Source organism: Narcine bancroftii, chromosome 14 (genome assembly GCF_036971445.1).
Source record: "Narcine bancroftii isolate sNarBan1 chromosome 14, sNarBan1.hap1, whole genome shotgun sequence".
Lineage (NCBI taxonomy): Eukaryota > Metazoa > Chordata > Chondrichthyes > Torpediniformes > Narcinidae > Narcine > Narcine bancroftii.
In genome coordinates this window covers 43,699,209-43,821,104 of record NC_091482.1, presented here as the reverse complement: position 1 = coordinate 43,821,104, position 121,896 = coordinate 43,699,209, and the positions used below count along the sequence as shown (strand labels likewise).

The 121,896-nt window shown below is 43.2% G+C and overlaps 1 protein-coding gene and 1 long non-coding RNA gene across 2 annotated transcripts; one reads left to right on the top strand and one right to left on the bottom strand.

Moving 5' to 3' along the window:
- Positions 1–499: 499 nt before the first annotated feature.
- LOC138749205 (uncharacterized) lies at positions 500–66,038 on the bottom strand. Its single transcript, XR_011348476.1, has 4 exons — positions 65,897–66,038; positions 34,004–34,122; positions 27,575–27,694; positions 500–809 (listed from the first exon to the last, which is right to left on the bottom strand). It is a non-coding gene; the product is annotated as an uncharacterized lncRNA (long non-coding RNA).
- Positions 66,039–66,069: 31 nt separating this feature from the next.
- dnaaf4 (dynein axonemal assembly factor 4) lies at positions 66,070–119,886 on the top strand. The gene is made up of 9 exons (XM_069910281.1): positions 66,070–66,244; positions 68,923–69,070; positions 69,185–69,318; positions 75,373–75,556; positions 97,854–97,996; positions 105,476–105,585; positions 114,675–114,828; positions 116,049–116,154; positions 118,765–119,886. Exons 1-9 carry the CDS (start codon positions 66,122–66,124, stop codon positions 118,872–118,874), a joined length of 1,212 nt encoding a protein of 403 aa, XP_069766382.1. The 5' UTR covers positions 66,070–66,121; the 3' UTR covers positions 118,875–119,886.
- Positions 119,887–121,896: the final 2,010 nt, after the last annotated feature.

Here is a 121,896-nt window from a genome sequence, read left to right as displayed (position 1 = left end):
CAGCCCAGAAAAGAGGTATAGGTGGCACCAGGTTCAGGAACAGCTGCTACCCCTCTACCATCAGACTCCTCAATGACAAACTCAATCAGGGACAGGTTTAAGGACTCTTTGCACATAATTTATTTCTGAATTTTATTTCTGTATTGTACACCCAGTTTATTTACATTTCTCTTGTGTATCTTTCTTTAGTACAGTTTACTGTTAGCAACAAGAAGAAATTCTGCCTGGCCCACAGGAAAAATAATCTCAGGATTGCATGAAATGTCATGCATGTACCCTGACAATAAATCTAAACTTTGATCTGTAGAAAGAGCAACAGATTTACTGTTTCATTTTGAAGCTGTGATCTCCCAAATTCTAATTCCATTGGGGTTTAAATTCCATGCAGTTACTAGTGTGGACAGCAACCTCCTTTGAAGAAGACTGCAGAGCCCACCTCACTGACAAAAGACAAAGGAGGAAAAACCCAACACCCAACCCCAACCAACCAATTTTCCCCTGCAACCGCTGCAACCGTGTCTGCCTGTCCCGCATCGGACTTGTCAGCCACAAACGAGCCTGCAGCTGACATGGACATTTACCCCCTCCATAAATCTTCGTCTGCGAAACCAAGCCAAAGTACTAGTGTGGACTTCATGTGGAATGTCTCTGACAACTCACCAGTACCTCACTCTGTAATCCACATCTCTCTCCAACTGCTTCTCCTTCACTGTATTTCCTCTACTGTTCTTCCTGATGACCTGCATCTTCAGTCAGCATGTGGAGTTTGAATTGACTTGTTTGCAATCTCCCCAGGTAGTGAACAGGCGCTAAACAACAAATCAGACAATAAAGTAGAGATTCTTAAAACTTGACCATAGAACTACTGACACACATTTTTGCCCTACCAGCTAACTGCAAATATTCATGTAAAATGATATTCCCTTTTATCCTCTCGATCAGGGATGGCCAATCTATGGTGCATGCGCCAAAAGTGGTGCCCTGGATGATTGCACCCAGTGACGATAATAAAAAAAAGCTCATGCAAAAAGTATAAACCAAAAACCAATTTGTAGAAAAGAACTCTCAAACAGGAATTCAAGTAGCTAAGAGCTAGAAATGGATTTTACTGAGAATATATCTAAAAATTAGCAATTATTTTTAATGATTTTATTATTTCATGCACATCTTTTGGCGAATTAATCAGTTTTAAATTTTTTTAAATGTTCAATGAGTCAAACTTGGAAAGGACTTTTGTTCTGCAGTCACCCCATAACTGTTCAATACACGTTTGAAACTTGTTTGATTCTGAGGTGCCAGGCGTCTGCACCAATGTTGAGTTGCAGAGTTTTGCCATTAATTTTACAATCGACGCTTGTGTGCCACAGAATTGTGCTTTGTTTGTCCTTTGTGAACATTTGCAGTTTTATACTTTTTCAAAGTTTAAGTTTTGTTTTTATATTCAGTTCCCCATGACAATGCAAAAGCAAATGAACAAAAGAAAATCAGAAAATTATATAGAAGGAAAATTGAAGCTATTTCTTGGGTCTGAGTTATGGACAGAATATGTGATTAACATGAAGGAAAACAATCAAAAGAAGACCAAATATATTTGTTGAAAGGATTTGTGAAAGTTTGGCGATGACAGAGCGTCCTACAAAATTGCTTTAGTGTTGGCCAAAAAACGGAAGTCTTTCTCTGATGGAGAATAAATTGTTAAGTATTGTCTCCAAATATTTGCAAGATGTCTTGGTGATTTAAAAAAAATATGGAAAGGGAAGTTGATGAAATTGCTCTGTCAAAACAGTTATGAGACGCAGTGATACTTCTCATGATGTATCTGAGCAACTGGAAGATCTTGTCCATGCTTGTACTTTATTTTCTTTAGCTTTGGACGAATCTGCTGACATATGTGATGTCGCCCAGTTAAGCATTTTTAAGAGGAATTGATGATCATTTTAGCGTCTTTGAAGAACTCATCGGTCTTGTCACTTCATGGAAAAACAAGAGGATCAGACATGGTTGACAAAATAAAATCATATCTAGAAAATCTACAACTAGATTCTAGTAAACTCATCGATGCTTGTACTGGCAGAGCGCCATCAATAATAGGTAAAGCCGCTGGGACTACAACTTTGCTTGAAAACTTTTTAAGGTCGTCCTCCACTAAAATATCACTGCATTATACACCAAGAGTCACTGTGTGGAAAAACACGTGAATAAAATTAGAGCAAGAGGATTAAATAGATGAGAATTCTGAGAATATTGTGGTATGTTAGATTTGGAATATGGCGATCTTGTCCTTTATGGTGAGGAGAAGTTTGAGTAGATTTTGGAAACTGAAAAATACTGTTCCATCATTTTCTAGAAGAGAAAAATGAACAGCCTGTTGAAAAAGCCCTTCTACATGATAACAATTGGTTATTTGATCTAGCGTTTTTAGTTGCTGTTACCAGCCATATCAATTATCTAAATTTGAAATGCCAGGGCAAGAACAAATTGTTTCCTAGCTTAGTAAATAGTATCAATGCATTCAAAATGAAGTTAAAACTGTTCACTTCTCAATTAAACATTAGGATTTGAGCCAGTTTCCACACTTAAAAGAGCAGAGTGAATGTGCGAGATAATGAAAATTTTACAAAATATATTGAAATAAAAATCAGGTTATTACAAGAGCCACTTGAAAGTCATTTTCGTAATTTAGCTAAAGAAGACTGCATACTTGCAGTTATAAACCCATTTTCACTTAGTGAACAAAAAAAATTATGAAGATGCCTAGTAAAATACAAATGGAACTTATTTACTTGAAAACAAATCATTATCAAACATGAAATTTGATGAGCTTCCTCCAGTCCCAAATGCTTCAGACATGATTAATTTCTGGCGATCATAATCCTGTGAACGTTTTCCAGAATGAAGAAAATTTGTCCAAAGTTATACTTGTCCTTTCAGAATGACGTACAGATATGAACAAGCATTTTCAGTCATGAAACTGATTAAAAACAAAATGAGGTCACGAATGACTGATTCAAATTTGAAGAATTCTCTGCCTCTCTCAGTAACTAACTCCAAACATTAAAAGCTTAGCAAAATCAAAACTGACTCAAAAGTCTCATTAAGGTAATCAATGTTTATCTTGTTTTTATATTAAATCAAAATATTGTGGCGGCGCACATCCTCATGGCAAACTGGCCCCGGTTGTATCGCCACATGGCGGGGCAGCCATGGGGAAATGGTGTCGTCAGAGGTTTCTCTCCGACTCCAGTATCCCTTCCAGCGCACACCCTAGGCAGCGATTATGATATCACAATGCACCAGGTGACTGAGCACTTGTTGCCCTTATAGGGATGTGCTGAATTTGAATAAAAACAGTCGTTAACGACCCTCAACGTGATGGCTGTGTTTCTTCCACTGCTCACACCCCCACAGTGGTGACCCCAACGAGCCCAGACATTTTTCTGCACTCAAAACACCATGGATTCAGCAAAGGTTAACGCTGTCTCCATCAAGCTTCCCCCCTTTTGAACCCACCGACCGAGAACGTAGTTCGGGCAGGCGGAAGCACAATTTCAACTCAACATCTCCTCAGATGCCACGATGTTCTATCATGTTGTGAGCGTTCTGGACCAAGATACGGCAGCAAGGGTGATGACATCATCCACCACCCCCTGGCTATGGGCAAGTTCACTGCCCTCAAAGACCTGCTGCTTGGAACTTTCGGGCTAACTCCCCAGCAACGGGCATCCAGGCTCCTTCACCTAGATCAGCTTGGTGACCGTAGTCCGTCAGCGCTGATGGATGAAATTCTGGCCCTGGCGGAAGACCACAAGCCTTGTTTTCTCTTTCGCCAGATATTCCTGGAACAGATGCTGGAGGACATCCAGCTGCTCCTCACAGATGAAGACTTCTCAAACCCGAGGAGAGCGGCAGCCTGTGCGGATGCCCTCTGGTGCACGAAGAGGAAGAACAAGGCAGCCCTCAACCAGGTGGCATGACCAGGAGCCAGCCGACCGCAAGCCACGCCCAAGACCAAGCCAGAGGAGGGCCAGTCGACCTGGTGTTTCTACCACCAGCGCTCGGGAGCACAAGCCCATAAGTGGCCGCCAGCCCTGCAGGTTTAAGGGAAATGACCAGGCCAGCCACCGTTGATTGCTGCGACAGCTGGCCACATAAACAGCTTCCTTCTTGTGACGGACAGATCCACCGGCTGCCGATTCCTGGTGCTCAGCGTCCTTCCCCCCCATTGCATTAGAGATTCGCATCCAATCTCAAGGTCCAACCATGCGGGCGGCCAACGGTTCCACCATCAGGACCTACGGCACCCACAGGCCACAGATCCAGAATGGGAAGAAGAAGTTCCAATGGATGTTCGTCCTAGCCTCCGTGGTCACCGCGCTGTTAGGGGCCGACTTCTCAGAGCTCACGGCCTACTGGTTGACACGAAGGGCAAAAAGCTGGTCAATGCCTGAATGTTCCACTCCACCCAACTGGATACAGCAGAAGCCCACAGGCCTGAAATCGCCACCATAGCTGCCACCAGGGACGAGTTCGACAAGATCCTCCACTAATTCCCTGCTATCTTAGAGCCACTGTTCAACGCCTCCCTGCCCCAGCATGGGGTCTTCCACCACATCGCCATACAGGGCCCCCCGCTGCATGCTAGACCCAGACGGCTGCTGCCCAAGAAGCTCCAGCAGGCAAAGGAAGAGTTCTCCAGGAACTGGGAATCGTCCGGTGATTGGACAACACCTGGGAATCGCCACTCCATATGGTCCAGAAATCGTCCAGAGGCTGGAGACCATGAGGGATCTACCGTTGGTTGAACGACACAACCACCCCCGACAAGTACCTGGTGCCTCACATACAGGACTTCTCCGCCAACCTCCACGGTGCATGGGTCTTCTCCAAAGTGGATCTCGTGCGGGGGTACCATCAGATCCCGGTGCATCCAGACGACATGGGTAAGACGGCCATTATCACCCCTTTTGGCCTCTTTGAGTTCATGCGCATGCCCTTCAGTCTAAAGAACGTGGTCCAAACGTCACATTGCCTCATGGACTTGGTTGGAAAAGACTTTGTCTTCATTTACTTGGACGATATTCTCATTTCCAGTCACAACCACGATGAACACAAAGCCTACCTCCGCACACTCTTTGCCCGGCTGGCAGACTTTGGCCTCACGGTCAATGCAGCCAAATGACAGTTCAGCAAGGAGTCCCTCAAGTTCCTGGGGCACACCATTTTGGCGGCTGGAGCCGCGCTGGCACCGGAGAAGGTAGCGGCTGTTCAACAATTCCCTAAACCCTCCACCCTGAAAGGCCTCCAAGATTTCGTGGGGATGGTGAACTTTTACCATCGTTTCATCCCCGGAGCCACGCACACCATGCGCCCATTGTTCGCGCTCATGGCCACCAAAGAAAAGATTTTATCGTGGTCAGTAGAGGCGGACAGGGCTTTCATCGTGACAAAGGAGGGTCTAGCCAGCACCACGCTGCTGGTGCACCTGCGGCCAGAGGCACACATGGCGCTCTCCATGGCTGCCTCAGCTATGGCAGTTGGGGGGGGTTCTGGCTCGATGGACAATGGCGCCCACTTACCTTTTTCAGCAAGCACCAGTGCCCGCCTGAGCTCAAATACAGCGCCTTTGACCGGGTGCTCCTGCTGCTGTATTTGGCCATCTGCCATTTCCGCTACTTCCTTGAGGGCAGGCCATTCACAGCCTTCACGGATCACTAGCCCCTCACTCAAGCACTGGTGATGGCTAAGGATCCGTCGTCCACCAGACAGCAGCGCCTCCTCTCGTACATGTCTGAGTTCACGACTGACATCCGACACAGGGCCGGCAAGGACAATGCAGTGGCGGATGCGCTCTGCTGTCCAGCCATCAACACTCTCGTGCCCAGCCTAGATTATGAGCAACTGGCTCAGGCACAGAGGAATGATGCAGAGACGCAGGCCTTGTGGAGAGCCATCTCGGGTCTCAAACTCAAGGATGTCCAAGTGCCCAGCAGCCCGGACACATTGCTCTGCGATATCTCAACAGGCACGCCGCACCTGGTGGTCCCGCCGCTCTAGAGGGTGAAGGTCTTCAGTCTGATGTACGACCTCGCTCATCCAGCAGTAAAGACAACCGTGCGGATGGTCGCGGAGTGGTTTGTGTGGCACAGACTGAAGAAGGAGGTGGCGGAACTGGCCAGGAACTGTACCAGGTGCCAGGCCTCCAAGGTCCAGCGACACACACGAGCCCCCATCCAGAACTTCGATCCGGCGGTTCACAGATTCCAACACATCCACGTTGATGTTGTCGGGCCCCTGCCAGTGTCCAAGGAGGCTCATTACCTCCATCCCATTTAAGGAGGCCTCCGCGGAGACGTGCGCCAGGACTCTGGTCAGCCAATGGATCACCCGTTTCGGAGTCCCAGCGCACATCACTAGTGACAGACGGGTGCAGTACACGTCTGCCCTGTGGACTCAGATGGTGATGCTCCTGGGGGTTAAGCTCCACCACACCACAGCATACCACCCACAGTCCAACAGGTTGGTGGAGAGGTTCCACAGGCACCTGAAGGCATCGCTTATGGCCAGGCTCTCTGGACCAGACTGGGCGGAAGAACTACCCTGGGTCCTCCTCGGGATTAGGATGGCACCCAAGGAGGACCTGCAGGCTTCAGCATTGGAGATGGTCTATGGTGCACCGCTTTCACTGCTGTGTGAATTTTTCGGCCCAGATCCTGACATCACTGCCACCAACAAAAACCTGCTGGCGGACCTATGCAGACGGCTGGCCTCCCTAGCTCCTCCACCCCGTCACGCCATGGCACCCTGCTGTTTTATCTTCCCAAAGAGCTCGACGCAGCCCAGTTCATTTTCATGCGGAGGAGACCACAAGGTGCACCGCTACAGCGACTCTACGAGGGGCCATACAAAGTCTTGCGGAACCTTCACCCTGGACGTTGGGGGGAGAGAGGAACTTTTTACGGTGGATTTATCAGAGCCGGCTGCCAAGGCGACAAGGCGCGTAGCCAGTTCTGGGGGGGGGTGTGGCGGCGCACATCCTCATGGCGAACCAGCCCTGCTTGTATCGCCATGTGGCGGGGCAGCCATGGGGAAATGGCGCTGTCAGAGGTTTCTTTCTGACTCCAGCATCCCTTCCAGCGCTCACCGTGGGCAGCGATTATGGCGTCACTATGCACCAGGTGACTGAGCTCATGCTTCCTTTATAGGGACATGCTGAATTTGAATAAAAACAGTCGTTAACGACCCTCAACATGGTGGCTGTGTTTCTTTCACTGCTCACACCCCCACAATATCACGTAAAAATGCTAAATATGTCTATATTAACATACTTTGACAAAAATTGAATGGGGGTACAAGTTGTATGGCACATCTGGACATGCATGAAAAAAAATGTAAAAGATTGGCCATCCCTGCTCTGGATAGTACCTTCTGTGTTAATTAGACTTGTTATTATTGTTGTGTTTCATGTGGTGCAATGGGAAAGACTTGCATTGCATCTATACATTGTATTTATGTAAATGCCAACAAACTCGAGCCTCAGAGTTGATGTCGGACTATGCTGCAACTAGTCAGAATGTTCTCCACCTGTAGAAAGTTGTAAGAGTCTTTGGCTATTGGTGAATTGTCTTTGTTCTTGCATAGACATGGAGGCCCCAGGATGGATCTTCAGAGATGTTGACACCCAGAATTTGACGTTCTTGATCCTCTCCATGGCTGACCCCTCGATGAGCACTGGTTTGTGTTTTCCTGATTCCCCACTCCTGAAGTCCACATCAGTTCCTCAGCTTTGCTAATGTTGAGTGGAAGGTTGTTGTTGTGATACCACTTAACCAGCTGATCTAGCTTCCTCCTGTACGCTTCCTCATTGCCGTCTGTGATTCTGCCAACAACCGTGGTGTCATCGGCAAATTTATAGCTGCCATTTGAATTGTGCCAGGCCACAGAGACATGGGTGGAGAGTTAGTAGAACAGTGGGCTCAATATGCACCTAAAGTGCACCTGTGTTGATTATCAGTAAGGAGGAGATCTGCAGTGACTGTGGTCATTCAATATTCTCTTACGTTTGAATGGGCAATGATTACCCTGCATGCTTATTGAGGGTCTGCGGAGTAAATCTCTGGATTTCATGCCCTTTTGAGTGTCTGGATGAGCTGGCTGTGGGTTTCAGGGTACTGACTCCCATTGGTGATGTCAGAACCTTCAGTCCTCCACTCTTGGTTCCATGTCAAGGTGAGCACCAACAGTTTGGCTTATTTTACTGCAGAATTCAGTCCAATCATGAAATGATTTAAACCTGCTTTCAGGTGAATGTTTACATGAGTAACTAAGGTCAAGGCCCATTCGTCAAGGCCCTTCTTTCGACGGAAGCAGGCAGTTTATGACATTAAGGCAGATGTTCCCTCATGTGATTCTCCTCTTGAATGATATGTGTGAGCACGCACTCACAGGACTGCTGAAGGCTTCTGTGTGTGACTGGACTGGAACAGGGACTTGAAATGAGCAATAGTCAAATCTATTTTGTTTCACTGTGGATCTAGACCTTTGCACAAGATATAAATGAATGACCTTCACTAATTCTTATTTAATGGTAGAAGCCAATTCCAGCCATTTAAACCTGGGCTACCCAATTACAATCTGCAACCCTGTACGTTTTCAGAGGAGGAGAGAAAACCAGGGAAAACCCACGCAGACATGGGAAGAACATACAGACTCCTTGCAGACAGCACCGGATTAAACCCAGGTTGCTGACGCTGTAAGAGTGTTCAACTAAACTACGACGCTAACTCTGTGACCACATCAACACAAAAAGGTTTCTAGTGTTACCTCTTTCCATGGTTTAAACACTCACTCATCCACAAATGCTGAAACAACTTTTGGCAAATTACTTTCATTTCTTCTAATCTCCCTGCCTCAGGCCACACTGCTCGTGTAGGGTGTGGAGATTAAAACCTTCTATTTGTATCCTGATCTGTGGTTCAATCCAGCAGCTTCCATATTGACTCATTAAACTGGTAAATGTCCCCATTCCATTGATTCACTAAGTATAACGATTTGAGTTGGGATAATTAGTACAACATACAGATCGACATTGATTTTATTTTATGCTGATACATGAAACAGTTTATTACATTTTCATCTGATACAGAAGCAGGAAATGTGAGAGATGCACAACAGGTCAAGCAGCTTCTGAAGTGGCAGGAACAGTTAAAAGTCAGAATTAGTCTTGAAGCATTAATAGGGTTTCTATCTTCTCAGATTCTCCCTGATCTGGTAAGTATTTTCAGCTTCTGCTGATGGTTTTGTTTTTAAATTTGCTAGAATCCTCTCCAGGTGTCCAGCAAGGAGGCAAGACATTGAGCATCACAGGGCATCTCCACTCTGGACCTATTGTACCAATTCCATGTTTAAATCTCCTCCATATCCATTCACTGGGCACAACAAAAGCTTCAATTTTGTAAGATCCTGCACAAAGATTAAGGAATTTCAGCAGGTCCCCTTATCTCTCAATAACAGACCCATTGGATGCATCAGAGCGCGGGACAGGAGCTGCTCTACTTCAGATTTGAAGAGGCTACGGAATGTACTGAATGTATCTCGGAACATCACGCAAACTTCCATCCCTTTACATTTCCTGCTGCCTTGAAAAGGCTGCCGACACGCTGAAGATCCCATCACACCTCCAGTCTCTCTTCTCCCTCCTCCAATCGGGGAGAATGCTTATGAGAGGAAAACAATGATGCCTCCCAGACAGGTTGAACACCTTCTGCACACAGTTTGATGGGAAAATTGATGTCACACCAAAGATAGTTCTGTGTCCCCCTGAAGAACAGGCATCCTGCATTAATGCTGCTGTAGTGAGAAGGATCCTTTCCATGGTGAATCCACACAAAGCAGCAGGACCAGACTAGGTGCTGAGGGACAGTGAGGCCAGGCTGATGGAGGTCCTTATGGACATCATCAACATCTCACTGAAACACTACACTGTCCCCGCAGAATTCAAGGCAGCCACCGTCACCTCAGTGTCCAAGAGTGTAACAGTAACTGGACTAAATGACTACCACCCAGTAGCACTGACCTCTACGATCATGAAGTGCTTTGGTATCTGGTGATTGAACACATCTAAGTGCACCTTCCAGCAACATTGGACTCGTTCCAGTTTGCCTACTGTCTAAATGGGTCCACAGATGATGTAATTGCCTTGACCTTCCACTCTGTCCTGATCCACCAAGAGATTAATGCCTGACTGTTGGTCATTGACTTCAACTCAGTGTTCAACACGATCTTGCCCCTCCCTGCAAATGGATTCTAAACTTCGGTGGAAAGACTATCTGAGTTGCCAGCGAAACCTCAACCCATCATGCACCTGGTCCACCTTAGGGTTGTGTGCTCAGGCCACTACTGTTCACATTGCTGATTCACGACTGCACTGTCAGATTCAGTTCAAGCAGAATCATCGTTTGTGGATGATACAACAGTAGTTGGCCTCGTCTGCAACAATAATGTGTCGGCTAACAGAGGAATTTGGGCAGCTCACAAAATGTTGCAAGAATAAGCTGAGTCACATCATGGACAAGACAAAGGAGATGATTGAGGACTTCAGGAGGATAAAAGTTGAGCATCCTCCACTACACATTATGGCTCCATCATAGAGATCACGAGGTTCCTTGGTGTGCATAACACAGATGACCTATCCTGGACCTCCTCATTAGACAGGAAGCCACAGCAGAACCTACAATTCCTCAGGAGGTAGAGGGCAAGGCTACCAGCCTCCATCTTGACATAATTTTACAGAAGCACAATTGAGAGTGTCCTGTCTGCCTGCTTGTGGCATGGTACCCACAAAGTTAATACAGAGGATCGTCAAAACAGCTGAGGAGTTCATGGGGGTCTCCCTTTCCTCTACTGACCTCATTCACTGGGAGTGTTGCTTAAATATATCTTTTTGTAAGTGTCCCAGTGGGTGACACCCCAGACACTCTGCAGTCTGATTGATGCAGATATCCAGCACAGAAGCAGGCCATTCAGGCCATCATCTTCATGCTGACCTTTTTTAGCCCATCTGCACTGTTCCCATTTGCCAACATTAGGACGGTATCCTTCCAAATGTCTCCTCAATTATCTGATTCATCATCTCCACTGCAGTGAGCTCCAGACAGCCACCACTTTCTATGTTTACAAATGCCCTGTCAATTCCTTCCTCTCACCTTGTGTGCTCCATGGTCTGGAGAAATGCTGTTTTGTCAGGTGGGATATGAACAGTCAAAATTGTACTTGAACTTAAAAGCACACACCAACTGGTTTAAAGTCAGTTTCTTCCCTGCAGCCATCAGGCTCCTGAATGAACCCCACCACAGTGTTATCATGCTGCCCTTGCTTGGTGTTCATTTATCTCCATTCTCATTGCAATTGTCTACTCTGTAAATTGTCCTTTTACACAGCTATCTGAATATTAGAGATAATCTGCTAGACTGATCACAGAAGGACATCAAACTGTATGAGTTCATCACAGGTGCATGAGGAAGCACCAATTTCATTGCAATGTAGCAGAGGAAGAGTTGAGGTGCCACCTGTGTGGGCTTCTGGCATGGATTGCTCTGCATTGCCAACAAAATGGCTGGCATAGCTGGATCCACATGCTGCCCCTTCAACGAAGAAAGTGGAGTGAGCCAAAGTGGGAGTTATCGAGGTTGTGTAATGGAATATATATTTGGGAGATCATTGGTAAAATTAGAGTAGGTTACATACATACACACATTTTAAAACAGATCTTATTTGAAATACTGAAGAATTCATATTCAGTGGACTTTACAGAAACTATGGAGAATGCTGTGCATATTTCACAAGTAGGTGCTAATTGAAATGTCATCATAAAATGAATAGACTATTGTTTTGGACTGGAGACACTCTTACTCCTGGGTTTTGTTTACCTAAAACAACAGATGGGAGCAGAAGGTGGGGATTTTGTGGCAAGTGAGAGAGTCACATGGGCTTTAACCATATAACCATTTACAGAGCAGAAATAGACCATGTTGGCCTTTCGAGTCCGCACCGGTTCACTGATTTTGTGCGCCCTCTTCAGTCATTGGTGATTTTAAGTGTAGTGTATCTTTGAGAATTTTAACATCTATCCATAGGTACTCTGTACTTTGGATGTGAAAACTCATATTAAAATATTCAAAAACATTGGCTGTGTGGGAGAAGCCAGTGAGTGGCCATGGACAATAGCTTCTCAGACTGGAGGCCTTGGAATAGTGGTGTGCTGCAGGGATCGGTGCTGGGACCAGCATAGTTTGTCATCTAGATCCACAATCTGGACAACAATGTGGTGATTGGATCAGCAAGTTTGCAGACAATAGTCAGATCAGAAGCTTTGTGGACAGCAAGGAAGCTTTTCAAAGCTTGCAGAGGGATCTGGACCAGCTGGAATAAACAGCAGATGGAATTTAACATTCTAGCAGCCTCAGTTGGAGAGAGAGGTGAACCAAGCTCTCTCAGCTAGTGTGTGTGTGTGACACTGAAAGCAGCAGAACAGTGCAAGCCAGGAAGCTTGTTGGACCTGAAGAAAAGCTCCAGAGTGGCGCGTGGCTGGAAGAGCCATCTGTCTGATGTTTCTCTTGGAATAAGTAGAACAGAAAGGAACTCTGTGATAGCCTGAAAGAAAGAGGTTATCATCTGGAGAACCCTGATGGGGCAAGTTTCATCATTGAGGTGACTAATGGTGGTACCTGAGTTGTGGAAATCCTGGAACAACAAATCTCTCTCTGCCAACCCTACGAGAACCTTCCTGAGCAGTAAACATTTACCTTTCAAGCACCAAAGCCTGGTGAACTTTATACATGTTAAAATCTGTGCTCAGTATAAGAATTGACTGCAACCAGAGAACTTGGAAGAATGTGAAGTGAGATTGAACTGTGAACCCAAGAACTTTTCTTACATTTATGCACATATCATACACGTACACTTAGATTTAGAAGGGGGTTAATTTGGGTTAGTTAAGTTAATAGAGATAAGTTAAAGTTTGATTCTGTTTTCATGTTTAAAGATAATTAAAAACAATTTTTGTTTAAGTAACTACTTGTTTGGGTGAATGTCTATTGCTGCTGGGTTTTGGGGTCCTTTGGGCTCGTAACAGTGGTGGTGGAGGGAACTGGTTGGGTCTGTTATTAAGGAAGAAGTGGAGAGCCTTGAGACCATCATGGTGGATGGAAGTGTATCAGGATTGGATTTCCATGGTTAAAATGAGGCCGTCGAACTCAGGGAACTGTAAGTTGTCAAACTGATGGAAGTTATATCCAAGATATGGGTAGAGAGGGACTGGACCAGGAGTCAAGGTATGATGATACCAGTTCAGTGGGACAGGAGCACATGGAAACATTGGGTCTACAAGGACAATTGGGTTTGTGGATCTTAAATAGGGACAGTGCAGGGCTGGGAAACAATGAGGGTTATCTATCAAGATCAAGCAGCAAAGTTTTGGATTGATTTTTCTGCACAAACATTGTGGACTGATGGGCCTGTTCCTGTGCTGTACAGTTGTGTATACTGTCCACAGAGAGAAGCACTCATGCAGAACCAAGATTCATACTTACCCACGGCTGCCTTGACTTTACTGTCAAGGATCTGAGCAGAGGATGGGCTGTGGAACTTGCCTCTGATAAGTCTGCTGAGTATCTTTCCTCTCACAACGTTTCCCCACCCAGTTGGTGACACCCCAGATCTGCAGTCTGATTAATGCAAATATCCAGCACAGAAACAGGCCATTCAGCCCACCTGCCCTGTTCCCATTTACCAACATTAGGACGGTATCCTTCCAAATGTCTCTTCAATGGTGTAATTCTCTCTGATTCATCACCTCCACTGCAGTGAGCTCCAGACAGCCACCACTTTCTGTGTTTATAAATGCCCTGTCAACTCCTTCCTCTCGCCTTGAACCAAACCATTCTTGTCTTTGATGCCTGTGTCATGAGAAGAGGATTCGGACTATCTACCCTAGCCGTGCCTATGGCATCTTTTATTCCTCCATTAGGTCACCCTTTCACTCTAAGAACAAGAAGACCAGCCTGTCCAATCTCTCCCAGTGACTAACATCCTTCGGTCCAGCAACACCCCAGATAATCCATTCTGCCAGCCACATCTTTCTTCTTACAAGGTGACCAGGACTCTGGTGTTGAACAAGTCATTGGGTCATGGAGACGTGGCATGGAAACAGGCCCTTCAGCCCAACTTGCCCACGCCGACCAATGTGTCCCACCCACACTAATCCCACCTGCCTGTATCTGGCCCAAATCCCTCTGTGTTTTGAAAATTTGCAATATTGCATCCCAACTCTCATATTATTTTGCCAACCTATGAAGACAAGCATGCCATGTGTTCTCTTCACTGTCCTATCCACTTATTCCTATTTTCTGGGAATTTAACTTCTCAATTGCATAAATTTTCATTTGTCAGGATTAAATTCCATTTTCTGGATCTCTGCTCATCTTTCTACCTTATCTATATCCTGCTGTAGCCTTGGTCAATGTTCTTCTTTATCCATGAACCATCAAATTTCATTTCAACCTCAAACCTCCAATCATACTTCCTACATTAATGTCCAAATCATTAATATTTCACTCGAATGGTTTGTTGCTTCCCAGGTGCCAGGGTCAATGGAGGGTGAGCAATCAGAAGTCGTGGTACATATTGGTATCAATGACATAGGGAGGAAAAGGAATGAGGCTAGGTAGCTAAAAGACAGGAACTCAAGGGAGTAATCACTGGATTGCTGCCTGTGCCACATGCCAGTAAGGGTAAGAATGGCTGTATAATTGGTGCAGGAGGCAAGGTCTAAGGATAATAGGGCTCTCTTCTGCAGAAGGTACAATCTGTACAACAAGGATGGGTTACATCTTAACTAGAAGGGGACCAACATCCTGGCTATGAAGTTTGCTACAGCTGTTGGGGAGGGTTTAAACTAATTTGGCAATGGTATGGGAGCAAGAATGGATAGGGCAGAGAATAGAAAGATGGCGGAAAGGTTGATCCAATGTGTAGTGAGATTTTGAGGAAGGACAGGCAGTGAAGGGAGTATAAATGTAGTCAGTTTGACAGGTTGTAATGTGTTTCTGTCAATGCATTAAGTACAAGGAATATGGGAGATGAACTTAGAGGATGGATCAGTACATGGAATTATGACGTTGTGGCTGATGGAGATTCTGGGATCAGATGTTTTAAAAGCGATAGGATGTGAGGTAAAAGAGCAGGGGAGTAGCATTACTAATCAGAGACAGAATCACAGCTGTAGAAAGAGAGGATATTGAGGAAGAAGTGAGTCAGAAACAGGAAGGGAGTGATCACTGTACTGGGAGTAGTCTGTAGGTCTCCAAATAGCCCCCGGGAGACTGAGGAGCAGATAAATGGCAGATTAGGAATGGTTTCGAAATTGCATGGTTGTTGTTATGGGAGACTTCAACTTCCCTAATGTTGACTGGAACCTCCTGACTGTAAGAGGGATAGATGGGGCAGAATTTGTCAGGTGTGTCCAAGAAGGATTCCTGACACAGTATATGGACCAAATGATGAAAGGAGAAAAGGGAAGGGCTAATTTCGATGGAATTAGGCAGGAAATGGGGAGAGTAAATTGGGAACAGATGCCTCGGTGGGAAAAGCACAGAAGTAATGTGGAGGATGTTTAGGGACCACTTATGCAAGGTTCAGGATAGGTTTGTCCCACTGAGGTAGAGAAAAGATGGTAAGAAAAGGGAACCATGGTAGACAAAACAGATGAGGCAGCTGGGGCTTTGCATCCTCTCTGACCATGGGGAAGATAATATGGCAAATATAGTCTCTGCATTTAAAAAAGGTAATAGGGAGAATCCGGGAAATTATAGACCAGTGAATCTTGGGTCTAATAGTTGTGGGCAAACTATTGGAGAGGATTCTCATGGGCAGGCTTTACAATCATTTAGGGAAGTAGTCTTCTTAGGGGTAGTCAACTTGGCTTTGTGAGGGGTAGGTTGCGCCTCGGAGCCTAATAGAGTTTTTTGAGAAAGTAACAAAGGAAATTGAAGAAGCTGGGGCAGTAGATGTGGAGTATATGGATTTTTGTAAGGCATGTGACAAGGTCCCTCATTCATTCAGAAAGCTATGAGGCATGGGATCCATGGAACCTTGGCTTGAGGGTAGTAATGGAATGCATTCTGCATGGAGGCCAATGACTAGTGGCATTCAGCAGGGATCGATTCTGGGACCCCTGCTCTGTGATTTGTGTAAATGATCTGGATAAGAACTGGAAGGATGGGTCAATAAGTTTGAAGATAATACAAAATTTGGAGGTGTTGTGTATAGCGTAGAAGGTTCTTGTAGGTTATAACAGCAGATAGAAAGGATGCAGAAATTGGCAGATGGAGTTCGATCTGGGTATGTGTGAAGTAATGCATTTGGAAGGTCAGCATGGTTAATGGTAGGATTTTTAACAGTAAGGAGGGACAGAGGAACCTTGGGGTCCAAATTCATTCATCTCTCAAGGTTTCTGCAGGTTGATAGGATAGTTAAGAAGCCCTATGGGATGTTGGGGTTCATTAGTTGGGGGAATGAGTTCAAGAACTCTATAAAACTCTGGTTAAACCACATTTGGAATAATCTGTTCATTTGTGGTCGCCTCATTACGGGGAGGATGTAGAAGCTATGGAAAGGGTGCAGAGGAGAGTTACCAGTAGGTTGTCTGGATTGGAGAATGTGTCTTATCAGACAAGGTTAATATAGCTAGGACTTTTCTCTGTCAAGCGAAGGAGAATGAGAGGTGACATAATAGAGGTTTACAAGATTCTGAGAGGCATAGATGAGGTGGACAGTTAGTACCTTTTTCCCAGGGCAGGAACAGCAAACAGAGGACAAAGTGGAGGGAAGTTTAGGGGAGACAACGGATTTTGTTACACAGAGAGTTGTGGGTGCCTGGAATGCATTTCCGGGGGTGGTGATGGAGACTGGAACATTAGAGATATTTAAAAGACTCATAGACAAATACATGGATGCAAGAAAAATAGAGGGTTATGGGTGTGAGGTCAGGAAGGTTTAGAATGTGGAGTAGGTTTATATGGGTTGGCACAACATCATGTTTATGTTCCAATATCTATTATCATCAGGAAAGGTCTGGAAGCTAATCGCTGTGGTATACCTCCAGTCACAGACCTCTAATCAGAAAGACATTCTTCCACAACCATACTCTGCTTCCTCAACCAAGCCAAAGGACTGGAAGCTAATCGCTGTGGTATACCTCCAGTCACAGACCTCCAATCAGAAAGACATTCTTCCACAACCACTCTCTGCTTCCTCAACCAAGCCAATTTTGGATCCAATTAATGCGATCTACAATTGTGCTGGAGAAATTCAACAGGTCATGCAACATCCATAGGAAGAAAAGGGCAGGTCCCTGAAAAATTGTTCGGCAGCTCACCTTAGACCTTTGAGCTCAAGCCTCAAGTTCCCCAACACCCAAATGAAGTCAGCCCTTCTTAGTGTTGCAATGTGATCTTGTGGTTCCCATTCCCTTCCTCGCCCATAGGCCCCTTCCCCATGACTCTCCATCACCTGTGAGTAGTGACCTACATTTTCCTCTGTGCACCCCACAATGGGATTCCACATGAACTAAACAAATACTACTGAGTACATCCTCCCAGACTATTTTGCCCAACAATACCCTTCTCTCCAGCACTATCATTCTCCACTCACACTGTAAGCATTGAGCAAAATAAATAATTTTATACCATGCCTTCCTAAACATTTACATGACTCATATTCCTTATTCCTACCACATTCCTTAACTCCTCTCCCATCCCCAACCCAGGTCAACAATCCACATCATAGACACCACATCAACCATAAATACAACAGTATTTTAGGAAAGGTCAGTAGACAATGACGAATGGTTAGGCTGGTGATCGTTAGAAGGTGGGCATTTGAGGTCTTGGGGAGGAGGAGATTCAGAGGGGAGATGGACTAGAGGGAGGGCTGCCACAAGGTGTAAGAATTTAACCTCTGAGAACCTACCTCCTAGTACCAGACTCCGCAAGCAGTGATATGCTTGGGTCGAGGAGGAAGAACACAGACTTGTCGTCATTAATACAATGAGTATCTTTTCTCTTTAATATGATTTGGCTCACAAGCAGACCAAATGTTTGAACACCCTTCTTAACTGAAGGGTTTACATAGTTCCTGCAGATTGTTGGATATAATTTCAGTAAAATACATGTTCTTTTGAAATTGAACAATGCAGTCTGCAAAAAAACATGAATAATAGTTGGAAAAAACTAGGTTAAGAGTTAAATGAGGCATGATTAAAAATCAAAGTGAGCTGATAATCCATGTGGGCACAGGTCAAACAAGAAGACTGCTGCTCATTGTGGAGTGCTGAGTCCTGCAAACAAAAGGAGAATGGGAGCAGAAGGGGTGCTCCACATAGGTGACCGTGACGCTGAGTTCATGCCGTCCAGTGCGGGAGGTTAAAGCAGCTGAACGTGGAATTGGCTGAGATTTCTTTCACCAAGCTCTGGAAATTCTCAGCATGGTGAAGTGAAGTCACCTCTTGCAGGATCAACATTTCAGTTAGAGATTTCCATTCTGTTGAGCAATAAATAGGAGGCTATCGAGTTTTTCATCTGTGGCTGAATTCATCCAGTAAAACACAGAAGTCTGTAGACGCTGTGATTTCAGGAACAACACAGAAACGGTGGAGGAACTCAGCCAGTCTCGTTGCGTCGATAGGAGGTAAAGCTATATTACTGACGTTTTGGGTCTGAGCCCTGGAAGGGTCGGTAATATATCTTTACCTCTGATGGACACTACAAGACATCCTGAGTTCCTCCAGTATTTCTGTGTTTCAAGGAAAACTGTAGAACTGGTTAGAACTAGGTAAAAGTACAATGCTGGAGAACTCAGCAGGTCAAACACTGTATTTTATGTAGCAAAAATATAGAAACATAACCAATATTTTGGGCTTGGGCCCAGTTCGGACGCCTGCCTATACTTTGCTCATATATTTTTGAAGGTGCAACTTGAATAAAAGCTCTCATGACTGGAGGGAGAACATTCGCTTTTATTAGCTTATAATTGAGGTAGGGTCTTACAGAGGTCTTCAGAGAGCCTCAGGGTTTAGGCGGGAAACCAAGGTTATATATGAGTAGATGGGGGCAGAGCCGGCACATCAGTATAACACACCACCAGTGAATCTCAGTTCATTGCATTCACCCCTTCCTGCAGAATTTAGGGTCGGTGGATGAAGACAGAGAACATGAGTTCAGAAAATAAAATACAAAAAAAATACAATTATTTACAAATTTAAGTGGTTCGGGGGTTTGGAGATCCAGATGGAGGGCCTTAACACTTGGGTTCCTTGGGTCTCCTGGTCCCTTTGAGAGGGAGGAGAGGCAGGCTGGATTTCCGGCTCAGCAGTGGAGGGGAAATGCACTTTCTCCTGAACCGGATTCCCTGACTGAGGATGGTGGGAATGAGCTCCATGGTTCGCAGGGCAACTGAGGCAATGGACCCTCTGTTCCGGCGGGTGCTAGGTCCCTGATAGAGATGGTGTCCTCCCTGCCCTCCGGGTAATCCATATAGGCGTACGTGGAATTGGCGTGGAGCAGTTTCACCCTTTCCACCAGGGGGTCAGTCTTGCTTCTCCTCACATGCTTCCTGGGAAGGACCGGACCAGGAGTGGTGAGCCAGGTTGGGAGTGCAGTTCCCGATGCTGACATTCCTGAATTGGAAATTAAATAGGTGCTCATGAGGAGTAGCTTTGGTCACAGTACATTGTAGCGACTGGATGGAATGGAGCACCATAGGAAGGACTTCTTGCCAGCATGAGTCTGGAAGGCCTCTTGACATCAGGGCCAGTTTGATAGCCTTCCAGACCATGGTGTTTTCCTTTTCAACCTGCCCATTCCCACAGGGGTAGTAGCTCGTAGTCCTGCTGGATGAGTTTCCCCTCACCAGCAGGTATTGATGTAGCTCGTCATTCATAAAGTATGAGACCCAGTTGCTATGAATAAAGCTGGGATACCCGAACAGGGCAAAAATTGAATCTAGGTCCTTTATGACTGACGAAGTGGACGTGTCTAGACATAGAATGGCAAACAGGAAGCGAGTACTCATCAATGATAGAGAGGAAGAAGATGTTCCCGTTCGTGGAGGGGAGAGGTCCCTTAAAATTGACACTGAGCTGTTCGAAGGGCCTGGGTGACTTGATCAGGTGTGCCTTTGCGGGGTTGTAGAAGTGCGGCTTGCACTCTGTGCAGACCTGGCAAAACCTGGTCATTTCCCTGACATCTTCCATGAAGTAGGGCAGATTGCACGCCTTGACAAAATGAGCCATGCGGGACACTGCAGTTAGCCGGTGTGTGCAGAGGCACAGCTTCCTCTGGATAAGGCATCTGGAGGGTCATTAAGGGCTCCAGGCCAATAGGCAAGAGCTCGATCCTCCATCTAGCAATCTTGTTATTTTTGATTTTGCCCCTAACATTATTAAACATGAAATGCGACCGAGCCCTGGTCAGTGAGGAGCGTAAATCTTCTACCAGCCAGGTAGTGTCTCCAGTGCCTCACGACTTCTACATTGGCTTGAGCCTCCTTTTCCACAGAGGGGTTCCGGAGCGCGAGGCCTTGTAATGTCTGAGAAAAAAATGCAACTGGCCTGCCCGCTTAGTTGAAGGTAGCAGACAGGGCTATGTCCGAAGAGTCGCTTTCCACTTGGAAAGGAACATTCTCATCCACTGCGTGCATGGCGGCTTTCACAATGTGATTTCGGAGGTAGTAAAAAGCCATTTGGGCTTCAGCCGAGAGGGCTTTTAAGAGATGGTGAAATTTATCAGCATATTGAGGGATCCACTGGGTGTAATATGAGGAAAAACCCCAGGCATCTCCTCAAAGCCTTCATGGTTCAGGGAACGGGGAGCTCTAACAGGAGGTGGGGTACATTCTATTGGGATCGGGGCCAATTATGCCATTCTCCTCTATTTAGCAGAGGATATCCAGACATTTAGTCCTCAACACACACTTGCTAGAATTATGTGAGGTTTAGGGCTTTCGCCACGTGGAGAAAGCTCTGGAGGTTGGCATCATGGTCTTCCAAGGTATGGCCACAGATGGTGACATTATCGAAGTAGGGGAAGGTAGCCTTCAACCCATACTCATCCACCATTCTGTCCACCTGCTTCTGGAAGATAGAAACCCCATTAGTAATACTGAAAGGGACCCTGTGGAATTGATAGAGTCGACCGTTAGGCTCAAATGCTGTATATGAATGGTCCTCAGAATGGATTGGCAGCTGGTGATAAGCAGCTCTCAGGCTGATGGTCAAATAGACCCAGTACTACGCAATATCATTCACCATGTCTGAAATTCGAGGGAGGAGGCATACTTCCAGGAGTATGTAGCGACTAATAGTTTGGATATAGTTAATTACTAGCCTGGACTTGTTTTCCCCTTTTACCATTACCACTTGTGCTCTCCACGGGCTGGTGCTAGGTTCCATCTTCATCAAGTAGATGTTGTGTCTAAGACTGTATGAAATCTCATTCTGCTGTACTGTACCTCCTGCTCTTGGTAGCAATAGGTTTGCAGTCTGAGGACAGATTCAAGAAGAGCGGAGAGGGGTCGATATTCATTGTGGAGAGGCTGCATGTGGGTTCTGATTTTAGAGGCCCTCCGTTCTGAACCATTACAGGAGAGAGGGGACCAGAATACTCCAAGGTCACGCTTTTATGGTGACACAGGGCGTCCAGACCCAACAGCACTGGAGCACACAATTCATCAAGTACATACAGGTATATCTCACAAAATTCCCCGCCAGCAAACGACAAATGTACTATATAATGTTGTTAAATATGCATAGAATGTGAATGAGATGCAAGGGATATGCAGTAATTGGAAGGATACATCTTCAGGTTTATTCTTGCACAGTCCATGAGCCTCAGAAGCTTTCAGTAGAGCCTATGCCGATTAGGTATTTAGTGGAATATCCGTTTATCTCCACAGTTACTGTGGAGTTGGTGAGCTGGTGAGGTCTGTCCTGATCTAGAACTATCAAGGCTAGGACCCCGGAGACGTAATATTCCTCACTCAAGTGGCCCCCACCATCCTGGGTTGCCCGTGGGTAAGATGGCGTCGACCTCGTGGTACTCAAGATGGCTGCCCTCCTTCCTCCTCTGATGATGATGGCGTCGAGTTCGAATTTGAGTCATGGAAAGATGGCCGCTGAGCCTTTTTGCGCCATTTCCTCACTGCCACCCTCCATCGGTATGTAGCGCAGCAAGGGGGTTCAGGTGAATTCGGGGCAGACGACTTGGGGCTGGAATCAGATCTGGAAGCAGTGCAGGCCACGGATTTCCCCAGGCTTCCCCTCGCATGGCAAACCCTCGCCCAATGCCCTTTCTTGCCACAGCCGGAACATACTAAGTCTTTAGCCGGGCATCGTGATCAGGGGTGCTGGCTCTTGCTGCAGAAAAAGCACTCCCTAGCACGGAAAGCGCAGCCGTTAGGGCTGGGGTAGCGGGAGCAATTGGTCCTTGAAAGGGGTCGCCTGGGTGAGCAAGCTCACTGGCTTCAAGGCCGTCATTCTCGAGCTTGGCCTGTTCCAATGATTTGGCCAATTCGATGTGGTTAGGCAGGTCCTTCTTACCCAACTCGAACAGTCGCTGCCTCATGTACCTTGAGCGGACCTCCATGACTAGAGTGTCCCGCATCTGTTCTTCTTCACAAACATGGCTCATAACCGCTTCATACCTGCCCTTCTTGGCAAGCGTCCACAGATCCAACAGGTAGTCACTGATGGTCTCTCCTGGCCGTTGGCGACATAGAGTGAGTTGGTGCCTAGCTAGGACCTCATTTTGCAAATTCAGGTACCAAGCCTTGATGGCAGCACATTCCTACCCTCAAAACAAGTGCGGACCTCCTCAGTTCATCAGTGTGGAAGACATCTCTGGTTGCGTTCAGGTAGGCCTGGAAGCAGTCTAGCCAGTACATGAATTCCTCAGCTGTATCGGGGGAACAGAGGGCCTATCAGTAACATTCCTGGCTCGAGTAGCGCTTCCATCGTTAGGGAATAAGAAAATTAAATTGTAGCGTGAATAAAAGCTCTCACGACTGGAGGGAGAACAAACGCTTTTATTAGCTTATAACTGAGGGTAGGGTCTTACAGTAGTCTTCAGAGGGGTTCAGGGTTTAGGTGGGAAACCAGGGTTATATATGGGTAGATGGGGTTGGAGCCAGTTGTCAGTATAACATACCACCAGTGAATCTTAGTTCACTGCATTGGCTCAAGCCCGAAATGTTGGTGAGGTATCTTTATCTTTATACAGTACAAGGTAAATTGTTTGACCTGCTGAGTTTCTCCAAATGTATCCTTGAGAAATCCATGTGGCCCAACTTCAATATTGTGCTCCAAACGTGACAGTTAGTTTGAAATGGCCACCTTGAATGTGGATAGTCTGACGTCGTTCATGGAAAACCTGAAAGACTGAAACATAGAAGTCTGCAGATGCTGTGATTGTAGCAAAACAACGGAAATGCTGGAGGAACCCAGCAGGTCTCGCAGCGTCCATAGGTATCTTCCTGTGATAGTACAGACCTATTACCAATGTATATAGTTACAGTATTTAGAGTATGTAATGACTGTGCTTACAGCGATTGGCTGAGAGCTAAGCCACACCTATTGTCTGGGCCTTAAAGGGTTGTGGCCCTAGCCAGGTCGGATCATTCCGGACTGGTCGGCCACCTGTGAAGAGCTCCTGTCTTTTGCTAATAAAAGCCTTGGTTTGGATCAACAAGTCTTTGGTTCTTTCGACGAGCTCTACACTTCCCGACCCTTACAGGGCTCAGGCCCAAAGTGTCTGTGTGTTTGCTCAATTCTCAACCAGCTTGTTCATATTTTGGTGTTTCTGATGGTTCGTGTTTTGAGGTGGCTAATTCCAGATTCATGCTTTACTTTGTGGGAGAAGACAGGGGGGACATGATAACTCATTGATTTGAGATAAGAATAATTTTCGGATTGGTTATTGTTGTGGAAATCACTATAAGCCAGAGGTCTTGCTGTGATAGGTCATTGTCATGGACACCAATCTGAAAATGCATGAATGAATGCACATATGTGTAGTCATCAGCTCCCTTTCATTGGAGTTTTATTCAATTTAAGTAAGTTGCCAGTTGCATTCAGCTTCCTTTTCAAAACAAAATGATTCACAACACACAGAACGTTTTTGTATAATGTTGAGATTTCTGAGACTTGCTCTAATCATTTGAACATGCTGATTGCCCTGTCATAACTAACATTATAAAACCTTGTCGGCTCCTCTCCCATTCACTGAGCACAAGGCCTTCATCTGTGCCACCGCAGCCTGTTCCACCTCTCCATGACTAGCATCCCCTGACTACCCAGAGGGGATGCTCAGCCCTTTCGAACATTTTAGCACAGCACAGGCCCTTGGGCCCTCGATGTTGTGCTGACCAATATATTCCTACTAAAATGAACTAAACCCTCCCGACCTCATAACCTTCTACTTTTGTCCTATCTAGGAGACTCTGAAATGTCCCTAATGTTTTAGCTTCTTCCACCAATGCAAGGTATTCCAGGACTTCCTCCAAATGCTAGGATGATTCAGACCATTGTCTTTGGACTTTTCCATTCCCATCTTTCTCGATTGATCTGAAAGTGACCCACATCTTTGCAACCTTTTTGTTGTATTTGATTGCTGATGCAGCTTGAAGAGATTCTGCCTTGGCCCAGATTCAACCCTGACCTCTGTAGATGCCTGTGTGAAGATTGCATCTTCTCTGGCACAGACAAGGGCAGATCCAAGTATAACCGTGTCACTAGATGCTAAGAAAGCCTTTGATAGACTGTGGGATTATTTGGTGAAAATGCGGGAAAAATTCAGGTAGGAACATTCATTCATAAAGCACTGTACCATAAACCCAGGGCCAAAGTTGTCACTAATGGACAAACATCTCCAGCCTTCCCACTGTCCAGATCTATCCCCTGCTCTTATTTATATTGGCTATTGAACCATTAGTGGAAGCCATTCGCCAGGATCCAGGCATCAAAGGGTTCAGACTGGGCCAGGGAGAACACAAAATTAATTTTTTTGCGTATGATGTTTTGATATACTTGACAGAACCAGTAGATCATTGGCCAGGCTGCAGACTATACAGGAGAATTATGGCACAATCTCAGGATATAAAACTAATTTCGATAACAAAAGGGGATTATGAAAAATACCAACAAGAGTAAATTTAAGTGGCTACAAAAGGGGATGAAGTATTTGGGAATATGGGCAGATAAGAATTTACAAAATTTATAAAAATTGAATGATCTCCCCCTACTTGGAAATATTGAAGAGGACCTATAAAAGTGGATACACCTTCCTACAACGTTGATAGGCAGGGTTAACTGTATTAAAATGAACATTATGCCAAGGCTACAATACCTCTTTCAATCTTTGTCCATACTGCTGCCCCAGAGTTTTTTTCAAGATACTTAACGGATGTATCAGAATAAAGTAGCTAGAGTCTCCATGGAAAAATAGTCTGGGAGGAATGAGGATCCCAGACTTTAAAAAAATATTATTGGGTGACCCAGGCCATGTTTATTGCCTCATTCTGAGGGAGACAATTTACCCTCCTGGGCACAAATTGTTCTAAACATGGTAGGGGATGAGATAGCAGGAGAAATTATTTACAAATGGGATACTAAATTAATAAGGCAAAAAAAGACAGCCCAATACTAAACCAGATTATTGGGTAAAAGTAGGGTTGTCTCCTAAAACACCCCTAACCCAGAACAAATTAATCCCTATGACTATAACCATATAACCATTTACGGAGCGGAAACAGGCCATGTTGGCCTTTCGAGTCTGCACCGGTTCACTAGAACAGCTCCACTAGCTCAAACCTCCCGCTCTCTGCCAATAACCCTCCAACCCCCTCACCTCCCCCTACATCATCTTGCCATGCTGCCCCCCCCAGCAATCCAGCCTTGTTCACAGGCATCCTTGCTCTTCCAAGACTCAGCAGGATTGTGCAGAGAAGCCACTGGCTGTCCCCACTGACTGTAAGCTATGGGTAACAAGATCCTAGACACATGGGGTCAGAAAGGGATCAGGTGTATTGAGGTCTGTTATGAGAAGGGGAAGCTCATGTCATTCAAGTGATTAAAAAATAAATTTGACTTATCAAACAAAACCTTCTGCTACCTTCAATTAAGATCCTTTTTGAGGGACGAATTAGGTCGGTCTATGGGCCTCCCACTGTGTAGTGACATGGAGGCTTTAATTCAAAGGGGCATCACACATAAATTCATTTAGGTTATGTATCTCCTGTTCCAAGAGCCAGAAACCGGAACTCCATAAAATGAGGCAAAGATAGGAGTCAGTTCTAGGAACAATTCCTGAACGATGTTGTTCCAACTTCTAATGGGTCAGCACAAAGGGGGTTATTAACGCCAGATACAATTTTTTGCACCAGCTATACTTTATGTCGCAAAAATTCCATAAGGTTAAACCAGAAATCCCTGAAAATTGTGTTATAGGTGTGGCATAGAGACAGGAACTTTTGTATATTCAACCTGGTTTTGCCCTAAGGTGAGACCCTTCTGGATAGAATTAGGGGATATTCTTTTGAAAAGAATTATAGGGGTGGAGTATCCACAGGATCCAGCGTTGTTCTTACTGGGGAATATTATGGATGCAAGTCCAAGATTGTCCAAACACCAAATTCAATTTGTGAAGGTCGCCTTGGCGGTGGCCAGGAAATGCATAACAGTTACCTGGAAATCTGACTCTCAGCTAAGCACAGCAAGATGGGACGCAGAGATGCAGAGCTGGGTTCCCCTGGAGAAATTTACTTCCAACTTAAAAGGGAGACATGACACATTCATTGAGGAGTGGCGGCCGTACTTGAAACACGTCAAAACGCAGTGTAATTAGCCTTCCCAGGGCCTTTCTCAAAAGGAAAACAGCGAATAACAGGATCACACGAGCCCTGAAATACTGAGAATGAGGAGACAATTTGGAAGTCCTGCTGGCTCCCTGTCCCTTTATTCCTCATGTATTTACATTGTTATTCTTAATAAATGATTTTTATGCTTTTATTGGGGTTGAAGTGGGAGGTGGGATGAAAGTTGGGGGAGGGAGACGGGAAAGGAAAAAGGACTCAGCAAACAATGACCTGTAAAAGGGGAGGATTGTTACCCCTATAATTCCTGGCTAATACAAGTCTGTAAAACTAAATAAAATTTTCCAAAAAAAAGGATTGCATCTTCTCCCTGTGGCAGTATAGATGGATTCTTCTGGGTGCTCTGGGTAGGTGAGAGGTAGAATCTTGGGGGAGTTGATGAGAATGTGCGTATTATGGCAAGATTAGCGTGGATAGTTAGTATGGACTTGGTGGGCCAAAGGGCATAATCCCATGCTGCTTGGTTCTGAGACTATGTTTTGACCACTATCCATGCCACCACTGGGACACTCACTTCCATCTCTGAGACATTACCAGGCTAGTAAATTACTAATCTGTAGTGGCCACTTCAGTCGCTACACATCTTTGCTTTTGTTACCTCTAGACCAGCCGTTCTCAATCTTTTTTTTGGCGGTGGCCCCCTTAGGACTGTTCAAAGTTTATGGGCCCCTTCACTCTGAAGCAGTCAAGTTTAGTTGGTTTCTTCTGTACTTCTCTCCTGCCAACAACATTAAACAAAATTTTTAAATTTTATGATTCTGGTCTGTAGTTTCCCCCCCCCCCACATTAAAAGACCCCCGATGGGGTTGTATTGCCTCCTTTGAGAATGGCTGCTCTAGATGCCATGGTTGGCATAGCAGTTAGCGCAATACCATGACAGCTCCAGCAATCAGGACTGGGGTTCAAATCCTGTCCATTCTGTAAGGAGTTTGTTCGCTCTTCCGTATCTGCATGGGTTATCCCTGGGGGCTCCAGTTACCTCCCACTGTTTGAAACGTACTGCGGAGTTGTAGGTTAATTGGTTGTAATTGGGAGGCAGGGGTTTGTGAGCCGAAAGGGCTTGTTACCATGCTGTATGTCTAAATTAAATTTAAAATCTAAATAGACAGCAAAATTGGATTGAATTCTCTGAAATTCAAGTTAGGTAGAATTCCGCTACCCAAGATGTGTTCCATATCCCATCTGTCTACCACCTCGGACTTTGAATCCTACCTGGTCTTGGTGAAGCAACACCGCAATGAAAAATTGATCATTTATGGTTTTTAGACTGCAGGCATATAACGGCATAATTAAAGAATTTGGCCATTACACAGACAGTCTATAAATGAAAGTTCAGGAATTTTTTGAGTACCCCGATTTATCCTGCAGGACCCCGACAACTTTTTGGAGGAAGCCTGCAGTGTAAATCATACCAGAAAAATTAGTGGACGGTCATTCACTTCTACTGCATGTCCAACCCCTGGGACTGTTACACTCAGGTACTTGCAGTTTAAAAAGGTGCCCAGTGTTGTTTATGATCACAGAGCAATCTTCTTCAGCACTCCACCCCCTTTCCCTATCACCTCCCACAAACAACAGAGTGGGGAGAGCCACAGGGAGCCAAAAATACTGTGTCATAGAGATTTAGCACTACAAAGTACAATAATGAAATATATATATAAATATGGCAGTGAGAAGGTGAAAAGACTGCACTGTTTTCCTTGTATATTTTTTATTTGCCATTAAGTGGGCCTGGGAGAACAAGGAGCAGAGACACTGCACTGTTCCACAGGGTCCTACCACTCAGGCTTGCATGTACTTTAAATATCCTGGAACCACAGGTGTACGCCCAAGATGGTGACGCTTGTGTTGGGTGGCGGACCATGAGGGGTTACAGACTCTGGGGGAACAGTGGACAGTTGTACATTTTGGAAGAGGAAATAAATAGGCAGATTATTATTTGGATGGGGGAGAAAATTCAAAATTTAGAAGTGCAAATGGACTTGGGGTTCCTCATGCAGGATAACCTAAAGGTTAACCAGCAGGTTGGATCGGCAGTAAAGAAAGCGAATGCTATGTTGGTGTTCATTTCAAAAGGAATAGTGTATGGGAGCAAGGAAGTGTTGGTGAGGCTCTATGGGGCACTGGTGAGATCTCATTTGGAGAACTGTGTGCAGTTTTGGGCCCCTTATCTTAGAAGGGATGTAATGATGTTGGAGAGAGTACAGAAGATTTATCAGGATGATTCCTGGAAAGCAAGGGCTAACATATGAGGAACATTTAGCGGCTCTTGGACTGTATTCATTGGAGTATAGAAGAATGAGAGGGGATCTCAAGGAGACATTTCGAATGCTGAAAGGATTGGACAGACTAGATGTGAATAAGGTGTTTCCCTTGGAGGATGAATCCAGGACAAGAGGACACAGTCTTAGAATGAGAAGGTACCCATTTAAAACAGAGATGAGGAGAAATTTTAGCCAGAGGGACGTGGATTTGTGGAATTCATTGATTCATACAGCTGTGGAGGCCCGATCATTGAGGGAGTTCAAGGAGGAGATTGATAGGTATTTAATTAGTCAGGGTATCAAGGGATATGGGGAAAAGGCCAGAAATGGGAACTAGATGTGAAAATGGTTTAGCTCAGGGTGGAGTTGCGGAGCAGACTCAATGGGTTGAATGGACTACTTCTGTTCCTTTATCTTTTGATCGGCACAGGGCATCAGAAATGGGGAGAAACCCTCCCACCGAGGAGACAACCCAACAAGATGCTGGTCACGGCAGAGCACCAGTGAAGAGCTCAGTGACTGAGGGACCCACACAAGCTGCGGGCTGCTGGAGACTGGCTCATGGGAACCAGGTATCAGAACAGGATTCAAGAGGGTACTGAGGGCAAGAAGGGCCTCTCGAAGGGCCTTGGGGGCTGAAGGCTTCCTGATTGTATTGGAGGTTTGTATCTGGAGTTCAGGTACCTAACAGATAGAATATGAGTCTGTGCGGCTGGAGAGGCTGTGGGAGTACTGGAGGTGAACCCAAGGATGCTCAGTGACGCTGAAGGGACTCTCTTTCTCTTATTGAATGGGCGCCTAACCCTAATGTCGACCTTTTGTTTGCTTATGCCTTTTGCCTTATTTTTTTTTGTATTATTGCATGACAACAAAAGGTATCTTGAATATGAAAGAACTGCGTATAATTGCTTCCTGTGAGAGATATATATATATATATATATATATATATAGGACACCAGTACCATACATTCCTGTCATGGGCTCTCTTGCAGCTTGCAGCAATCCAGGCTTGTTTTTACATCTTTCTCATCCAATAAAGGTAACTTCAAATTTGACAAAAAAATATCTGCAGTCCCTTCAGATGCATACAAGTCCCAGTAAAAAACACAAAATTCCTCATTAATCTCCTGTGATTTATAGGTAATTCCTGAATTTCCCCGAAATGCATTAATTGTTCTAGAAACTTGTTCAGTCTTCAACGGCCATGCCAATACCTTATGCGCCCTCTCCCCTAACTCATAATAATGCTGCTTTGATCTCTAAATCAGTCTCTCATATTGTAACAAAGCTTCAAATTAGATAATTGTATCTTATTCTCTTCTGTTGCATTGTTCTGAAATGTTTTTTCCAATACTGCAATTTCTTTTTCTAACTCCAAAAGTTCCACCCTATATTGCTTTTTTCAATTTAACTGCATAACTAATAATTTGACCTCGTAAATATTGCTTTCAAAGCATCCCTCATGGTAAAACTACTCTGGACAGATCCCTCATTCATTTCTAAAAAAAGCTTAATCTGATTTCTCAAATATAAAACAAACTCAAGTCTTTTTAACAACATCTCATTAAATCGCCAACGATAATTTACACCCACCTTCTCGCGACCTCACAAGAAATCAACAACAATGAATGGTCTGACAAAATTCTACTCTTATATTCCGCATACTCAATCCTGCCTTGTAAATGAGCTGATACCAAAAAAAGGTACCAAATGTGGTGTAGCCAAGTTTGCGGATGACACCAAATTGAGTGGAAGAGCAAATTGTAATGAGGATGTGGAGAGTCTGCAGAGGGATATAGTTAAGCTGGATGAGTGGGCAAAGGTCTGGCAGATGGAGAACGATGTTAGTAAGTGTGAGGTTATCCACTTTAGCAAGAAAAATAAAAGAGCTGAATATTATTTATAGAGTGAAAAACTACAGCGTGCTGTTGTGCAGAGGGACTTGGGAGTGCTTGTGCATGAATCGCAAAAAGTTAGGTTGCAGGTGCAGTAGGTTATTAAGAAGGCAAATGGAATGTTGGCCTTCATCGCTAGAGGAATTGAATTCAGGAGTAGGGAGGTAATGTTGCAACTGTATAAGGTACTGGTGAGACCGCACCTGGTCTCCATATTTGAGGAAGGATATACTGGCTTTGGAGACGGTCCAGAGGAGGATGAAAGATTAAATCATCTAGGATTGTATTTGCTCGATTCAGAAGAATGAGAGGAGATTTTACAGAAACATATAGGATTATGAAGGCTATGGATAGGATAGAGGTAGGAAGGTTTTTTGAGCTGGCCGGGGAAACTAAAATGAGAGGACACGAGAGGAGTAGATTAAGGACAGAGATGAGGAAAAATAGTTTTTCCCAGAGAGTAGTGAATGTCTGGAATTCTCTAACCAGGGAAGTGGTTGAGGCTGCTTCATTACATATATTTAAAATTCGGTTAGATAAATTTTTACATGATAGAGGAATTAGGGGATATGGGGAGAAGGCAGGTAGGTGGAGTTAGGTCATAAATTAGATCAGCCATGATCGTATTGAATGGCGGAGCAGGCTCGATGGGCCATTTTTGGCCCACTCCTGTTCCTACTTCCTATATTCATATGACTCATGACGTCCAGAATAAAAAGAATAATCTTTCTCAGTCGGATGAATTCGTCGCCATATTTCAACTAAAATCCCCCATCAACTCAGTTATCCTTTTTGCCATCTTAGTTTTCGAGATGGCAGAGGCCGACAGCATCGAATCCACGCTGCTGAAGATCCAACTGCGCTGGGTAGGTCACGTCTCCAGAATGGAGGACCATCGCCTTCCCAAGATCGTGTTATATGGCAAGCTCTCCACTGGCCACCATGACAGAGGTGCACCAAAGAAAAGGTACAAGGACTGCCTAAAGAAATCTCTTGGTGCCTGCCACATTGACCACCGCCAGTGGGCTGATATCGCCTCAAACCACGCACCTTGGCGCCTCACAGTTCGGCGGGCAGCAACCTCCTTTGAAGAAGACCGCAGAGCCCACCTCACTGACAAAAGACAAAGGTTGAAAAACCCAACACCCAACCCCAACCAACCAATTTTCCCTTGCAACCGCTGCAACCGTGTCTGCCTGTCCCGCATCGGACTTGTCAGCCACAAACGAGCCTGCAGCTGACGTGGACATTACCCCTCCATAAATCTTCGTCCGTGAAGCCAAGCCAAAGAGTTACTTACATGAATTAGTAATTGAGTACGGTTTAACATTCTCCCCTATTTGTTTCCTGTGTGTTGATAAGTTACGTGTAATTGCAGCACTTGTGTCTTGACTCGTCTCGCTATGAATCCACAGAACCTGATACTCTTCTCAACACACTCTTACCCTCATGAGCACTCGTCCACACACTCTCACTCTCTCATACGCACGCACATACTCACTCATTCTCCCTCCCATGCACACTCTCCCACATACTGTTGCACACTCACTCACACTCGTGCACACTCACTCACACGTGACAGTCTCATACACACACTCTCTCACTCGTGCTCTCTCACATGTACACACTCCCTCTGCCGCACCCCCCACATGAACACCTGCACACACTCTCCCGCACTCACTCTCTCTCACACACACACACACACACACACTGTCACGCACTACCCTTTAATGCACACTCACACACACACACACACACACACACACACACACACACACACACACACACACACACACACACACACACACACACACACACACACACACCTGTCTTCAAATTGCAGTAAAAGAGCTGTGATTTGGACCTTTTAAGAGTCTCTAACAGGAATAAGAAAGTTTTACTCTCTGATCAGTTAATTTCTACAATTTACGAGGGGGTATTTTGATTGTAAGCAGCTGGAGATTTTCAGTGGATTTGATTGTACAGCTGTAGGTTCGACCAGGCTTTTGACCCTACTGGTCAGGCTGACCTCTGTGCTCAGACAGTCTGAGGTCTGCTTGCTGTGTGATGAGAGTGTGGGACGAGACACACAATGGAGGGTGGAAATTTTCCCCACTGATTGCAGATTGTGGGGGTGGGGGGGGGGGGGGAGAGAGAAGAATGTGATTTCCTCTTGATATGGGACAAACCTCACTCCAGCCAAGCCACCCAAGTCAGAGAATACTTTTAGCGGCTGCAGCCAATTGAAGTTTTTGGCTCATTGCCTGCATTGATCCCAGCGGCTGTGGCTGTTCTTTGCAATTTGTAAAACACATGCTGATTTACCCTGACACTGAACGTGAGGATTCTGGATTGTAATTTATGCAACGATGCTGGCAGAGACCTCAAGAGAGGGCAAACATTATGCAAATTATGGTAATCAGAGTGCTGTGAAGTGAAACCCTCCAAAATCCTTTCGGATACTTCCCTGTGTCGCATCTGGGAGTGGCAGTCAGAACCAACTATGCCTCACTGATTTGGGCAGCAGGTCAGCACAAATCTAGAGGTTTTAGTTAGAAGGATCGTCGTAGTAAAATCAAACAACTGCCATAAGTTTATCAAGGTGACTCATAGTCCTGTCACCCGATAAAATGGTCCAGATTTCAATTTGTCACAACCACGCAAATTGTTTCTAATTTGTGAACTTCAAAGCCATGCAAAACCTCGTATGTTATTTGGATGCCGACATCTGCCTCTGCAGTGTGCTGGCCCTCCAGATAAGCGGGGATGCCAATGCGTTTATCAGCTAGCATCCCAGCACCAGCCTTCTTAAATTGTTCCAAGACGGAGTTCCCTAATAACCCCAGCAATGACAGTGATGGAACTGACCTGGTAACAGTGCAGGAGGTGACCTGTATCGGGGCTGTCTGATTCCAGCTGGAGGTTGAGTTTCTGTGTTAAATATAACTCCTCTTCAATGGCCTTTCACTTTACCTCAATTATGACCTCTGTGGAAGATCATAGGAGACAATCAGGCAGCTAATCTCTTAAAAGCATTGCTTCCTTTCTAATATCAATAACATTGACGACTTTGCTTTCAATATCCCTGTTATCAGTTCATGAGGACTCAGGCTTGTATCAGCTTACTAACCCTGATAACTTGCATTGAAACCCATGATCTCTGAAATGCCTAATGCTTCCCCTGTTTTACAAAGCTCTTATCTCTCTACAGAATAGTTAAACATTTAACCAACTAAGAGATTCACACTTCAACATTAATTACTGCCTGATGCATCATTCCACACAAAACGTTTAATTCTGCAGTGATTCAAGGCAGGGAATCACATTCAAAGTATTTGTGTTTAATACGCAAAAGTGCTGGAGAAACTCAGCAATCCCGAAGCAAAAATATATAACCCACATTTCGGCCCTGAGTCCTTCATTAAAGTCTGATCAAAAAGCAGGTAGGTGTATGACTAATACCCACTTCCTCTATCACTTCTCAGCTTCTTTTCTCCTGTTCTCCCACCCACATCCACCTATGACCCCCTGCCTGTTGGCCTGTGTTCCTCCCCTTATCCTTCTCCATCCTTTTTATTCTGGTGTCTGCCTACATTTTGCTCATACCTTGACCAAGGGCTCAGGCCTGAAACAATATCTGTGCCTCAGATGGATGCTGCGTGGCCTGCTGAGGTTCTCCAGCATTTTGGTGCATTGCACTGCAATCACAGCGCTCGCAGACTTTCTTGTTTAACTCAGAACTTGATGATGTTACTGAGAAATTGTCCAATGCCACCGAAACAAAAGTCTATTTTTTGAACCCTTAGAAAACAGAATGGTGGACAGTTTACACTCCATCTGTGGACTGAAGGATGACTTTTAAAGATGCTGTCACAGGCAAGTGGCTGAGGTTGCGGGGAGGTTTCGAGCTCAACTGGGTAGTGGCAGCCCCCTCCCCCCCCACCGCCCCCACTTGCAGTGTGGCGATGATGTAGCATTTTTCACTTTGAGTGATGCCTGATATAAGAAGCACGCAGAGAAAGAAAAGGAACACAGTTACCACAAAGGGCCTTCCATTCTGGTGATGATAATGGGACTTGATTTCTATCACCTGAATGTACACAGCAGTGTTGTGCCTCAAAGTAATTGCTGTGGGTGATTGCTGGTGGCTGGTGAGGCCATTCACAGTCTAATCAACCAGAAAATAGAGGGGAAAGAAGAAAATAGGAGATATATTCCCAAATGAGTGGGTTTAAGTTCGTTAGTTACACAGAAGTCTTCTGCAAACAGATGCCAATGATGTGTAAGGAGGCGTTGATGAGGATCCATGGGGCACTGGTGAGACCTCTTTTGGAAAACTGTGTGCAATTTTGGGCTCCCTATCTTAGAAAGGATGTGATGTTGGAGAGGGTGCAGAGGAGATTTACAAGGATGATTCCCGGAATGCAAGGGCTAATGCACGAGGAGCGTTTGGCAGCTCTTGGGTTGTATTCGTTGGAGTAGAGGAGAATGAGAGGAGATCTCTTCGAGGCATTTCATATTTTGAAAGGTTTAGATAGGGTGGATACGGGTAAGATGTTTCCCTTGGTGGGTGAATCGAGGACAAGGGGTCATCGTCTGAAAATGAGAGGTTATCCATATAAAAGAGATTAGGAAGAACTTCTTTAGCCAGAGGGTCGTGGATCTGTGGAACTCATGGCCGCATACAGCAGTGGAAGCCAAATTACTGGGAGTAATTAAACAGGAAATAGACACGTATCTCATTAGTGAGGGCATCGAGGGATATGGGGAAAAGGCCAGAAATTGGAACTAGTGTAGAGTCGCTTCGTGTGGATTTACGGAATAGACTCGATGGGCCTAGTGGCCTCCTTCTGTTCCTTTGTCTTGTGATCTTGTGATCTCCAACATTCATACAGCCACATAAAGAGCAGATTAGAGAATCAGAATACAATGAAATGGAAGAGCAACGAGTAACAAGCAAGGGCAGCATTGACAGCACTGTTTTGGGATTCATTCAGGAGCCTGACAGCTGAGGGAAGAAACTGTCTTTAATGCCGTTTGCACAAGCTGTCCGGATGGGGGACAGTGTGTGATGGGTCTTTCAATATGTTGGTTGCCTCTCCTGGGCAGTGGGAAAAGTAAATGGAGTCATTGAGTCACCCAGTGTGGAAACAGGCCCTTTTGTGCAACTTGCCCATGCCAACCATAAAGTCCCACCCACAACTAGTCCCAACTTCCTGTGTTTGGCCCATGTCCTTCTAAACCCATGTATCCATCCAAACTTTCTTAAACATTACATTATCACTGGCCTCTACCACCTCTTCTGGCAGACCATTTCACACACCCACCACCCTCTGTGAAAAAAAAAATTACCTATAAGGTTCCTATTAAATCTCTCCCACTGCCCCCCTCCCCCCCCCCCCCACCACCTTAAACCCACATCCTCTGGTTACTGATTCCCTTATAGATTATTCCTCTCATGATTCTGTTCACCTTTATGAGATCACCACTTAATCTCCTGCCTCTAAGGAATAAAGCTACAGCCTGTCCAACCTCTCCCTGTAGCTCAGGCCCCCGAGTCCTGGCAACATCCTCATAAATCTTCTCTGCAGCCTCTCCAGCTTGACGACATCTTTCCTGCAACACGGTGACCGAAACGGAACCAAATTCTTGTTTAATTCTAATCCAGGCAGCACCCTCTGCACCCCCTATAGCATCCACATCCTTCCTGCAGTGAAGTGACCAGAACTGAACATGAGGGGTCTAACTAATAGCTGCAACATTACATTGAATTACAGGAAATATATGGAAGGCACGGAGAGGCTGCAGAGGAGATTTACCAGGATGTTGCCTGGATTGGAAAATAGGCCTTAAGGCAAGGTTAGCTGTGCTGGGATTTTCTCTTTGGAATGAAGAAGGATGAGAGGTGACACAATAAGGGCCTGCCTACATTTTGCTCAAACCACATTGGTTATGTATCTTTATCTGCTAAATAACGCACACTGTTTGACCAGCTGAATTTGTCCAGCATTGTGTTTTTACCTCACTGCATTATTATCCTTCTGCACCATCACAACTTATATCATTGATAATAATTTTGAGAGAGATATCACGAGTTCCTGTGGGCTCCGCATTAATGATGAATGCTGAGTTTCCACATCTTTCAGTCAGCAGGATCTCTCCCTGTGAGAGTTGGTGAGTGCATGTGGCAGGGCGGCACCCTCTAGTGGTTGCCTGAGGTAACAGCTGCGGATCTGGGAATCTGACATTGGAAGAGGCACATAATGAAATGAAAGGTAATTCCTGAGACGTGAGTATAACAGCAGAGTTAATTGTCATGTTTTAGGGATGAAGAAACTTCTATCAGAACAAAACACATTTTTCATCTTATGTGAGCAACAAACATTGCTCTTGGGCTAAGGCAGGCCCCTCATTTAGGACGAATCAGGCCCCAAGGCAAGATTGTACTTTTCACAGCCATACTCCTACGTGGTTCAGTATTGCTGCCAGATTTTTTGAAAGGCTCTGTACCTTCCCCTCAAATTGTAGGTAATCTTCAGGGGAACACAAGCTTGCATCTCCCTGCTTCATTGTGCAATGCTCAGGTAAGAGTCGGATTTCCAGGTAACCGCTATGCACTTCCTGGCCACCACCAATAAGATCATTACAAATTGAATTCAGAATTTGGACAGCTTCATTGTAGGTCTTACATCCATCATGTTACCCAGCAGGACAACTCAGGATCCTGTGGGAATTCTTTACCTATGATTTTCCATAGGACTTCACCTAGCTCTGCCCAGAAGGGCCTCACCTTGGTACATGACAAGGTCACGTGCACAAAGGTTCCTGTCTCAATGCTGCATCTGAAACTCTGATCCAGCAATTCCGGCTTGGACCTGTTAATCCTCTGTGGCATTAGATATAGCTGGTACAAGAAGTTGTATTGCATCAGCCTGTATCTTGCATTGATGACCATGGTCATGCTGATCCAACACAAGTCAGACCAGCCCTAGACTCCCACTTCTGTCTAGCTTTATGAAGACCTTGTTTGGATCCTTCCACTTGGAGCAGGAAATACATTGCTGAAATGAATTCCCCCTTAGAATCCTGGTCTCTATGTCACTGCACTTTGGCAGGGCCATGGTTGGACATAGTTTGTCCTGGAGAAAAGATCTTATCTGAAGCTAGTAGTGGAATGTTTCATTTGACAAATTATACCTCTTTCTAAGATGCTCGAATGACACTAATTGCCCCTGCTTGTAACAGACCTCTATGCATCTGATGCCACTCCTGCGCCAGGTGTCTAGGATCTTGTTACCTATTGTCAAAGGTATTAAATGGTTTGGAGTCAGGGGTGTTTTTGGAGACTGCCCCAATTTTATTCCTAAATATCAGTTAATATCACTCCAAATGTGGATAATTTGTCTTAAATGTCTGTTTTTCCAGATAATAATTTGGCATCCCATTTATAAATAAAGTCCTCTGTTACCCTCTCGCCCACCAAGTACAGTCCAATTTGTACCCAGGAAAGAGTACCCGCAAAGAGTGAGGAGACGTACCTTGACTGGGCTACCCATTAGTATTTTTTGTCTGGCAACCGTAATCTGCCCAAATTATAATCCCAGGTCAATTTCTCCATAGAGACCTTGGCTACCTTCTCATTCCATAGAAATGTTCTTAATCATGAGGGCAAGGCTTGGGAAAAAAAACCCTGGGCAAAGCTACAGCAAGGTCTGAAAGAAATACTGAAGTCTTGGCAACACATTCATTTTCACGGAGTTGACCCTGCCCACCAACATTATGGCCAGTGACATCCATCTACTTAAGCCTTCCTTGATCATTTTCAATAATGGGCATATAGTTTAACCTATATTGGTGGTTTTAGTCATTATTAATTTTGACTCCTAGGTACTTAATCCTGTTTTGGAGCCACTTTAGGTCACTATTTTATTTTTTTACATTGGCTTTAATCCCCTTCTGTAAGTGGCATAATTTCACTTTTATCCCAATTTATTTTGTACCTGGAGAGCTCCCCATAGTCCTCCAGAGTAGAGCATTACTTTGGTAACAAACTTACTGGGTCTGTCATCATCAGCAAATAAACCGATCTTATGTTCCTCCTGGCCTACTTGAATTATTTTAATGTCTGAATCCTGATGAATGGCCTCAGCCAAGAGGTCCATTGCCAGTACGAACAGAGCTGGAGACAGCGGGTATCTCTGTCTGCTTGATCTTGTGGGTGGGATGACTGAAGAAATCTGCTTCTGGTCACAATTTTCGCCTTGGGCGCATGATATAGAGCCCATATCCAATTTAAAAAAGTTGGCCTTAGCCCAATTTTCTCTAGGACTTTAAATAAAAAGTCCCACTCTAATCTATCAAATGCCTTTTCTGCACTGAGAGCCATGGCGAGACCCCTCTCATTTCTAGTTGGTACCAGGTGCATTATGCTTAGTAGTCTTCCCACGTTATCCGCCACCTGTCTTTTTGGTACAAAGCCCACTTGATCTTTGTTAATTAGTTCTGGCAAATACTTCACCAATCTATTTTCCAGGGCTTTGGCGATTAACTTATAGTCTGTGTTTAATAGCGAAATAGGTCTATAAGAGGACAGCTTTAACAGGTCCTCATTTTTTTTCAAAATCGTCGTAATGATTGCTGTCAAGAAAGATTCTGGGAATCTATGAGTCTCCATTGACTGGTCTATCACCTCCATGTAAAGAGGTATTAACAAATCTTTAAATTTCCTATAGAATTTAGACAGAAACCCATCCTCCCCTGGAGACTTGTTGGTTTACAACGAGTTCAATGCACTCATGATTTCTTCTTCCATGAAGGGACAGTCTTAAAAAAAAAAAAAAAAAAAAAAAAAAAAAAAAAGGGACAGTCTAAGCCTTCCTGTCCTTCCAGATCCAAGTTTGGCATCTCTATCTTTGACAGGAACTCAGCCATTTTATTTGACCTCCCTTCCAATTCTGATTTATGTAAACACTCATAAAATTCCCAGAAGGTATCATTGATTTCCTTTGGTTTGTAAGAGATCCTGCCACCACCACCACCCCCCCCCCCCATTTGTATTGCATTGATCATTCTTGAGGTTTGTTCTGTTCTCAACTGCCATGCCAGGACCTTATGGGTTCTCTCCCCCAATTCATAATATTTTTGCCTAGACCATAGTATGGCCTTTTCAATATTATATGTTTGGAGCATATTGTACTTCATCATTTTGTATTGATCTTCTGAGCCTGACTTATGAAAGTCCTTTTCTAAACAAGTGATTTCTTTTTCCAATTCATTCACCTGTTCTTTCTTTATTGTTTTAGTATATCCAATTATTTGACCCCTGAAATACGCTTTGAGGATGTCCCATAAAAGGAATTTATCTGGAGTGGAGGTGCAGTTGGCCTCTGATAAAGTTACAAATCTCTGGCTTCTTTAACAGTAATGCATTACGATGCCATCTATATGCCATTTCTAGCTTATCCGGCATTTCAATCTTGACTAATAGAGTAACCTCGCCATATAGTGAACTTCCATGATCCTACCCTCTATATGGGCTGAAGCCAGGAAAAAAAATCTATTCTAGAGAAGGAGTCTTGTTGCTTTGAGTGCAAGAAATAGTCCCTCTCCCTCAGATGCTTCTACCTCCACACGTCTATCAGATTAAGCTCTCTCATACGGCCAATAGCGACAACTGCCGCCTTTATTTTCACTATTCTTTTTGTTGACTTGTCCAAAACAGGGTCCAGACAAAAATTAAAACTCCCTCAATTAGAATATTCTCTTTTGCTTCTGCCAATCTCACGAAAATATCCTGCATAAATGTTTCATCATCTATGTTGGGGGTGTATAAATTCATTAGGGTCCAGAACTCTGAGTATATGAATCTACCAGTTGTATCTGTTGTCACACTCTGCACTCTCACTGGAACACTTTTTCCGATTAGAATTGCCACCCACCCACCCCCCGCCTTGCTTTCGAACCAAACAAGGAAGCCAGCCAGCAACTGACCCACCCACCCTCTCCTTAACTTTTGGTGCTCTGGTTCTGTTAAATGAGTTTCTTGGAGGAAGGCCAGGTCCACTCCCATTTTCTTAATGTGTGCCAAGACTCTTTTTCTCTTGACCGACCTGTTTAGACCGTTAAAATTGAAACTTGCAAATCTTGTACTTTTAGCCATTGGTCCAGGAGTAGTTATAGCAGTATTTTCTTTGTGCCTCTGTCACCCTTAACCCCTCCTCACACAGCCCCTCACTATCAGCCATTCGTCCCCACATGCCTGAGCCACACCAGATCCCAGAGGATAAAAACTAAAACCAAAATAATTAACCACACTAAAATAGAAAAGGAAGACACATAAATAACTTCAGGTGACATGTTTCAGTAATAAGAGACAAGGATGAAGATTTAAAAAAACTAACCAAAAAAAAAGAAAAACACTAACACCATTTACAATCATACATTTGCTCAGTCCCCTATTACCCTTCCATCGCAGCCTTTTCCCCATGCTATACCCATCCCCCCTCCTTGGTCAGTGACAACCTCCCATTTGTGGCCCCCCAACAGTAGGTTGTGCAATTCGCACCTATCATCTCCTCCCTCAGTCTCCCGCACTCCCAAACAAAAAAAAATTACAGTTGTAACGTTCACTTCTGTTTGTCATCGCCTCATTTCTCATATTTTCTTTTTACTTAAACACCCGAGTCAGTATATCTCTATGGATTAGTTCTCATTTCAATTTGGACTCTCCTTTTTACTAGTGTGGGTAAATCTTCCACCATTTGTTATGCTCTCTCAGGGTCTAAAATAAATTTCCTTTCCCCCTCCCCCCCCCCCACCCCCCCGGTAAAACCACTTTCAGGGTGGCTGGGTACCTCAGTACCCACATATGGCCCTTCTGTTTAATTGGTCTTTTCGCTGGTTCCAGCACCTTTCTCACCTTTAAGAGTGTCACACTGATATCAGTGTAAAAAATCTTATTCCCCTCTATTTCTATGGGGCCCCCTCTCTTTTTAGCCTCATTTGCTGCTGCCCTTAGTATTTCCTCCCTGTCCTGGCATTGTAATAATTTTACCAAGACAGAGTGCGGTCTCTGTCCAGGGCCCGGCTTCGGGAGGAGGGACCTGTGCACCCTATCTACCTCCACCCTCTCCCAGCGCATCTCCGCCCAGCACCTTGGGGATCCATGTTTAAAAAAAGTGTATGGAGTTCTGTCCCTCGGCCCCTCCTTCAACTCCACTATTTTAATGTTGTTCTTCCCACTGAAATTTTCAAGGGAATCTAGCTTCCCCCATACCCAGTCCTTTTCTTTCATTTGGGTATCTATTTTCCTCCTATATTATTAATAATGCCTCTGTTGCCCCCATTTTTTCCTCAACCACTGATACCCTTCCCATTAACCCTGTAAGGACCCCCTGCATTTTATCTCGCTTTTTCCCCATGTCCTCAGCCCTTTTATCCATAGCATAGGGAAGTCTATCTGTGTGTTTTGCCTCACAGAGGCTTTTCTCCTGAGCCCTAAGGCTCCTCGGGGACTCTCTTCTCCAGGTCCATTGCTGCCTGGGGCCTCACCATAGTTCCCAGCCTTCTCGCATTTGCTGCTGCCACTCTCCTCTTCAGCCCATCCAATGCTGGACCCTCTGTTGGAACTCACATCTGCAGCTGACCCAACACTGCCTGGAACCACTTCACCTGCAGATCCACCTGACCTGCTGCCAGGGCTTGCCTTCATGCCAGGCCTGACTCTGCTGCTCCATTCAACCTGGGGCTGAACCTGCTGCCGACACCCAGGTAAGTGCCGTTTTCCTTGGGGTCAGATCTGGTAACAGCACCCCCCGACCTCCATGCGCTGGCTCACATCCATCTCCATGGCACTTCTTTGCCCCAGATCTCGATCCTCGAGCCACCGGGCCACTCACTCCAACGCTTGTGCTGCAGGGGCGGGGGGGGGGGGAAATACCAAACCTCTCTCTCCCTCCACCACTCGATCCAGGGCTTTTAGGCCCCACCATTTTCCTTGCCACAAGGATACTCCACATTGGTTTTCAGCTTCAAAGGTGCTTCTTTATTTTTTGATGGGATTTTCCTTTTCTCATCATTTTTATGTTCTTAGCGTGTTCCCACGTCCTCTAATTGCATTCTGAAGTTTTCTTTTGTTAATTTTCATTCTATCTTGGAAGCTCTGAGATTCTGCCTCCCACTTTCTCCGCATCATGTGACCTCCATCTTTTGACCTTCTTCATAGCAGTACCACCTTAATGATCTCACCTTCCACACCATCCATGATGACACAGAATCAACACCACACTGTTGCTGTAGCTGTTTCATTACTTATTGTATTTTAGGATTAACATGATAGTTAAGCATTCATTCACAAACAGCTCATAAAATACTCTGATGTAAATAATTATTCACAGTGTAAATATTAATATGCATAGTTACCATAAAAGTGCTGTTGGAGATTTTTATGATCAGTGTAACAAGGGAACAAAGGGAGGTTCAAGAGCCTGATAGCTGTTGGAAAGAAATTGTTCTTGAACCTAGATGTGGTGGACTCCAGGCTTCTGTATTTTCTGCCTGAAGGCAGCAGCGTAAAGAGGTTGTGATCAGGGCAATGGGGGTCCTTTACGATATTGGCTGCCTTCTTGAGGCAATGCCTCACATCGATGTTTGCAGTGGATGGGAGGTCAAACCCTGTGATGGTCTTGGTTTTGTTTGCTTCCTTCTGCATTCCTGGGCTTTTCCAGGGATCGTTCAATACAGACAAACTGGAAATGCAAACAATTTTCTTTCAAACCAGTCACTTCTCTGGATACCAAGAACCACACATATAAGATATAAAATATACGTTCATAAGAATTGCACTCAAATACACAGGCAAGTCAGGGTTCTTGATTTAGTATATTCTAGGCACACCTCTTAATGTTATAATCCACAATACTGTCCTCCATTCCTTTGGTGTTACCAGTAAAAAGTCAAATAGATATTGTAATAACGATGCAAATTACGGAGACTTTCTATTCACAGTTTAATCATAATTCTGCAATTCTCTTATGTGCAGTACCACTGAGGCAGATTATTCTATTGTGTTAGGTAGGTGGTGTTTTACAGATAAAATAAAATTTCCAATCTATTAAATTAAATCTAATTGCTAAATGGGCTTTGTTTACAGTTCAAAAGAGGCTCCAATGGTTTGGAGTATTGTTCATTTAAATAATTTCTGTGTTTTTTCTTTCCCCCAGATTCATATAATTACAGAATACAACTGCAATAAATGTGAGATCCATATCAAGATTTCAGATGCACCATTTAACCAGGCACACATGTTCATTAGTAAATGGAAGGGACATAACTGCTTGAACATATTCAGCATTATTACAACACACAATAAAAGAGAAGGGGATTCTGATCAGGAAGGAGGAGATTAAACTTGCATTCAGCATTTTAAAATAAGAAAATACAATCCACGGGATGTTCCCTGGTGCCCATCGAGCAATGCATTCCTCCACACAATGAGGTTTCCCAATTAGAAACAGTTAGATAAGCCTCTCAACATGAAGGAGATTAAGAAAGCCATGGCTGTCTGAATGCACAGAACTCACCAGAGAACCATGTGCTGGATATACAATTATCTCAGCTATGCAAGAAGGCAATTGATTAAAGCTTTGGGGAAGCTGCATTTCCAACACTGAGATGGAGTGGGATGTTTTGACGTACTGGCTATAAATCTTCTGATGCCCCTATGAGTCTTCCACTCCTCTCCATCAAATTGAATCACACAAGTTTGGAACTACTCTTCCCAACTTTACGCACCTGACGCCCACCATTTTCAACCCCTCTTCCAACATGGTGTCCGTCTCTCTCCCTTCCCATGTCCACCTTTCTCCATCTAAGCCTACACTGCCTGATTGGAAACCAGCCTCTCAATCTTACGGGCTGCCAGCAGGAAGCGGAGACAAAAGGTGCTGATAAGATTGCGTCGTCTGAATCTCCAAAATGTCGTATTGGTCCAAGTCTCCTGAGCTGACAGCAGCCTCCCACCACCATCTCTGTTTCAACACTACTTGGGAAGTAGACAGGGGAATGACAATCTTTTGGAGAAAGTAAGACTGTTAAGTAAATAAATTTGTCTTAAACTTTGGACCAACATTATATAAGCTTAGCTTTTGAATGGAATGATGGATTTTTGAAGTGAATTGCTGCATTTAATTTTTTTCATGCTGTTTGCTCCACTGTGAATCAATCAGACACTGATGGCCATGGAAACAGGCCATTCAGCCCACCAATTCCAGAGCAGACAGTGGAAACCATCTGCATTATTCTCATCTCCAGCATGGCCCATGGCCTTCTATACCTGGGTGATTTAAGCACCTGTCAAGACATTCCTTACATGCTGTCAGTGATTCTGCTTTCACCACTCTCTTTAGCAATGTGTTCCAGCTACTTGCCACTCTCTGGGTGAAAAACATCCTCATCAGATCCCCTCTATATCTCTTTCTCCTTCCCGAAATCCACATCCTCTAGTTTCACTCACCACTGATCAAGAACCATAAAACATTACAGCACAGAAACAGGCCTCTCGGCCCTTCTAGACTGTGCTGAACTTTTTTTTTGCCTAGTCCATTGCCCTCCATACCTCTCCCATCCATGTATCTGACCAAATTCTTCTTAAATATTACAACTGAGCCCACATTCCTCACCTCAACTAGCAACTTGTTCCACACTCCCTCCTCTTTCTGAGTGAAGTTCCCCCTCATGTTTCTACCCTCAGTGGAAAAAGCCGCACATTAAAACCCTAACCCTACTCTGTCTACCCCCTTATAATTTTAAATACTTCTATCAAATCTCCCTTCATTCTTCTACACTCCAGGGAATAAAGTCCTAACCTGTTTAACATTTCCAGTAACTCAGTTCCTGAAATCTGGGCAACAGTAAATCTTCTCTGCACTCCTTCTATCTTATTGATATCTTTACTGTAGTTAGGTGACTAAAACTACACACAATAGTCCAAATTTGGCCTCACCAATGTCTTATACAACTTTAATATAACATCCCAACTCCTACACTCAATACTTGGATTTGTGAAGGCCGATTTGCCAAAGGCTCTCTTAATCCTATCCACCCGTGACATCAATTTCAGGGAATTATGTATCTGTATGCCCCAATCCCTCTGTTCTACCACATTCCTCTGTGCCCTAGAATTCACCATGTACATTCTTTCTTGGTTTGTCCTTCCAAAATGCAACACCTCACACTTGTCTGCATTAAATTCCATCTGCCATTTTTCAGCCCATTATTCCAACTGGTCCAGATCCCTTGCAAGCTTTGAAAACCTTTGCTGTCCACAACACCTCCAATCTTATTCTGATCTGCAAATTTGCTGGTCCAATTTACCACATTATCATCCAGATCACTGATATAGATGACAAACAACAATGGTACCAGCACTGATCCCTGAGGCACACCACTAGTTACAGGCCTCCAGTCTGAGAATCAATCATCCACCACTACAGTATGGATTCTCCTGTCTAGCCATTGTCAAATCCAGTTCACTACTTCACCATGAATACCTAGTGTCTGAATCTTCCTGACTAACCTCCCATGCAGGACCTTGTCAAAATCCTTACTAAACTCCATGTAGGCAACATCAACAACCTTTGTCAACTTTCCTGGTAACCTCCTTGAAAAACTCTATAAGTTTGGTTAAACACAACCTACTATTGCCCAAAGCCTTGTTGACTATCCCTAATCAGTTTCTGGCTATCCAAATAATTGTATATCTGATCTCTTTAAAAACCTTCCAATAATTTACCTACTACTGACGTCAAGCTCATCAGCCTATAATTTCCAGGGCTATTTTTTGAGCTATTTTTAAATGGAACAATGTGAGCTACACTCCAATCCTTTAGCACCACACCCGTGGCTAAGGACATTTTAAATATTTCTGCCAGAGTCCCTGTAATTTTTACACAAGCCTCCCTCAAGGTCTGAGGGATAATCTTGTCAGGCCCTGGGGATTTATTCACCCTTATTTGCTTTAAGACACCAAGAACTTGGGGCATGGCCATGTGAAGCACTTCGACAGACAGGTTGAACTCTCCATGAAGAATATCTAAAAGACAGTTAACATCTCAAAACCAAGAATCTTTTCACCAAAAATGGATAAAGAAGTACCAAGAGACCAAGACAGTTTCTACTCAGCCAGGAACATCAAGTGAAAACCTGAAAGGAAGTGGCACAAGAATGGTCTTGGGACTGGCGGACACCAGTAGAGTTGGGGAGTTGGGACATGATCTAAATATTATCCTGGAGAAAATGGAAAATTTGTGTAACCGCTTTACAGGCGTCAAAACTATAATGAGAATTCAATATATTTTCCAGATGTTACTAATCTCAATATCTCCAAAAAAATTTCAAGAAATAAATAAGCATGTAAGGAAATTTATCGGGGTGGGGGTGGGGGCACGTGCCATGTGATGACATGGGGTTAGACTAATAATCCCTCCTCTCCTCGAAAAAGTTGAGAAAAAGTGACAAAAAAGGTTATAAAAGTTACAGAAAATACAGGTACACAATCCTTTATCTGGAGCCCTTGGGGGATCGTGGGTTTACAGATTTTTCCGGATTTCAGAACAAAAGCCAGCTGCCCCAGATTTAAGTCCACCCGAATTGTGCTGCCTTATCCACCCTCTTCCAGTTGCGCTGGTGTCTCTCTCCCCCCTCACCCACCCAAGTCGCGCTGCCATCTCTCCCTCTTCCCCTGCCCACCCGAGTCTCACTGCCATCTCTCCCTCTCCTCCCCCACCCACCTGAGTCGCGCTGCTGTCTCTCTCTCCTCCCCCTCCCTACCTGAGTCGTGCTGCCATCTCTCTCCACCCCGCCCACCCGAGTCACGCTGCCATCTCTCTCGTCTCTCTCCCCCCGCCCAACCTAGTCGTGCTGCCGTCTCTCTCTCTCTCTCTCTCTCTTTCTACCTCCACTGTACTAGCACCAGGAAAAAAAAATCCCAGTTTTTGGAGCTTTCCAGATTTTAGATGTCCGGATAAAGGATTGTGTACCTGTATGTGAAAGAACTGGCTGAAGATACATAGAAGATATCAACAATGCCACCAAAGAAGGATAAAGGACTTCCTGTTGTACAAGAAACTGAGCAAGGAAAGGAACAAGAAAAGAAAAAGATGGAAATAAGCAACAAATAGACCAAATATCAAATCTCATTCATAAAAATAGCACTGGCAGGAGCAAAGAAATATATCACGATCACTTGGAAATCTGACTCCCCTCTACTTAAAGCACCATGGACTTGGGAAATGAACAGCTGTATACCTCGGGAAAAATCACTTTTGTAAAGATCTGACAGCCATTCCTGGATACCATATCAGAAAGGAATATAAATGATGGTATTATATATCTCCAAAAGTGATTTCCCCAATCATATTCTATATATTTAAAGGATATGTAAGCTGATGGTGTGTAGATCTATATATATGGAAAGAGGAAGGGAGGGAGGGATCGTTTCATTTTTGTTGCTTGTTGTTGTTGGTAAGAAAAAGTTTAATAAATTGTAATATTGAAAATTTTATTATGTATACTTTTGAGAATAATCAAAAATAAAATATTCAAAAGAAAATTCTAGATCCTTCCTCATTTCCTCAAAATGGTCCTTCCTCTAATTTAGAATCTCAGCTGGAGGCCCAGACCTATCCTTCTCCATAATTAACTTGAAACTAATTGCATTATGATCACTGGACCCAAAATGTTCCCCTACACATCTTCTGTCACCTGTTCTGTCTCGTTCCCTAATAAGTGATCCAGTAACTAGAGTATCTCTCTAGTTGGTGCCTCTATATATTGATGTAGAAAACTTTCCTGAACACATTTAACAAACTCTATGCCACCCACTCCTTTTAAATTAAGGGAGTCCCAGTCACTATGTGAAAAGTTAAAATCTACCATCACAACCTTATGTTTCCTGCAGCTGTCCGCTATCTCTCTACAGATTCGCATCCTCAATTCTCGCTGACTATTGGACAGTCTATAATACAACCCCATGAGTGTGGTCATACCTTTCCCTTCCTCAGCTCCATCCATAGAGCCACAGTAGACAAACCCTCTGGTCTGTCCTGCCTGAGCAGAGCTATGATCTTTTCCCTGAAGAGCAATGCCCTTCTCCCCCTTACAGCCCCCGGTTGTATTGCATCAAAACCAACAGAAGCCGTTATCGGACCACCACCCCTGTTATTAGCAATAGAACTGGAGGACATCCCACCAAAAACGTATAGATGGAGATTAAACTCCATACTACTTAAAAGACAGGATTTTAGAGAATTAATTGAGCGCTAAATTAAAATGTTCTTTGAAATAAATACGGAATCAGTGAAAGGTAAATTTATATTATGGGATGCAATGAAAGCTTTCATCAGAGGGCAGATAATAAATTAAGTAACTAAGATGAAGAAGGACTACAATTGGGAAAAAGAACAGCTGGAAAGGGAAATAGTAAGTACAGAAAAAGAACTAGCAACAAGGGAAGATACAACAAAAAGAAGAGAATTGGCGGACAAAAAAATAAAATATGAAACACAACAAACGTATAAGGTGGAGAAGAACATAATGAAGACAAAGCAGAAGTATTATGAGCTAGGAGAAAAAAACACACAAAATACTAGCTTGGCAGGTTAAAACAGAACAAGCTAAAAGAACGCTGTTGGCATCAAGGAAAAAGGACAAACAAATTACATATAACCCAACAGAGACCAATGAAAACTTCAAGGAATTCTACGAGCAATTATACTGAACTGAGAACGAAGGGAAAGAAGACAAAATAGATGAGTTTCTAGCTAAAATTGAATTACCGAAATTGCAAGAAGAGGAGCAAAACAAATTGATAAAACCATTTGAAATAGAGTAAATACAGGATATATTAAAAAAGCTACCAAACAATAAAATGCCTGGAGAGGACGGACTCCCAATAGAATTTTATAAAACATTTAAAGAGTTATTAATTCCTCCTCTCCTGGAAGTAATGAACCAGAATGAAGAAACACAAAACATGCTAGATTCATGTAAAACAGCAATAATTACAATAATACCAAAGACGGGGAAAGATCCACTAACACCAGCATCGTATAGACCAATATCTCTACTTAACTCAGATTATAAGATAATAGCAAAACTATTAGCAAACAGATTGGCGGACTGTGAACCAAAAATAGTAAAACTAGATCAAACTGGATTTATTAAGAAAAGACGAACATCGGACAATATCTGGATTAACTTAATCCATGCAGTACAAGGAAATAAGACGCCAACAGTGGCGGTTGCTTTAGACGCAGAGAAAGCCTTTGACAGGGTAGAATGGAATTATTTATTCAAAGTACTACAGAGGTTCAACCTACCAGAGAAATATATTAATTGGATTAAAGCATTATATAAGGGACCATTGGTGAAGGTGACAGTAAATATTTCCTAAATATATCAAACCATTTTAAATTAAGCAAGTCAACTAGACAGGGATGCCCACTATCTCCCTCATTCTTTGCTTTAGCTATAGAATCTTTGGCAGAACTGATAAGAACAGAAAATAAAATAAGAGGGATAAAAATAAAAGAGAAGGAATATAAAATCAGTCTTTTGCAGATGACGTAATAGTATACTTAACAGAACCAGAATTATCAATAAAAGAATTACATAAGAAATTGAAGGAATATGGAGAAGTATCGGGGAACAAGATCAATGCAAATAAAAATGAATCGATGCCAATGAATAATGCAGATTTCACAAAGTTTAAGAAAGAATCACCATTTAAATGGCAAACACAAGCAATCCGATACCTAGGTTTTAGACTAGATAATAATCTCAGCCATCTATACAAATTAAATTATCAGCTATTAATGAAGAAATTACAAGATGACTTAGAACATTGGAAAGATTTACCACTAACACTGATAGGAAGGGTAAATTGCATTAAAATGAATAACTTTCCAAGGATACAATACCTATTTCAATCGTTACCAATTCCCTTAACAGAGAAATTCTTCAATGAGCTAAAGAAAATAATAAGGAAATTCTTATGGAAAGGGGGGAAACCGAGGATAGCGCTAGATAAATTAACAGAATGGTACAAACAAGGGGGCTTACAACTACCAAACTTTAAGAATTATTATAGAGCAGCACAATTAAGATATCTATCAGATTTTTATCAAACATGGAAAAAAACAGATTGGATCAGGTTAGAGCTAGATAAAATAGGGGAGAAGGTACCAGAACACATACTTTATAAGTGGGATGAAAAGCTGGTGCAACATAGAAGTTCACCAGTACTGTACCATCTGCTCAACATTTGGAAGAAGATTCACGTAGAAAGGAAAAAAAAACAAATTACCAACTACCAAAATTATTATTGACGCAAAGCAACTAATCCCTTTCATAATAGATAACCTTTCCTTGAGAGAATGGGAGAGAAAAGGGATCAAAAGAATAGAAAATTGTTTTTTGGGAAATAATTTATTATCTTTTGAACAAATGAAGTACAAATATGGTATAACTCATGGTACAATGTTTGCATACCATCAACTGAAACCCAACTTGAAGGACAAATTGGGAAGCAGACCGAGGTTACCAGATGGAAGCAGTTTTGAATATGTGATTACAGACACAATGATAATTAAAAGATTTATAACAAACATGCACATCAAACTGCAAGAGAAAGAGAATGAGGAAATAAGCTGTAAACCCAAACAAAAGTGGGAACAAGATCTAAACATAAAGATAAAAAAGGAAAAATGGGAAAAGCTATGCTCCTATGAGAAATACAATAAACACGAAGTTACGCATGATACAATATAATTGGTTACACAGGCTATACACCACACCCCAAAAGTTAAATAAATGGGACCCATCAGTATCAGATAGATGTTTTCATTGTAAGAAGGAAACGGGAACAACAGTACATGCAATTTGGGCATGTGAGAAAGTGGAAATGTTTTGGGAAGATCTAAATCAGGTATTAAATAAAATCACAAAAACCAACATACCAAAAAATCCAGAGATCTTTCTTCTAAGTAATATAAGAATTAGGCCTCAATTTGGATGAAGCACAAAAAAGATTTATTGTGATAGCCTTAGCTGTAGCAAAAAAATATATAATGTCAACCTGGAAATCAGAAGAGAGCCTGAGAACACAGCAATGGTACATAGAAATGAATAAATGTATTCCATTGGAAAAAATAACATATAATTAAAAAAATAACATCACAGTATTCGAACAAATTTGGGAACCATACATGGAACACAACAGAGAGGGCTTGCCTTGGACCTCCACCCCCTAAAGTGACAGAATGAGAAGAAGACGAAATGAACTGACACAAGTAGATGACACAACTTTCTTGTTTATTTTCATTGTGTGATGACATTGTTTAATGGATTTAACGTATCATATATGTTGAACGTTTAATGGGTAGGGAGGGGGTGGGAAGGAGGGAGGAAATTGAGGAGGGGAAAGGGGAGAAAATGACATTGTGTATATTCAAGAGGGAAATGTTTGTGTGTATTTTGATTAATATGGTTCATAGTGTGAAAAATAAATAAAAAATTTAAAAACCAACAGAAGCCCAGAATATTGAGCCCAGACTTCCTGCCCCTCGTGCAACCGTTTCACTAATGGTCACAATAATCATGATTCTACGTGCCAATCCATGTTTGAAACTCATCTGCCTTTCCTACAGTACGTCCTGCATTGAAATAGATGCACCTGAGAACATGTCCACCACATTCAACCCGTTGTCTTCAAACGGTACATGCAATTTTCACATCATCTTTTCCCTCCTCCACTCCTCTATCTGCTCTGGCAGTCTGGTTCCCCTCCCCTGCAAATCTAGTTTTAAACCAACCGGAGCAGCACTAGCAAACCTTCCCACAAGGATATTAGTTCCTTCCAGTTCAAATATAAACAGTCCTGTTGGAAAAAGCCCATCATTCCCTGGAAGAGCCCAATGATCCAGAAACCTGAAGCCCTCCCTCCTGCACCAGATCTTTAGCCACATGTCCAGCTGCTTTATCCTCCTATTTCTAACCTCACTAGCACTTGGCATGGATAATAATCCAAAGATCACTACCCTGGAGGTCCTGTCCTTCAGCATAGCACCTAACTCCCTGAACACTCCTTGTAGGACCTCCTCACACTTCCTACCCACATCATTAGTCCCAACATGGACTACGACATCTGGCTGCTCACCCTCCCTCCTGAGAATGCCATGAACACAATCTGAGATATCTCGGACCCTGGCACCAGGGAGGGAACATACCATCCATGATACTCGATCTTTTCTCCAGAACCTCTTATCTGTCCCCCTAACTATGGAATCCCCTATCACTTCTTCTCCTCCCTTCCCTTCTTTGCCACAGGACCAGACTGTGCCAGAAACCTGATCTCTATGGCTTGGTAGGTGGTTCACCCAACAGTATCCAAAATGGTATACTTGTTATTGAGGGGGACAGAACAGAGGTGCCCTGCTCTGCCTGCGTGTTCCCTTTCCTTCTCCTGACTGTCACCCTCCTACTGCATCCTCGGTGTGATAGTGTCTCTGTAACTCCTGTCTATCTCCCCCTCTGCCTCCTGAATGATCCGGAGTTCATCCAACTCCAGCACCAATTCCTTAACTCTGTTTGTCAGGAGCTGCAGCTGGATGAATTTTTTGCAGATGAAGTTGTCAGGGATACTGTTGGCTTCCCTAACAACCCACGTTCTGCAAGAGGAGCATTCCCCAGCCTTGGCTGCCATTCCCACTGTCTATGACTAGATGAACAAAATATATATCTAAAAAACCTACTCTTACCTGTGCCTACCTGCTGAATCCTTTTTGTTCCTCAAATAGGGTGGCCCTTTCTGACTTCAACTCTGACTATTCTTCACCTCTTACCTGTTCTCACCAAACCCTGACTCAGCCCACTCTGACGATGACTGCTCCCTCCTTTGTCTTCAACAGTTGAAAGATTCCTGCAGTCTAACCTATCTGTACTGCTCATAATTTTCTACACATCAGCTATTTCCCCCTTAATCTCCACTGCTTCTGGGAAATCAGACCTCGCTTTTCAAATCTCTCTTCATAATTAAAACACTCCATTGCAGACCACATCCTGGGACTTCTCCTTTGCAACCTCTCCACTGGAAAGATTGGCAAATGGAATTTAATTTGCCAACTTGCCTTGGTCCCTATGGGCTCTAATGTTTTGGTCAGTGACCCATCTGGAACCCCAAAACACTGAGGTCCATGGACATACCTTAACTGCACTGCCCTCATTCTGTTACCTTTTCAAAACTCCTCAATAAAATTGTTCAGACAGGATTTCTGCCCTCATTGCCACCACAACCATGCTCACATTTACTTTGAATGTAGCCACAGATTGGAAGCTACAAATGTTTTACCAAGTAGTTTACAATTAAAAAAGGTTAAAAGGTTTAGAATATTGCACATTACCTTCGGCCCTCGATGTTGTGCTAACCTATATATTCCTACCAAAATAAAAATAAACCATTCCTGCCTTTTAACCCTCTAATTTTCTCTCATCCACATGCCTATGAGTCTCCTGAATGCCCGTAATGTTTCAACCTCCACCACCATCCCCGACAATGCATTCCAGTACCCATAACTCTTTGTGCAAAAAAACCCCACCTCTGATATCTCCCCTAAACTTCTCTCCCTTCACTTTGTACAGATGTCCTCTGGAGTTTGCTCTTCCTGCCCTTGGAAACAGGTTCTGGTTGTCCACCTTATCTATGACTCATAATCCTGTTGACCTCTATTAAGTCTCCTCTCATCCTTCTACATCCAAAGAGAAAAATCCCAGCCTTGCGCACCTTGCCTCATAGAAACATAGAAAACCTTCAGCATAATACAGGCCCTCTGGCCCACAAAGTTGTGCCGAACATGTCCCTGCCATAGAAATTACTAGGCTTACCCTTAGCCCTATATTTTTCTAAGCTCCAAGTACCTATCCAAAAAGCTCTTAAAAGATCCTATTGTATTTGCGTTCACCCCTGTTGCCAGCAGTCCATTCTATGCACCACAACTCTGTGTAAAAAAACATATCCCTGACACCTCCTCTGTACCTATTCCCAAGCAGCTTAAACCCGTGTCCTCTTGTAGCAACCATTTCAGCCCTTGGAAAAAGACTCTCCACATGATCAATGCCTCTCATCAACTTATACACCTCTATCAGGTCACTTCTCATCCTCTGTTGCTCCAAGGAGAAAAGGCTGAGTTCACTCAGGCAACATCCTTGTTAATCTCCTCTGCACCCCTTCTATGGCTTCCACATCCTTCTGGTAATGAGGAAACCAGAACTGAGCCCAGTACTCCAAGTGGGGTCTGACCAGGGTCCTATATAGCTGCAGCATTACCTCTCAGCTGCTAAACTCAAACCCACAATTAATGAAGGCCAATATGCCATATGCCTTCTTAACCACAGAATCAACATGATTAACTGTTTTGAGCGTCCTATGGACTCGGACCCCAAAATCCCTATGATCCACCAACACTGCCAACAATCTTACCATTAATACTATATTCTGCCATCATATTTGACCTACCAAAATTAACCACTTCACACTTATCTGGGTTGAAGTTCATCTGCCACTTCTCAGCCCAGTTTTGCATCCTCACTGTAACCTCTGACAGCGCTACACACTATCCACAATTCCCCAACCTTTGTGTCATCAACAAACTTACTTACCCATCCCTCCACTTCCTCATCCAGGTCATTTATAAAAATCACGAAGAGTAAGGGTCCCAGAACAGATCCTTGAGGGATGTATGGATTTGGACCCCAAGATCCCTCTGTTCATTCACACTCTTAAGTAACCGACTATTAACCCCATACTCAGCCTTCTGGTTTACCTTCCACAATGCATCACCTCACATCCAGATTGATCTCCATCTGCCACTTTTCCACCCAACTCTGCATCCAGTCCATATCATTTATTAACCTACAACAACCTTCAGCACTATTCTAACTCTTCCAACCTTTGAATGATCTGCAAACCTACTGACCCATCCTTCCATTTCTTCATCTAGGTTATTGATAAAAATCACAAAGAGTGGGTGGGGGTGGAGGGGGTTCCCGAACAAATCCATGCAGAAATCCACGTCACTGACCTCCAGGCAGAATACTTTCCTTCCACTACTACTCTCTGTTTTCTACATGCAAGCCAATTTTTAACCAATTCAGGCAACATCCTGGTAAATCTCCTCTACACCCTCTCCATTGCTTCCACATCACCAAGGACCAAGGTTCTGTGGATCTCATGACTTTCTGAATGAGTCTCTCATGGGGGGTCCCTGTGGACCACAACTGCTGCCTTACCTTCATCAATTTATTTTGTTACCTCCTCAAAAACTCAATTAGGCTCATGAGGCACAGTCTTCCCTTCAAAAACCCATGTAGACTATCTTTAAGTCGGCTTCTCCAAATGCTTATAAATCCTATCCTTATGAATCCTCTCCAATAGTATGACTCATCAGTCTATAATTCCCAGGATTCTCCCTATTTTTAAACAAGGGGACCACATTATCCATTCTCCAATCCTCCAGCACCTCCTCTGTGGCCAAGGAGGACTCAAAGATCATAGCCAATGTCCCAGCTATCTCTTCCATCCATTCCCACAGCAACCTGGGGTATATAGCATCCAACCCCATGGATTTATTGATCAATGTTCTTCAGAAGATCCAGTATTTCCTCTTCCTAATCTCAACACTGTCCTGTTCAACGCAACCCCGCTCTATTCCGACCTCACCCTGTTCAAGGTCCTCTTCTCTGGTGAACACTGAAGCAAAATATTCATTTAGAACCTCCCCAATGTCCTCCGCCTCTAGGCACATGCTGCCTCCTTTATCGGCCCCACTTTCATTCTTGCCATCCTTCTGTCTTCACACAAGCATAGAATGCCTTGGGGTTTTCCTTAATCTTACTTGCCAAGGCTTTCTCATGCCCACTTTGCACTCTCTTAAATCCTTTCCTACGTTCCTTGACTACCATATACTTTTAATGAGTCCTTTCTGTTTCCTGCTTCTTATATTTAATATATGCTTCCTTCTTCCTCTTAACTATCTGTTGCACTTGTTTTGTCAACCATGGTTTCCTTTTCATACTATATTTTCCCTGTTTTAGTGGGTCAAACCTATCCAGAACCCCACGTAAGTGGTCCCTAAACATTCCCCACATTATCCCCTGTACTTTGTCCCATGAACACCTGTTCCCAATTTATTCTCCCACTGTAATTAGCCCTTCCATGCTCAAACACTACCATTTTGTCTGCTTTTATCCTTGCTAAACTCAGGGAGTTGTGGTCACTCTCACCGAAATGCTCCCCCACTGAGAAGTCCGTCACTTGACCAGGTTCATTTCCTAGAACTAGATCCAGTATGGCCCCTCCTTGAGTTAACTGGTCCACATACTATGCCAGGAATCCTTCTTGGACACACCTGACAAATACTGCCTCCTCTATCCCTTTTGCAGTCAGGAGGCACCAGTCAACATGAAGGAAGTTGGGTGCAAACTAGAAATGAGAGAGGTTTAGTTGTGGCCCTGGATGTGAAAATGGCACTTGACAGATTGGAATGGTATTTCTTATTCAAACTGCTGGAAAGGTTTGGGTTAGGGCCAACTTTTATAAATTGGATAAGGGATCTGTACCATGTACCCAAGAGTAAAGCTGAGACCAACTGACAAATTTCTCCAGCTTTCCAATTGACAACATCAAGTAGACAAGGGTGCCCACTACTCCAGCCCTGTTCATACTAACTATGGAGCCACTTGCCAAAGACATTCACCAGGATCCAGACATCGTGTTTTAGAGCAGGCCAGGAAGAACATAAAATCAATTTATTTGCCAATGATGTACTGATATATCTGACAGACCCAGGAAACTCATTGTCAAAGCTGTGCCCTACTATGGAGGGCTATGGGGAGATCTCTGGCTATAAGGTCAATTTGGACAAGAGTGAAATTATGCCACTTACTAATGGGGATTACAGTCAATACCAAGAAAGCAGTTATTTAAAGTGGCCACAAAATGGGATTAAATATCTAGGAGTCAGAATAGACAATAACTTGAAAAATTTATATAAACTTAATTATATAAATTCTTCCCCCTTGCTTGGGAGAATTGAGGAAGACTTAAAAAGATGGATGTCCCACCCATAACTTTAGTGGGCTGGGTCAATTGCCCCAGGGATTCTTTCAAAATTTGCTCTCATGAATAGGAACATTTTAATAGAATGGAAAGGTAGCCAGGATCTCTATGGAAAAATTGACCTGAGATTACAATTCAGACTTCAAGCCCAGTCGAGATACATTGCCTCACTCTTTAAAGGGGGAGGTGTACCATCCTGGGCACAAATTGATCTGCATGGTATAGGTGAGAAGGTAGCAGAGGACTTTATTTATAAATCGAACACTAAATTGTTATCTGGGAAAACAGGCAGCCCCATACTAAAATGAATTATCTTAATTTTGAATAAAATTCACCAATATCTAGGAATCAAAGGGGGGCGGGAGGGGGTGGCCCCCAAAAACATCCCTGACTCCAAATAGGTAAATACCATTGACAGTAGGTAACAAGATCCTAGACACCTGGTGTTGTAATGGCATCAGGTGTGTAAGGAGTGTTACGAGCAGGGACAGCTAATGTCGTTTGAACAACTCAGGCATAAGTATGATTTATCAAATAAGATGTTCCACTGCTACCTTCAAATAAGATCTTTCCTGCAGGACAAATTAAGTCCACCTATGGCCCTACCAACGTGCAGTGACATATAGGCCATGATTCAAAGGGGAACACATGGAAGTTCATCTCAGCAATGTATCTCTTAAGGATCTAAACCAGGCCTTCATAAATCAAGGCAGAGGTGGGAGTCGGACCTAGGAATAACAATTGATGAGTGGTGCTGATCTGACTTATGTCAGGTCAGCATGTGTGCAATCATTAATATTCAGTACAGGCTGGTGCAATACAACTTTCTACATCAGCTGTACCTGACACCACAAAAATTGAATTGTCACACCAATGCTTTAGGTGTGGGATTGAGACAGGAACCTTTGTGCACGCAACCTAGACATGTACCAAGGTGAGACCCTTCTGGGTGGAATTAGGCCAAGTCCTAGAAAAAAAATCATAGGTAAAGAAATCCCACAGGACCCAGAGTTGTTCCTGTTGGGAAACATAATGGACATAAGACTAACAATGAATCTATCCAAATTCCAAATCCAATTCATAATGATCACATTGGCAGTGGCCAGGAAGGCATAGCGGTTACCTGGAACTCCTGCTCCTGCCTGAGCATTACTCGCAGGAACACAGAAATGCAGAGCTGTGTTCCCCTGGAGAAAATCGCTTACAACTTAAGAAAAAATTATAACAATTTTTTGAAAATTTGGCAAACACATTTAAATTCCATAAGAGCATGATTATAGTGTGGACTATTCTGCCTCGCTGCCCTACCTTCCAATCGGTGATTGGGGGGTTCCATCCGATCCCAACCCAACCAGGTAAAGTCAAGAGAAGAAAACAGCCTGAGCACTGGCCGCCATGTCATGACAAACCCATAAATCCCTGATATATGTTTAATATCTTTGTTGTGAGTATCTTGAATGTTGTGTGTAATTGTGGTTAGTTAAGTGTTAAATTTGGGGGATGGGGAGGGAGGGAGATGAAAAGCACTTGAACTCTGCAGAAAACTGTATAAAATAGATAATTGTAAATTGTAGTCAATGCTGATACTGTTAACATTAACGCTGACAATGTTGATAACAGTTTGAGTTTAAGTTTAGAAAATCATAAATAAAATATTAGAAAACAAACATTAGGGAGGTTGAACATCAACCCTGTATTTCCTGCACCATTTTAAAATTTGCCTGCTTATCTATTCCTTGGTTTTCTCAGGGCTATTTGGGGGCCTATAGACTACTTTCAGTACAGAGATTGGTCCCACTCAGTAGGCACTCCCTCTGTTGTAATGGCAGCGTTACTGCGGTCCCAGGTGAATGGGGAGCGGAGACTCAACAATACTCTGCAGGATCTTACCACCTAATGCTGATAAAAGGCAACAGTGGCTTCTTAAATCTATTTAAGAAAGAGGTATTTTTGTAAAAGGGAGAAGATACCATATGCATGCATTTGGATGGAGAAGGGTTGATTAGAGACAGTCAGCACAGTTTTGTAACTGGGAGGTTATTTCTCACAAATCCGATTTTGAAGATGTGACCAAGAAGGTTGATGAGAGCAGAGCAGTGGATGATGTATGTAGGGATTTTAGCAAGGCATTCGATTAGGGTTCCGCACAGTACACTGCTCTGGAAATCAATACTGAGAAATGTGAGGGGCTGCATTTTGGGAGGTTCAATGTGGAGTAGGACCCTCATAGTGAATAATAGGGATCTGAAAATTGTTGTACAGCAGAGGGATCTGGGAGTACAAGAACATAGAACCTTAGAAGTGGCATCACAGGCAGATAGAGTGGTCAAAGAAGCTTTCAGCATATTGGCCTTCATCACTCAGAGTACTGAGTAAAGAAGTTGGGAGGTCATGTCGCAGTTGTATAAGGCATTGGTGAGGCCGCATGTGAAGAATTGTGTTCAGTAGGGGGGGACTAACCAGAGGACATGGGCTTAAGGTGAGGTGGGGGGGAGAGATTTTACAGAAATCTAAGGGGTAACTATTTTACACAGAGGATGATGGGTGTGTGAAACAGACTGTCAGAGGAGGTGGTTGAGGCAGGGACTATTGCAATGTTTAAGAAAATATTGGACATATTCGGGATAGGATGGAATTAGAGGGATATGGGCCAAACACAGGTCGTAGGACTTTTTGGTCGGTGTGGGCAGGTTGGGTGTGATTTGATGCAGTAAAGGCAGGAGGGTGGGGCTGAGTCCACGACCTTATTAAACAGTGGAGTAGGCGCGACGGGCCAGAGGGCCATCTCACATTGTTATTTCTTTTCTAATTGTCCTTGAGGTGGTGGTGAGTTGCCTCATGAATCACTGTGGTCATTGAGCTGTGGGTGCACCAACATTGCGACAATGGACAGAGTTCCAGCATTCTAACTCAATAGCAAATGTATTTCCAAGTCAAAATGGTATGTGTTTAGAGTGCAACACTCATACATGATGTTCTGTTGCCTTGCTCATCGATGGTACTCTGACAGAGTATATAGATATATATATATAGATATTCAGAAATGCAGAGGGGGTTTCCTCGGGACCTTGGGGAACCTCAAATGCCTTCTTAAAGTTCTGTCCTTTTGGAACAGACTCCATTCCTTTTATTAGATTAACCCTGTACTCATCCATTCGCGTGTGACCATCATTAGTAGTCTTATCCCAATTTGGGTTTACCAGGGGAAATTTAGCTTCTCCAGGTATCACCTCTGGTTCCCCTTGGTGTTCCCTATCCCAGACTCTAATCCCTGCCTGGCGAATCATTCCACGCTCATCCAAAGTAAACAGAGTCTTAAAGATAGACATTAATTCATCCCAGGTATATATATTAGGTCCCAAAAATTGATCTAATTGTTCTGCACATCCCTGAGGGTCTTCTATCAGAGAGGTCATTTCCTTCTTAAAGTTGCGCACCTCCGTACTGGTCAGAGGCACATTTACGAATCCGAGACCCCCACGTCCCCTCCCAAGGGAACCTCTCGTAAAGGTCTCATCCAGTTAATTTCTGGCTTATCCCCCCCTCTATGATGTTCTGAATGACCCTCATAATCAAAGTCTCCTCCCTCTCGTGTCAAGTGAGGCGGTAATCTTGTACTCTGTGAGCGGGTCACCATACCACCCCTACTTTCTTTTTCTTTCTCTAACTGTGGAGGAAGAGGGGAAAGTGAAAAAGGGTAAAGTGTAGGTGAGAGGGGGAGGATAGGAGCCGGCACAGGGGGAGCATAAGGTGGAGGAAGGGAATGTAACACATCCCATCCTTGTATTTCAGGGGCAGAAGGTTCTTCATCCTTCTTGTTCTTGCATTCCTTTTCACTCAAAATCATTTGATCAAACAATCCACTGAGCCAACAGGCTGCATATTCTCTGCTCTCGGTATTACCTCCTTGATTTTGGTAGAGCCAGATGTTCAATGCCTGACACATCCAGTCCTTGTCAGATCCGAACTTTGGCCAATATACCGAACTCCCTTTCATCGGACCCATTCCTGATAGCAATACCTGACCATGGTCTGTTTATCCTTCCCACGGGTTTTCCCCGCACCCCAATCAGATAACATTAATCCTTTTTTTAAAAATTTTTTATTTTTCACACCATAAATCACATTAGCCATGATATACACTATTTCTTTTTCACACATATACAGTGACTTTTTCTCCCCCCCCCCTTTCCTCCCAAACCACCCCCCCACCCCCCCCCTCTCATCCATTTTAGGTATACAACCTAGGTTGCATTAAGCCAGTCAGACAATGTTGTCATTCAACAAAATTACACCAGAAATTCTACTGAGTCCATTCTTTTCTTTCCTTCTCCTTCCATCAACTTAGGTAATGTTTGTCCCCGGTAGGTTTTCGCTATTGTATTTAATGTAAGGCTCCTATACTTGTTCGAATATTTCAATATTATTTCTTAACCTATATGTTATTTTTTCTAATGGAATACATTTATTCATTTAAATTTAGTAGTTTCTTCCTTTTAATTTGGTTATGTATTCCATTAATATTTAAAGACATATAGTTCAGCGTAGCCTTTTTATATTTTGTTTATCTTCTCTTTCCGTTTTTCCATCATTACCTTTCCTCCTTTTCCATTTCTGTTTTCTTATTTTCAACTCTTTATAAGACAACATTCCTACAACATCCAACATTTTCCTTATTCTCCTATTTCTATCTTATTTATCCCCAATCTCCCCTTCACCTCCTGAGTTGTCCTTTATCCCTTGTCGGACAACCACATCTCCCCTCTCCATTTGGATTTGCGAATCCACTCGCAAGCGTCAACTGATTTTGCAGTGACCGCTATTTCCCCCCACCCCGCCTCCCCCAGAAAAGATTTTACTTTTCAGATGTCACAAAGGTCACTCTTTTAATTCCCTCCTTATTCTCTCTATTCCATTACCTTCCCTTATTAATTCTTGTCTATACTATCTATATTTTCCTCTAAGTACAGATACATTCATGTATGCTCATTGTCTCTATTCACTCTTATACCTCTTTACCCGCATACATATCAATCGTGATCATTTTTACTCTCATTACCCGTCTTCATCCCTCAGTCTATTTTTGTCTTTACCCACATACATATCAATCGTGATCATTTTAACTCTCATTACCCGTCTTCCTCCCTCAGTCTATTTTTGTAATTGTTCTGCAAATTTTCGTGCTTCTTCTGGATCCGAGAATAGTCTGTTTTGTTGTCCTGGAATAAATATTTTCATTACCGCTGGATGTTTTAGTATAAATTTATACCCTTTCTTCCATAAAATCGCCTTTGCTGTATTGAACTCTTTTCTCTTCTTTAGGAGTTCAAAACTTATATCTGGATAAATGAAGATTTTTTGCCCTTTATACTCCAGTGGTTTGTTGCCCTCTCTTACTTTTTCCATTGTCTTCTCCAGTACCTTTTCTCTTGTAGTATATCTTAGGAATTTTACTACAATAGATCTTGGTTTTTGTTGTGGTTGTGGTTTAGAGGCCAATACTCTATGTGCCCTTTCTATTTCCATTTCTTGCTGTAGTTCTGGACATCCTAGGATCCTGGGGATCCAATCTTTTATAAACTCTCTCATATTCTTGCGTTCTTCATCTTCCTTAAGGCCCACTATCTTTATGTTATTTCTTCTGTTATGGTTTTCCATTGTATCTATTTTTTGAGCTAGTAGTTCTTGTGTCTCTTTAGTTTTTTTATTAGATTTCTCCAATTTCTTTTTTAAGTCTTCTACCTCCATTTCTGCTGCTACTGCCCGCTCTTCCATCTTGTCCATTTTCTTTCCCATTTCTGTTAAGGTCATCTCCATTTTATTTATTTTCTCTTCTGTGTTGTTTATTCTTTTTCTTAAATCCTTAAATTCCTGTGTTTGCCATTCTTTAAATGACTCCATGTATCCTTTAATAAGAGCAAGTATATCCTTTACCTTGCCTTTCTTTTCTTCTTCTATTTCCCTGTACTCTTCCTCTTCCTCTTCTTCTTCCTCTGGGTTGACCATCTGTTGTTTCTTTGGTGCCCTTTCCTCCTCTTCTTTCTTGTTTCTATTGTCTTCTGTGGTCTCTTCTTGCTGCAGGTGTTCTGCAGCTGTCGTTGCCGGCTGTGGAGGTCGACTCCCCAGCTGGTCCCCCCTCCCGTCGGTGTGTTTTTTTTCATTCGCATCGCGCATGCGCGAAGTATCGTGCATGCGCGGTTGCGCACTTTTACTCGGCTCTGCGAGCCATTTTTGTAGTCCATTATTTACCGACCTGAGGGAGCGGGTTTCTCTCTCCGCAGCGGGCCTCTTCGGACAGGTAAGGCCTTCACCTTTTTCCTCCTTTGTCTTCTCTTCCTCTCTTCTTACCGTTGCTTTCGATTTTTCTTTTTTTGTCGCCATCTTCTTTCCACCTTTATACTCACTTTTCTGTAACTTTTATTTCTGTGCCTTTGTGTTTTCCTTTGTTTTTCCCGACTTTTCTGGAGAGGGCTGGAGTTCACCGTCCGGCCACTACTCCATCACGTGACTCCCCCAGATAACATTAATCCTAATGGATTATGTTTAGGTATCTGATCTTCCCATCCTTCTCCAGAACTGTTTCCTTTGCTACTTACTCCTCCCATACTAGCAGGTAAATAAATTCCTCTTAAAGGAATCCAGTAACTATTCCTAGCGAGCTTCCTTAACGTCCTCCCGTCTTTTGTTCTCAATGCCTCCTCTTGGATATCACTCACTTCGTCCACTGACCAGTCACTCTTCATCCAGGAGTCCAGCTGAATCAGCTGGGGTGCACCTACCCCCGTCGTCAGGCACTCTGTCAGTGGAGGGAGTGCGATCCCGGACGATCCCCCATTTGTGAGAAACAGAAGTACCTTCACAGATTTCACTCGAGACAAAAATTGAGAACAAAGAACATTTATTGTACAACAGTGCAAGGTTGGGTGCTTCCCCTTACCATGGGAACACACACACATATACTGGGGGGACCATCGCCTTCCCAAGATCGTGTTATATGGCGAGCTCTCCACTGGCCACCGTGACAGAGGTGCACCAAAGAAAAGGTACAAGGACTGCCTAAAGAAATCTCTTGGTGCCTGCCACATTGACCACCGCCAGTGGGCTGATAACGCCTCAAACCGTGCATCTTGGCGCCTCACAGTTTGGCGGGCAGCAGCCTCCTTTGAAGAAGACCGCAGAGCCCACCTCACTGACAAAAGGCAAAGGAGGAAAAACCCAACACCCAACCCCAACCAACCAATTTTCCCTTGCAACCGCTGCAATCGTGTCTGCCTGTCCCGCATCGGACTGGTCAGCCACAAACGAGCCTGCAGCTGACGTGGACTTTTTACCCCCTCCATAAATCTTCGTCCGCGAAGCCAAGCCAAAGGATGTGTGTGAAAAAAAAGGTTGAGACTCATTGGTGTAAAGCATTTGGTAAGCCAAGGTTGAGTACTCTTTCATGACTAGAATATGGGCATTATCATCACCCCCTCCTCCCCTTGTTTTGGATCAATTGGGTTTTACAACAAGTTTTACCAGTGCAGCTAATTTGGTATTTGGAACCACGCTTGAGGAAGCAGGGCCAATGCTTAAATGTTTTAAAGTTTTACCTTTGTCATAATGTTTATTCCTTCCAAGAATGTTTTTCAACTGGGGCAGCATGGTTGGCGTGGCAGTTAGTGCAATGCCTTTATAGCACCGAGACTGGGACTGGGGAACGAATCCCGTGCTGTTTGCCACAGGTGAACGTGTCCGTCACATGCCGGAAGTAGAAAGGAGACAACACCGGAAGCGCCGTTGCCTGGCGACGGGCGCCGCCGGGCCGGGCCGGGACCATGCCGGTGCTGGTAAGGGATTACACATGGGAGCAGGTGCGGTCCCGTTTGTTCATCACCGTGCCCCTCAGGGGGGTCGGCGCCCGGAACGTGCACCTCTTCTGTACAGAATCTTACCTCAAGGTGAGGGAGGCGACGGCACAGTCCGGCGGGGGTGGAGGGAAAGAGTGTGGAGGGAAAAGAGGGTGGAGGGAAAAGAGGGGGAAGGGGTGGTGGGAGGGGGGGAGAGAGGGGGGGAGAGGGGGTGTAAGGGAGAGAAGGAGAGGGTGGGGAGGGGGAGAGGGGGAAAGAGGGAGGGGGTGTAAGGGAGAGAAGGAGAGGGTGGGGAGGGGTGTGGGAGGGAGGGGATTGGGCAAGGGAGAGGGTGGTTGAGAGGTTGGGGGAGGTGAGCTGAAGGGACGGAGGATGAGGAATGGTGAAAAGTGAGGGAAAGGAGAGAAATTAGGAGTGGGGAGGGAAAGAGAGAGAGAAACTGATGGAGAGGTGAGAGAAGGAGGAGCAGGGATCTGTGTTGGGACCATTGTTGTTTGTTGAATATACCAATGATCTTGATGAAGATGCCAGTGCTTTCACTGTATCCTTATTTACCCTCTTCACACAAAAATATGGAAGATCAGGTCCTGGGATTGATGACTGTTCAGACCCCTTAATTTTTCCAATACTTTCATTTGACCCTATGTTAATTTTCTTGAGTATCTCATTCTTGAGTATCCCAGTATTTCCAGAAGGTTGTCTGAATCTTCAGTGAAGACACACACAAAGCACTTGCTTAATTTATCTGTAAATTCCATATTCCACAGAACAATTTCTCTTATCTCAATTTGTAAGGTAGTCAAATCTTATGCTAATATTTGCCATTTTATGTGTACACAAACTCTTCCTCCTGTATTTTACTTCCACTTTCTTTTTCAGTGCTTTAGAACTCATTTTACAGAATTATGAAATGTTTCAACTCCTCTATCTTTGTGCTGCTTTGATAATATTTTTGGTGGAGAAAGGGTGGGAGAGAGGTCTAAAGAGTGTTGGTAAACAGAAGCAAAGTGGGAAAATTGGGAGGAGGGGTGGTGAAGGAGGGGAAAAGAGAGGGGAGATAGGGAAACGATGAACTGCACCCCTGCGCCCTCCTCTTCATTCAAACATAGTCCTCAATAGGTTCTCCAAATTAACCATGCATTCTTAATCAGTAAATTTGATCCACCTACAAGTGCGTGGCCAACGCAGTATTGATAGTCTTCAACGTATGACCTACACGAGTTACATCCACCTGCACGTACAACTGAGATCCTTTACTAAAGGTTATTTTGTTGAAAATCTTTCTGGAAAAATTGTTTTAATACCTTGTTAAGACATACGAATCTGACTTATGACCAATCCAATTATGACCCATTCTTTGGTCCCATTTATGGTTGTAAGTTGAGGACTACCTATACACAAGAAGATGAATGAAACAAGAGCACTGGTGATGGGTTGCAGGATGTCATAGATCTTAGTGAGGACAGAGAGTGGTGTATTAAATTTTGACCTTTTTAGATTCAGATTTCAGATTTATCGTCAGAGTACATACATGATTTCACATACAACCCAAAGATGCTTTTTTCTGTGGATGAGGCAGAATTACCACTTACTGGCAGTGCAAAAAAAAACCTGACTTAATGACCAAATGTAAACAAATAAAGAAATGAAAACAAACTGTGCAATATGGAGAAATAAAAATCATCAAAGTGCAAAAGTGCGAGCCCTTAACTGACTCCCTGATTGAGTTTGTTATTGAGGAGTCTGATGATGGAGGGGGAGCAGCTGTTCCTGAATCTGGTGGTGCGAGTCTTGTGGCCCCGATGCCTCTTTCCTGATGGTAGCAGCAAGAACAGAATGTGTGCTGGGTGAAGTGGATTCTTGATGATTGTTGCTGCTCTCCAATGGCAACATTCTCTGCAGATGTTGTCAATGGTTGGAAGGGTTTTGCCTGTGATGTCCTGACCTGTATCCACTACCTTTTGCTTGGGAATATTCGTGTCCCTATACCAGACCATGATACTTTCCACCACATATCTGTAAAAATTTGCCAGGTTTTCCAATGTCATGCCAAACTTCTGAAAACTCCTGAGGAAATAGAGGCGCTGACATGCTTTCTTCATGATGCCATTAGTGTGTTGGACTGAGGAATGATCCTCCAAGATAGTGACTCCCAAGAACTTAAATTTGCTCACCCTCTCCACCTCTGATCCTCCAATAATTACTGGATCGTACACCTCTGGTTTCCTTTCCTGAAACGATTTCACAATTTCAGGGATGGAGGTTTTTAAAGCATTGCTGTTCTGTGAGTATATAAGAGCCATCATTTTTCAGATCGGCGCACATGAAACAATAAATTTCATCACCTGTTCATGACAATATATCTGATTCTGACAGTATGATCATGGTAATATCTGTAAATTGATTGAGAATTGTTCATATTGTATTAAAAGTGTTTTTAATGTTTGATTTAAAAAAAAAAGATTTTATTTACTTTGGGGTGGCATGGTTAGTGTAGTAGTTAGCATGAAGCTATTATAGCGCCAGTGACCAGGGTTCTAATCTGGCGGTGTCTGTAAGGAGTTTGTACGTTCTGCTTGGGTTTCCTCCAGATCCTCTGGGCCTTCACCCTTCAAAAAAAAAACATATGGGGGTAATAGGGTATTTGGGCAGCGCGGGCTTGTGGTCCGGAAGAGCCTGTTACCATCTCAATTTTTAAAAAATTAAATTTCTGCAGTTGATGACTGGATATCTGTGTTTGCTGACAGGTATGTGGATTATTTTAACAGGTGAACTTCCCTCCTTTTCTGTTTGAAGTATTGTTATATGCTTCTATTGATGTGGAAAAAAGCTCTGCTAAAGTTGGCAATGGTGTTGTCATCTTAACCCTGTATAAGAAAGAACCTAGAATGTGGGAACAACTTGTAACAGTTGAAGGTGAGGAAATTATTTTTGCTTCATGTGGCCTTTAGATCAAAATAAATTTTGTGTGAAATATAACAGTGTTGATTATTTAAAACTTAGTAATTGTGAATCATTTTACTTTGATAGTTAATAAAGAAAAGTTGCAAAAAATGAGGGAGAGTGTCATCCTTGCTGCTCAAGAGAAAGCACAGCAAACTGCTGAGGAAAAAGCAATTAAAAAGCGAGAAAATGAGAAGTATTCATTGGAGAAGATGATGAAGGTAACTATTGTTACAAATGTTGACTATTTCAGTTTTTATTTTCCATTTGTGAACTTGGACTGGTGAATTTGTGCAAAACAACTCATTTCTGTAGAATTCAAATAACATGCACCAGAATAATGAAGTTTTTAAAACATTATTCAAAATGGTTGGCTGCCAAGTAGATGGAATGTGGAGAAAATAAGCCTTTCTGGCATCTGAAGATTTCAAAGATTTTCTATAATTTTTTTTCTGTCAAATGAGGAAGAAAAATCACAATTTTACAAATTATTGTGAAAGGCTGCAATAATACTCCTAAACTAGTGCTGGTCAGAGGGGATGCCAATTCAAACAGCACAATCAAATAAATGAAAAGAAGATCAATAAAGTTGTGCTGCAACCATGACAAGAGATTTTCATTTTTAATCTGGTTTTGTTGATGATATTGTTAAATAATTTAGTGGCTTAATCAAAAATCTATCTGGAAACTAAAGACAGGCAGTAGAACTTCCAGAATCTGTCAAAACTTCACTTGTAGTTGTGTGACTACTGTATGTTTTAATTTTTCATTTAATGCAGCTGTAGTGGTAGCTACAACGATCGAGAGATTGAAAGAAACCACAGGTCGAGGTGAATTCCAGTTTCAACTGTTTATTTGGAACCTGCGCACTGCTCTTTAAGAGCAAGCCCACACCACATCAGCACATCGCAGCCGAAAGGGCACACATGATGGCCGAGGCCACGAGGAATCCCCGAATCCGATGCAGCTATCTTAACACGGCTGCTCCGCTATCACGGCCTTCACATATGGAGCCAGTTTATCTGCGTCACGATGTGCGCCGCCACACAACCCCCTCCTCCCACCAGAACCAGCTTTAGTGTCCTGTTGCTTTGGCTGCACGATCACGACCGGTTGGCTGAGGTTCAAGTGGGCTGCTTTCAGTCTGTCCGCCGTGAACAACTCCTTTTTTCCCCCAATGTCTAAAGTGAAAGTCTTGCTGGAATTGCATAGGACCTTGTATGGGCCTTCATAGGGGCGTTGGAAGGGTGCTGGGTGTGGGCCGTGCTGAACAAACACAAAGTCGGCAGTTGCTAAGTCTTCGGAGATGCATGCCGGCCGATTGCCGTAGTGGTGGGGGCGGGGGGTGCAAACCCGCCCAACTTGTCCTGCAAGTCGCATAACAGTGCTCTCTCTCCGGTGCTCGAGTCTGGAGTCAGGAAGAAGAACTCACAGGGTAGGGACAAGGGTGCGCCATAGACCAGTTCCGTGGAGGATGCTTTTAAGTCCTTTTTGGGTGCTGCCTGATGCCCAACAGAACCCAGGGGAGCTCATCCGCCCAGTTGGGGCCATCTAACCGAGCCATGAGGACCAATTTTAAGTGTCGGTGGAAGCTTTCCACAAGTCTGTTGGCCTGCAGATGGTAGGCGGTGGTGAAATGAAGTTTGATGCCCAACCGGTTTGTGAGTTGCGTCCAGAGTGCGAATGTGAACTGTGCACCTCTGTTGCTGGTCATGTGTGCCGGCACCCCAAATCTCGTGATCCAATAGGGCCCTGGTGCAGGAGTCAGTCAAGGTGTCCTTGAGAGAAATGGCTTCCAGCCACCGCGTTGTGTGGTCGACTACCGTGAGGAGGTAGTGGACATCCTTGTCGATGTGCAAGTGATCGAGACGTTTAGCTTGGGGGGTCAAATTGCTGTGCTGGGGTCTTGACAAGGTGGTGAATTTTAAAAGTCTGGGATTGGGTGCAGTTACACGCCATCTGTGCGACCTGTTTCCTGAGGCCGTGCCAGATGAATCTCTCAGCTACCATGTGCACCATGGCTTTGATGAATGGATGCGCAAGGTCATGGACCATTTTGAAGGCCTGGTGCCTCCATTGCTGTGGCACTACCAGGTGCGGTGTGCCGGTGATGATATCACACAGAAACGTATCGGGGTTGTCCGGTAGCTTAAGGTCCTAGAAGTGGAGGCCGGTGATGGCAGTGAGGAAGTCCTGGCTTCCTTGTCCCCCTTTTGTGCCTGCGCTAATTGTGAATCGTCTAAGCCAGGGGCTAAAGTTTGGATTGTGGGTTGCAAGAGCGCATCAACCATGACATTGTCTTTGCCTGCCAGGTGCTGGATGTACGTAGTGAATTCGGAGATGTAGGACAGATGGTGTTGTTGGCACACTGACCAGGGGTCCTTGGTCATGGCGAGGGCTTGGGTTAGGCGCTTGTGGTCTGTGAAGACCATGAACGACCTGCCCTATAGGAAGTAGCGGAAGTGTCTGATTGCCAAATAGAGGGCCAGGAGCTCCCTGTCGAACACACTGTATTTCATCTCAGGGGGGCGCAGGTATCGGCTGAAGAATGCCAGGGGTCTCCACTGACCTAGAGACTGCTCCAGGATGCCTCCGATGGCTGTGGCTGAAGCGTCTACGGAGAGCGCAGTGTGGATGTCAGACCACAGGTGGACTAGTAAGGTGGTTTCACCAGGGCATCCTTGGTAGCGACGAAAGCTGCTTCGGCCTCCTCCATCCATGCCAAGGTCTTACTCTTGGTGTCAAATCATTATAAACAACGGTCGCATGATGTGGGCTGCCCCCGGGATGAATCTATTATAAAAAGTTAACCATCCCGGTGAATTCCAGCAGGCTCTTGAGGGTGTTGGGTCGAGTGAAGTGGTAGATGGTTGTGACCTTCTCTACCGATGGTGTAGCATCATCTGCCGCAATCATGTGACCTAACAATTGCGTGGACTCCTTGCTGAACTGGCATTTGGCCATGTTGACTGTGGAGCCAAATTCCGCCAGATGGGTAAACAGTAGGCAAAGGTGGGCCTTGTGCTCAATCATGATCTCTGCTACCAATGAGGATGTCATTGAGATAGATGAACACAAAATCCAAATCCTTGCCCAATGCATCCATCAGGTGCTGGAAGGTTTGCTCCTCGTTCTTGAGGCTGAAGGGCATGCACAGGAATTCGAACAGGCCAAACAGGGTAATGATCGCTGTCTTGCCGATGTCATCAAGGTGTACCGCGATCTGGTGGTAGCCCCGTACAAGGTCGACCTTTGAAAACAGCCTCGCGCCGTGCAGTTTGGTGGTGAAGTCTTGAATGTGGGAATGGGGTAACGGTCTGGTGTGATTGCATCATTCAGGTGGTGATAGTCCCCGCAGGGCCTCCAACCATCCAAGGCCTTGGGTACCATATGCAGTGGGTTGTCTGATCTATGGACTATCCCCAATTTCTTGCATGTGGGACGACTTCCCTTTGGCTAGTTGCAGTTTTTCTGGGGGCAGCCTTCTGGCCTTGGTGTGGAGTGGAAGGCTTTGGGTCGGGATCTGGTGCAGCATGCCGTGTGGGGGCATAATGGAGGTGAATTATGGTTGCAGGACCATCGGGAATTCTCTGAGGATGAGGGCATATTCATCTTTGGGGGCGCTGACTGCGGCTACGCCTGGGTCACTGGTGACAGTGGCTTCAAGGCAGATTGTCTGGAAGGTACGGGTGTGTACGGATGCATTTGCCTTTGAGGTCCACCAGGAGGCTGTGGGCCTGGAGGAAGTCAGCGCCAAGGATCTCTGTGCCTACCGCAGCCAGGGTGAATCACCATTGGAATTTGTCTCTCCCCAGCAGAATCTGCACGTTGCATGTGCCGAAATTCCTGATGTCGGTGCCGTTGGCTGCCTATAGCAAGGGGCCTCGTGGTCAGGTGCGAGTTTCCAGGGTGGTTGGTGGGATGACACTGAGTTTGGAGCCGGTGTCAACCAGAAAGTGCCAGCTGCTTGCTTTGTCGGTCACGTGGAGGAGGCTGTTAGTGTGGCCAGCCGTTGCATCCATTAACGGCGGTTGGCCTGGTTATTTTCCTGGAACAAGCAGGGTTGTCTGCATTTGCGTGCCTCGGCTCCCCAGCGCTGGTGGTAGAAGCACCAAGTATTGTTTAGGCCCTCCATCTTGTTTTTGGGGCACGGCTGTGGCTGGCTGGGTCCAAGGCATGTCACCTGACTCATGGTGGCTTCGTTTTCATGCGCCACAGGATGTCTGCTCGGGCTGCTGCCTTGTGTGGGTTGGAGAAATCTTCATCGGCCAACGGGAGCTGGATGTCATCTGGCATCTGTTCAAGGAAAGCCCGCTCGAACATGAGGCACGGTTTGTGGCCTTCTGTCAGAGTGAGCATTTCATCCATGAGGGCGAACGGGGTCCTGTCCCCCAAGCCGTCCAGGTGCATGAGCCTGGCAACGCGCTGAAGTCTGGACAGACCGAACGTGCTGAGGAGGTGTTTGAGGACAGGGTATTTACCCTTCTCGTGTGGGTTGTGGATCAGGTCGTCCACTCTGGTGGCAGTCTCCTGGTCAAATGCGCTGATGATGTGGTAGAAAATTGTCAAGTTGGAGTTGATTTGCCGGAGGTGAAACTGTACTTCTGCTTGCTCGAACCATGTGCATGGGCGAAGTGTGCAAAAGGGGGGCAGTTTCACTGTGACTGCATTCACTGCTGCCATGTCCATGACTGAGAGGCCAGAAATGTCTGGACTGGTTGGGGTTACCAATTGTAGTGGTAGCTACAACGATCAAGAGATTGAAAGAAACCACAGGTCGAGATGAGTTCCAATTTCATCTGTTTATGTGAAACCCGCGCACTGCTCTTTAAGGGTGCCTCGTCACCATGTTGGCTGCAACGTCATGACGCAGCTGAAAGGGTGTGCAGGATGGCCGAGGCCACGAGGAATCCCTGAACCCAACAGCGCATTCTTAACGCGGCTTCTCCGCTACTGTGGCCGTCACGCGCAGAGCCGGTTTGTCTGTGTTGCGATGTGTTCCGCCACACAGCTTTACTTTTTAATTGTTCCCATTTGTAGAATCATCATAACTTAAAACTCGACTTGCTCTTGACCATTGCTCTAGTCGCATGTAGGAGAGAAGACTGAAGGGATCTTTAAAAAAAAATACATCCCTGCAGGCACTACCACAGACTTTTGGATTTTTCAAATTATTGTCTTCCTCTCACCTCATTATTACAAACTCTGCTATGTCTCCAACAGGTCCCAGCTTACTGTAATGAAGTTGACTTCCCCCTTACCTCCCCGAACCCCCCCCCCCACTCAAATTCAAGACCTTCAACCCTATCTTCTTCTCTAACCATTGAAATACTGAGTTGTGGCCACTATTTTCAAAATGGTTCCCACTCCACTTCCTCCACCTGATTCAGTGACAAAGTCCAATGGTGCTTTTCCTTCTCCTGCACTCACCTCACATGCCTGTCACTCTATTCTATCACCTCTTTCTGTTGTTTGCCTACAAATTTGTCCCTCCAACTCCTGAAGACTGTGCGATAGTTTGTAATATATATGCAGACAATGTCCTTGTTGTTCCCAATTAGCACCCTATGTCCTTATTTAGGGAGCTTCTTGGAATATCCTCCCTGAATACTGAAATAATGCATTTTTTCATCTCCTCCCCTCTGTTAATCTTGAAAAGTCTATACCTGGAGAGGTTGAGATGCCAGCCCTGCCAGTCTTTCATCTAAATGCCACCATAGTCAGCAGCAAATGCACTTGTAATTGGAGTTAAATCAAAAGTCTGCCAAGCATAATCCTGGAGACACTCAGCAGGTCAGACACAGTCCTTTATATAGCAAAGATAAGGATACATCACCAACATTTTGGGCATCAGCCCTTCATCAACATATGAGAAAATGCAGGCATGTGCCTGAACCGGGCACCTGCCTTCATTTAAAAAAAAAATTCTTTGATGAAGAGCTCAAGCCCAAAGCGTTGGTGATGTATCTTTACTATAGTTCAGGGGCCTGCCTACAGTTTGCTCATAAATATATCTTTATCTTCGCTGCAGAAAGTACACGGTTTGATCTACTGAGTTTCTCAGAGTTGTAATTTTACACTTTTGTTAGTCTCCTGGTGATCAAGGCCTATATAAGGCATATTACAGGACACATGGTCTCTAAACTTCCAAATGAAAGAATAATGCAATTTGAAAGTTCTCAATTAAAACTTAACATGTGCATTTTGAGTACAATGGACATAAGCATGGCTTATATAAAAGAAGGATCTACCTGTGTTTATGTTAAACACTACAGATAGAGGAAGAGAACAGAAAACAGATTGAAGAATGGAAAAAACAAGAGCAAATAAAAGCCACAGAAGAGCTAGAAAAGTGGAAGCTTCAGAAGCACAAAGAGGAGGAACTAAAGATTGAGGCAGAAAAAAGAAAGAGAAAAAAAGATGAAAAAAAAGTGCAAAATTCTCCTTCACATGCATCAGGTAAGCCCCCTGTCAAAGATAGTCAATGGATTTGACATCAGTGATAATATAGAAGCCTATTTTGGATGTGAAATCTGCTTCATTTACAGAGGATTAGCAAAAACTAATTTGAAATAGTGTCTCACAAAATCACTGATAAAAGACGATCTCTATGACGAGTCAAGTGATCCAATCCATATTTAGCTTCCCTGGAGCAGATAAGATCGCGTCATGAGCAGTGAATGCAGTGATTGCATTGCAAGAAATACAGGTAGAAAGTTGCTTCAAGTGGAAAGTATTTGGGGCCCTGAATATTGTAAAATGAGAATGTAAAAGGGTAGAAATTTTAACCAGAAAATGCATGGTAAGGGGCACTGGAAATTGGTAGCAAAGAAAGTGAACTAAAGCATCCAGAAGAGAAATAATTTATTTAAAATACTGATAAGCATGGGGAGAGGAACATACGATTGGCAGAGTCATAAATTCTGGAATATGAATGGAGAATGTAGAGGCTTCTTTATGATGAAGACAAAGGGAATCCTATCATGGTGCTGAATGAGATGAGAACTACCCAGGAAGATTTAGTAGAAACCAGGAAATGGAGCAGATATGGTTACGCCTTTTCCATTTTGGTGGAGATAAACCTACTATTGAAGTAGAAGCAAAACACATTGGAAGGAATGGTTTGGTAGGTGGCATCGTGACAACTGATGTGACAGATAAAGTGGTAGAATGGAAGGAAGTGAAAATCTGGTAGTTTGGAGAATAAAAATAGAAACACATGGTTAAAATTTTAAATATAAACAAAGTACAGGCGCTATTCAGAAGGTCAAACAGTATTTGTGGACAGAGAAACAGTGTTTCAGGTTAATGACCTTTTTTGCAGAACATTTACTGTTTGTACCTTGTTTCTTAACATGGAAATTGAGAAGTTGAGGAGGGGAAGGAAAGAATTCTTCCTTCTGCTTTCCTTCACAGGAAGACTGAGATGGTCTGTAATATATCCACAGCAAAGGGACAATGTCCTTTTTATTCCCAATTTTCACCCTGTTTCATTATTTGAGGAGCTTCTTGGAATATCCTTAAGAAGCTATTTGAGCAGAATGCAAAGGTGAGGAAACATTTTGGTTCAGTGCAGGTACCAATACAGTTAGTAATATTTTGTTGGGGGTGGGCATGTTTAATGTAGTGGTGGGCACAATGCTATTACAGTGCCAGTGACCTGGGTTCAAATCTGTCCCTGTAAGGAGTTTGTACATTGTCCTATGTCCCCGTGAGTTTTCTTCAAGTGCTGTGGATTCCTTCCTCGTTCCAAATATAAATGGGGTTAATAGGTTCCATGGGTGTACTTGGGTGGCATGGGCCAAGTATATAGCACATCAAATTACATTTAGTCCTGATTTATTGTCAGGAATCCAGGGGAAGGAATTGAATGGTGGTTAAATTGGAGGAAGTGGTGACCCCTGTCCTGCAGAATGCAAATTAATTTTGCAATTTATCAATCCTAAAAGAAAACGCATTTGACTGTACATGATGGGAGAAAACATGATGAGCAGAAATCTCTTTCTATTAAGTACAGTATGAGGGAATCAAAAGATATTTTATTCAGGAGTCAAAAAATTGTCTTTTGCCCTCTTTACTAATTCAGTTTTTCTGACATTTGTTTGAAATGGAATTTGATTGTCTGGAATTTTAATGCTGCAGTGCTTATCTTTGGTTACATCAGAATCACAGGATGGATCCATTCAGCCCGCAATCAATAGTTCTAAACAGTTGGGTTCAATTTCCTTGGTTTTCATGCCACTGAGTCAACAATGCATGCTTAACCATAGTTAGAGGTAAAACACAGGATTCTGTTGACACTGTGGTTATGTGAAAAAACACACAAATGCTGTAGAAACTCAGCAGGTCAAACAGTGCCTTTATGTAGCAAAGGTGAAGATGCATCACCAACGTTTTGGGCTTGAGCCCTTCATCAAGTCTCTTCTTGTCAGTCAGCCCACTGCTTTCCGTCCACCCCTCCTCATCACCTGCCATTTTTTCTGCAACTGGTGTAACACCTGTCCCTTTGCCTCTCACCTCCCCACAATCCAGGGTCCTAAACAGGCCTTCCAGGTGAAGAAGAGAGACGTCTGAACAAAAGGGGGAAGGTGGGGAGTGGTGATGCCTTTTCCCCCCCCCCCACCCCTTTAACTAGTTATTCCTGTTCCTACTTCCTTTCTCTCTCCACCAGCCTATACTCCTCTCCCTTAACCCTAATGTTGTCTCCCACCCTCACCACACCTCCCCTTCCAACTTTTGTTCGGACATCTCTCATGTTCCCCCAAACCTTGATGAAGGGATCAAGCCCAAAACATTGGTGATATATCTTCACCTTTATACATAAAGGCACTGTTTGACCTGTTGAAGTTTCTCCAGCATTTGTGTGTTTTTTTTTTTACTTAACCATAGTTAGATAAGTCAAAATGGAATGCACGATGAACTTGGCAGGTCAAGCAGCATTTGTGGTTTGTTGACGAGTAAGTTGACATTTTGGGCCAAGGCCCTCCATCAGGGCTCAAAGGGAGCCAGTGGAGAGCTATTCAAGGAAGGAAGGTTCTCACTTTCTACAGATCAGAGCTAGGCTTGGACACTTTCATTGGTCTTAGCTAAGTCTACATTTTTGTTGGTTACATGGAACTGTCCTTGATCCAAGCCTATCCTGGTGAACACATGACCAGCTCTTTTTCAGCTACATTAATGACAAAATTAGTGCTGCTTCATTAATTTAATCATTTTCACTACCAACTTCCATTCCACCTTCATATTCACCAGGACTGTCTACGATACTTCTTTTTCTCTAGCTTTCTGTCTCCATCTTTGAAGACAGATGAACCAGTGCTGGAGGAACTTGGTGGGTCAGGCAGCACCCATGGAATTTTTCAGGCTGAAAAACGTTTATCAGACTAACCAAGGTCATCTTCCATAAAACACCCTGATTCCACAGTTGCTGTGACCATCTCCTCCCACATTGTCTCCTGAAAGAAAGCCATCCCTTTTTAATCAAGATCTCCATTTTTGCCATATTTATCCTCAGGTTAAGGCCTTCAGCTCTAATGCTTCTGAAATATCCTCCTCCTTCCTGAAATGTAGCTTCCTCTGTGCAGTCATGGATGGATCCCTCTTCCCACGGAATGCTGAATGACCAAAGGAACTGCTCACACTAACCATCCGAGACTCTCATATTCATTAAACTATTTATTTGTGTAGATGAAATACTTGTCCTGTATATGTATTGTTTGTCTGTATGTGTGTTATGTCTGGTTGTATGTCTGCCTGTTTTGCACCAAGGAGTGGAGAATGCTGTTTTGTTGGTTTGTACTTGTACAATCAGATGACAATAAACTTGACTTGTATGTATTTTCCATATATCTGCTCTGACCCTGGCCTCCCTTCTCCACAGACAGAACAGAGATGGAGTTTCATGGTTCTCGCCTTTCATCCCTCCAACCTCAACATCCTCCTCCATAATTTCCACCAACTTCAAAGCAATACAACCACCAGTCATACCTTCCCCTCTCCTCTCTCTGCTTTCCAGAGGGACTACTCTCTTCTTGTCCGCCCACTGCTTTCCATCCTCCCCTCCTCATCACCTGCCACTTTTTCTGCCACTGATGTTACACCTGTCCCTTCCACCTCTCTCCTCCCCACCATCCAGGGACCTAAACAGGTCTTCCACGTGAAGAAGAGGTTAATCTGCACTTCATCCAACCTGATCCATTGCAGACTATGCACATGATGTGACTGCCTGCAATACTGGTGAAACCAAGTGTAGACAGATTTTGGAGCAGCTGCCCTCATTCCACAATAGCCACTTCAAGCATCTGGTTGCACGTCATTGTAACTCCCCTTCCCACTCCAAAACTACCTATATACCTTCTCTGTTCCCATGAAAAGGCCAAATGCAATTTAGAAGAAAAATCTCAGGCAACTTGAAATCGAATGGCATGAATATTGAATGTTCCAAGAGGGTACTATCCGCCCCACTCACCCATCCACCTTGCTCAGTCAGACCCCCCCCCCCCCCCGTACTATCCTGCCCACACTCACCCATCCACCTCACTCACACAGCCCCCACCCCTGGTACTATCCCCCCAACACTCATCCATCCATCTTGCTGTCAGTCCCACCCCCACTTACCCATCCACCTTGCTCAGAATCAGCCCCACACTCACCCATCCACCTCAGAGTCTGAGAATTAAATAGCACAAAACAGGCCATTCAGCCCAATGTCCAAGGCAACCATTCCATCTTAATCCCATCTCCTACATTTGGTCCATAGCCCTTTATGTTCAAGGAATTCAAGTGCTCATACAAACATCATAACAATGCTTTCAGCGACCTAGCTTCCACCACTCTCTCAGGCAATTCATTCTTTGTCATTCTCCAGGTGAAGAAGATCCCCTTTATTTTTCCTCTAAATCTCTTGGCCTAAATTATGACCCCTCATTTTATCTTTGTTCACCCCTCCCATCCTCTCCTCCACTGGTTCCAGCTGTCCACCATTCCCTTCCCATCTGGTCCACATATCACTCACCAGCCTCTGTCCTACCCTCCTACATAGTGCTGCACTCAGGCATTCCCACTCTGTCCTGCTGCAGGGTCTCGACCCAGAACACCAACCTGCACAGTTTTCCACCCCAATGCTTATTTACCTACTGGCAGCATCCTGTCTTGGTTCTAGATTCCAACATCTGTCTCTTTTGTTTTGGACAAGGCTGTTTAGTAATAGCTCACATTTTTAAACATTACCTGCTGCTTGAAGCTGAATTCAGCTCACCAAATACTCGTGTGATGGATGAGTTAAGTCATAGGCATCAGAAATTTAGAAGGCCTCAAGTTTATAGAGGTAGAATAAGGGATGCCAAACAAGAGTATTTTAGCTGAGTAAAGTCTAGAGCTCAAAGCCAAGGTTAAGTGTGTCAGCAATAGAAAGAGTCAGGCAATGTTATGAAATGGAAATGGGTGATTTTAGTGACACAGTGGAGAGATGGGGTCAGGAATCACATATAATGAGGATTTGCAGAAGTTTTTGCAGGGTTTGTCAAATTTTTAATCATGTCTAAGAACACAAAAGAAATAATTCTTCCTGCTGTTTCCTTGCTGCTGCTTTCACTGCCCTCATTCTCTTCCACACACACCATAGCCCAATCGCCTTGCCACACTCAGCCTGCCAGTACTGTACCCAACAGCACGACAGTTACAAGCTTGTCTTCACCATTCCTTTCATAACTTTATTTATTCATTCAACAGTTATTACATACAATAAGAAAAATACATATTATGAACGGTAAAAAAAATTAATATATAAAATAAAAGAAAAAAAAAAGAACACCCCCCCTCTCAGCCAACTTTCTTTAGGAGAGCCAAAGAAAGAGAAAAGAAAACTGAAATATATTTACTAAAATCTAATCAAGGTAAATCTAAATGTAAATATTCTAAATATAAAGACCACTTTTTAAAAAAAAAAGTATAATTATCATGTAAAACATACATAATTTTTTCCATTACTAAACAAGTTTTCATCTCATTATGCCATCTATTAATATCAATCACATTAGCATTTTTCCATGTACTTGCTATACATTTTTTTGCAACAGATAAAGCTAAATACACAAAAGCAATCTGAAATTTATCTAATCCTAAATCTTTCAAAGGATTCACCTCAAAACAGAGGTGTTTTGATCTTATACAAATGTTCCAAAAATAATTGAATTGCTTTCCAAAAAGATTGTATATATACCCATAACCAAACAGCATGAAAAAAAAAGTTCCAACCGAATTACCACACCAAAAACAACAATCTGATTCACTAAAACCGTTTTTTTTTTTTAAAAACTTTTCAGGCTAAATACAATTGATGTAAAAAAAATTGTAATTAACCATTGCATAATGAACATTTATCAATCTAGTAACACTATTATGACAAATATCTAACCAATCATCCTCAGAAAAAGTAAAATTAATATCCCTTTCCCATTTAATCTTAGATCTATTCCATCCCTTTTTTTTCCATACTTTCCTGTAATATTTGGTACATCAATATATCCCTTCTTTGGTGCAATCACAAGAAAAGATTCAAATTTAGTCAATTTAGGTAAAATCATATTTCTACCAAATATTTGTTTTACTAGAGATTGAAGTTGTTAATAAACAAATAAAGAATTCTCATTAATACCAAAATCTTCCCTCATTTGATTAAAGGATAAAAATTGACCTTCTTTAAAACAATTACCCAAGTTTTTTATACCTTTAGATTTCCAATGTAATAAACATTGATTATACATTGAAAAAGGAATAAGTTGGTGATTATATAATGTTGTAAAAGTCATTAATTTACTCTTAGAACCTATCATTCTATTTTTCCTCATCCATAACTTCATTAAATGTTTTAGTATAGGCACATTATATTGTTGTAATAAATTTAAATTCCATCGAAACAAAAATTGATGTATTTCAAATTCAGAAATATTCGCCATCTCAATTTTAGCCCAACTAGGGGGTTGTTCCAAATCCATTAATGAACTAATAAATTTAAATTGAACTGCCTCATGATAATTTTGAAAATGTGGTAAGCTTAATCCCCCTAATGCATATTTCCAGGTTAGCTTATTCAAAGCTACTCTCGGAAATTTACCCTTCCATAAAAATTCCCTAAATACTTTATTTATATCTTGAAAAGAAATTCTTATTAAGTAAACACGGAATTGACTGAAACAAATATTGTATATTGTAAGGTAAAACATCATGAGATGGGAATGTGTAAGGAGTTACCCTGTGCAGGGCTGTAACAAGATGTGAATGCATCCTTGTACTTACAAGATAAGAGAGACATTGATGGATTGAGAGGCAGGAAGCTAGCAGGGAAAGGATAGCAACAGTTTTAGTCATTGGACAAGTAATGACATGATGATGTTCTAAGCACGTATCCAAGGGTATAAAAAAATCACCATTTTGCTGATAACGGCAGAATGCATTCTCCGACTAACATTGTTAGTTGCAAGTGTTACAATCCGGTAATAAAGAACAAAGAACCCTGATTTCGACTCAGTCTGGTGTTTGTCTCACTCATTCATGAACAAAGCAGACCTAACAATATGTGGAAGGATATTCATTTTGATTGTATTTATTCTTCCAATTAAATTTATAGGAAGATCCTTCCACTTAATCAAATCAGCTTTGATCTTTTTCATTAACGGTACATAATTTAATTTATATAAAGATTGATAATCCACATCCACATTTATATCCAAATATTTAATTCGATCAGTTAACTTCAAATTAATAATATTCTTATAAATCTCCTTCACCTATCGGTAAAATTTCACTTTTTTCCCAGTTAACTTTATATCCAGACAAAGATCCATATTGTGTTAAACATTCCTTCAAGTGTAAAAGTGATTGAGCTGGGTTTGTTAAATACACCAATACATTATCAGCAAATAAATTAATTTTATACTCCTCATCGAAAACTCTCATTCCTTGTATCTGTGCATTTTGTCGTATCAACTGTTCAATTACTAACGCAAACAAAGCTGGAGGCAAAGGACAACCTTGTCGTGTTGAACGAGTTAATTTAAAAGGTTCTGAGATCTGACCATTTGTCAATACCCTGGCGATTGGTTTATTGTATAAAGCTTTAATCCAACCAATAAAAGAAGGACCAAACTTAAATTTCTCTAAGACTTTAAATAAAAAATTCCATTCAAACTAATCACTCGAAGAATATTATCTGAAGCATACCTATTCTTTATAAAACCTGTTTGATCAACATGTATCAACTTAGCTAAAAATTTAGCCAATCGATTCGCTAATACTTTAGCTATTATTTTATAGTGTACATTCAACAAAGAAATTGGTCTATATGAAGACACCTTTAACCTCTATCCTTCTTGGGGATTACAGTAATTAAGGCACAAGAGCATGATTCAGGTAAATCATAATGTTCCTTAATCTGTCATAACACATCTCCAAACACTGTAGATAAATCATGATAAAATACCTTATAAAATTCATCCGTCTTCACCATCCCTGTAGCCATGCTATATAGTGACAGATCTCTACCTACCAGTACTCTACCCATTTTACAGTGACTGACTGCACTTACCAATAGAGTCATTCTGGGTAAAGACTTGGATATGAACCTGGATCTGAACAAAACCAGAACGCTGATTTGGGCTAGTCAGGTCCCAGATCTGGAGCCCAGCATCAGGTAAGGCCCAAACCTCAGACCCAATGTCAGGACAACCTTAGCCTGTCATTGTGAAGGCTGTGGGAGTCCAAATTCACTTTCTGGTAAACTGCTAAGGACAGTTGCATATAGCCAAATGAAAGACAAGCATTGCTCAATGCCATCTCCACCTCTTTGATCAGTAGAAAAGGGAACGTATCGAAGGGGGTAAGGACAAATTCTGACTACAAGATAAGTGCGTCAGGGGAGGGGAACTGGTTATACAAGAAGGAAACAAACAGAGGCCCTGCGGAGGTGTATGGGGACTGGTCGTCCACGGTAATGATGAGCTGGGTGAGACAGGGATTTCTGTTTTGCAGAATACCTGCACTCTGTCCATATCGGCCATCTCCAATTTTCTCTCTCCTTCCCACTCCCACACCAATCTGACTGTCTGTCCTTGGCCTTCACCAGAACTATGGAGAGATCCAACCCAAATTGGAGGAACAACTTCTCATATTCCACTTGGGTTGCTGACAGCCTCAGTGAATAGTAAACTTTCCAATTTATGTTAACTCACACCCCATTACTCTTCTCCCAGACACATGCCTAGTTTTCTTCTCCATTATTTCCAAACCCTTTCCCCACCTGGTTATATCTATGCATCATCCCCTCTTCATCTAATTCCACCTATCACATACCAGGCTCCATCTCACCCTCACTCCTCCTCTTGAATCCATCTTCTCATCATCTCCTTCCCATCTGATTCCACCCATCGCCCACCTATCTATCTCCCCCCCCCCCTCCCACCCCACCCCTCCGATCTACTACTATACACTGGTAATCTTTAGTGCTCAGCCCTGATGGTGGGCCTCGACCTGAAATGTCAATGTGCTCCTTTTGGCTCCACAAATGCTGCTTCACCTGCTGAGTTCTTTCTGCCTTCAGTTCAGTTTTTATTCTGAATTACCTAACCATGATGAAGCAAAACAGCTGTTTCCTTGACACAGTGGCGTGGGAACCAAATAAACTCTTCACTCCTTAAAATGTTAATGTTTTAAAAATTGTCCAAGGCCTCTCTCATCTTTGTGGTGATCTCCAGCCCAGCTGACTATGTTTCCGACCTCCAGAAATATCCCAAATTTAATTGTTTCCTCGTTGGCACTTGACAGTTTCTAAACTCTGGGATTTTCTCAGTATACCACACCTTGTTGACAGAAATCCTTGAGCAGCCAGGGATCTATTGTTGACTAGTACGTTGGCATCTGTCACCACTTTAAGTGAGTAAATGTCAATTTCAAATATAAATTTGGCAATTGTAGCACAGCAGCAGCCCTTCCGGCCCGTGTTGCCCAGTTTCACCCAATGGACCTACAAATCCCGTACATTTTTTGGAGGTGGGAGGAAATTGGAGCACCCAGAGAAAACCCACACAGGTACGGGGAGAAGATACAAACTCCTTATAGTCAGCGCTGGGGTTTTGGCGCTGTAATAGTGTAATTACGTTGCACTAACTGTACTGCATGCCAAACTGCATAAGTTTTTCAAGCTCTGCTGGGACCAAGGAAAGCTGCCTCAGGACCTTCGTGATGCCATCATCATCACCCTGTACAAAAACAAAGGCTAGAAATCAGACTGCTCAAACTACAGGGGAATCACGCTGCTCTCCATTGCAGGCAAAATCTTCGCTAGGATTCTCCTAAATAGAATAATACCTAGTGTGGCCGAAAATGTTCTCCCAGAATCACAGTGTGGCTTTCGCGCAAACAGAGGAACTACTGACATGGTCTTTGCCCTCAGACAGCTCCAAGAAAAGTGCAGAGAACAAAACAAAGGACTCTACATCACCTTTGTTGACCTCACCAAAGCCTTCGACACCGTTAGTAGATAAGGGCTTTGGCAAATACTAGAGTGCCTCGGATGCCCCCCAAAGTTCCTCAACATGGTTATCCAACTGCACGAAAACCAACAAGGTCAGGTCAGATACAGAAATGGGCTCTCTGAACCCTTCTCCATTAACAATGGCGTGAAGCAAGGCTGTGTTCTCGCACCAACCCTCTTTTCAATCTTCTTCAGCATGATGATGAAACAAGCCACGAAAGACCTCAACAATGAAGATGCTGTTTACATCTGGTACCGCACTGATGGCAGTCTCTTCAATCTGAGGTGCCTGCAAGCTCACACCAAAACTCAAGAGCAACTCGTCCGTGAACTACTCTTTGCAGACGATGCCGCTTTAGTTGCCCATTCAGAGCCAGCTCTTCAGCGCTTGACGTCCTGTTTTGCGGAAACTGCCAAAATGTTTGGCCTGGAAGTCAGCCTGAAGAAAACTGAGGTCCTCCATCAGCCAGCTCCCCACCATGACTACCAGCCCCCCCACATCTCCATCGGGCACACAAAACTCAAAACGGTCAACCAGTTTACCTATCTCGGCTGCACCGTTTCATTGGATACAAGGATCGACAACGAGATAGACAACAGACTCTCCAAGGCAAATAGTGTCTTTGGCAAACTACACAAAAGAGTCTGGAAAAACAACCAACTGAAAAACCTCACAAAGATTAGCGTTTACAGAGCCGTTGTCATACCCACACTTCTGTTCGGCATCACCTATGGCTCCTAGAACGCTTCCACCAGCGTTGTCTCCGCTCCATCCTCAACATTCATTGGAACGACTTCATCACCAACATCGAAGTACTCGAGATGGCAGAGGCCGACAGCATCGAATCCACGCTTGGTAGGTCAAGTCTCCAGAATGGAGGACCATCACCTTCCCAAGATCGTGTTATATGGCGAGCTCTCCACTGGCCACCGAGACAGAGGTGCACCAAAGAAGAGGTACAAGGACTGCCTAAAGAAATCTCTTGGTGTATGCCACATTGACCACCACCAGTAGGCTGATATCTCCTCAAACCGAGCATCTTGGCACCTCACAGTTCAGCGGGTAGCAACCTCCTTTGAAGAAGACCACAGAGCCAACCTCACTGACAAAAGACAAAGGATGAAAAACCCAACACCCAACCAACCAATTTTCCCTTTCAACCGCTGCAACCATGTTTGCCTGTCCCGCATCGGACTTGTCAGCCACAAACGAGTCTGCAGCTGACGTGGACATTACCCCTCCATAAATCTTCGTCCACGAAGCCAAGCCAAAGAACTGTACTGCACCACTGCAAATTGTTTTTTTAAAATTAATATTTTATTTATATTTTCACACAAGTTTGTACAGCCATATATACTGTTAGTGCCATCCTGGCAACTCGTATTCAAATTTACATGCACTCCATTCTCATTGACTGCATATACTAGCTCGCGTCTTTTCCAATACCCCCCACATCTAACACAGAACAGCTCATTCAGACTTCGACCAACAACAGAAAACTTTACACTAGGATAATAAATAATAATTATGGAACAGGGATTGTGGCTGTTCGGTGCGCTGCCAATGGGCCAATATATATATATATATATCTTTCTTTTCTTTGGCTTGGCTTCGCGGACGAAGATTTATGGAGGGGGTAAAAAGTCCACGTCAGCTGCAGGCTCGTTTGTGGCTGACAAGTCCGATGTGGGACAGGCAGACACGATTGCAGCGGTTGCAAGGGAAAATTTGTTGGTTGGGGTTGGGTGTTGGGTTTTTCCTCCTTTGCCTTTTGTCAGTGAGGTGGGCTCTGCGGTCTTCTTCAAAGGAGGTTGCTGCCCGCCAAACTGTGAGGCGCCAAGATGCACGGTTTGAGGCGTTATCAGCCCACTGGCGGTGGTCAATGTGGCAGGCACCAAGAGATTTCTTTAGGCAGTCCTTGTACCTTTTCTTTGGTGCACCTCTGTCACGGTGGCCAGTGGAGAGCTCGCCATATAACACGATCTTGGGAAGGCGATGGTCCTCCATTCTGGAGACGTGACCCATCCAGCGCAGCTGGATCTTCAGCAGCGTGGACTCGATGCTGTCGACCTCTGCCATCTAGAGTACTTCGACGTTAGGGGTGTAAGCGCTCCAATGGATGTTGAGGATGGAGCGGAGACAACGCTGGTGGAAGCGTTCTAGGAGCCGTAGGTGGTGCTGGTAGAGGACCCATGATTCGGAGCCGAACAGGAGTGTGGGTATGACAACGGCTCTGTATACGCTTATCTTTGTGAGGTTTTTCAGTTGGTTGTTTTTCCAGACTCTTTTGTGTAGTCTTCCAAAGGCGCTATTTGCCTTGGCGAGTCTGTTGTCTATCTCATTGTCGATCCTTGCATCTGATGAAATGGTGCAGCCGAGATAGGTAAACTGGTTGACCGTTTTGAGTTTTGTGTGCCCGATGGAGATGTGGGGGGGCTGGTAGTCATGGTGGGGAGCTGGCTGATGGAGGACCTCAGTTTTCTTCAGGCTGACTTCCAGGCCAAACATTTTGGCAGTTTCCGCAAAACAGGACGTCAAGCGCTGAAGAGCTGGCTCTGAATGGGCAACTAAAGCGGCATCGTCTGCAAAGAGTAGTTCACGGACAAGTTTCTCTTGTGTCTTGGTGTGAGCTTGCAGGCGCCTCAGATTGAAGAGACTGCCATCCGTGCGGTACCGGATGTAAACAGCGTCTTCATTGTTGGGGTCTTTCATGGCTTGGTTCAGCATCATGCTGAAGAAGATTGAAAAGAGGGTTGGTGCGAGAACACAGCCTTGCTTCACGCCATTGTTAATGGAGAAGGGTTCAGAGAGCTCATTGCTGTATCTGACCCGACCTTGTTGGTTTTCGTGCAGTTGGATAATCATGTTGAGGAACTTTGGGGGACATCCGATGCGCTCTAGTATTTGCCAAAGCCCTTTCCTGCTCACGGTGTCGAAGGCTTTGGTGAGGTCAACAAAGGTGATGTAGAGTCCTTTGTTTTGTTCTCTGCACTTTTCTTGGAGCTGTCTGAGGGCAAAGACCATGTCAGTGGTTCCTCTGTTTGCGCGAAAGCCGCACTGTGATTCTGGGAGAATATTCTCGGCGATACTAGGTATTATTCTATTTAGTAGAATCCTAGCGAAGATTTTGCCTGCAATGGAGAGCAACGTGATTCCCCTGTAGTTTGAGCAGTCTGATTTCTCGCCTTTGTTTTTGTACAGGGTGATGATGGTGGCATCACGAAGATCCTGAGGCAGTTTACCTTGGTCCCAACAAAGCTTGAAAAACTCATGCAGTTTGGCATGCAGAATTTTGCCACCAGCCTTCCAGACTTCTGGGGGGATTCCATCCATACCTGCTGCCTTGCCACTTTTCAGTTGTTCGATTGCCTTATATGTCTCATCCAGGGTGGGAACCTCATCCAGCTCTAGCCTTAGGGGCTGTTGAGGGAGCTGGAGCAGGGCGGAATCTTGGACTGAGCGGTTGGCACTGAAAAGAGATTGGAAGTGTTCTGACCATCGGTTGAAGATGGAGATCTTGTCGCTGAGGAGGACTTTGCCGTCTGAGCTGCGCAGCGGGCTTTGGACTTGGGGTGAGGGGCCGTACACAGCCTTTAGAGCCTCGTAGAAACCCCTGAAGTCGCCAATGTCCGCGCTGAGCTGTGTTCGTTTGGCGAGGCTAGTCCACCACTCAAAAAAAAAAAAAAAATATATATATAAATATATATATTAATATATATATATATATATATTAATATATATATAAATATATATATATATATATATATATATATATATTAATATATATATATTAATATATATTAATATATATATATTTTAGTGCGAGGGAGAGGACACCTCTGCAGGGAATGGGGGAATCAATCGCTGCCATATCCTATGTGGCTCATGTATGGCTTCCAAATCCTTTGAAAAGTATCCTATTTGTTTCTCGAATTATAAGTTGCCTTCTCCAGGGGAACACATCTCTCCATTTCCATATTCCATCGTTTGATGCTAAGAGTAGAGTCGGATCTCCAGGTAGCTGCAATGCACTTCCTGGCCACTGCCAGTTGCGATTAACACAAATTGGATTTGAAATTTGGATAGCTTCATTGTAAGCCTTATGACCATTATGTTTCCCAACAGGAACAATTTTAGGTCCTGTTTACCTATGATTTTCTCTAGGATTTGACCTAGCTCTTTCCAAAAGGGCCTTACCTTGGCATATGACCAGGTTACATGCATGAAAGTCCTAGTTGTCCTGCCGCATCTGAAGCATTGGTCCAAGAGTTCTGGTTTTAACTTGTTTATTTTCTGGGGCATTAGATACAGCTGGTGCAAGAAATTATATTGCACCAACCTGTATCTTGCATTGATGACCATGGTAATGCTGTCCCGGCATAAGTCGGACTACCATCTCTCATCAATTACAATGCCCAAGCCCGACTCCCATCTTTCTCTCTATCTATGGAGGCCCAGTTTGGGTCCATCCGACAGGAACAGGAAATATATTGCAGAAATGAATTTAATTCCACTCTTCATTCAAATCATGGTCTCTATGACACTGCACCAAGATAGGGCCATACTTGGACCCAATACAACCCATAAAAAATATCTTATTTGAATATAGCAGTGTAATGTCTGATTTGCCAAATCATATTTATTTTTGAGTTGCTCAAACAACATTAATTTCCCATGCTCGTAACAGTCCTCTATGCACCTGATGCCATTATGGCGCTAGGCATCCAGGATCTTGTTACCTACCGTTAATGGTATTAATTCATTTATTTGGAGTCAGAGGCATTTTTGGGGACAGCCCCACTTTGATGTTCAAATATTAGTTAATTTTGTTCCAGATAATAATCACTTGTTTTAATATGGGGCTGCCCTTCTTTCCTGACAGCAAATTAGCACCCCCATTTATAAATAAAATCCTCTGCTATCCTCTCGCCCACCAGGTGCAGAACAATTTGTGTCCAGGATGGTAGACCTCTTCCCTGGAAGAGAGAGGCGATGTATCTCGACTGGGCTGCCCAATAATGTTTTTTTAAAGTCCGCCATTCTCAATCCGCCTAGACTGTAGTCCCATGCTAATTTTTCTATAGAGACCCTCACCATTTCAGAGAAACATTCTGACCTTCTGTAGCAGCTGTTTGAAGAAACCCTGGGGCAATGGAGCAGGCAATGTCTGAAAATCTTGGCAACACATTCATTTTGATGCTGTTAATCCTGCCCACTAACGTCATGGGCAGGGGCAGCCACCTATTTAAATCTTCCTCGACTCTCTCCAGCAAGGGGGCATAATTTAATATATAAATTATTCAAGTTGCCATCAATATTAACTCCCAGGTATTTGATCCCCTCCTGTGACCACTTTAAATTGCTGTTTTCTTTAAGTTGGCTATAATTCCCCTCGGCGAGTGGCATCACCTCATTTTTTCCCCAATCTTATACTCGGAGAGTTTCTCATAGTCCTCCAATACCACGTGCAGTTGAGGCAAAGAAGTCGCAGGGCCTGTCATCAGCAAATGTTGATTTTTGTGCTCCTCCTGGCCACTCTATAACCTTTAATGTCTGGATCCTGGCGAATGGCCTCAGCCAGTTGTTCCATCGCTAGCACAAAGAGAGCTGGTGACAGCAGGCACCCTTGTCTACTAGATCTGGTAAGTAGGAAAGTGAAAGAGATTTGTCCATTAGTTGTATCCTTTACCTTGGGTGCATGGTATAGCGCCCTAATACAATTTTGAAAAATTGGTTCTAACCCCTTCTTCAGCACTTTAAATAAAAGTTTCCACTCCAATCTATCAAAAGCCTTCTCTGCATCCAGGGAAACAGACACACACAGAGCATTAGTAAATCCTTAAATTCTTGATAGAACTCAGGTGGGAATCCATCCTCCCCTGGAGACTTGCCAGCTTGTAGCTCGCTCTGTAAGAGTAAGGTCTAGTCCCTCCTGCTCCTCCAGGCTTAAATTTGGGAGATCTAATCTGGCCAGAAACTCGTCTGTTTGATTAGAATCCCTAGTTAATTCAGATTTATAGTCCTTCATAAAATTTTCATCAAGGTCTCATTAATTTCCTTTGGTTTATATGAGATCTGGCCATTCCCTGTTTGTATTGCATTGATTGTTCTAGAGGCTTGTTCTGCCCTTAACTGCCAAGTGAGGACCTTGTGGGCTCTTTCCCCCAACTCAGTACTTTTGCCTTGACCTCATAAGGCCTCTCCATACTATATGTCTGAAGCGTATTATATTCCAGTTTCTTGTTTCTGAAAATCCTTCTCTAATTGGGTAATGTCCTTTTCCAATTCCTCCACCTGCTTCATAATTTTTCTTGACTGTCTTTGTATACCCAACTATCTGGGCCCTCAAGTATGCCATAAGGGTGTCCCACAGAAAAAATTTATCTGGAGTAGAGGGGCAGTTGGCCTCACAGAACAGGGCTATTTTGGCTCTTATGAATCTACAAAATTCCGGCTTTTTCAACAACAGTGTTAAGATGCTGTGTGCTATATGCTGTGTCCTGCTTATCTAACATTTCTGTAGTCAAAACCTGGGGGGATGGTCTGAGAGAAACCTTGCCCCATACTCCGCTTCCATGATCTTACCCTCTATATGGGCTGAAGCCAAAAAAAAAGTCTATCCTAGAATAGAAGTCATGTTGCTTTGAGTAAAACGAATAATCCCTCTCTCAAGGAATGCTTTTTCCACCACGCATCTATCAAATTCAGCTCTCTCATGCAGTCAATGGTGGCTTTTGCCGCTCTGGTCCTAGTTATTCATTTTGTGGATTTATCCAGCACCCAATCCAGAAATAGATTAAAGTCGCTCCCCATTAGAATATTTTCATTTGCCTCTGCGAATCTCATGGAAATGTCCTGTATTAATTTTTCATCATCATAATTGGGGGCATAAACATTCACTAGGATCCAGAATTCTGAATATATCTCACAGTGCACCATAACGAATCTTTCGGTTTTATCTGTCATCACCCTCTGCACCTGCACTGGAACACTCTTTCCCCACTAGAAATGTTAGCACCCTTTGCCTTTGAGCCAAATGAGTTGGATATGATCTGTCCCACCCATGTGCCAAGACCCTTTTTTATTTCACCATACCGCTTAAGCCGTTAACATTGAAAATAGCATATTTTACACTTGTAGCCATTACACCAAGGCTCCCTCCCTAAATGTTTTCCCTCCATCTCTACCACCACCCCCTCCCACCACACACCCAATCTCTTACCATTTGCCCTTTGCTCCACTCCATCTGAACCAACACAGGCCCGGGGAGTGTCGGGGGTGGGGGGAGGGGAAAGACACTACATATCCATTTTCCCACAACTCCACTCACAACCATGTCCTTCCAAATAATAAATGGGAACACATAGCTCACACACATCACACACAAGTCTCAGCCACCCACTGTTCACATGTTTGGCGGTCATTCTCCTCCTCTCGTCGCCATTACCCCATACCATGCGGTCACCATGACTCTCCATTCTCACCCTCAGCACCCTCCACCTGTCCAGTCCCAGAACCCCCCCAGACCCTTGCATAACATCTTTTATCATTTTTTTAAAATCCAAAAACAGCTAAAACCCAGTTCTTTATATAACACAGAAATCCAAGTCCTCTCAGTCTATCAGATTTGATCATTTTTAGGTCTTATTGGCCTTTTACTATTTTCCATTTGGTCCACCATTTAGTGCCAGCAGGGTATTTATAAACCGATGTGCTTTCTCTTTTTCTTTTTCCTCTCCCCCCAGCACCCCCCCCCCCCACTTTTACTTTGTTGATTGCTTAACCGGTTCAAAGTCTTTTCACTTTTTAAGCAGAGCTGCACTAATATCTGGATAAATGAACACTTTCGATCTCCTGTACTCCAAGGGGGCTCCCCTCTGAATTTCCCCTTTTGCCGCTGTCCCTAATATTTTTTCACGATCTTGAAAATATTTTTACTTTATAAGGATCAACCGGGGTCTTGGTCCCAGTCCTAGCTGAGGGATTGGGGCTCTTTCTATTTGAATTGGGGTTCCCAGCGCCTCCTTTCCTAGAACTTCGGGGATCCATTTAGTTTGGAACTCTGTAAGATTTTCCCCCCCCTCAGAGTCTTCTTTCAATTTTACTATTTTAAAGTTGCAGCATTTTGTGAAGTTCTTCAGGAAATCCAACTTCCCCCATACTTCACCTCTTTCTTTGAGGAAACCTTTAATTTCTTGCTCCATTGTGGCAATTCTATCCTCCCCTGCCCCCAATGACTCCTCTACCTCTGTCACCTTGCCTGTTATAGTCACCAGGGTCCTCTCCATCCTGTATAATTTTTCTGACATCGGCCCTTCTGACCTTTACCTTCTCCAACCTATTTTCCATTTGGCTCAGAGTCTGTAAAATGTCTCTTAAGAAGGGCTCCAGGCCCTCCTCCTCCTCTGTTTTCTGAAGCAGCCCGGCCTTCCAGCTTCTCCTCGCCTTGTGGCTGGGTCCCTCGCACACTCGTCCACCGCCATTACAGCCATCGCTGTCGCCCCGCTGACCCTTGTCCCTGATTCAATGATGCTGTCCTGGTTGACCTCCTCTGCATCCTCGTCAGAGCTCATTAGTCCCGAGCTCACACTGGCTCCACTCGAGCCCACTGCTCCCTGACTCGATGAACTGCAAGCGGACCCTGGCTGTCGGGGAAGCTGTTGCTTGGCGCATGAGCTCACGAGCTGAGGGAGAGACAGCTGTCCTCTCTCGCTCCTGTTTACCTCCTCCAAGGCTCTTATTGCCTTCACTGCCTCTTAGGATTGCTCCTCCACTCTGGGCTCCACCTGCTTGTGGAACTCCCATTGGCACTGAGGTCAGGGGGGTTACGTCCTCCTCGATGGCTCTCAGGTCGGTACCGCCATCACTCCTGACACGAGGCACCTCCACTTGCCTCGGATCCTTGTTGGGTTGCCCATTTTCTCATTGTATTTTTCCTTGTTGATTGAAGCTTCCTCATTCTCTTTTTTTCCCTGGATTTTGGATTTTTAATGCTGTTTTCTGATCTTTGTCTGGGAGCTCTTAGGATCTGCAACCTCCTAGACACTCACCATCATGCGACCTCCGCCACTGTAAATTATTTGGCAACCTTGTCATAATAATTTAGTCAAATCTTCTCTCATGTCAAGCGCTATTCATAGTACTCTGAGTCCTTTCAATTTGCCCAATCTCCAGATTTATTGCACCTGGGCTCCTAAAGTCTCCTCACTGAATAAATCTTACCTGTGGGAGAAAAATATGCATGTCGGCCAACACCTGATTAAGTGCTCTGGTGCAATGTCCTATATTCATAATCTGTTGCATCACACAAGGAAGGCCAAGAGTGATGTCCAGTTATGGAAATTGGCTCTCTTTACTTGTGCCATCTGGATTTATCAGCCTCTTGGCTCATGGATGTGACCAGAGTTTAGAAGAAACAATTTTAATGTCGTCCACTTCATTGGATTTTTTTTTGTATCAACCATTAATTTTAATTTTATGCATATTATTTAATAATAAGTAGATCCTTTTGCTAAATTAAATTCCTTTTTTGGTATCTCAATTTAATAAGCACAAAAGATACAAGAGTTTATTTCCTGATGTATATATACCAATGAGAAATATATAGCCCAGAGGACCCCAAAACCCAACAGCAACAGACATTCACCAAGACAAATGGCCTCTCAAACAAAAGCTGCTTTTAATTATCTTTAAACATGAAAACAGAATCATATTTTAACTTATCACTATTGATTTAACTAACCTAACAACCCCCTTCTAATTCTAAGTGCACGTGTATGTAATGTGTGTAAGTTCAGAAAAGTTCTTTGATTCACTGTCCAATCTCACTTCTCATTCCTCCAAGTTCACTTGTTGCAGGCAATTCTTATACTGTGCACAGAATTTAACATTTATAAAGTTCACCAGGCATTGGTGCTTGAAAGGTAAATGGTTACTGCTCAGGAAGGTTCTTGTCGGTTTTCAGAGAGAGATTTGTTGTTCCAGGACACCCACAACTGATTCCTTTTTAATCAGCCACTTCATTGTCTTGCTGATGAAACTTGCCCCTTCAGGGTTCTCCAGATGATAACCTCTTTCTTTCAGGTAACCACAGAGTTCCTTTTTGTTTCACTTATTCCAAGTGAAACATGAGACAGCCAGTCCTCTCCTCTTGCATGAACCACAAGGGCTTTAACCAGGCCATCTTACAACTGGGCTTTCCATAAGCTTGCCAGCTTCTCCTGTTCCAGTCCCAGCTACTTCTGCTGGCTATAACACTGTACAAGTGATCTGTGTGTGTGTCTCTCTCTCTCTCTCTCTCTCTCTCTCTCTCTCTCTCTCTCTCTCTCTCTCTCTCTCTCTCTCTCTCCCTCTCTCTCTCTCTCAGAAAGTGTGTTTGACTCTTTCTGCTTGCAAAACCACATAATCCTCTCAGAAAAGCAAGTTCTCTTCCAGATGGAGGTGGCACCGACATGCTCTTTCATCTGTTGCCTTTGGTAAACAACAATCCATTAGTGAAGTTTTGAGCACTCTTCAAAGCTCTTGCAAAAGCTCTGGAGCCAATACGTCTACCATGGGGCAGAGCTCCAGTATTTTAAATAAGATCTGTTTTAAAGTGTTTGTATGTGACCTACTCTAACAAACCTTTCCCAATTTATCTCCCAAAAACATATCTATAGATATATATATATATCTATCTATATATTCTGTCACAGTACCATTGATAAGAAAGGCAACAGAACATCATGTATGAGTGTTGCACACCTGCCCACACCGACCAAAAAATCCCACAGACCTGTGTTTGGCCCATATCCCTCTAATTCCATCCTATCCAGAATCTGTCCAATATTTTCTTAAACATTGCAATAGTCCCTGCCTCAACCACCTCCTTTGACAGTCTGTTACACATCCTCTGTGTAAAATAGTTACCCATTAGATTTCTGTAAAATCTTTCCCCCCCCTCCCTCACCTTAAGCCCATGTCCTCTGGTTAGTTCCCCCCCCACCTACTGAACACAATTCTACAAATGCAGCCTCACCAATGCCTTATACAACTGCGACATGAACTCCCAACTTCTTTACTCAGTACTCTGAGTGATGAAGGCCAATATGCTGAAAGCTTCTTTGACCACTCTATCTGCCTGTGATGCCACTTCTAAGTTTCTATGTTCTTGTACTCCCAGATCCCTCTGCTGTACAACAATTTTCAGATCCCTATTATTCACTGTGAGGGTCCTACTCCACATTGAACCTCCCAAAATGCAGCCCCTCACATTTCTCAGTGTTAAATTCCAGAGCAGTGTACTGTGCGGAACCCTAATCAAATGGCTTGCTAAAATCCCTACATACATCATCCACTGTTCTGCTCTCATCAACTTTCTTGGTCACATCTTCAATCGGATTTGTGAGAAATAACTTCCCAGTTACAAAACCGTGCTGACTGTCTCTAATCAACCCTTCTCCATCCAAATGCATGCATATGGTATCTTCTCCCTTTTACAAAAATACCTCTTTCTTAAATAGATTTAAGAAGCCACTGTTGCCTTTTATCGGCATTAGGTGATAAGACCCTGCAGAGTATTGTTGTGTCTCCACTCCTCATTCACGTGGGACCGCAGAAGCGCTTGCATTACAACAGAGGGAGTGTCTACTGAGTGGGACTAATCTCTGTACTGGAAGTAGTCTATAGGCCCCCAAATAGCCCTGAGAAAACCAAGGAATAGATAAGCAGGCAGATTTTAAAATGGTGCAGGAAATACAGGGTTGATGTTATGGGAGACTTCAACCTCCCTAATGTTTGTTTTCTAATATTTTATTTATGATTTTCTAAACTTAAACTTATCAGCACTAATGTTAACAGTATCAGCATTGACTACAGTTTACAATTATCTATTTTATACAGTCTTCTGCAGAGTTCAAGCTCTTTTCATCTCCCTCTCTCCCCAACGCCCACATTTAACACTTAACAGTCTTTCACCTGCTGCCTTTTTGTAAACAACAATTCATTAGAGAAGTCTCTTGAGCACTCTCCAAAGCTTTTGCAAAGGCTGTGGGGCTGATATGTCTAGCATTAGCAGAGCTCCAGTATTTCAAATAAGATCTTTTTTAAAGTGTTTGTATGAACCTACTCTAGAGCAGCAGGCTTGAAGGGCTAAATGACCTAATTTCTGAGTTTCCATATTTAAAAATTCGTGAATGTTCTACAGGATGACATTTAATGGTAAACTTCTAACACTGCTTTAATTACAGGCAATGCTAGCAAGAAATTAACTGAAAACGTGAAGGAAAAAATCATCCCTGCTCCTCGTTCAGCTGGCAATATACAGGTGCAATTCACACCACGAGTTTTTCCCACTGCACTGAGAGAGTCTCTCATTGCTGAGGAAGAAGAGGTGAGCAATGTGGAAAAATGCTTTAGAAGTTGTTTTATTAATTCCCATATGTCAATAAATGTATTTGTATTGTTAATCTCATTCATTTGAAAACATATAATTGATTAACTTCATCAAGTTGGAGATGACAGTTCAAATAAAATGAAACAAAAGGAACTTCTCGTATATAGATTCAGGAAGCAGGTTTTCTAGTTCACTTCTGTAAAAATGTCATTTGAGAAATAGGACGTTAGATAAAATAAAATGAAGGATTTTGGAGCAGGAATTGAAATGTAATCATGTGTGAAACTGGTTATTTTTACAATTTGATTATCTTTTTCCTCTCTGTTAATTTATGTACAATTCGCCATCCGCAGGTGGTTTGTTGGACTGAGGAACATGTACAGGAGTCCCACATTTAAGGGTACTCAAATATTTCTTTCATCTATTTCATGTCTCACTTTTGCTCATTACATCTGAATTTCTGGAATGCAGTACAGATATTTATAGAATCCTGAATGTGTTTCTCTCTGTGCCAGTTTCTTTTGATTCTTTTTGCTTTAATCATACACTTCTGGTACGTGTAAATTATAACTAAAAAGGTATAATCTAAAAAAAATTGCATTTAAAATGGTAATTTCAGAGTTTTTTCTAGAATGAAGATGCTAAATTTTAAAAATTTATGATATGCATTCAAGATTTGGATATGAATGTCAGAGGTGTGATTAATAAGTTTGCAGAATATTGGTGGTGTTGATATTGAGGCAGTCGTAGGCTACAGGATGATGTTTTTTTTTAAATTTTTTATTTTTTACACTATAAACCATATTGCCCAAGATACATACATTTTTTTCTTGAATATATAGTGTCATTTTCTCCCCCTTTTTCCCCCCTCCCTTCCCTCCCTCCTTCACCCCCTTTCCCATTTATTTGAAGTTCAATCTATAAGATACATTAAACCCGTTAAACAATGTTCTCACTTAATAAAAATAAACAAGAAATTTTACTAAGTCAGTTCTTTTCATTATCTTCTCCTTCTGTCATTTTAGGTGGTGGAATCCATGGTAGGATTTCTCTATTGTATTTCATGTATGGCTCCCATACTTGTTCTAATATTGTGATGTTATTTCTTAAATTATATGTTATTTTTTCTAATGGAATACATTTATTCATTTCTATGTACCATTGTTGTATTCTCAAGTTGTCTTCTAATTTCTAGGTTGACATTATACATTTTTTTGCTACAGCTAGGGCTATCATAATAATTTTTTTTTGTGCTCCATCCAAATCGAGTCCAAATTCTTTATTTCTTATATTACTTAGGAGGAAGATCTCTGGGTATTTTGGTATATTGCTTTTTGTGATTTTATTTAATATCTGGTTTAGATCTTCCCAAAATTTTTTCACTTTCTCACATGTCCAAATTGCATGAATTGTTGTTCCCGTGTCCTTTTTACAGTGAAAACATCTGTCTAATACTGTTGGGTCCCATTTATTTAACTTTTGAGGTGTGATGTATAGCCTGTGTATCCAGTTATATTGTATCATACGTAACCTCGTGTTTATTGTATTTCTCATAGTTCCGGAGCATAGCTTTTCCCATGTTTTATTCTTTATGTTTAGATCTTGTTCCCATTTTTGTTTAGGTTTACCGTTTGTTTCCTCGTTCTCCTTTTCTTGCAGTTTGATGTACATGTTTGTTACAAATTTTTTAATTATCATTCTGTCTGTAATCACATATTCAAAATTGCTTCCTTCTGGTAACCTCAGACTGTTTCCCAATTTGTCCTTCAAGTAGGTTTTCAGTTGGTGGTATGCAAACATTGTATCGTGAGTTATATTTATCCTTCATTTGTTCAAAGGATAATAATTTATTTCTCGAAAAACAATTTTCTATTCTTTTGATCCTTTTTCTCTCCCATTCTCTAAAGGAAAGGTTATCTATTGTGAAAGGGATTAGTTGATTTTGCGTCAATATTAGTTTTGGTAGTTGGTAATTTGTTTTATTCCTTTCTACATGAATCTTCTTCCAAATGTTGAGCAGATGATGCAATACCGGTGAATTCCTACGGTGCACCAATTTTTCATCCCATTTATATAGTATATGTTCAGGTATCTTCTCCCCTATTTTATCTAGTTCTAATCTGGTCCAATCTGGTTTTTCCCTTGTTTGATAAAAATCTGATAGGTATCTTAATTGTGCGGGTCTATAATAATTCTTAAAGTTTGGTACCATTCTGTTAATTTATCTAGTGCTATCCTCGGTTTCCCCCCTTTCCATAAGAATTTCCTTATTATTTTCTTTAACTCCTTGAAGAATTTCTCTGTTAGGTGAATTGGTAATGATTGAAATAGGTATTGTATCCTTGGGAAAATGTTCATTTTAATACAGTTTATCCTTCCTATCAGTGTCTTGTAATTTTTTCATTAATGGATGATAATTTAGTTTATGTAGATGGCCGAGATTTTTATTTAGTTGCATACCTAGGTATTGCATTGCTTGTGTTTGCCATCTAAATGGTAATTCTTTCTTGAACTTTGTGAAATCTGCATTATTCATTGGCATTGCTTCACTTTTATTTGCGTTGATCTTGTACCCCGATACTTCTCCATATTCCTTCAATTTCCTATGTAATTCTTTTATTGATATTTCTGGTTCTGTTAAGTATATTATAACGTCATCTGCAAATAGACTGATTTTATATTCCTTCTCTTATTTTTATCCCTCTTATTTTATTTTCTGTTCTTATCAGTTCTGCTAGTGGTTCTATAGCTAACGCGAACAGTGAGGGAGATAATGGACATCCCTGCCTTGTTGATCTGCTTAAGTTAAATTGTTTTGATATATATCCATTTACTGTCACTTTCGCCAATGGCCCCTTATATAATGCTTTAATCCAATTAATATATTTCTCTGGTAGGCTGAATTTTTGTAGTACTTTGAATAAACAATTCCATTCTACTCTGTCAAAGGCCTTCTCTGCGTCTAAAGCAACCGCTACTGTTGGAGTTTTATTTCCTTCTACTGCATGAATTAAGTTAATAAATTTACAGATATTGTCCGTTGTTCATCTTTTTTTAATAAATCCAGTTTGGTCTAGATTTACTATTTTTGGTACATAGTCGGCCAATCTGTTTGCTAATAGTTTAGCTATTATATTATAATCTGTGTTAAGTAGAGATATTGGTCTATATGATGCTGGTGCTAGTGGATCTTTCTTTCCCTGTCTTTGGCATTACTGTAATTATTGCTGTTTTACATGAATCTGGTATGTTTTGTGTTTTATCATTCTGGTTGATTACTTCCAGGAGGGGAGGAATTAACAAGTCTTTAAATGTTTTATAGAATTCTATTGGGAATTCATCCTCTCCTGGTGTTTTATTGTTCGGTAGTTTTTTTTAATATCTCCTGTACTTCTTCTATTTCAAATGGTTCTGTTAATTTATTTTGCTCCTCTGTTTGTAATTTCGGTAGTTCAATTTTAGTTAGAAATTCATCTATTTTGTCTTCTTTCCCTTCGTTTTCAGTTTGATATAGTTGCTCGTAGAATTCCCTGGTTTTCATTGATCTCTGTTGGATTATATGTAATTTGTTTGTCCTTTTTCCTTGATGCCAATACCATTCTTTTAGTTTGTTCTGTCTTAAGCTGCCACGCTAGAATTTTGTGCGTTTTTCTCCTTGCTCATAATATTTCTGTTTTGTCTTCATTATGTTCTTCTCCACCTTATATGTTTGTAATGTTTCATATTTTATTTTTTGTCTGCCAATTCTCTTTTAGTTGTATCTTCCTTAATTGCTAATTCTTTTTCTGTATTTGTTATTTCCCTTTCCAACTGTTCTGTTTCCCGATTGTAGTCCTTCTTCATCTTAGTTACATAACTTATTATTTGCCCTCTGATGAACGCTTTCATTGCGTCCCATAGTATAAACTTATCTTTCACTGATTCCGTATTTATTTCAAAGTACATTTTAATTTGTCATTCAATGAATTCTCTAAAATCCTGTCTTTTAAGTAGCATGGAGTTTAATCTCCATCTATACATTCTTGGTGGGATGTCCTCTAGCTCTATTGTCAATAACAGGGGTGAGTGGTCTGATAATAGTCTAGCTTTATATTCCGTTTTCCTAACTCTCCCTTGAATGCGGGCTGATAACAGGAATAGGTCTATCCTTGAGTATGTTTTGTGCCTACCCGAATAATATGAATATTCCTTTTCCTTTGGGTGTTGTTTCCTCCATGTATCAAAAAGTTGCATTTCTTGCATCGATTTAATTATAAATTTGGTTACTTTGTTCTTTCTGTTAGTTTATTTTCCAGTTTTATTCATGTTTGAGTCCAAATTAAGGTTAAAATCCCCTCCTATTAGTATTTTCCCTTGCGTATCTGCTATCTTCAAAAAGATATCTTGCATAATTTTTTGATCATCTTTATTAGGTGAGTATACATTGAGTAAATTCCAAAATTCTGAATATATCTGACATTTTATCATTACATATCTCCCTGCTGGATCTATTATTTCCTCTTCTATTTTGATAGGTACATTTTTATTGATTAATATAGCTACTCCTCTGGCTTTTGAATTATATGATGCTGCTGTTACATGTCCTATCCGATCTCTCTCTAATTTTTTGTGTTCCACTTCAGTTAGATGTGTTTCTTGTATGAATGCTATATCAATTTTTTCTTTTTTCAGTAAATTTAACAGTTTCTTCCTTTTGATTTTGTTATGTATTCCATTAATATTTAAAGTCATATAGTTCAACATAGCCATTTCATACTTTGTTTATCTTTCCTTTCCGTTTCTTCATCACCACCTTCCCTTCTTATCCATTTCTGCTTTCTTTTTTTGAACACATTATAAGACAACATTTCTAAAACATAAAATATTTCCACTATTCTCATATCTAAAATTCCTTTAACCCCAATAGTCCCTCCCCTTTCTGAGTTGCCCTTTGTCCCTTGTCGGGCAACCACATCTCCCCTCTCCATTTGGATTTGCGAATCCACTCGCAAGCGTCAACTGATTTTGCAGTGACTGTTATTCTTCCCCACCCATCCCCCCCGAGGAAAAATTTTAATCTTCATATATAACAAAGGTCACTCTCTTAATTCCCTCCTTACTTTCTTTCTTCGCCTTCTTAGTTCTTACTTATACTCTATTTTTTTTATATATACATATATAGTTTGTTGTAATTTTTGTTCGTGTTACATCTCTTCATCTCTCTGTCTGTTTTGTAGTTGTTCTGCAAATTTTCGTGGCTTTTCCGGATCCGAGAATAGTTTGCCTTGCTGCCCCGGGATAACTATTTTAAGTACCGCTGGGTATTTTAACATAAATTTATAACCTTTTTTCCATAGGGTCGTTTTGCTGCATTAAACTCCTTCCTCTTCTTCAGGAGTTCAAAACTTATATCTGGATAGAAAAAAATTTCTTGACCCTTGTATTCCAGTGGTTTTTTGTCTTCTCTTATTTTTTTCATTGCCTTCTCCAATATATTTTCTCTTGTTGTATATCTTAGGAATTTTACTAGAATGGATCTTGGTTTTTGTTGTGGTTGTGGTTTAGGGGCTAATGTTCTATGTGCCCTTTCTATTTCCATTTCTTCCTGTAATTCTGGTCTTCCTAGGACCCTGGGGATCCATTCTTTTATAAATTCTTTCATATTTTTGCCTTCTTCATCTTCCTTAAGGCCCACTATCTTTATATTGTTTCTTCTATTGTAATTTTCCATTATATCTATCTTCTGAGCTAACAGCTCCTGTGTTCCTTTAACTTTTTTATCAGATTCTTCTAATTTCTTTTTTAAGTCATCGACCGACATTTCTATGGCTGTTTCTCATTCTTCCACCTTGTCTACTCTTTTTCCTATATCTGTCATGATCATCTCTAATCTATTCACTTTTTCTTATGTACTTTTTAATTCTTTTTATTTCACTGAATTCTTGTGACTGCCATTCTTTTACTGTTTCCATATGTTCTTTAAAAAAATATATCCATGTACTTGCCCTTCCCTTCATCTTCCATTTCTCTGTGTTCTTCCTCCTCTTCTGAGTCCACTCCAGGATGTGTCCTTTACCTCTGTCTCTTCTGGTTTTCTTGTTGGGTTGTTTATTTTATTTTGTTGGGTATTCTTGTTCTTATTTTTATTAAAAGTGTCTTGGTGTTGGTCTTCTTCCTCCGGGTTGGTTATCCGTTGTTTCTTTGATTTCTTATTTTTATTCTCTTCCTTCTTGTTCTCGTTATTTTCTATGTTTTCCTGTTGAGAGTCTTGCTGTTGTGTTGTAGTTGCCTGTTTCAGCTATGGAGATTTACTCCTCAGCTGGTCCCCCCCTCCCGTCGGTGTTGTTTTTGTCTTGCGCACGCGCGGTTACGCACTTTGTTTGGCTCCGAGAGCCATTTTTGTAGTCCTGAATTCGGGGTTTTCACTGACCTCGGAGCGGGCTTCTCTCTCCACAGCGGGCCTCCTCGTACCGGTAAGGCCTTCACCTTCCTCCTCCGATGTCCTTCCTTCTTCTTTTCTTCCCGTTGTTTTTGGTTTTTCTTTCTTTGCTGCCATTTTCTCCACACTTTCACTTTCAATTTGTTATGGTTTCTGTGTTAGTGCCTTTGTTTTTTCTCTACCTTTTTTTTTTACTTTTCTGGAGAGGGCTGGAGTTCCCCTACCGGCCACTACTCCATCATGTGACTCCTCTCCTACAGGATGATGTTGATGGGCAGGGCAACGAATGGTGGAATTTAATCTTGATCAGTGCACATTGTAGTTCTTCTGGAAGAAAATAAAATAGGCCCTGAGGAGTAATGAGGAACAAAGAGATCTTCACCAACAAGGTTCTCTGAAAGTGGTAGCACCAGTATTTCAAGTGGCTTGGGGACATCTGCTTTCATTAGCTGGGCCATAAAAGTTCAGAGCAGGATGGTTTTGGTACAACTTGATAAAACATTGGGGATTCCTCAGCTGCAGCACTATGTGCAGTTCTGGTCACCATGTTATAGGAAGGACTTGATTGCACTGGGATGCACAGGAGACACTTCAGGATGTGCTCTGGATTGGAACATTTCAATTATGAGAGACTGAATGGACTGGATGTGTTTTCCAGGAGCAGAGGACTGAGGGAGCATATATAAACTTGTAGGAAGGTTCCATAGCAGAGATGTGTAAAATTAGAAATTTAGAGCAAAAAGGGATGTGAGAAGGAATTGTGTTCACTCTGAGGGTGATTGGAATGCAGAATACAGTGCCTGAGGGGATTGTGGAGACGGATACTCTCCCAGCAGTGAAGCTGTATCTGGATGAGCACTTGAATTGCTCTGAAGACTATAGACCAAGTGCTGATAAATGTGATGAGAACAGAGAGGGATGATGCCTCACATATACATGGTAGCCAATGGGATGATTCTATGCTGTGGCTTGTTTCTATTTAATTTAATAATTTTACAACAAACAGTTGGCCATTATGATCTATTTCTCAGGAAATATTTTTCTTTTTCTATTTGTAGTGGTTAAGAAAACAAGCAGAAGCTCGACGAGTCAATGATGCACATGCCCCTGACTTTAAAGATTTAAAAGAGGAAGAAAGAAATCCCGACTGGCTGAAGGACAAAGGGAAGTAAGTTGTGAAAACATTTAAAATGACAATGTCATTTCTGCAAAACCTAGTCAAGTTCATTAACATGAGTCAAATAGCGGGCAACAGATTAGCGTAGCGGTTAGTACAATGCCAGTGGCTCGCATTTGAATTAACCACTGTCTGCAAGAGTTTGTACGATCTCCCTGTGTCTGTGTAGGTTTCCTCCGGGTGCTCCAGTTTCCTCCTATGCTTCAAAACTTATGGAGATTATTGATTAATTGGTGCATTTGGGGGCAAAGGCTTCTGGGCCAGAAGGGCCTGTTTATTGTGCTCTACGTCTAAATTTAAAATTTGTAAGATTTTCATTTAATTTAAATGATCCAGCCTCTTCTTCATCAGGATGACCTGTCACAAAAAAAAGTCAAAAGGAATTTTTATCACTTTGGGTGACAGATGGGAAAATTAGTCAGAGTTTGTAGCCGTGTGCTACTCGAAAGAAGACACACAGACGTAGTATAGTCAGGTTAAACTCTGAGTATTATTAGGGCTCAAGCCCAACTTTTATACTTACACTGTACCCGCCGTGGCCTCCCTTGTCTGATGTCACAACGTGCATTACAGAAGCAGGTTTCCCACGCGCAGATACTTTTCTGCATAACAATGCCCTTCTTCCCCATGCGCTGTCCCTGTCTGTTGGCTGCACAGCAAGGTCAGTGCCATTTTGGGGTTGCTGGCCTTTATGGTATGAATTCTCCCGGGACCACCAGTAGAGTTCTGTAGACGAATTCAGCTGAAGAGGTGTTGAGGTCCTCCTTGCGTGCCCTTGCTAGCTCGTCTACCCAGTTGGGTACTTGGAGTCTGGTCATGAGCGCGGTTTTGAGGTGCCTGTGTAAGTGTTCCACCAACCCATTGGACTGCGGGTGGTAGGCTGTTGTGTGATGCAGCTGGGCAGCGTACAAGCTGGCGAGGTCGGTCCACAGACTGGCGGTGAACTGGGCCCCTCTGTTAGATGTGATGTGGGATGGTAACCCAAACTGTGCCACCCAGGACGAGATGAGGGCCCTGGTGCACGAGGCACTCAACGTGTCTGCCAGCGGGACTGCTTCTGGCCACCTGGTGAAGCAGTCGACCGTCGTGAACAGATAGCGGAAACCCTGGAATATTGGAAAGGGTCTTACTATATCCACGTGGGTGTGGTCGAACCTTTGTTCTGCGGGCTCAGAGTGCTGAGGTGGGGGTCTTGGTGTGCTGCTATACCTTGGTTGTTTGGCACTGAGTGCACGCCTTTGCCCACCCGCTGACGTGTTTCTGCAATCCATGCCACATGTATTCAAAAGCCACCACCTGGACTATGGTCCTGATGAATGGGTGAGCCAGTCCATGAATGGAGTCAAAAACCTGTAGTCTTCAAGCTGCTGGTGCGATGAGTCTGACCTGACTGTTGGCCACGTTGCACAAGAGGGTGGTGTTACCTGTGCCTATTGGGATGTCCTGGAGCTGCACCCCATATGGCAGTCCTGTATTGGGCCATCTCCCAGTCTTTCTGCTGCATCTCCGCCAGTGCCACAAAGTCCACTCCCCTTGATAGCGCGTGGATACTTTGACTGGACAGTGCGTTGGCCTCCATGTTGTCCTTGGTGGAGATGTGCCTTACATCTGTGGTGTACTCTGGGATGTAAGACAGGTGTCATTGCTGACAGGCCGACCAGGGGTCTGAGATCTTAGCTAAGGTGAAAGTCAGGGGCTTGTGGTCTGAAAGCCGTGAAGGACCTGCGCTCTAGGAAGTACCTGAAGTGGCAGATGGCTAAGTACAGCATCAGTAGCTCTCTGTCGAAAGCTCTGTACTTCAGTTCTGGAGGCTGCAGATGTTTGCTTCCTTTGATTTGCTACTTCAGAACTCCGCCGATCCCCATTCCTGAGGCATCCACCGTCAGGGCCATTGGAGCGTCTGACCTGGGATGTGCCAGGAGAGCAGAGTCCACCAGTGCTTCCTTGGCCTTCACAAAGGCTTCCGCTGACTCATCTCAGGTGATGTCCTTCGCCTTGCCCGCCTTCTGGGCGAACAAGGGCCGCATGATCCGGGCAGCAGAGGGGATGAACCTGTGGTAGAAGTTGATCATCTCCATGAACTCCTGTAGTCCCTTGGTTGTGCTGGGCCTAGGAAATTTCTGGATGGCCTCCACTTTGCTGGGTAGTGATGTGGCTCCTTCCCTGGTTATCCTGTGGCCCAGAAAGACGATGGCCTCCAATCTGAACTGGAATTTGGCTGGGTTGATCATCAAGCCAAACTCGCTCATTCAGGTGCAGAGGAGGTCGAGGTGCGCCATATGCTCCTGTTGGTTCCTGCTCGCCACCAGGATGTCGTCCAGGTACATGAAGGTGGCATCCAAGTCTTGGTCCACTGCATCCTTGAGTCGCTGGAAGGTCTGTCTGGCGTTCTTTAGCCCGAACAGCATTTGGAGGAATTCGAAGAGGCCGAAAGGGGTGATGATGGTGGTCTTGGGGATATCATCAGGGTGTACCGGGATCTGATGATATTCCCGCACGAAGATCACCTTGAAGAAGATCCTTGCCCCATGCAGGTTAGCCACAAAGTCCTGGATATGTGGCACGGGGTATCGATCCAGTGTTGCGGCCTCGTTGAGCCGGCAGTGGTTGCCACATGGTCTCCAGCCCCAGTTGCTTTGGGTACCACGTGCAGGGGAGAAGCCCATGGGCTGTCCGATCGCCTTACGATGCCGAGCACCTCCAGCTTCCTGAATTCCTCCTTCGCCAACTGGAGCTTCTCTAAAGGAAGGCATCTTGCCCTTGCAAGGAGCTGCAGGCCCTGGGTCAGGATGTGGTGCTATACTCCATGTCGGGTCATCACCGTGGTGAATTGGGGGGGTGAGCACTGCGGGGAACTTGGCCAGGACCCTGGCGTACTTGTTGTCTGATCTCTGTACAGAGTCCAGGTGGAGTTCTGGGAGCATGGGGTCTCTGAGGGGGAAGGTTTGAAAAGTCTTGGCATCAACCAATCTCCTTCCTTTGAGGTCCACTAGCAGGCTGTGGGTGTGCAGGAAGTCTACCCTGAGGAGCGGTTGTTCCACTGCGACCAGCCTGAACACCCACGAGAAGAGGGTGCCTTCCACCTGCAGTTGGGCCTTGAGGGTACCATAGGTTCGAATCGTGCTGTTGTTAGCAGCCCATAGCTTGGGGCCCGACTGCCTGTTCCTGGAGTCCTGTCCAGAATGCAGAATGCTGCAGAATGCTGACCGCTGCTCCTGTGTCTACAAGGAAGCATCATCCAGACTAGCAGTCCAAAATGTATAGGAGGCTGTCTTGGTGGCCAGCCGTCATGGTCATTAGTGACGGCTGGCCCTGGTGTTAACCCTGAAACATACCGGCGTGCACCGGTGGGCTTTGGCACCCATTTCTGGTGGTAGAAACACCACTGGTTGTCTGGATCGCCTCCAGATGATGTAGGGCTCGTGTTTGCCCAGGAGGACCAGCATCTTGTTCATGAAGGCTGACGAGGGCCTGTTCCCTAGCCCGTCCAGGTGAAGCAAACGTGCCTCTCTCTCACGCCGTGAGAGCCCAAAGGTCTTGATCAGCAAGTCCTTGAAGGCGGTGTATTTGCCTTCTAATGGGGGCTCCTGGATGAAGTTGGCCACTCGGCCTGCTGTGCACTGGTCCAGGGCACTCACCACGTAGTAATACTGTTATCTGCGTGATCTAGAACTGTACATCAGCCTGGTCAAACCACACGCGTGGTTGATTCGTCCAGAAGGTCAGGAGCTTAAGAGTGACCACGTTGACTGCTGCCTGTTCTCTCATCACTGGGTTTAAATGCTGTCTAAACCGTTGGGGTCACCAATTGTAGCTATGTGTTACTCGAAAGAAGACACACACATTTAGTGTAGTCAGGTTAAGCTCTGAGTTTTATAAAGGTATTTATAAGTATTTAAGTATTTATACTTATAAGTTTTATGAGTATTTATACTTGCACTATTCCCACCGTGGCCCCCCCCTTGGCTGACGTCACAACATGCATAACAAAAGCAGATTTCCCGCATACGGGGATTTTTCTTCATAACAATATCCTTCTTCCCCGTGTGCTGTACCTGTCTGTTGGCTGCGCAGCAAGGCCAATGCCATTTTGGGGTCGCTCAGGCTGAGGGATTTTTAAACAGCTCACGCAAGTACAACTCTGCAGTTTACATCAACTCTGGAGTTTTAAACAGCTCCAGCAGGTATAATGCCAGCAGCAGACCCACAAATCAAGTAAAGAAGACCCAACCATGTGGACACGGGGGCTACAGGTCAAGCTGAGACACCAGGACCTGAGGCTTCTGCTCCCTACCATCCTCCTGGCCAACATATAGGGAGACATCATGGAGTGCTGCTTGATGTGTTTTGTGGAAATGTGGCTAAACGTGGATGTTCCAGACATGGCACTGCAACCCAAGAGCCACACCCTCCATTGAGTTGGTCGTATTCCGGTGTCTGGAAAAACCAGAGGAGGTGGCGTTTGTGTCATCATCAATTCATCGTGGTGCACAGATGAGAAGGATATGTCCCAGTCCTGCTTCCCTGGCCTGGAGCATCTGGTGATCTAGTGTGGCCCATTCTACCTGCTAAGGGAGTTCACTGCCATCTTTCTGGTCGCTGTGCACATTCCACCCCAGGCTAACATCAGGTGGGCACTGGAGGGACTGAGCACTGTGATCAACAGCCATGAGGCAGCACATCCTGATGCCTTCCTGATCATTGAGTGGGGGACTTCAATCAGGCCAACCTGAAGAAGTCTCTGACAAGCTACCATCAACACGCCACATACGAGATCAGGGAACCAACACATTCGATCACTGCTACACCACCATGAAAAATGCACACCGAGCCATACCATGACTGCACTTCAGCAAGTCTGATCATCTGGCTGTACTTCTACTCCCGGTATACAAGTAGAGACTGAAGACCACAGAACCAGTGGTGAAGATTTGGTCGAGGGAAGCAGAGGAGCATCTGCAGGACTGCATTGAATCAGTGGACTGGAACATATTCAAGAACTCATCCATAGACTTAAATTAATAAGCAGCAGGTATCACTAACTTTATCAAAACCTGCATGGATGAGTGTATGGCCATTCCCAACCAGAAGCCCTGGATGAATCAGAGAATCTGCAACCTGCTGAGGGCAAGAACAAGGGTGTTTTAGGCCGGGGATCGAGATCTTTACAAGAAGTCCAGGTATGACCTGCGGAAGGCCATCTCTGAACCAAAGTGGCAATTCTGGAGGAAACTGGAGACAGAGACAGATACCCGCCAGCTTTGGCAGGGAGTGCAAACATTACAGCCTACAAAGGGAAGGCGAATGCTACAGATGGCTGCGATGCTTCATTACCCAATGATCTGAACACCTTCTATGCCCACTTTAAGAGCCAAACAATGCCTACTAGAATCCCTGAAAAGGCTGAGGACCCTGTCAGAACATGTCAGAACATCATTCAAGAGGGTGAATCCTCAGAAGGCGACAGGCCCTGTTGGCATACCTGGTAGGGTACTGAAAATCTCCGCCATCCAACTATCTAGAGTGTTCACGGATATTTTCAGCCTCTCACTGTGGCGGTCAGAGGTTCCCACCAGCTTCAAAAGGGCATCAATCATCCCGGTTCCCAAGAAGAGTAGCGTGGGCTGCCTCAACGACTACGCCCAGTAGCACTGACTTCTACTGTGATGAAATGCTTAAAGCGGCTGGTCATGGCCAGAATTAACACATACCTAAGTAAAGATCTGGACCCGCTGCAATTTGCCTATCATCACAGTCGCTTCACAGCAGATGCAATATTGCTGGTTCTCCACTCAGCTCTGGATCACCTCAAAAACAGCAATTCAAATATACAGCTGCTCTTCATCGACGACAGCTCAGCCTTCAATACCATTATTCCCTCAGTGCTGGTCAAGAAGCTCCAAACTCTATGCCTCCCCCACCACCCTGTAACTGGATCCTTGACTTTTTCATTGGAAGACCACAGTCAGTATGAATTGGAAAGAACGTCTCCTCTTCACTGATCATCAACACAGACACACCCCAAGGATGCATGCTTAGCCCATTGCTCTAATCATGACTTAGCCATACAAGACTGTGTGGCTAAGACAAAGTTCCAATGCTACCTACAAGTTTGCCGATGACACCACAGTTGTCTGCAGAATCACAAACGGCAATGAGGAAGTGTACAGGAGGGAGATAGATCAGCTTATTGAGTGGTGTAACGACAACAACCTTGTGCTCAATGTCAGCAAAACCAAGAAGATGATTGTGGACATCGGGAATACGACCCAGTCCTCATTGGGGACTCAAAGTGGAGAGGATCAAGAACTTCATATTCCTGGGTGTGAACATTCCAAGTATCTGTCCTGTACCCTCCACGTTGATGCAATCACAAAGAAGGCTCACCAGCTTTGTGAGGTGTCTGAGGTGGTTCGGTATGTCACTGAAGACTCTCATAAACATTTACAGGTGCACTGGGAAGAGCATTCTGGCTGGTTGCATCTCTGGAGGTGCCAACTCTCAGGACAAGAATAACTCCAGAGGGTTGTTAACTCAACTTGTGACATCACAGGCATCAGACTTCACTCCCATCAAGGACATCTACATGAGGCGGTGTCTTAAAAAAGCAGCCTCCATCCTCAAAGACCCCCAGCACCCATGCCATGCTCTTTTCATTCTGCTACCATTGGGGGAAAAAGGTACAGGAGCCTAAAGACAAGCTCTCAGCAGCACAAGGACAGCTTCTTCCCCACTGCCATCAGATTCCTGAATATTCAATGAATCAAAGACACTGCCTTACTTTTTTATTATTTAATTTATTTTTTATAGTAATGTTGTAAGATGGTTATAATATGAATGTTTGCACTATATGATGCTCCCACAAAACATTGAATTTTATGACTTGCTCATGACAATAAATTCTGATTCAGATGTGCTAAAGCCACATATGCAAATTACCTTAGGTTCTGGGAACTGCATTAGAAGGACATGCTCATCCAACAATTGCCTTGATTCTAATACAAGTTTCTAGGCGTAATTTCTGCAGTAAGAATTCCTGAGGAAATTAAATGAATCCTTCAAAAGGCAATGCTTTCAACTGTGCATCTCGTCATCAAATAACAGCTCAGCTTGGTGATGTAGTCTCAGAGAATGCTGGGCCCATAACCTTCCTACTTGGGCAACCGTGCCACCGTCGAAGCAAGAATAAATCCCACATGTCAAACTATATGTCACTCTCCAGTTTTCCCGTGGTCATTTTCTCTAATTAATTGAAATCTCCCAATGATTAAACTCTTTTACTGCTTTTTATGATTTGACATTTTCTCTTCCTTTTGCTGATGTCGTTGCCCACGTAGCTAGTGGTAATTTCCACACAGAATTTGAGTGTTCCAGTGATCTTGTCCACACATGTGCATGTCAGATAAAGGAAGATCAGCTCTGTAGACCTTGAAGATCAAGTTGCCAATCAACTGGACTTTTGCAAAGTTATGCCACTTTGATGCTAAAAACACACAATGCTGGAGAAGCTCAACAGAACAAGCTGTGTTCTTTATGTACCAAAAGTAAAAATACATTACCAATGTTTCAGACTTGAGCCCTTCCTTCATCAAGGTATGGAAAAATGTTGGCAGGCATCTGAGCAAAAAAGTAAAGAGGAGAGGTGTGGTCGCAAAGACAGGAGGAGAAGGAAGGGAGGGGACAGCAACGATCAAGGAGAGGAGGAATGGCTAGATAGAGGGAGGGAGGAGAATTGGAAAGGAAGAGGGAGGGGAAAGAGGTGAGCAGGTTAGCAGAAACCAGAAAAGTCAATGTTAATGCCATCTGGCTGGAGAGTGCCCAGATAGGAAATCAAGTATTGTTCCTCCAATTTGCAGTGGTCTTAGTGGGATAAGGCCATGGACAGACATGTTTTTGCTTCAACCACAGTGACTACAGATTTTCTTGTTTATTACTTTGATGGTCCCTGGCTTCCCAATCAGAGATTCCAGGGTAGCAATATTTCTGATGGGACAGAGATGGATGTGAAAGAGATGGGGGAATTGTATTATTGATTTGGACAATTGTCATGGCTGCACTAAAAGAGGACATCCTATGAATCCCCTATTGTTTATTGATTTGTTTTATTTCTATCCCTATAGGATTTATGATAATAAGTATTATTTTAACTTGGTCTTGAACATTGATTTTCTGTGTGCACATCAGTTTGTTTGCACTTCTTTCTTTATATTCTCTCTCCTGTATTTGTATCGTTTCTTGAGTACTGAGTTTTGCACTACCGATTAAGTAGAAATTCTGCCTGGCCCTCAGAAAAAAGAATCTCTGGGTAGTCTAAGATGTCATGTATGCACTCTAACAATAAATCTCTGAGCAATTGTAAATTTTTAAGAATCTTGGTGCATGTGTACATTGTATGACAAACCCGTTATTCCCTCAACAATTTCTACAGATGCTCCATTGAAAGTCTGCATGGTATGGGAATACCTAAGACTGCAAGAAACTGGAGAGAGATGTGAATGCAACACAAATTCCTCCTCTCTATAAACTCTATCTATTCTTCCCTGGCTTTGGAAAAGCAGCCAGCATATCATCCCACTTGACCACTGTCCCAGCAGGAAGATGACTTAGCAATGTGAGATCTCGCACTACCCGATTCAAACACACTTTCTTTCCCAGCTTTATCTGACTCCTGAATGAAACCTGTGCTTCGATTTGCTCTGTGCGAACGGATCTCCTTTTGTAACTCTGCCTCTACTGTTTTACCTGCTGCACTATGCATTGACTAGCTGGACGGCAAGCCAAACAAATTTTCTCATTATACTCCATAAATTTGACAATAAACTTGAACTTAATAAGCAGAAGAGCCTGTTCTGGAATGGTTTTCACTTTGAATAGCCATCCTGTTTAATGATCTGCCTGTTATAAATGTATGGGGTGAGGGAATGTTTTTTTCTATGAAGTCATAATTAATTGGAGGGAGATATCACTTTATTTAGAGTTGTTTTCCTTTTGTTGGTCCAAGAAGATCTGATTAACTGTTCTGCAGTAACCTGTAAGTCGGAATATCATGTTTGTTGACACGATGGATTTTCTTTTTTTAGCAAGCTGTTTGCATCAGGAGATTATCTTGCAGCTATTAATGCTTATAACTTGGGAATAAGACTGAATAACAAACTTCCCATTTTATACCTGAATCGGGCTGCAACCCACCTCAAGCTACGAAATCTGCACAAAGCCCTTGAAGACTGTTCCAAGGTAAGTACCTCATCAGTTCCCAAAAAATGTCAAAATTCTGCTTTTATTTACATTTAGAACCTTCTATTACAACTCAGTTGTTGATTTTTGGATTGGTCACAAAAACCATAGATTTTGAATTATTTTCCCCTTTTTTACTTTTACTTTTTTGCTAATGCAACACATTTGGAAAGGCATGGGGTCTGGTGAGACCACACTTGGAATATTGCATTCCGTTCTGGTCACCTCATTACAGGAAGGGTGTGGATCCCTGGAGAGTTTTGAGAGAAATGTTACCTGGATTGGAGAATGTGTCTTATGAAGCAAGAGTAACAGAGCTAGGGGTTTTCCTATTGGAGAGAAGGAGGATGAGGAGTGATTACAAGATTAAAAGAGGCACAAATAGGTGGACAGCCAGCACCATCTTCCTGGATCGACAGTAGCAAATACCAGAGCTTATCTGTACAAGGTGAGGGGAGGAAAGTTTAAGAAGACATCAAGGGCACTTTTTTGTTAGACAATAGACAATAGGAGCTGGAGTAGGCCCTTTGGCCCGTCGAGCCAGCACCGCCATTTTACAGATCATGGCTGATCACTACCATCAGTACCCCTTTCCAGCCTTATCCCCATAACCCTTAACTCCTTTGCCCACTAGAGTCTTATCTAACTCTCTTTTGAACATAATCAGCGAATCTGCCTCTACCACCCTCTGTGGCAGAGCATTCCACAGATTCACACTTCTCTGGGTAAAAAAATGTTTTCTCATCTCCGTCCTAAAGGGCCTACCCTGTATTCTTAAACTATGCCCTCTAGTCCTCGTCTCCCCCATCATTGGGAACAAGTAATCCGACTTCACCCTGTCTATCCCCCTGATAATTTTGTATACCTCAATCATGTCCCCACTCATCCACAAAGATGGTGGTTACCTGGAATGCATTGCTAGGGGTGGTGGTACAGGCTGTTAGAATATGGACATTTAAAAGACTTAGACAAGCACATAGATGTAAGAAAAATAGAGGGTTATGAGTGTGAGGGAAGGTTTAATTGATTGAGTAGGTTTATATAGATCAGCACCACATTGTGGGCCGAAGGGCTTGTCCAGTGCTGTGATGTTATGTACTACTCTACTCTCAAAATGTATAAACTTGGAAAATGTTGCAGAATTTGTGGAACTTTATATGTTTCTAAATTCTAACATTTCCTTTAATTTTTGAAAGACAGCAGTTTGTCCTTTTCTTTAGGCACTTGATTTGTTAACTCCTGCAGTTCCAGACAATGCTGATAGCAGACTGAAGGCTCATGTCAGAAGAGGGGCTGCATTTTGTGAGCTGGAATTGTATGTGGAGGGTAAGATCTTTTCATATTTAAGTGTACTGGATTTGTGGTAACCTGTACCGTGCCTTCCATAATGTTTGGGACAAATACACTTTTTTCCTTTATTTTCTCCCATGCACCACAGTTTTAAATTTGAAATGTGATTAAAGTGCACATTCCATATTTTATTCAAGGCTATTTGTTTACATTTTGGTTTGACTATGTAAAAATTACAGCATTTTACATACTTAGTTCCCCCATTTCAGGACTCCATAATGTTTGGGACATTTGGGTTCACGTGCTTGTGATTACTCAGGTATAAGAGAGCTTGGCTTGGTTCTCTGCTTTTGATCACCTTTGGAGTCTATTGTTGCTATTTTTCAACATAAGGACCAGAGCTGTGCCAGTGAAAGTCCAAAAAGCCATTATGAGGCTGAAAAACAAGAATAAAACAGTAAGAGACATCAACCAAATCTTAGGATTACCAAAATCAACAATTTGGAACATCATTAAGAAGAAAGAGCATACTGGTGAGCTCAGTAATCGCAAAGAATTGGTATATCAAGGAAAACCCCCACTGTTAATGACAGAAGGATCCTCATCATAATGAAGAAAATTCCCAAAAGTATGTCTGACTGATCAGAAACACTCTTCGGGTGGCAGGTTTAATATATCAATGACTACTGTCTGCAGAAAACTTCATGAAGAAAAATACAGAGGCTACACTGTAAGATGCAAACCATGACAAAGGTGGTATGCTTTGGATGTTGGGCAGTTCCTTTATGCCTCCATACTTTGCACTTGCCATAACTCTGATACAGGTTAATCTTGGTCTCATCTGTCTGCAAGACTATTTTCCAGAATTCTGCAAGCTCTTTTACATATTTCTTGGCAAACTGTAATCTGGAGTCCTTTCTGTGGTTTGTATCTTGCAGTGTAGCCTCTATTTCTTTTCATGAAGCCTCTGCAGACAGTAGTCATTGATATATCCACGCCTGCCTCCTGAAGAGTGTTTCTGATCTGTCAGACATGCTTGGGGATTTTTCTTCATTATAAGAATTCTTCTGTTATCAACAGTGGACATCTTCCTTGGAATACCAGTCCCTTTGTGATTACTGAGCTCACCAGTACAGTCTTCTTAATAATGTTTCAAACTGTTGATTTTGGTAATCCTAAGGTTTGGGTGATGTCTCTTACTGTTTTTTTTTCAGCCTCATAATGTTTGACATTCATTGGCATAACTCTGGTCCTTATGTTGAAAAATGGCAACGACAGACCCCAAAGGTGATCAAAAGCTTAGAAGCAAGCCAAGCTCTCTTATACCTGCACCAGTGATGCAATTAAACAGACCTGAGTACATACTGTTACAGAGTTCTTTGTGTATTGGCCTATGTGTTGTGTGGTTTTGTGTTGAAAAGTGACAGTTTGCCTTAGAGAGCCAAGGTGAAGGTGGACTGCTGAGAGAGTGGGAGACGGACTGAGCATGTGCAGAAAATGATCTAGAAATTTCTGGACTTGGACTATAAACCACCCCTGGGGGTGCTGTGGAGTGGAAGGAGGCCCAGAGCATGAGTCATAGTCTGGAGGACAGTTTAGAATGTTGGGATTTCAAAAAGGGATGAACATTCCGAAGGCAGCCAGAAGGATCCGGACCAAGCCAGTGGTTCCTCTCTCTGCAGCAACACAAGGCAACTTCGAATCTTGTGCTCTCTCTGTCTCTCAAAGGTCTTTTGGCTTCAGTTTACCAAACAAACTGAATTTTGTTTATGATCTTCGCTTCGGTTGAGATCATAGTTTTGTGTCTTTTTTTCTGTGGGCTGGTTGGATATATAACTTAGACTTTAATTACATGTTATATTTAGGCTGGGGAATTTATTAGTTTTACACCGTTATAGAAATACGCATAGTCACTAGAGGGCCTTGTTATAAAAGGATTGATTTTGAATTAAAGTTTGAAGGTGAATTTTTGTTAATAAAGTAATTGTTCATCTTTACCCCTGTGTGATCTGCCGCCTTTGTGGTTGCTGGTTTGATCTTGTAACAACATAAACACCTGTTAAGCCATATGTCCCAAACATTATGGTGCCCTGAAATGAAGGGACTCTATATAAAATATGCTGCAATTTTTACATGGTCAAACTAAAATGTATACAATTAACCTGAATGTTTTCTTTAATCACATGTGAATTGTTTGATTACAAATTTAAAACTGTGGAGCACAGGAGCAAATAAAGGGTGTCTTTGTCCCAAACATTATGGAGGGCGCTGTATATTATAAATACTGATATTTTAGAAATTTAGATGAACGTGTTCCCTTTTCCACAATCTTTCCTTTCCTGAAAGTAGTATTGTAAGTTGTGAGGACCCAAGTTTGTTCCTGTCATCGATCTTTAATATCGTTATTGAGTGTCATTGGGAACACATCCACAAACATAACAATCTGTAGTTTCTCATTGAACTAGACCTATTACGCTAATTATTATTTCCTCATCTTGACCTGAGAAGACTCAAGCCATTTCTTGCCATTCACTTCAGGCTTTGCAACCCAGTCCACTAGTGATTCAAGCTGGACACTTACTGCTGGTTCACTTTTACAATGCAGTTGTTTTTATTTAGTAAATACTTTAATTTATGCTTTGGCAGGTCTTCAAGATTATGAAGCAGCACTTAAGATTGACCCATGCAACAGAGCAATACAAGCTGATGCAGAGAAGATACGGCAAGTGATTCAGGGAGTTCCTGCTGATCCCTGAAATCCATCTGAAGAATGTCAGATGTATTTCCATCTTTCACACTTTTGTTAAGACCTGTAGGAAATTCATCAGAAGCAGCATGCAATCCAGATCCTCAATCCAAACGAGGTGTCTTCATCTTTTCTTTGCATTAAGGTGCCATAACCTTCAAATTAGAAGTTTGCATGAGTTATTAGTACTGTTCTACTTACCTTTCTCTGTGAAGTAAAGTTGAATGCTTTCTGGGTTTATGAAAGTATATGTGACTGAGGAGAGGGATGGAGATGTAATTCTGTTCTTTCACCTAAAGAAGATTGTGTCTTACTATGTTATTACCAAAACAATTGTCAGGAATACTACATTGCTTCACATTCAGATTCTTCATACAATTCAGGTCTTAAATAGGACTCTCTACCATTGAAAGGATTGTTGATAATGATATGAATCTTACTATAATCATTAGTTCAGCACATTTTAGGAGCAAGTTAGAGACCAGGGTTTGATCCTGACTTGTCTGAGGCATTTACAAATTCTCCCAGTTCCCACTCTAGATTCTGGTGTTCTGTTTGCCTCCCACATCCCAAAAATAGGCAGGTTGTTAAGTTAAATGGATGTTGGAAATGAGGGATAGTATCTTAGAATGGGGGGAGAGAAATGTCGGGAGAATACGTTTGGGTGGGATCAGTATAAATGGGTGTCTGATGGTTGGCATAGGCCCTGTGGCCTGTTTCTGTGCAAAACTCTGTAATCTAAAGCTGTATCGTTTTCCACTCAAGCAGAGGGATCATTTTGGCTGCATGGTTAACATGTCGAAGATGTGCTTTTTCCATTTGCAAATTTATGAAATATGTTCATCAGGTTTTGGAATATTTTCTTTTGATATTTTACTAACCAAGGCTTTGAGTGAATCAAAATATATATATATATATATATAGGGACAGTCAATTGGTGTTGTTTATAATCACCATGTTCTTTAACAAATAAATGAATAAGGGAATTAACCTGTCTGGAATAAAGCAGCTGTTAAGGAGAATCCTGAAATATCAAGTGAATGTTAATATTAAAACAAATATAAAACTCCAGGATAGAAAAGAGGAAACAGGCAACCAGGTTTTTACTACAGTAAACCAGAAGAGAAAAACATTGAGGATAAAAAGCTGAAGCTGGAACAAGCATCTGTGCCCTTCGCTTAACAAAATGATCAGGCCTTGCTTTTAAAAGAACATAATAAATGTTACCAGGAACGGAAAATAGACTTCACAAAAAAGTCCAAGGTCTAGACTGCAGTATTTTATTTAAAAATTTGTTGAATTGAATCTACCAAATATCACGTTTAGATATTTTTGCAATGAACTATGATAATTCATGGTAATGTAATTAGCCTAGTTAAATGTATATTGCACTTGAGAAATTCTGATGCCTTGAAGTAGAATTGTCTCAAAAAACTGATCACCAACTGTATTTGAGCTGGATTTCTAATACAAATCAGGATTATTGAGTTATAGAACAGCCCTTTGGCCCAATTTGTCCTTGCTAACCAGGTTGTCTGTGAACTAGTGTACTTGGTCCATATGCCTCTAGCCCTTTCCTATCCTGTCCAAATTTTTTTTTAGATGTTTAAGTAGGATCTTCACAGAGCAGCAGGGAAGTAAGGAAATGGTCTGTACCAGCCAGAAGACTCATACAATGTCACAAACAACCGGTCACTGACAGGTGGTGGTTACTATCAGGGAGTACAGGGCAAACTCAGTAGCATAACATGTAACAGTGCAACACTCCCCAGCAAGGTTGGTGTTCTACATTTCATTTGAACAGGGAGTTCAACACTCATTCATCTGCTTGACACGCTTCTGCACCCACACTCACTGCTGCTGATGTCAGATCAGCCGGCTGGAGAGTGAACCTACAGAAAGCAATGAGCCAAGACAGAATCCCTGGTGGTGTTCTGGGAGCTGGGCAGATCAGCAGGTGGGTATATTCAGATATCTTTCATCTCTTCCTGCAACAGGCAAGATTTCCCACTTGCTTGAAGGAGACCACCATCATACCACTATTGAAGAAACACACAATAATGGGACTGAATGACTACCCAATGGTGCTTCTGACAAGTGTTTTGACAGGCTGGTCACAGCTCCAGCCTCAGCCAATTTATCACCTGTCTTCCTGGCCCTCACTTATCAACTATAGCTCTGCCTTCAGTACACTTTTGAATAAACTCCTCTCCAAACTTTTTAAAACTGGCCTCAGCATCCCCCCCCCCCGCAACTGGATCCTAACTTCCTGCCTGATAGCAATCAGTGAAGATGGGAGGCAACACCATCTCTGCGATCACACCCAATTCTGACACCATAGGCCAGATATTAAATAATGATGGGATGGAATACAGAAAGGAGATGGAGTCTAGTGGCCTGGTGCCAATGTTAGTCAAGAGATTCAGCATGTTCCTCAACAACTTCCACAGGTGCTCCACCAAAAGCATCCTGTCTGACACGTTACAGCATGGTACAGGAACAGTTGCACTCAGATTTGCAGAAAGTGGTGAATCCAGCTCAGAATGTCATGTAAACCTTCTTCCATCTGCATTTTCTCTGCCTTGGCAAGGCAACTAACGTACAGCACACCCTAGATTCCCCCTCCTCCCATCAGAAAAAAGGCTCGAATTGGAAGTTGTGCAACAGCAGGTTCAAAGAGACTTTCTACTCCACAGTCATCAGCTCATGAATGAACCCCCACAGTAGTTATCTCATGAAGCAGTTGCTATATACTAGTGGATCTATCTCCAACAAACCAAACTATTTACACTGCTGAATGCCTGTTAGGGGTGGGCTGCTCATATAACCACTTACAGCACAGAACAGGCCAGTTTGGCCCTACTAGTCCATGCCGTAGCAAATCCCCACCCTCCTAGTCCCACTGACCAGCACCCGGTCCATACCCATCTAGTCCCCTCCTATCCAGTCTTTCCTTAAATGTAACCAATGATCCCGCCTCGACCATGTCTGCTGGAAGCTCATTCCACATCCCCACCACTCTCTGCGAAAAG

What these genes read in the sequence shown, in the direction of transcription:
- dnaaf4 (XM_069910281.1), top strand. Translation starts at nt 66,122, where the DNA reads ATGCCGGTGCTGGTAAGGGATTACACATGGGAGCAGGTGCGGTCCCGT. An exon ending in ACAACTTGTAACAGTTGAAG is followed by an intron (nt 69,071 to 69,184) that starts GTGAGGAAATTA and finishes TTACTTTGATAG; the next exon opens with TTAATAAAGAAAAGTTGCAA. An exon ending in CATTGGAGAAGATGATGAAG is followed by an intron (nt 69,319 to 75,372) that starts GTAACTATTGTT and finishes TAAACACTACAG; the next exon opens with ATAGAGGAAGAGAACAGAAA.